The sequence below is a fragment of the Dama dama genome, chromosome 33 (assembly GCF_033118175.1).
Source record: "Dama dama isolate Ldn47 chromosome 33, ASM3311817v1, whole genome shotgun sequence".
Classification (NCBI taxonomy): domain Eukaryota; kingdom Metazoa; phylum Chordata; class Mammalia; order Artiodactyla; family Cervidae; genus Dama; species Dama dama.
Genome location: NC_083713.1, coordinates 27,782,700 through 27,926,878, shown reverse-complemented (window position 1 = coordinate 27,926,878; position 144,179 = coordinate 27,782,700). Strand labels below are relative to the sequence as shown.

General features: G+C 37.4%; 1 protein-coding gene across 5 annotated transcripts; it reads left to right on the top strand.

Annotated features, from left to right (window-relative positions):
- Positions 1-78,157: 78,157 nt before the first annotated feature.
- On the top strand, positions 78,158-132,059 carry DYNC1I2 (dynein cytoplasmic 1 intermediate chain 2). Of its 5 annotated transcripts, none has more exons than XM_061135518.1 (17): positions 78,158-78,318; positions 79,766-79,882; positions 82,054-82,171; positions 92,510-92,600; positions 98,021-98,080; positions 100,443-100,558; positions 110,973-111,068; positions 111,294-111,456; positions 111,559-111,658; positions 112,148-112,273; positions 113,156-113,302; positions 113,655-113,768; positions 114,064-114,197; positions 115,099-115,243; positions 127,186-127,326; positions 129,179-129,304; positions 131,428-132,059. In XM_061135518.1, the coding sequence occupies exons 2-17, from the start codon at positions 79,775-79,777 to the stop codon at positions 131,536-131,538; spliced, it is 1,896 nt and encodes a 631-aa protein (XP_060991501.1). In that variant the 5' UTR covers positions 78,158-78,318; positions 79,766-79,774; the 3' UTR covers positions 131,539-132,059. The 5 variants fall into 5 exon arrangements, with proteins under 5 accessions (XP_060991501.1, XP_060991503.1, XP_060991499.1 ...); XM_061135516.1 differs by having other exon boundaries at positions 78,159-78,318; positions 131,425-132,059; XM_061135517.1 differs by lacking the exon at positions 78,158-78,318 and adding an exon at positions 78,409-78,564 and having other exon boundaries at positions 131,425-132,059.
- Positions 132,060-144,179: the final 12,120 nt, after the last annotated feature.

Below are 144,179 nucleotides of genomic sequence, written 5' to 3'. Positions count from 1 at the left end.
ACTATATATCTCTCTATATATACAAAACATAAAGAGACAAATGGGAAGGACAAACACCAAATTCAGGGGTTCACGGAAAGTGTGAAGTGGTGGGAAGGAAGAGCACGCAGTGGTGGCTCATAGAGGGTTCCCCTGTTTTGATTACATTGTGTTTCTTAAGCTGTAGCCCTGGTGGATCAGAGGGTAAAGAGTCTGCCTGCAATGTGGGAGGCCCAGGTTTGATCCCTGGGTTGGGAAGATCCCCTGGAGAAGGAAATGGCAACCAACTCCAGTCTTCTTGCCTGGAGAATTCCCACGGACAGAGGAGCCTAGTGGGCTATAGTCCATGGGGTCTCAAAGAGTTGGACACAACTGAACGACTTCACTTCACTTCTTAAGCTGAGTGGTGGGGTCAGCCATGATCAATTTCATATTTTTAATGTGTAGGACTTAACTATTTAATAATAATTAAAATTTAAAAGGAAAAAAGAATAGGAAGGAATTTCCATGATGGCACCTTGAAGGTGGAAGTTTCTTTCTTGAATAACACATAACCTTTCAAATGTCAGCTAGAACAACCTGATTCGGTGCGTATGTATCTCTGGATATTTAATAAGCAGATGAAAATCACTTTGTTAATATTCAGTGTTCTGATGTCATTTATAAATAATTCCAATGGTAATCTTTTTCATTGGAAAAACACCTCTACAGTGCCGACTCTGATTACTCCCTGTGGATATTTCTTAGCTAAAAATTAATATATCATACTTTCTAGAATGACAGACTATGAGCTGGAATAAGAGAAAAACAGTAATTTATAAGATGGAGTAATTACTGGAGGATCCAGGTACTATTTACTGACTTTTTCTTTGTTCCCAAGCCAACAAAATTATTGAGTCCACATTCCCAGAGACTTTTATTAGCCTTAATCTTAGGTTGTCTATCAAAAACAATACCGTTGTGGATTAATAAACACCACAAACCCATAATAAACCACACAGGACTTTCGGCTTCCAACGTAATAAGTGAGCTCAGCTGAAGCATTATAAAAGTGTCAGTGACTAGCTGGGTTGTGGAGCACTTGCTCCCTTGGGTGGCCAAGGCTGCCTCCCTGGCTGCACTATCTGAACTGACCACGAGGTGGCAGCAACTGCACGACTGTCAACCTGCAGGCTCCAAGGGCCGCCAAGGCCACCATTGACCACTCACCGACAGGGAGCTTGTGGTTCCAGCCAGATTTGGTTGTTTCTTTTAGTGCTGAGATTTAGAAAAACGTTGTAACCATTTTCCATTAAAAATTATTCAGATTTAACCACACGTAACATAAACAATTGTTTGATATCTAGTACAAATAGCCTCACATTCTTTTCGTCCCTTTCTTTCTTCTATATTCAATACACTTGGTGAAATGCTTTTTTATTTTAAAACCAGGCCTATTTCCCAGAGTGTATTAAGCATGTGAATGATTCCAGATAATAAGACATACATTTACACTGTGAAGGTACAGAGGAAGTCAACAGTTAAAATATTCAGAGAAATACTCTTTTAAACAATTTGCATTTTAGTAGCTCAGTGGATAGAGAATCTGCTAGCAATGCAGGAGACCCAGGTTCAATCCCTGGATTGGGAAGATTCCCTGGAAAAGGAAATGGCAACCTCCTCCAGTATTCTTGCCTGAAGAATCCCATGGACAGAGGAGCCTGGCAGGCTACAGTCCATAGCGTCACAAGAGTCAGACACGACGTAGCAGCTAAGCTACCAGAATTGTTTGACAGTAGGTAAATTACAGCTGGTTCCAGTGGACTCTTCTTGTAGGACACTATTGCTAAAATCCAAACTCAGCTGGGATATGTCACACCAACTCTCTGGTTTTCTTACTCAGAAGCTCTGAACCCCTTAGCACCTAAGCCCTCAAAGTGTTACCAATTTAAGTCTTATGGACCCTGCTCAGACCCTAGTCTGGCCATGGCCCTCTGCCTGAGTGGGGAAGTTTCTTTTCCTGTTAGGGTTGGTGCAGCTGAAAATAAAACCAAAGCTGAAACTGAAGCAGTGCAGGCTTTATTCAATGACCAGAGAATGGAGAAGTGGGAACTATGTTCACAAATGAACTCCTCGAACTCCTGGCAAGAAGGATTTGATTTTAAAGAGTGAAGACACAGGGAGGAGGAGTGAAGCTAATGCTGAGGAGGTACACACAGTAGTTTACCAGGGAAGGGGCAGGGCTTGCTGAGGAAGAGGAGTGCTACCCTCTTTTTATCCTTTTTTCGTCCTTTACTTTCAGTTTCGGTGCCGCGCTGGGAAATGTGTTGTTTAACACACTAATGTAGTGAAATCAGCATGTAATGAGACTCTGGATCAGTTGAGGGTCAGATTCATTGCCATCTTGATCCCAGCTGGTTGCATCTGGTTTTTGTTTTTCCCTTCCTATAGCTTCCTTTCTTATTTTCAGACTCTCTGACTTAGAGATTTATATTGGCTCCTGTTAAAGGTGGGGGTTGGTGAGCTTTGAGCAAGGATCTGGCGACAGCTCTGGCAACAAAATGATGATCATGACAGTGGTCCTCAGAAGTCTCTGAGCTGATGCTGCCTAATGTTCAATGTAAAGGAAGACTCTAGCACATCCCTCAGATACAAACTAAGTATGCTTGAGCTGTGTTTAAAGAAAAGGAACCATGAACTAGAGAAACACCTTCTTAAAGCTGAACGTAAATTTGGAACACTAGGAACCATGTGGTGATGGAAGCAAGAACAGTGGCTTCAGCTTCTGGGAATCCAGATTTGAGCCCTCTCCCTGATGAACTGTGAGATCTGAGCCATCCCCTCCATGTGATGGACTTAATACCTCTCCGACTGACCTTCTGGTTTACTGTGGGACTCACAGGGAACAAAACAGTCTAGATTTTCAATAAATATTTGTTGCATATTGCTAAATAAAATGGTAGTGGGAGGATTTTAAAAACCATACTTTAATAAACAACCTAAAATACATAACCATAGGGTTTCATAACTAAAACACATAATGCAGTAAATTGTTTTCAGAAATGAACTAACCATGAATATCCTTCCATCCAGCTGAGTGGTTCTCAACTCTGAGGAGCCTTTTAAAATTCCAAGTGCCAAGGGTTCTTGGGGCAGAATCCAGTTCTTTTTTGTTGTTGTTAGTTTGTTCTGAAGCTCCTCAGGTGACAACAATATGTAGCCAGGATGAAAACCCATGGCTCTAGTGCAAAAGTAAGTCAGTGTCAATATTGAATATTGGCTCTAGTTGATTCAAAGCAGAAATGAGTACCTACTTGAAAAAAAAATTATATCATTTATAGCCAGAAACACAGGGTTTGTCCTTTGGTTATTATACTTACTCTTTCTCTTTGTACAAAATGAACATTGCTTTGATACAGAAAATGTGAAAAGTGCAGTGGAAAAAAAAAATCACTTTAAATCTGTAACCATTGCTAACACATCAGAGTATGTTCTTTCAGTTTTTCTTGTTGTGCATATATGTATATTTAAAACACGAAAATGGAATCAGGCCATATTTTGTAGCCAGCTTTGGGTAGAGGTTGAGATTTTGATTGTCAAACAGCCTCCCAGGTAACTGGTCAGGGGACAACACTTGAGTAGCAAAGACCAATATTACATCCCCAACACCTGCGTCTTGTTTGGGGGCTTCCCAGTTGTCGGCTCAGATGGAAAGAATCTGCCTGGAATTCAGGAGACCTGAGTTCCATCCCTGGGTTGGGAAGATCCCCTGGAGAAGGAAATGGCTGCGCACTCCAGTATCCTTGCCTGGGAAATCCCATGGACAGAGGAACCTGGTGGGCTACAGTCAATGGGGTCAAAGAGAGTCAGACATGGGGTCAAAGTGAGTGACTAACACTTTCATTTTCACTTTCAATTACATAAAATGGGCTTCTCTGGTAGCTCAGTGGTAAAGAATCTGCCTGCCAATGCAGAAGACACCAGTTCAATCCCTGGGTCAGGAAAATCCCCTGGAGAATGGAATGTCTATGCACTGCAGTATTCTTACCTGGGGAATCCCCTGGACAGAGGAGCCTGTTGGGCTACAGTCCATGGGATCACACAAGAGTCAGACATGACTTTGCAACTAACCAACAGCAAATTACGTAAAACAATGACCTCCACAAATAAAAGGCAGGGTTAACGTGTGGTATCTACTTGCAATAATGTGTTTATTCAAGCCAGTTTGTGTGGACCGTGCTTTTGAAGAAAAAAAAAATGTCCTTTATTTTTAGTGCTCTCTTGAATTTACAGATGACTGTTAAGCAGCTTTTCTTTCAAGACTAGTTGTTATATTAAAGAGAAAATTCAAGCTTGTATAGCTGAGACTGATGAGATACTGTGGATCTCAAAAGCGACTGAAGTAGTGTACAATTTGTCCACTGATTTTATGACTCTTTCCACCTTCTTGGTGGCTTATCTTGGAAACGTGAAGTGTGAAGAACATGCTTAGTAGCTGATAAGGCTTTTCAAGATCCATAGCTTTTTTTTTTTTTTTTTTTTTTTTTTAGCCAGCAAAAAGTAAATAAAGGATTCATAGTTTTTGTTTTAACAAGGTGAGGTAACCCACCATCTATCTACTTGGAACATTGACAACACTTAGCATTTAAACAACTTTTATTACAAAAGAACAATGCATGTTCATTGTAGGAAATTTAGGCAACTTTAAAAGTAGACAAAAAAAATTACCTCCAAATCCCATCACCCAGAGGTAACCATTGATAATAATCAATTACAAACCTCCCCAAGTACCTCAGCAAGTTAGGAAAATCCTTGTTTCCCCTCTGGTTCATAAAACCCCTCCACATACATTGTTTCTGCTCCTTATCCTAGGAGGTAGGGACAGTAAACTTGAGACACTTAAGGGCTGTTTATTTTTCACACCCTTTTTCATTCATATTAAATGTTTTATTTGGGGAAAATTTTTATTAGATCATCTAAAATTTTATGATATTTATTTTCATAGTGGAAAATCTCCACTTGTTTTTACAAGTAGAAATTCAATTGTTGAATGATTTTAATTTTTTTCCAACATCAATTTAGTAACCCTTACTTGAGTCAGCTGCCCACACTACGACAAGCTAATGACAGTAACTCTTGGATGTCAGCTCACGTACTGTGTTCAATCACTAAAATATCATAGGGCACTGCAAAATAATTACCAGAACTACAATTCGATCAGTGTTCCAGAGTTTACAATAGGTCCATATATAGACATTTCACAGGTGTACTTTAATATGTTGTCACCATAGCAACTGTATGAAACACTAGTTTTATTTCTGTTTTATAAGTGACAAAACTCAGATTCAAAGTTGTTTAAGTGATTTGCTAAAAAATCTGTTTAGGGCTTGGCAAAACAGCGAAAATGGTACATTTTCTCATTTTCTACCACAGACCAATTTTTGTTCTTTATTTCCTTATTAAAATATTTCAGAATAAGAAAGTCTCGTGTAAAAATATAAGATACAAATATGCAGATGTCCATGCTTCCTGCTGTGCTGTAATAAATTCATTTATCTCTGAAAATAAAATTAATATATAAGATATGTATGGAAACTGCACTATCTTTTCAGTTTTTCTGTAAATCTAAAACTGTTCCAAAAAGTTGATTTAAATGTAAAAAAAACTCATAAAATTATATATATTATATCAAAATATCTTTCATATAAATAGTTCTTTCCTAATTTCCATTTCTGTCTTCACTGCTTTACAAATCCTATGACGTCCTGTAACCACAGACCTCTGGATCTCTTGATGCTGAAGGCTAGACTGCTGTGATTTTCCAGCCAAGAGACCACATTCTGCATAATCCAGAGGTTTTCAGTATAACGAAGCATCTTTTCCAGTATGGTCTAGACATTCCCCCTCTAGGTTTCTAATTCTTTTAGTCTCAGAATGCACTAAGAGTCAGACACAACTGAGTGACTTCACTTTCACTTTTCACTTTCATGCATTGGAGAAGGAAATGGCAACCCACTCCAGTGTTCTTGCCTGGAGAATCCCAGGGATGGGGGAGCCTGGTGGGCTGCCGTCTCTGGAGTTGCACAGATTCGGACACGACTGAAGCGACTTAACAGCAGCAGCAGCAGAAATGTGCTGGCATCCACAAATTAAATTTCACTCCTTTGGAAGATGGACATTACCAGGGATGACTGCCTTGGAACAGTGGGTGCATTTCAGATCCCAGTTGAACAAGCAGGAGCACTTCGCTATCAGCCCACAGCATTGCCTCAATCTTCTCTGGAATTTCACAGCAGTTCTTAGCAACTTTTCTGGTATTGATAGAACCAGGGCCCTAACAAGATGAGGTCACTTTGCCTGCCTGATGGTGTTATAGATGCCTCCCTTTTAGGAGTTTTTAAACAAAATCTACGTGCTTAGCAACTCATTTTTGTTCAAGAGGACTCCATCTCTGCCCACGGTTTGCCTTTCCATCTTCTGTCTTCCAAGGATAGATCTCCCGGACAGGTTCTTGGGGGCATTTTGAAAATTCAATTTGGAGGAAAGTCTGCGACCAAGAAGCCCTCAGGCTAGAGGTGGTGAAGAAATCTCTCAGAGAGAACCCCTGATTTTATCTGGGCAGGTGACCTTCCAGAATGTGTAGCTTCCTTTGCAGTTAGGTGTGGCCATGTGGTGTAGCCATATGACTAAGTTCTGGCCAATTGGATGTGAGCCAAAATATTGTGTGCAGCTTCTGGGTTAAGCCTTAAAGAGTGCGGGGTGTGTCTACCCTTTCCCTCTTTCTACTAGCAGGGACACAGGTGGGAGAATGAACCGTCCTGGTCACAGAGATGAGGGAAACATCCAAAAGATGACAGAGCAACAAGAGGGGGAAAGCTTTGCAAAGGAAAGTCACTGTACTCCACAGGAGAGAGAGAGAATCTTCTAACTTGTCAAAGCCATTGGATACCACTTCGCGCGTGCTTGAATGGATTTTCTCCCCCTGACTGTCAAAATCTGTCTCAGCTGTGGAGGACACCTTTCAGTGCTCCCTGCCCCACTGTAATGAACCAGGGCAGGTTGGGGTACTGCAAGGTATGATTTGTTCTACGCTTTCTTTCTCTTCTCTCTCTCTCTCTCCTGGGGTTCTTAGATAAGTTCTCTTTGGAAAGCATTACACAGTGTTCTTTCTCTCATTCTGTTCTCTGCTCTAAGCTTTCAATCAATCAATCTTCCTCCCTCTCTCTAAGGCTCTGTTATTAAGCTCACCACCTTTGTGTTGCTGACATCTATTAAGGCTGCAATTCTGTTGTTCTGCTTCTCATTCCTGGCTGACTTGTTGCACAGTAGAATGGGGCAATTTATCACCTTCAGAAAACCCTACCTCCACTTACATGGAAAAAGAACAGGCTGTCTCACGTAAAACCACTGTGAAGATTACTTTTCTAAGAAAATAAACTTCTCCCTGCCATATCTCACAACACAGCTACTCTTAGAAGAACTAACTGGATCTCAACTGGATTCAAAGACTGAAATCAGCCCCACCCCATCCCTGTGGAGAAGCTAGCAGGTGTCGGGGAGGTGGGCTGGAGGGTGGGGTGTGTGTGGGTTGTGAAGAGCTATTCACTCAAGCCAGAGAAAATTGTATCTTGAAACAGAACAATTAGTAGTCCAGGCAAACCATTGGCATCAGCAACATGCTGCAAGAGTTACAGTGGCCTCTGTACTGGAAGGCAGAACATGGCTTTGTGAAACCTAGGAGCAAGCTGTCTTTGGAGAACTTGGCTTGCAGTTGGTATTGCGGAGGTCTGTCAGCAGACAACAGGACTCCAGGCAGCAGGAATAAGCTTACGCACCCTAGAATGGCAACTCACCTGGAGGTGATTTTGTCTCACCAAGGGACATGTGGCAATGTCTGGAGAGATTTTAAATTATTATCATTGGGAGATGCTAATGGCATCTAATGAGTAGAGGTCAAGGATACTGCTAAACATTCTAGAAGGCACAGAGCAGCCCCTACACAGAGACACATCATAGAAAATTGCCCGCCATGTCAATAGTGCCAACATGGAGAAACCCTGCCCTAGAGATAAACCTTTATAGAGCTGGGCCCATATCTCAGGAATGTCAGGGGTTCTGAGCTGTCTGCCAAGATACAGGCTTGAAAAGGAAACTAAGACCTGGCCCTGATTACCCAAGCTGTGTTGTGGGTCAGAGGAGCAGGATGGCATCCCATCTAATCAGGCGGGGGCACAATGTCATAGTCAGACTAGAAGTGAAGTACATTAAGCCCAATCCACAGGGTATCCTGCTAGAACAGTTTGAACTCCTCCAGGAAGCCAGGAGAAATGTTCTAAAGCAGGATTTCCAACCTTGATCTATAAACCTTTCAGAGGTTGGGGAAGATAAGGGGATCTTGAGATTCCTCAAATTACATGCAAAGTTATCTGTCTTTGCATTTTCCTGGGGTAAGGATCCAAAACTTCTATCAGGTTCTAAAAGCAGGTTTCAGACCTAAACGTCAAAACCACTGCTGAAAGCCTAGTGTATCAGGATAAGCCTGCAGGAGGGGAATACAATGTCTTAAGTAACGGAAAAGTCAGGATAATGTGCATGCTTAGTCGCTTCAGCAGGGTCTGACTCTTTGGGATTGTAGCCCTTCAGCTTCCTCTGTCCATGGGATACTCCAGGCAAGAATACTGGAGTGGGTTGCCATTCCCTTCTCCAGGGGATCTTCCTGACCCAAGATCAAACCTGGGTCTCCCCATTGCAGGCAGATCCTTTATTGTCTGAGTCACCGGGGAAGCCCAGGATAACAGCTAGCAGAAATTAAACACTTACCGTTTACCAGGTACTGTTTTATTGCCTGACTTGGATTAACTCATTTAATCCTCATAACAATCTTATGAAGCAGATACTTTTTCAATCCCATTTTATAGATGAAGAAACCAAGACTAAACTTTCTCCAAGACAATGCTTCCCAACCTTCTTCCTATCACGGCACACACATACAAAAGTTATTACATAGAAAAATAATTAGAATAGGAGAGTTTAGTAAATTTGTCGTAAATAAGATCAGTCAATAAAGTAAAATTGCACATCTGTGTTTCAGCAACAAATAATTAGAAACAAATTAAAAGAAAGTACCAATCTTTTTTAGAAAAGTACAGTCTATGAGCTATTAAAAAATGAATACATGACTATAATTGTATCCAGTTACCCCATGTCAAACAAGGATACATTAACCCCATTTTACAGATGAATAAACTGAGGCACAGAGAGGTTAAGTAACCTGCCCAGAGTCACACAGCTAAGGGGCTTAGCCTTGGAAAAAAGATGCCAATTATAATAGCAACAAGTTATATGGTACCGTGGAATAAATCTAACAAAAGTGTTCAAGATTACAGACAGATCAAAAAGCTTTAGTAATATACTTCAAAGGCACATTGGAGTAAGGGGATGAGGATGCTTATGACCAGAGACAACCAGGCCAGAGGCTCCTACAGCCCATGTTCACTCCTCACCTAGCTTCCTTGGCCTCCTCAGGTGTGAGAGTTTAAAAACTGATGCCCATTCAGAACACGTGAGTTTGCTTACATGGCACACCAGACAGAACATTCTGCTATTATCATTAAAGTAATTTAATTAGTAGTAACAAATTTTCCAACAAAGGAAACATAAGGCCTCACTATTTCTAAAGGCAAGCACAGTTGAACATTCTAGACAATTCCAATCATACATGAAATCTTGCAGAATAGAAAAATAAAGAGAATATTACCCAACTCATTACCTGAGGCTAGCACAACCTTGGTTCTAAAACCAGAAAATATCTGGGAAAACGAGTTTTCAGGCCACTGTTAGATCGAAAGACAAAATATAATTGAAAATCTACCCTTTAGCAATAAATATATAAGACACAATTAAAAGAAAGATGCTAGTTACAGTGGAAATAAAAAACTTAAGGCACTTGGAGTAGATCTAACAAGAGATGGGCAAATCCTTTATAGAAAAAAATCATGAAACATCAGTAAGGACATTAATGAGGAAGTAAACAATATTTTGCTAAAATGACCTATAGAGTTAATGTTATTCTATACATAGAACATGACAAGCTGCTTCTAAGATACAGGAGAGCAAAGAGCCAAGAATGGCCAAAAAAATTCTGGAGAAGAATCAGGAGAATCAATGGTCCTACTACCAGATATGAAGATTTGTTATAAAGTAATTAATAATTATGAACACGTTATCAGTTCAGAGATAGCTCAGTGGAACAAAACCTTGTACAGAATAAGACCTATGAATTGGTTTATATAAGGAAAATTTATGTATGACATTGTGAACTAGGATGAGGAGATGGACCATTCAATGTTAATGATTAGCCATACAAGGGGAAAGTTAAGTGAACTATGTAACAACTGTACACAGAAATCACTTCTCCATAGAAACAGGGCTTAAAGACAGAACTTTAAAACTTCAGAAGAATATGTAGAGCATTACCTTTCTTGCCTTGAGCAACAAAAGAATTCTTAACATAAAACTGGAAGCATAAATTCAACTACATTAAAATAATAAAACTGCTATTCCTCAAAGAATATCAATATCAAGAGGTGAAAATAGAAGTTAAAAACTGGAGGAAGATACTCATTACACACATAGTGGACTCATGGTTATTAACCAGACATATGACCTCCTTTGAATCAATAAGGAAAAGATAAAACTCTAATATAAAAAATGGACAAATATAAACATCCTTGCACAGAAGAACACATCTGCATGGTAAATAAACTTCATTAGTTACTAGAGAAATACAAATTCTTGTTTTATACCCACCAGATTGACAAAAATTTTAGTCTGACAATGGCAAGTGATGGTGAGAATTTGTAATAATGGCAGCCATCCTGCAGCGATGGGTAGTAATCTGGAACTATCTATTAATAGTAAAACTGAACCTGTGCATTAATGCTACCACCCAGTGATATCCCTTCCTGTGCAGTAAGCAGACTTCCAAGACGGCTCCCAGTGATCTCCACCTCCTGGTTTCCATAGCCATGTGAAATCCCCTCCCTCAAAGGATGATGGGCACCTAGTGACTTGCTTCTAATAGAATACAGCAAGAGGGATGGGACACCATCCTAAGATTAGGTTTCAGAAATGGGACTTCTGCCTAGCCCTTATTCTCTGTCTCTTCTTGTTTTCCTGAGAGAAGCAAGTTTAAAAAAAATATTTATTGATTTATTTTAATTAATTTAACCTAGATGCCCATCAGCAGATGAATGGATAAGGAAGCTGTGGTACATATACACCATGGAATATTACTCAGCCATTAAAAAGAATTCATTTGAATCAGTTCTAATGAGATGGATGAAACTGGAGCCCATTATATGGAGTGAGGTAAGCCAGAAAGATAAAGACCATTACAGTATACTCACTCATATATATGGAATTTAGAAAGATGGTAACGATAACCCTATATGCAAAACAGAAAAAGAGACACAGATGTACAGAACAGACTTTGGGACTCTGTGGGAGAAGGCGAGGGTGGGATGTTTCGCGAGAACAGCATCGAAACATGTATATTATCTAGGATGAAACAGATCACCAGCCCAGGCTGGATGCATGAGACAAGTGCTCGGGCCTGGTGCACTGGGAAGACCCAGAGGAATCGGGTGGAGAGGGAGGTGGGAGGGGGGATCGGGATGGGGAATACATGTAAATCCATGGCTGATTCATGTCAATGTATGACAAAAACCACTACAATATTGTAAAGTAATTAGCCTCCAACTAATAAAAATTTAAAAAAAAATTTTTTAATATTTATTAATTTATTTTTGCCTAAAGAGAGTACATTTTGTATTTAGAGAAATAAAATATTAGTTGTCAGGAGTTGCTTGTGGAGAATGATCAATAAACGCCAGATACTGATATTAGGGACCCTTGCCTCTTGTATGCATTAATCTTCATACTTCCAGCTCCTTTAACCATAATTCAGCCTTTTTAGCTTCAATTTGAATGACAGTTATTGTTCTTTCATGATTCTTTTCAGGACCAACAAAGAAAGTTTGGGCAATCCATCTTGATATACAATGCTTGAAAAGTTTCTCTGCCCACATGCCAAGGAACCACGGCCTGCAGAGAACAGAGAAACCAAGCGGACTTCAGCCCAAGAGCCTGGGGGGGGAGGGGACTAATTTCCTCCAACAACCACGTGGAGTGAGGTTGGAGGCGGATTCTTCCCCAGAAGACGATCGCGGTTCCTGGCCCACCCACTGAGAGCAGCCTTGTTAGATTCCCAAGCCAGAGGACCCAACTCAGCCACATCTGGATTCCTGCCCCATAGAAACTTTGAGATAATAAATGAATGCTGTTTTAAGCTGTTTGGGGGATAGTTTTTAATGCTGCAATAGATAATTATTACGTCTGAGTATAAATCTTAGCATAGCACTTTCCAGCAAGTGAAGCAAGGCACACTGGTATGTGGAGTGTGGATTACAAGTGAGCCCAGAAACTGCTCCTTCTACCCACGGGGATGCAAAGAACAGGTAGGTCAAGGCACACCCAGGATAAGCAGAATTCAAGAGCATATTATCCCCAGCCAAGGGCAGTTTTATTTGTCTACCCATGTGTCATACAATGTTATTGGGTTTTGTGTGTACATGCCAAGATGTGCAAAAGGTAGGAAAGCACTGGATTAGAAAATAATTTCCATTTCTTCCAGGATGTGCTTAGTAATTTATATTTCCCATGACAGTGTTTTCAATGTTTCATCACCTGGGAACTTACTAAAACTGCAAATTTTCAGACTCCATCTCAGACCTAACTCAGGCACTCTAAGGAGAAGTCCTGGCAATCAGTTTTCTTAAAAACCTTCCAGGTGATTATGATACAAGCTGAAGTCTGAGAGACACTGTTGCAGGAGTTTGTGTGTTTCACCTGTTTTCACATTTATTGGCCAATTATGTCCTCTTTCCAATTGCTAATATTGTTAGTGTTTTCTCCTCTTGGGCAACTCTGAAGCTTTACCACTACTATTAGTCTTTTCAAAAGACTGTACTTAACTGCTCCTTTACTTTCTATTTATTAATTTTTTCTCTTGTTATTTCCATCCTTCTGCCTTCTTAAGATTTATTCTGATATTCTGTTCCTGTTAACCAAATATTGGGGGGCACTTTTTTTTCCATTTATTTTTATTAGTTGGAGGCTAATTACTTTACAATATTGTAGTGGTTTTTGCCATACATTGACATGAACCAGCCATGGATTTATATATGTTCCTCATCCTGAACCCCCTTCCTACCTCTATCTCCATCCCATCCCTCCACTGGGGGCACTTTTAACCAAATATTTGGCTCAGATTGATTGGGGGAGGTGGTGGATAACACTGATGGTATAAATTCTGGCCTCAAATACATGTGATGACAAACTTGTGGTCAGATATTCTCCAAGTATTTTTCCCCATTTTTACATTTTATTTAAATTCTAAGGACAAAGGTAAATTCCCTCCACTATCTCCCTTTCTAGGGCAGCCCACCCTCACCACCACATCCCTGGTCAACACTCTTGAATGTACCTAGAGCAACCTTTCTGGAATTCTGGCTTCGTATGGATGTTTTCCTGTCCATCATCTCGGCTTTTTACAGGCCTCATGATTCTGTCTGTCCTCCTCAGCATGTGGCCAGACACCTCCTGGCAAATACCATCATCACACAGGCTTACCTCTCTGAATTTTTACTTTCTTGCTATTTATTGCAAGGATATTCCTCCTATTCCCAACAGGCCAGCCAAGTGCTTTGAAGGATTTTTTGGGGGAAGATCCCAACTTTTTCCCTTTGGTCTTCCCTTTGGCTCAGCTGGTAAAGAATCCGCCTGGAATGCGGGAGACCTGCATTTGATCCCTCCCTGGGTTGGGATGATCCCCTGGAGAAGGGAAAGGCTACCCACTCCAGTATTCTGGCCTGGGGAATTCCAAGGAATGTATAGTTCATGGGGTTGCGAAGAGTAGGACGTGACTGAGCAACTGTCACTTTTCACTAAAGTTTATTTTATGCAGAGTTTTTAGTTTCATAGTGGAAGTCTTCTCTGGACATCTAGTCTTCCATATAACCAGAAATGGAAGTCATCATATTTGTGACATTCTCTTTGTCTTTTCCTAACTTTTAAAGTTGAATGCTTATCTCATTCTTCAGGTTTTCTTAATTTTTTGTATTTTTTAGCTATAAAATTTTCTCTGAATAGCACTTTACCTCACAATAACAATTGAGTTAAAAATTTTGAGTGTTTTCCTTCACTATGCAACATTACTATCGCATAGTGCAATGCAAAATGCTCTTTGTATATAATTTCACAAAACTTAATGAGATGTGTACTGTTAGTATTCCTAATTTTATCAATGAAGAAACTGAAATGAAAAATTGATCTCCCTAGGATCACAAAGATAGGTAGCCTGCAGGGAAGTAAGGATTCCAACCCAGGTCTGCCTGCATTCAAAACGAAGTTCTTGTAACTAATTTGATGTATTTTGTAGGGGAAAAGTGGGGAGGGGGTCAACATTTGAAAGGAGGGGGGAAAGGGAAAAATGACATCGTTTGGTTTAGAGTGTTAGAATAAAAAGTATCTCACAATTTGAATTAATGGAGAGAAGAAGAAGCAGGTTATTAAGGGAATAATAACAACCCAGCCCAAATTCAGAAAACCCAGTGCAAACTGAGAGAGTGTGACCAGCAGTAACAGGTGTGCCTGCATAGTGGGCGGCTTCCCAGGCACTCACAGCCATCCGTCTTTCCCTGCCTAATTCAAATCGCTATTAATTTGTGCTTTCCTGGCAATATCTCAATTTGCAGAAAGAAACAAATTTTAATCCAAATGGCCATGTTTGTAATGTATAGAGCCATCACTGGCAAACATATTTTTAGCCCCAAATAAAATAGCCTCTTCTGCTAATCCCAGACCTTGGCTCCAAGCCAACTGGCTTCTAGCTTTTATTATTTGCCACAGAATCCAGGATTCAGAGGGAATAAAAGAGCTGAACAAGAATATAACTCCTGATAATATTGTCTCTGCACCTTGTGCACTTATCCTTTTTGTCTCTCCCCAGGGGAAAAGCAGTTATTCTTACTTATGCTAAATCCAGTTGTTCCCCACCGAGGCCATGTAAAACTTGGCGCCGAGTACGTGGGGGAATAAAAAGTCAAGGCAGTGGGAGGTGCTCATGCTAAAGCAACAGGCGGCCCCAAAGCCCCAAACTGTTCCATCCATTTTCTCCTAAAAATAAAGGGTTCTATTCATCAAAAACTTTTATATATTCCTGTGATTTTTCTTACAAAAAAAAGCCAACATGATATGCAGGCAAAGAATAACAACTCCTGATTCACAAACCATGCTATCCTTTCATTTCCCAGAGTAAGCAAATAATCCAGACAGAGGAGAGTAGGAGAGGCTCAGCGTTTGCTGTACTCCTCGCCTGACAAAAAAAGTCTTCTGCAAAAAGGGATCTGACCTCAAATTAGACATCTAAATTGTTCAGTTGAAAGGAAACTGTCTCCTTTCTGTATATCCATTTAATGAAATTAATTACACAACCCATACTTGTGAGAGATGGTTGAACTTTGTTTTAATGTAATTTCTAAATATCATAGATTTCTTGTCATTTTTTCCCAGGCAAGAAGAATTGATTAATTAGAATTCACCAGGATTTAAAGATGATTTAGACTTTATTTTTCTACTCTCTCTCTCCCATTTCCTCTCAATCTTTAACAATGATCTTTCTGTTGTAAATCTAAATTATTTTCTGCTTTAGAATGTTTCCTCTAACACAAATTAGCTAAAAATTTTAAAGAGTTAAGACATCACAATTCGACCTCACTAAAAAGTCTTCTGGCTTCCATTTTCCAGGCCCTGTTTATGCCCTGAATTTGCATGCATTCATTTTACATACTCATAATCCTAGCATGGTTTGGGTTTTTTATTTCTCTTACTGAAGTAGAGTTGATTTACAATGTTGTGTTAATGTCAGCTATACAGCATAGTGATTCAGTGTATTTGCAGGTTATATTCCATCGTAGGTTATTATAAGATACTGGGTATAATTCCCCGTGCTATACCAACAAGTATGTCTTTGTTGCTTATCTATTTTATATATCATAGTTTGTGTCTATTAATCCCATACTCCTAATTTGCCTCTCCCCAATCCCTCTCCCCTTTGTTTACCAGAAGTTTGTTCTCTATATCTGTGAATCTGCTTCTGTTTTGCATAACCATTCTGACTGATGTGAGGTGATACTTCATTGTGGTTTTGATTTGCATTTCTCTTAAAATTAGTGGCTAAATATCTTTTCGTGTGCCTGTTAGCCATCTCTATGTTTTCTTTGGAAAAATATCTGTTCTAGTCTTATGCCCATGTTTTGATTGGATTGTTTGTTTTTGAAATTGAGTTATATGAGCTGTTTGTCTCTCGAGAAACCTATGTGCAGATCAGGAAGCAACAGTTAGAACTGGACATGGAACAACAGACTGGTTCCAAATAGGAAAAGGAGTACGTCAAGGCTGTATATTGTCACCCTGATTATTTAACTTAAATGCAGAGTACATCATGAGAAATGCTGGGCTGGAAGAAGCACAAGCTGGAATCAAGACGGCCAGGAGAAATATCAATAACCTCAGATATGCAGATGACACCACCTTTATGGCAGAAAGTGAAGAGGAACTAAAAAGCCTCTTGATGAAAGTGAAAAAGGAGAGTCAAAAAGTTGGCTTAAAGCTCAAAGTTCAGAAAACTAAGATTATGACATCTGGTCCCATCACTTCATGGCAAATAGATGGGGAAACAGTGGAAGCAGTGTCGGACTTTACTTTTTTGGGCTCCAAAATCACTGCAGATGGTGATTGCAGCCATGAAACTAAAAGATGCTTACTCCTTGGAAGGAAAGTTATGACCAACCTAGATAGCATATTAAAAAGCAGAGACATTAGTTTGCCAACAAAAGTCCGTCTAGTCAAGGCTATGGTTTTTCCAGTGGTCATGTATGGATGTGAGAGTTGGACTGTGAAGAAAGCTGAGCACTGAAAAATTGATGCTTTTGAACTGTGGTGTTGGAGAAGACTCTTGAGAGTCCCTTGGGCTGCAAGGAGATCCAGCCAGTCCATCCTAGGGGAGATCAGTCCTGGGTGTTCATTGGAAGGACTCATGCTGAAGCTGAAACTCGAATACTTTGGCCACCTGATGTGAAGAGTTGACTCATTGGAAAAGACTCTGATGCTGGGAGGGATTGGGGGCAGGAGGAGAAGGGGACGACAGATAAGATGGCTGGATGGCATCACTGACTTGATGGACATGAGTTTGGGTAAACTCCGGGAGTTGGTGATAGACAGGGAGGCCTGGTGTACTGCGATTTACGGGGTCGCAAAGAGTCGGACACGAACTGAGCGACTGAACTGAACTGAATTGAGCTGTTTGTATATTTTGGATATTAACCCTTGGTCAGTCACATGATTTGCAAGTATTCTCTCCCATTCCATAGGTTGTCTTTTTATTTTGTTGATGGTTTCCTTTGTTGTGCAAAAGCTTTAAGTTTAGTTAGGTCCAATTTGTTTTTTGCTCTTATTTCTTTTGCCTTAGGAGACTGATCCAAGAAAATAGTGCTATGATTTATGTCAAAGAGTATTCCAGCTATGCTCTCTTTTAGGAGCTTTATGGTTTCAGGTGTTAAGTTTAGGTCTTGAAACTATTTGAGTTTGTTTTTTTATATGGTGTGAGGAAGTGTTGTAATTTTATTGATTTACATGTAGCTGATTTACTTGTAACTGTATAGTTTGCCTGGCACTACTTGTTAAAGAGACTGTCTTTTTTCCATTGTATATTCTTGCCTCATTTGTCATAGATTCAGTTCAGTTCAGTCGCTTAGTCATGTCCGAGCTCTCTGCAAGTGCATTGGTTTATTTCTGGACTCTCTAGTCTGTTCCATTGATCTATGTGTCTGGTTTTGAGCCAATACCATGCTGCTTTGATTACTATAGCCTTGTAGAATAGTCTGAAGTCTATGAGGTTTATACCTCTCTCTTTGTTCTTTTTTCTCAGGATTACTTTGGCAATTTGAGGTCTTCGGTGGTTCCATATAAATTTTATGATTATTTGTTCTAATTGTTTGAAAAATGTCCTGGGTATTTTGATAGGGATTGCATTGAATCTTTAGATTGTTTTGGGTAGTGTGGCCATGTTAATGATATTAGTTGTTCCAAATTGATTGGGCTTTTGAAATATCTACCATTTTATCTGCCATTTCCACCCCTCCCCCCCCACCACCCCCAACGCTGTATCCTCTTCATTAATATCCTACTCAAGGACTGGAAAAGGAAAAATTTCAAACTAGTACTTTAATTATTTTATTAAAGATAATTGCCCATGCTTATAAAAAGAGTATGTTTAGATTAATGTGGGAGATAATTGTGAAAATGAAGTGAGTAGATTATCTATAGGTTTCTTGTATCTTATATGTAAAGTGAAAAGAATCAATTATGTAGAACCATCTAGTAATGAAGATATTTCAAAGATTGGTTGTATTTTGGGTTGGACTGTTTCCTGTGGACAGAAGGTCATACAAATCTTGCACTGTAACTTGGGAAATCTGTATCATAAATCATCCTGGAGCTCAAATATCAGCATTTTAAAGAGGATTCTGATGCTGTGCCACACAGGTTGTAAGAAACTTTACTAAGATACTCAAGTATTGTTATATAGCAGATAACACTTTGCAATATCCAGTAAGGCTTTCTCCCCAAGGTGTCTTGTAACTATTTCACTCCCTCTTCCTTTCAGACAGCAGGCAACTCTGCATGCTATCTTTAGCAAGAGAGTATATAAAGGCAAGAACAGAGAAATCATTGTTTACCTTTGAGTTCCAATTTAGATTCTTAAAACTAAGAAGAGAAATGAAACTAAATTTGGAAGTAAATTGTCCAATGCAGGAGCCAGACTGGCTGAGAGAGGAAAGTCTGGTTGTGTTGTCTGAAACGGCTCAATACGAAGAACATGAAGCAACAACACCCAGAGAGGAGAAGCTTACATGAACACACAAGAGCAGGTTACCTATCTTTCAAAAGTGAATTTTGAGCAGGTGACGGGAAGGAAGATTCTAGAAGAATTTGTCCAGGACTGGGGTTTCATTCAGCCTGGCTAAATCATGTGTGACAGAGTGCAGATTGTTAAATGAAAGCTAGCATTTGGGGGGCTCCTGGACAGAGGAGCCTGGCAGGCTACAGTCCATGGGGTTGCAAAGAGTTGGACATGACTGAGCACGCATGCATGGACAGAAGGGGCTGTGCATGGGCCTAGGGGTGCAGCTGAGGAGAGGGCAAACCTCACAGAGAAGTGTTGCATCCAACATTGTTCCTGAGCAGGCTGAGATACTGGAGGTGGGGGGGTGGGGCTTCAGGTAGATCTTGTCTTAGACTAGATTAGGGCATCCCCAGCCTGCCTCCTAGGGCTTCTCAAGTGGCACTAGTGGTAAAGAATCTGCCTGCCAATGCAGGAGATGCAAGAGATGCAGTTTCAATCCCTGGGTCAGGAAGATCCCCTAGAGAAGGGAATGGTAACCCACTCTAGAATTCTTGCCTGTAAAAATCTCAGGGATAGAGGAGCCTAAAGGGCTACAGTCCATGGGGTCGCAAAGAGCCAGACACGGCTGAGCACACATTATTGTATTGTATTTGAACCTGCCTCTTTAGCACAGTAGGCGACACATCAGTGTCATAGGTTAGGGCATCCTATCAGATCCAGTACACTCCTGCATGGTTCAGGAAACACAATCAAGAGTCTTTGACCCTCAAGAGGAAGTGGGAGTGACTACTTGGGCCCCTGAAGGAGAAAGAGGCACAGTGGAGGACCAGCCTCAGAATTACTGGGGTTAGGTCATCAGCCAGGGAGGCAAATAAAATAAAGGAGATCACCCAGAACCATGTGGGCCTCAGGGAGGGTGAACATTTCACAGGCCAGAGCTCCTTCTTGATCCCCATTCCTTTCCATGCGGGAATATATATCCCTCTGGGAGAAAGGAAGGAGGACAGAGGAGGAAGAATTCCATATCTGACGTGTATTTATCCAAGAGAAACTGAGTTGCAGCCGAAGATGACAGGTGAGTTAGAAAAACATTTTGCAAATCAGAGTCCTAAGACTCTCAAGTTCATACTGTCTATACAAGGATGACTGTGCAAAGAGACCTTGGAAAAATCCAAATAATTAGACCTTAGAAAAACCAGAACAGGCAGTTGGGTTGACCATAGGAGCTTCTCACTGGTGTTTGGCCATTAACGTGATTCAGCTTCTTGTTCTTCGTGTGTTTGCTCCCTTGTCCCTTCTCTCCTCTTCTAGCCAATTCTTTCTGTGTTTGCAGACCAGTTTGCCTAGAGAATGAACCACATTGGCCCAGCTCATCTGTTCCAAGTCTCACCATAGTCAGGCAACCCGAAGTCTTCCCTGTGTCAGTCTCATCACACGACACATACACTCAACCTCCCCACACTCCCCACACTCCCCAACCCCCATGCAGGCACATGTGTGTATATGTGAAGACCAGCTAAAGTTGAGCAAGGCAAACTTGATGGATGATATTCCCAGTATCTACAGTTAAAACATGGAAGAAAAATATCCATTATACAAGTCATTGGGACCTAGATTTTTTCTGTTCATGAACTTGAACTTAAATGAGGAAGTATGTGTGAGTGCTTCATACAATGTCCTGGAGCCCTCAGTGTTGACTGTCATTATCAACAAAATTAGCTCAGAACAAAATCCTGATTTTTAAGTCTCTTTGAAATTCTGTGTTTTTTTTTAATCTTCCTTGGGATTTCTCTAATCATTCTCTGCAATTATTCCACATATGTAAATCCTGCTTCTCTACCAAGACAAAAAATCCTTTAGGATTTTTTCCTATTTTTCTTTTGGACCCTCCACAGGCTCTAGGGGAGTGTTAAGTACATAAAAACTGCTTCAACGATAGAATATTTTCAGTTATTCATTTGCTTTGCTAGGTATTAATTAAATCAAACTGAAAGTTTATTGAATTGGATTTATTGAACTGAACTGAGATTTCCTGTTAATAAGACAGTAATCACTTGAATTTTACTAATGAACACCTCCAGAGCACTGAGATATACTGTGTGCAGTCTCTCAGACACGCCAGCCTCTTTCATGCCTGCCTGTCTTTGCTCATGCTATTAACCTGGAAAGCATGTTTTCATTCTCTCAAAGTGTTGTGCAAAGTCCACCTTCTTTATGAAGTATTTTTTCAATACCACCCTAAGATGTAATGGACCAATCCCTTCTGGCTTCTCTAAACTTTGTGACTATTTTAGTAATTTATTTTTTATGAATTATATGACCACCTCTTCATCAGAGTGTAAACTCCATGAATTCAAGAACTACATTTTATTCATCTTTGAACTTCCAATATCTTCCATGGTTCTTTGGCTGCCATGATCACTTCTTAGTGTACATTGAATGTCAAGTGGCTACTGGACACCTACCAAGTGGTCTTACAGCTAATGTAATGGGAAAGCATAGTTACATAACTTGTCAAAGGGCAAGAGAGCTCGTCAGAGGACAAGGTGTCACAATGTGAGGCCACCCTTTCTCTGCTGCAAGCATTCTGACGTGGAGAATAAAAAAAATACAACAGCAAAAAGCACCAAATGGTTTCAGACCTACTTTATGAATCTAAAAGAGAAGCCAGTCATTTTTTAAACTTTTCTTCTATCAGACTCCAAACCTACACAAAAAACCAGGATAGTTTAGCAGAATCTCTAACTTCAAGAATTGTCCATGTATGACAAATATTATACCAGTTATGCCCTGGTCTACTTTCTGTCTCTACTGGATTTTAGGGCTAAATCTAGACATTAAATCATTACTTCTGTGACCATTACCAGATATATCTCTAAAACATAATTATGTATTTGATATAACCATAATGTCACTAACACTAAAAGATAATACTACTTTCATAGTATCATCAAATATCCAGTCAGTGTTAAAATGAGATCCTCCATACTTTACATTTGGTTGATGTTTTTCTTGCCTCTTTTAAACTATAGGCTCTCCCTCCCCACCCCCCTTTCCCCTTTGTAATTTATTCATTGAAACACCTAGATCATCTGTCTCAATAGAGTTTCCAACATTCTGGATTTGGTGGTTGAATCCTCACATTGTGTGAATCATGTTCTTCCATTTCCTGTACTTCTTGTAAACTAGTAGTTACATTTTCAGCCCTTTCCAACAAAATTTTCTATGATGATAGAAATGTTCTGTATCTGCATCTGTATCTGCACTAAAGTGAGTGAAGGACTGAATTATTTTATTTTGCTTTAATTAATTTAAATTTACACAGACACAAATGTCTAGTGTCTACCATATTGGACAGCACATAGAGGTTAATTGAAATTTAAATTAGGTTAATTGAAATTGAAATATAGATACATTGTTAATTGCTACTGTATTGGACTTGGGTTTGCTTATCAAGAATACTTCATAATGGTGAGCTTCCACTAGGGGGCGAAAAATGTCTGGTTGTTTCCATAATGTCAGCAGCCCCTTGAGATGGTAACCTATATCCACAAATTCATTAGAGGGTGGTAAAATGATCATATTCTATCATTCCTTCTTCATTTACTAGCCTAAATCTATCACGTAAAGGTTTCTCTCATCAACAATTTGATTGTCCTGAGGTATAATTAATACAGGGAAGTCAGAATAAAAGCTTGATTCTTTTTTTTTTTTTTTCCAGATAAATAACTAGGTTCTGAGCATTCTCCAAAGATGAAACTTATTGGTTTTAGTGTGTTTCATTTCATTGCAGTTATTCATTTTGATGCTTGAATTGTCCCTCTTGTAGCCTATGGGAGTCTCTTCATATTGACTTTTGAATCCTTTTGTCATGACACCAGTAGTTTTTCATAGTGTCCTGATTTTCTACCAAGGTATTCCAAGCTTGTCATAATCATTTCCTGCCCCATATAATTAACTGTTTCCCCAAGAGAACTTAGTTGCTTTTGGTTGGAAGTTGTGTTTACAGACTGCAGTCTGGGTGCCAGAATGGATCAGTGAGACTGGGTTCATCATTATTCCTAGGCCTTTCCAGTAGATGGAACTAGGAAATATTTTTTTATAGAAAATGCGTCATGCATTTATACTTCTAATTCAAATGTAAGATTGCATATTTTTTACTTAACTTCTCATATTTTATGATTCTTTTAGGTTGAAAATCTTGGCTTCTAAAGAACACAATTACTTATTTGTTTTATCTTATTATATATATAATAGCTTAGAATAGCTGTATCAATAATATCATTAACAATATGACTGCTGGAAAAATTCAAGTTTGTTCATTTTTGCAGTTCTTTTGTATTAGGGTACATTTCAGTTAAATTATTATTTTTAAAATGCTTTTAAATAGTTCTCTGTGTCGTTAAGCCACCCACTCAATCCACAATTGGGTTTATTAATTTCATTTATTTTCATAGTTATTTTAATCATGTAAAACATACACATGATTCCAAAGTCAAATATCTAAGTAACTTTAGAAGTGTCTGGTAGTTCCCTATTACGATTCCCTCCTTTCATCCCTTCCAGCTCTCTGGGACATTTTTTAAAACTAGATTTTGGTTTATCTTCCACTTAAATTGATAAATCTGGAACTTAAAAAAAATTACCATGTACCTTGAGTCACAAGCATTCCCATTTTATTTCAGCAGGACTTGTCCCATTCTTCCTTTTTTGCATTTGATTTGCCCAAAGTGAGGATGATGGCAGTAACAACCCAGTGACAGTTTGCATAAGTATGGTTCTGGTCAGCAGTCGAAAATGCCAAGATGTTTCAAACTTCTTTTTATGTTTGTTACAGTCACAAGGTAGATATGAAATCACTTCATACTCTCTGCTGATATATCCTTTGTTCTTTGAGACTCGAGATGGTTGCAGTAGTGAAATAGGAGCATCAAAACTTATATACCTTCAGTGAGAAAGGACCATGCATTTGCTAAATCCTGGTAAAAGAAAGCATTGGGGGAAATAATTTAGTCCATTACTCTGGGCCTGCAATTAATGCATTTTAGGTAAGTATTATTATGATCAACACCAAAAATACACTTGTGATAGAGCTTTATGTGTGGGGGCCATGAAAATGCACCTTGTAGGTCTGTAACTACAGGGAGTATAATTGACTTGAGGGGTAGGGGACAGGCAGCAACCAATACGCTCTGAAATCCATTGCAGTGTTTTCAGAAGAATAACATCTTCACTGAGATGGAATTTACATACCATAAAATTCATGCTTTTAAAGTGTACAATTCTTTAAAATAATAAAAAAACAATTTAAAACCCAGCAGTTTTTTATTATGTGCATATAGATGTATAACCATCACCATTATCTGATTCCATAACATTATTTTGGCCTTTTTTGTTTGTTTTTTTCTTTTCTTTCTTTCTTTGTTTTACTTTACAATATTGTATTGGTTTTGATTCCATAACATTTTAATTACTCCAAAAGGAAGACTTATCCCTATCAGCAGTCACTCTTCATTCTTCGCTCCCTCCAGCTATGGCAAGCACTAACGTACTCTTTGTCTCTGTGGATCTGCCTGGTCTCAACAAGACCCCAGCCCCTGGAACCACTGTTCTACTTTCTGTCTCTGTGATTTTGACTACTCTCGGTGCCTCACATAACTATAATCATACATCATTTGTCTTTTCGTGACTGGCTTATTTCATTTATCATGATGTCCTCCAGGATCCTCATCTGTAGCATATGACAGAATCTCCTTCTTTTTAAGAGTGAATAATAATTATTCCACTTTATGTATGTATACACACACACATGCACACACACACACAGTTGTCCCTCTGTTACCATGGGGCATTGGTTTGAGGACAGCTTCCCATCTTCTATGGATGTTCAAGTCCCTTTAGTATATGATCAGAAGTTGATTGAATCCATGGACATGGAATCCATGGCTACAGAAGACTAATTGTATATTGACTGAAAAAACTCCACATATAGATAGACTCACACATTTCAAACCTATGTTGTTCAACAGTCAGCTATATATGTGTGTATATGTATGTATGTGTATTCATCACTGAGGATAAAAAAGCAAGGTCATGCAATCACATTTTGGCTCACAGTATGGCGTGGAGGAAGAGCTGTTCCCCTATATAAAGGAAAGGGCTCAGGGTAGATAAAAACCATACATGTCCACTACCATGGGTATCTGAAAAGTCTCAAAGTTAGGAAGGACAGATGGGCCTCATGCAAAAGAGGAACCAGGAATCCAAAAAGAATCGGGAACCAAAGAAACTATATTCTTCAGGGAACCCCATGGCCCCTTGTCTCTGCTTTGGGTGTCTCTGCTTCATCCTTGGCTTATTCTGCCGTGTGGCTTTTGCTGCCTCTCTGTGAGGACTACAGGTGGCCGTCCCACAGCTTCTGTGTCCAGTTGAAACACTTTCCTGGAGAAGGAAATGGCAGGCCACTCCAGTGCTCTTGCCTGGAAAATCCCATGGACGGAGGAGCCTGGTGGGCTACAGTCCACGGGGTCGCAAAGAGTCGGACACGACTGAGCGACTTCACTTTCCTTTTCCTTTCCTATTGTGTTGAAGAATACTGAAAGACAGTAATCTTTTACCTTTCCTTGTAAATTTTATATTACTAATTATAATTATGATGCTTTCCTTGTATCTTGGGCTTCCCTGGTGCTTTCCCTCATAAAGAATCTCCCAGCCAATGCAGAAGACGTGGGTTTGATCCCCGGGTCAGGAAGATTCCCTGGAGAAGGAAATGGCAACCCATTCCAGTATTCTTGCCTGGGAAATCCCATGGACAGAGGAGCCTGGCAGGCTACAGTCCATGGTGTCGCAAGAGTTAGACATGACTTAGCGACTAAACCACCAGTAAAGACACGGCCAAAGAAGCCCACTCTTTGGAAGGCTATAGTTCTCAGGGATGGGGGCCATGCATTGAGCAGATATCCACAAACTATCTACTACACTGTAGGAAACCAACAGTTTCTGCCCAAGTGTGGCACAGACAACTAGCTGTCCGTTAAAAGTCATGGTCCTACTTTCGTAGAGTAACGTTTGCACTGAGGATCAGCTGCTCAGCACTACATTTCCCAACACTTCTTGCATCTAAGTGGGACCATATGATGAATGCTCACCAATAGAATGTAGGCAGAATCAGTGTATACCTTCCAGGCCTGGCTACCCCGACACCTCCCCAGCCCCCATTTCATACATACTTCATGTCTGCTCTTCTACCAGCTGGAAGCAGAAGACTCCGAAAGTCTAGAGAGAGATGGGTGATCTTTTATGTGAGGGCCAGCCAGGCAGTAAATACCTTGTTTTGAGAGTCATACCGTCTCTGTTAAAAGTGCTCAACTCTGGAATATACACAAATATCGAATCATCATGTTGTACATCTGAAACAAATATAACGTCATGTGTCAATAATACCTCATTAAAAAATAATCGATTATTAAGTAAAATTAGAAACAAAACAAGGAAGAGGAAACTACTCATCTCATTGTAGTGCAAATGCAGCCATAGACAATACAACGAATGGGTGTGGCTGGATTTGGTTGTCAGGTCACATTTTAGCACTGCCTTTGTCCTGTGATTGTGGCTCCATATGTAAACTCTGGCCTCAGTTTCTTCACCTGGGAAATGAATAAGTTAAACTTGATCTCAAAATCTCTAATAATGCCATGATTCTACAACTTCAGTGCATCAACTATTATTTCCACTCAACTTCTAGCCAGGATGTAGTGTGTGTGTGTGTGTGTGTGTGTGTGTGTGTGTGTGTGCATTTTAAGAGATACATAAAATACAGATAAACTTCTTCACAGTATCTTGCAGAAGTCAGAGAAAATTAGCTCAAAAATATATAGCAATTAACTTTTTTTCCCCAAGTTTGAGGGAAAGCAAAGGAGAAAATTGTCAAGAGAAGAAGAAAAGCATTAGGTACTTCTACAGTTTATAGAACTTAACAGATTAAATACAACAAGCAAGTTAGTGAATGAGTTCCAAGTGTACATTCTCATTGAACCAGACCACAGGGTGTTGGAACTTGATCACAGCCATCACACAAGAGGAAAATTGAAAGTCTTTCTTTGGGAACTTCACAGCATCATTTATTAAATAAGCACCCTGGGAGCTAAAAGAATTGTTTAGCTCAACAGCAGCGAGACACATCAAGAAGAGACGAATGACGACATGAGTCTTCCCAACAATTGAGCAGTTTGCTCAGTGGCGGAAAGTTAATGTGTTAAAAAAGAAACATCAGCTATAATGATAGTAATAATAACAAGTGAGATTTATATTTGTGTTCAGGAAGCAACCTACTTTCAAAAAGCTCTAAGCACATTAACCCTCTCAACCCCACATTGGTGGAAACCTAGCAAGTACTATACTAGTTTTCTCATTAAACTGATGAAAAACCTGTAAAGGCACTCATTCACATTTATATCTGTCCAAGTTTCACTTTACCCAGTAAGACATCAGAAGACATATTTTGTTGAAGCTTGTATAGAAGTTATTCCACACCAAAAACAACAGTAGCAACTGATTCAATATGACTAGTAATATAATAACAATAAAACTCACTTTTCAAACGTAAATTTTTGTGTTATTTTAACCTTCACAACAATGCAGTGAGGCTGAATTCATAATGTGAATCCCATGTGATAACTGAGGAAGTTGAGGCACAGGGAGATTCAGCGGCATGCCCACCCTCATCACCTGACTAGCAGCAAACTGAATGCCGGAATCCAGGTCTCCTGACTCAGAAAATAATCCCATGTGTCGTTACTCATCATTAATAAGCAGAAGCGAAATAGGACCAGTGATGTGTTTTCAGGATTGGCACCATAAGTTGTATCTTCTAAAGCCCATATTTCCTTATAATAACATTTGAAGAAGAGTTACCTAGGGTAACAGTGGTGCTTACTATTCATGGAAAGCAAGGCTGGGGGTGTAACAAGAACCGGAATGACTGTGGAGGTAAGAGGGTGCCCCTACTCATGTTTTCCTCCAACTCTGCCCAAGAAGAGTCAAGCAATCTTTCAGTCCAACTCTGCAGTCACTAATCTCAACACAGGCAAGAAACACAGGGTAGTTTCTCACCCTGAATGCTCTTCTCCCAGCCTTCAGCTGTCATTTCCATCACTGCTTCCTTAGGGAAGCTTTCTCTGACCTCTGGTCCTTTGTAATGTGCTTTCCTTTCTCCTTCAGCACACTTAAGTTGGCTAGCAATTATATATTATTGTCATATATTATCATGTATATGTCATATATGTCAATTATATGATTATTGTCACTCTTCCTAGCTAAAGGGGTTGAAAGTTCCATGGGAGCAGAAGTCTTGTCTGTTTTTTGTTCCTCACCATATTTCTAGCACCTATCTGGCCATATAGCAGGTAGTCATCTACTATCTGTTTGAATAAATCTGTGAATGGGTGAGTGGGTGTGTGGATGGATGGATGGAGGGTGAGTGGATGATAAATCAAGGCAAATTGGAAGTGATCAAACAGGAGATGGCAAGAGTGAATGTCGACATTCTAGGAATCAGTGAACTAAAATGGACTGGAATGGGTGAATTTAACTCAGATGACCATTATATCTACTACTGTGGGCAGGAATCCCATAGAAGAAATGGAGTAGCCCTCATGGTCAACAAAAGAGTCCAAAATGCAGTACTTGGGTGCAATCTCAAAAACGACAGAATGATCTCTGTTCATTTCCAAGGCAAACCATTCAATATCACAGTAATCCAAGTCTGTGCCCCAACCAGTAATGCTGAAGAAGTTGAAGTTGAACGGTTCTATGAAGACCTACAAGACCTTCTAGAATTAACACTCCAATGTCCTTTGCATTATAGGGGACCAGAATGCAAAATTAGGAAGTCAAGAAACACCTGGAGTAACAGGCAAATTTGGCCTTGGAGTACAGAATGAAGCAAGGCAAAGACTAATAGGGTTCTGCCAAGAGAATGCACTGGTCACAGCAAACACCTTCTTCCAACAACACAAGAGAAGACTCTACATGTGGACACCACCAGATGGTCAACATTGAAATCAGATTAATTTTACTCTTTGTAGCCAAAGATGGAGAAGCTCTATACAGTCAGCAAAAACAAGACCGGGAGCTGACTGTGGCTCAGATCATGAACTCCTTATTGCCAAATTCAGACTTAAATTGAAGAAAGTAGGGAAAACCACTAGACCATTCAGGTATGACCTAAATCAAATCCCTTATGACTATACAGTGGAAGTGAGAAATAGATTTAAGGGACTAGATCTGACAGACAGAGTGCCTGATGAACTATGGATGGAGGTTCATGACATTGTATAGGAGACAGGGAACAAGACAATCCCCAAGAAAAAGAAATACAAAAAAGCAAAATGGTTGCCTGAGGAGGCCTTACAAAGAGCTGTGAAAAGAAGAGAAGCCAAAAGCAAATGAAAAAAGGAAAGATATACCCATTTGAATGCAGAGTTCCAAAGAATAGAAAGGAGAGATAAGAAAGCCTTCCTGAGCGATCAATGCAAAGAAATAGAAGAAAACAACAGAATGGGAAAGACTAGAGATCTCTTCAAGAAAATTAGAGATACCAAAGATGGGCTCAGTAAAGGACAGAAATTGTATGGACCTAACAGAAGCAGAGGATATTAAGAAGAGGTGGCAAGAATACACAGAAGGACTGTACAAAAAAGATCTTCATGACCCAGATAATCACGATGGTGTGCTTATTCACCTTGAGCCAGACATCCTGGAATGTGAGGTCAAGTGGGCCTTAGGAAGCATCACTACAAACAAAGCTAATAGAGGTGATGGGATTCCAGTTGAGCTATTTCAAATCCTGAAAGATGATGCTGTGAAAGTGTTGCACTCAATATGCCAGCAAATTTGAAAAACTCAGCAGTGGCCACAGGAATGGAAAAGGTCAGTTTTCATTCCAATTCCTAAGAAAGGCAATGTCGAAGAATGCTAAAACTACTGCACAATTGCATTCATCTCACACACTAGTAAAGTAATGCTCAAAATTCTCCAAGCCAGGCAGGCTTCAACAATACGTGAACCGTGAACTTCCAGATGTTCAAGCTGGTTTTAGAAAAGGCAGAGGAACCAGAGATCAAATTGCCAACATCTGCTGGATCATCGAAAAAGCAAGAGAGTTCCAGAAAAACATCTATTTCTGCTTTATTGACTATGACAAAGCCTTTGACTGTGTGGATCACAATAAACAGTGGAAAATTCTGAAAGAGATGGGAATACCAGACCACCTGACCTGCCTCTTCAGAAACGTGTATGCAGGTCAGGAAGCAGCAGTTAGAACTGGACATGGAACAACAGACTGGTTCCAAATAGGAAAAGGAAGGCTGTATATTGTCACCCTGCTTATTTAACTTGTATGCAGAGCACATCATGAGAAACGCTGGGCTGGAGAAAGCATAAGCTGGAGTCAAGATTGCTGGGAGAAATATCAATAACCTCAGATATGCAGATGACACCACCCTTACGGCAGAAAATGAAAAAGAACTAAAAAGCCTCTTGATGACAGTGAAAGAGGAGAGTGAAAAATTTGGCTTAAAGCTCAACATTCAGAAAACTAAGATCATGGCATCCGATCCCATCACTTCATGGGAAATAGATGAGGAAACAGTGAAGCAGTGTCAGACTTTAATTTTGGGGGCTTCAAAATGACTGCAGATGGTAACTGCGGCTGTTAAATTAAAAGAAACTTACTCCTTGGAAGAAAAGGCATGACCAACCTAGACAGCATATTAAAAAGCAGAGACATTACTTTGCCAACAAAGGTCCATCTAGTTAAAGCTATGGTTTTTCCAGTAGTCATGTATGGGTGTGAGAGTTGGACTATAAAGAAAGCTAAGTGTAGAAGAATTGATACTTTTGAACTGTGGTGTTGGAGAAGACTCTTGAGAGTCCCTTGGACTGCAAGGAGATCCAACCAGTCCATCCTAAAGGAGATCAGTCCTGAATGTTTTTTGGAAGGACTGATGCTGAAGTGGAAACCCCGATACTTTGGCCACCTGATGGGAAGAGCTGACTCATTGGAAAAGATCCTGATGCTGGGAAAGATTGAAGGCAGGAGGAGAAGGGGATGACAGAGGATGAGATGGCTGGATGGCATCACTGACTCAATGGACATGAGTTTGAGTAATCTCCGGGAGTTGGTGATGGACAGGGAGGCCTGGTGTACTGCAGTCCATGAGGTCGCAAAGAGTTGAACAGGACTGAGCGACTGATCTGAACTAACTGAGCCAGTAAATTCTCTTTATTCATTTTTATCCCGTTTAACCCCCTTCAACCCTGAGAGACCTCACTGACATTATAAGCACTTCCACATTTTCTTATTCAGGTTGTTTGGCCAATCATAGTGCCATTTTGGAGAAGGCAATGGCACCCCAGTCCAGTACTCTTTCCTGGAAAATCCCATGGTCGGAGGAGCCTGGTAGGCTGCAGTCCATGGGGTCTCGAAGAGTCTGACACAACCGAATGACTTCACTTTCACTTTTCACTTTCATGCATTGGAGAAGGAAATGGCAACCCACTCCAGTGTTCTTGCCTGGAGAATCCCAGGGACGGTGGAGCCTGGTGGGCTGCCGTCTATGGGGTCGCACAGAGTCGGACACGACTGAAGCAACTTAGCAGCGGCAGCATAGTGCCATTTAAATGACAGAAGCTCATTAAATATCTATTTAATAAATCATAGTTTTGGTCTTGGCTTCCCTGGTGGCTCATATGGTGAAGAATCTGCCTGCAATGCAGGAGACCTGAGTTCAATCCCTGGGTTGGAAAGATCCCCTGGAGAAGGGAATGGCTACCCACTCCAGTATCATGGCCTGGAGAATTCCATGGACAGAGGAGTCTGGCAGGCTACAGTCTATGGTGTGGCAAAGAGTTGGACACGACTGAGCAACTTCCACTTTCACTTTTTTCAGCCTTCGTTTAGCTGATCACTTTCATTTTACCGTTTAAATGTTTTCCTTACCCAGACAATGGTTGGCTTTTGATTTGTTTTAAGAAAATCTTAATTTCTTTGCCTAAGCACAAAAAACTAAATATATCATTTTAAAAATGTAAACACCTAAAGTAAGGAAACCAGGAGTTAAATTGTATATCTGTACCACTTCCAGGAGCTAGCTTATATATATATGTAGCCAGATTAAAGAATTCTGTGTTTCAAACCACTTCCATTTTTCTTCTCCAATTAGTCCCAATTTCTCAGAATAAGACACCAAGATATAGACCTCTTGGATAGCTATAGAAACTATCTATATCTATATAGAAACTATCTATACTATCTATACTAAAACAAGTACTTTAACATTAATAAATTCCTAGATAATTTATTTCTAAAACTAAGACCCCTTTTCTTATAATTTATTAAATTTCTCTCTCAGGACAAAACCTTCAACTTTACAGAGGAGTGATTGCAGCATATTTGTTTATTCATACCTAGGTGCAAATGTTTAGCCACATGTCTGCTTAGCCAATTGAATGGCTACATTGGTGTTTCTCTTTCCTCTTCCTTTCCATTAATTCTTCAAGGCACTCATATTTCTGAGTGCAGATTCTATAGTTTTTGTTCAAGCAGGAGACCTTCCATAGCAGAGCTTCTTAGACATTTGAGAGCCTTGATCTAAGACATTTTATATTCCCTCTCATGTGACTGTTGATTTCTGGATTGGATATGGACCAACAGATACACCCAAGCATAGCCTTCTAAGCCACATGGTTTTCAAACATGACTTTCTCATCCCACCAACCCAAATTCGTTGAATTTGGGGGGAATTCAACAAATTCATTCCTTTACATTGAATTCCAGATCATTCATCATAGGTAGTTCTAAATCTTCTTCACATAAACTTTTAGGCATTGAGGCAAGTTTCCTAGTAAAAGTAACACTGGAAAAAGTATTTTAAAAATATTATAATCCTTTAGATGGTTTTATCTTGATTTGTTTCCAAACTTGGAAGCTAATATTATTAAAAATAAATTTTAACATCATGATAACAAATATTCTTTTCATTCTAGCCAACATCATAACCATTTGAATATAATTGATGACTGTTATTTTTGAGGAACTTCAGTGGTTTTCCCAAAAATGTTCTTTAGCCCTCTTCCTCATGTCTTATAGGACATTTACCAGCCTTTTCTTTGACAGTCAAAAAGGCAAGCATTGAAATTGATTTCAGCTGTGAGTTCCTATAACATTACATTAAACATTTTGGGGTTCATTTGTTTGTTTTGGGTTTTGGTTTGTCTGGTTTTGGATTACCACTAAGCCTCCCTGGGTCTTAGGCTGCTAGCAGTTGTGGTAGAATTTGGTCACATCTCTTAGTGTTGCGGTCTGTATGAAGTCATTTGTGCCAAGAATTTCTGTAGTTCTCACAGTTCCAATGCCATCCAGCAAAAATTTTGCAGGCTTCCCCCTATGGTTGGAAACACATATCTGTTGCTTGATATCTGCATTTTTTCACACTTTTATTGGAGTATGGCTTTTGCTAAGCTGTCATAGTTTCTTCATGAACTTTTGAGGCTGCTCTTCATCTCCAGCCCCTTTTCCTCAGATCTCAGGTTAAATCTTTTTCCAGACTGAACGATTTTGATCTTAATTCATCCACATATCATATGGAGAGGGACATGAGGAATGAAATAAAATCTGAAACCAAGAGCCAGAAGGGTGATTTCCTAGACAGGCAGTAACATCTTTCAGAACTTAGCCCTTAAAAAGCAATGTCAGAGATATATCATTCTTTTTTCCCAAGATTAATCCTGCTCCAATGACCTGGGACTTAACTCTCTCTTCCAAAATTTTGTGGCATGAAGAATAGGGATGATGTCCACAGAAAATCTCAATTTAAATGTTGTTTCTAACACTCACTGGCTCTCTCAGCAAGAAGAAAAACGTTATGTATGTTCTTTTAAAAGCTATGTTTTTGAAATTGCATCTTTTGATACCTGCTCTCGGTTGCTATTACTGACTAGGATGACCTATTTGCCAGTTCCAGCAAATGGCAGTTTTCCTGCGCTGAGACCATTTTATAAGTTTATAGGGTAGAAAAGAAAAAGAGAAAAAAAGCAATTAAATTGAGGTGGGCTTGTAAAACAATGAATCAAAAATCTGCAGGGAGCAGAGAATGTAATAATTTCTTTGCCATGGCAGCTTCTCTTTGTTATAAATGTCCTTATTTTTAAATGAGTTTCCTGGGTGCTAAACCAATTAAATTAAGGCTATGCTTAAATAGTCTCTCTTAAGACCTATTTTAAAACAAAAAGTGAAGCTTGACTTGAAATTAACCTTTCTGAAATAAATAGTTCTGACTTTATGCTGGGGAATACAAGAGTAAGTGACTGTCAAATGTGCATTTTCTCACAAAATGTACAGCTACAATCCTTCAAAATGTGAACAGAGATGATAAAGGCAACTTGGTTTCAAAACTATAGAAATTGAAGGTTTATGGTGGCTTTAGGTTTATTTTTAAGGGGGATGTAATAATTTCATCATATGCACCTTAGATATGTTTTATCCTTGGTATCAAATCTTTGTTGATTTTCTGTTGCTAAATTTAAAATTCATGAAACCAAGGTGACCATTCTGAGTCATTTATGGCACTTCAAAGCTGTCTATCCTTGTATGTACAATTTGAGAATTTTAGATTTGCTGCTACTGTTTTAAAATGCCATTACTAATATATTTTGTGTGCTGTGCTTAGTCACTTAGTCGTGTCCAACTCTTTGTGACCCCATGGGCTGTAGCCCGCCAGGCTCCTCTGTCCTTGGAATTCTCCAGGCAAGAATACTGGAGTGGGTTGTCATGCCCCCCTTCAGGGGATCTTCCCAACAGGAATTGAACCCAGGTCTCCAGCATTGCAGGAGGATTCTTTACCATCTGAGCCACCAGGGTAGCCCAAATATATTTTACATGAATGAAAATAATATGTCCTTTGAAAGTTTTTAAATGCCATTGCAAAGCAGAGATACATGAGGGCACTATAACCAACCCCACCCCCTGGCAATCTGAGAGGTGTTTCAATAACAACCTTTAGGAGGGTAGTGGGAAGAGATGGACAGAAGAGAGTGTGTGCAAAGGTGGAGACTTAATCAATGACATTGATAAATTCTGACTTCTAAGTGCAGCCAAGACATGCATTAGCTTCTTTAAAAATGCTAATTTAATGTTATTTAAAAACATTTATTGATCTAATGATGTAGCCACCTTCTTTGCAAAAGAGAAGACATAGTGACGATTTATAATACAAAGCAGATAACAGAGTGATTGTGAATGGTCAGCAACTCAGGATAAATCACTGACTGGATGCATAGGTCAAGTTAGAAAATGTTGACCTGGAACCAAAATTGAGTGTACCAGAATGGTACCGGGGAGCCCAAGAAGAAACCTCTGCTCTCATACATACAAGATGGCAGTTCAGTGAGATCTCTGAGTTGATGCTGGAAAAACCGCTGAGGGCAGAAATGGAAAATAGCACTGGCCTGAGTGGTTTCTTGGGTCTGTTTGTCAGTTTGTTGAATGGTGTTTGCCTGGAGTGGCCTTTTATGCCAGGATCTATAGGGCCTCCCTGTTATACTCACGTAGATTCTAGACCGTAGTGTTTGAGCTCTGGGATTACAGATCATGCTGTTGCCCTTGTTGCTGGTGAATTTAAAGTTCTTACTTCATTGCAAAAGAACACGGAGATGAAGCAATAGGTGAGAAGTGGATTTATTTCGAGAGAAGCACACTCCAGAGAGTAAGAAGATGTAGGAAGCAGGGATACCCCAGGGATTCAACAGCAAACACTAGTGGACATTGTCTTTAGAGCCCTGGCGGCAAAGCAATTCTTCTATAATGGCAGGGTCTCATTGTATGTGGCTGTCCCCCTGAAAATATTGACAATTTAGTATCTTTTTCTCCCTCCTTCGCCTCAAGTACCTCCAATACAATATTGAACTGGCAGTAATAATAATAGTGGGCATCCTTGTCTTATTCTTGACTTTAAAGAGAATGACTTTCACATTGCACTTTTAATGTTCACTATGTAATTGGAAAAGTGAATATGTAATGTTCACTCTATGTAATATGTTCACCTTTCATGAGAGTAAAAGTTTCTTCCTGCTCCTGATTTGCTAAGCATTGTTTAAAATCATAAATTCTTCTCACTGTATATCAAATCCTTTTTCTACATTGATTGAAATGTTTATGTGCTTTTTCTTCTTTGTTTTGTTGATATTGTAATGATAGTAAAACTATGTTAAACTACCTCTTATTTTCTGAAATAAACCTAACCTCATCATGGTTTATTATTTCTTCATACATTGCTGGATTTAGGCTGGCAATATTTTACCTGTCTGTATATCTATGCTCATGAGGAAAATGCCCTATAAATTTTCTTTCCGTACTTGCGTGGTTTTGGTATAAAGGCTATACTAGCTTTATAAAATGAGTTTGTGTTCTCTATTTTTCTATTCTCTAGAAGAGTTTCAGACTGGAAATCTCTTCCTTGAATGCTTGTCCCATTTGTCTCTGAGCTTCTTGATTCCTCATCTCATCTCCTCAGTCTTCCTTCTCTCTTTACTTGCTCCCTCCTGCTATAGTCACTTTTTTCTTCCTTAAAGGGTTTCTTTGACTTAAAAGAAGCAAAGAAATTGGGCTAAAACCCAAGTATTAGGATATTTTAACTGATGTTAAATATTACCAAATATAACATTTCTTTGTGTTCAGTGTGACCAATTAGTACTGCCTAGATGTGAAAAACAAATCTTGCAGTCATTTAAAATAATACTGATTGTTAAATGAGAATTTCAATCCCCTGTTACTAACTACCTATTTTGAAATATTTTTGAAACCAATTCAGTCACATTCATAACATGGTAATTCTAGACCTCTCTGCCTTGTGACACTCAACAATGAAGGGAAACAATTCAGCTATGTAAAGAACACATCAAAATTTCATGGGGGCAAGAGCCTTTTCAAAAATAAGCTGTGATGATTTTCCAGGTTTTTCTATAAACCTTCAGTTCTATGCTTTGTATTTCATAGATGTATACCCTCTCCTTGCTTTTCAAATAGCACAAATGCAATTTTTTTGATGGAATATTATTTCTGAATTGTAAAGATCACTTTAATTCTCTGTAAGAAAAATCTGGGTCCCCCCCTTTATTTTAGTTAAAACATAAATATTTTTAAACTTTCCATGTTAATTTGATTTCTTTTCTTTTAGTGACTTGGTAGCTAAATACCTAATGCTCTTACAAAATGCAAATCTTTTATTCAAAATACAATTAAATTACAGCACACACAGTTTATAAGCAATTATAGTTACATAATGTATATAATTTATAATTTTTGTAGAAAGTCTATAAATGTACAGGTACCACATTAGAATAAGAAATATTATAATTCTTTTTTGGAAATAAGACATATTATAGCAAAAATGTCCTTTCTAGGTAAGAATGTAAAGTAGGTGTCCCTGAAAGAATACCAGTGTAGCCCGCCTCTGTGGGAATTCTACAGGGATCCTACCAGGTAATTAGGTCATTTTATACTAAGAACATACACCAGCCTCAGAATCTGGAGTCATTCTATATCATGTACAGTGATTGTTAAGATTACTAATGTCTGTTCTGTGTATCATTTCTCATGAGCAATCCCTCCTCAAAAAACCTTAAATGAATTGAAACATTAAAAAACAGGTTTCTAAGTTTTCATGGGTTTAACCAGAAACCCCACCTTTCTCAATCCTTGCCACTGAGATGAGTTACCCAGAGATCCGCATTCAGGACTTAGTTTCCTAGGGATGTTGCAAGAAAAATTACCACAAACTGAGTCATTTAAAACAACAAAAACTTAGTTTCTGCCAGTTTGGGTGGCAAGATGTCTGAAATCAAGGTGTCGGTGGGACCTCGCTCCCTCTGAAGGCTCTAGGGTAGAACTTCTCGTTTATTCCAGCTTCTGGTGGCTCCAGGCACTTCTTGGTTTGTGGTTGCATAACTCCAATCTACACCTCTGTCTTCTCATGGACAATTCCCCCGTGTCTATGAGTCTTCTCCTCTTCCTCTTTTATAAAGACACTTGTCTTTGGACTTAGGGACCACCTAGGTAATCCAGGGTAGTCTCATCTTGAGATCTTTAACTTAATTACAATTGCAGTGATGCTTTTTCCAAATGAAGTCACAGTCACAGGCTAGGATTTGTTTGTATCATTGGGGGGCTACTATTTAATCTGTTGCAGATGTATTCTCCCTATTGGTAGGACTCTCAGAAGACAGTTCCCACTGTCAGCTCTGTTTGGGGATTGTCTCTTTGAGGAACTTCCTTGTCCAAGGCATCCTTCTATGGACGGCCCACATCCAAAGCTGATCAGAGTGGGTATAAAGCTTAGGCCTTCTTGGCCCAATTTGGAATGACTCTGGAAGACCACGCCAGTTCCAGAGCTCTACTGTGGTTGGTGGAGGCCTTCATTCAGACTGCATCAGAGCTCATTTCTCTGCCTGGTCGTTCTCGTCCTCTTCCCTGCCTTCTTCTCTGTCTCTTGATTCTGCTTAACAGGAAACCCAGCCTGAAACACTTTTTTTAAAAACATTGAACTATAGGGACTTCCCTGGTGGTCCTATGGCTAAGACTCTGTGCTCCCAATGCCAGGGCCCTGGACTCAATCCCTGGTCAGGAAACTAGATCCTACTTGCCCCAACTAAGGGTTAGTATGCCACAACTAAGACTCGGTACAGCCAAATAAATAAATATAAAAAAATTGAACTATCGCTGTGTTAGTTTCTGGTGTACAAGCAAAGTAATTCAGTTGTACACACATATCTTTTCTTTTTCAGATTCTTTTCCATTATCAGTTCAGTTCAGTTCAATTCATTCGCTCAGTCATGTCTGACTCTTTGTGACCCCATGAATCGCAGCACTTCAGGCCTCCCTGTCCATCACCAACTCCCGGAGTTTACTCAAACTCATGTCCATCGAGTCGGTGATGCCATCCAGCCATCTCATCCTCGGTCGTCCCCTTCTCCTCCTGCCCCCAATCCCTCCCACCATCAGGGTCTTCTCCAGTGACTCAACTCTTTGCTTGAGGTGGCCAAAGTATTGGAGTTTCAGCTTCAGCATCAGTCCTTCCAATGAACACGCAGGACTGATCTCTTCTAGGATGGACTGGCTGGATCTCCTTGCAGTCCAAGGGACTCTCAAGAGTCTTTTCCAACACCACAGTTCAAAAGCATCAATTCTTCGGTGCTCAGCTTTCTTCACAGTCCAACTCTCACATCCATACATGACCACTGGAAAAACTATAGCCTTGACTAGACAGATCTTTGTTGACAAAGTAATGTCGCTGCTTTTTAATATGCTGTCTAGGCTGGTCATAACTTTCCTTCCAAGGAGCAAGCGTCTTTTAATTTCATGGCTGCAGTCACCATCTGCAGTGATTTTAGAGCCCAGAAAAATAAAGTCAGCCACTGTTTCCACTGTTTTCACATCTACTTCCCATGAAGTGGTGGGGCCAGATGCCATGATCTTAGTTTTCTGAATGTTGAGCTTTAAGCCAACTTTTTGACTCTCCTCTTTCACTTTCATCAAGAGGCTTTTTAGTCCCTCTTCACTTTCTGCCATAAAGGTGGTGTCATCTGCATATCTGAGGTTATTGATATTTCTCCCAGCAATCTTGACTCCAGCTTATGCTTCCTCCAGCCCAGCATTTCTCATGATGTACTCTGCATATAAGTTAAATAAGTAGGGTGACAATATACAGCCTTGACGTACTCCGTTTCCTATTTGGAACCAGTCTGTTGTTCCATGTCCAGTTCTAACTGTTGCTTCCTGACCTGCATATAGGTTTCTCAAGAGGTGGGTCAGGTGGTCTGGCATTCCCATCTCTTTCAGAATTTTCCACAGTTTACTGTGATCCACACAGTCGATGGCTTTGGCATAGTTAATGAGGCAGAAACAGATGTTTTTCTGGAACTCTCTTGCTTTTTCTATGATCCAGCCCATTATAGGTTATTATAAAATATTGAATATCATTGCATGTGCTATAAGTAGGTTCCTATTGTTTATCTATTTTGTATACAGTAGGTTGCATCTATTAATCCCAAGCTCCTAATTTATCCCTTTGCCACCCCTTTCCCCTTTGGTAACCATAAGTTGGTTTTCTATGTCCATGAGTCTATTTATGTTTTATAAATAAGCTCATTTGTACTATATTTTAGATTCCACGTATAAGTGATATATATGATATTTATCTTTCTCTGTCTTACTTCACTCAGTATGATAATCTCCAGGTCTATCTATTTCCTTCAAATGATGTTATTTTGTTCTTTTTATGGCTGAGTAATATTCCATTGTATGTATGTATCGCATCTTTATCATTCTGAAACATTTGATAACATTTATTCATTCATTCAATCACTCGATTTATTTAATTACATCAATAAATATTTATCAATCACCTACTATGTGCTAAGTTCTTTCTTTCATAAGAATGGTACACTGGGGGGAGGAGCCAAGATGGCGGAGGAGTAGGACGGGGAGACCACTTTCTCTCCTACAAATTCATCAAAAGAATAACTGAACGCAGAGCAAACTTCGCAAAACAACTTCTGATCGCTAGCTGAGGTCATCAGGCGCCCAGAAAAGCAGCCCATTGTCTTCGAAAGGAGGTAGGACAAAATATAAAAGATAAAAAGTGAGACAAAAGAGCTAAGGATGGAGATCCGTCCCGGGAGCTCTTAGGCGGCATTGCTTGGGGTAGGGTCCGGGCCTGAGTGCCCTGAAGACAATCGGAGGGAGCTTCTGTGAGTTGCCAACTTGAACTGTGGGAGACCAAAAGAGAGAGTAAATTAACCGGCCCGAACACACTGCCGGCCGTTCGCAGAACAAAGAGACCGAGAAAATCCAGGGAAGAGCTCCCAGGCTGCGGACCGGCCCAGCTCCGCCGGAGGCAGGAGGCAGGGGGGAGGGGAAGGTCGCGGCGAGACACAGGGCGCAGGCACCTGACCGGCGCGGGCGGGGACTGGGGCTGGGGACGCGGAGGGCAGAAGGCGAGCGCACCCGACTGGCGCCAGCGGAAACTGAGACTGGGTCCGCGGAAGGGAGTGGGCGCGCCACACCTGGGGAGAGTGCGCCCACCAAGCCCCTGGCTGCCTGGACCGCTCTGACGGGGAAGGCACCGAGAGCAGGCGCAGCTTTTCCTTCCGCGCTTTTGTGGAACACCCGAGGGCTGGAACCTCGCGCTGCGCGGGGCGCGCTCCACATAGAACAGCCGGGAGCCTGAGCAGCGCAGACGGAGAGAGCAGCGTCAGCCCCTCCTGGCAGCGACAGCCCGTCCCCGCGGCGCAAGCCCCTCACCACAGCGCCAGCCTCTCCAGGCAGCGCAAGCCCCTCCCCGCAGAGCGACGGAACTAGCTACCTGAATAAGAGTCCACCTCCGCCCGCCTGTGTCAGGGCGGAAATAAGGCTCTGAAGAGACCGGCAAACAGAAGCCAAATAAACAAAGGGAACCGCTTCAGAAGGGACTGGTGCAACAGATTAAAATCCCCGTAGAAAACACGGACTACACAGGAAGGGGCCTGTAGATATCGAGAAGCGTAAGCTGGAACGAGGAGCTATCTGAAACTGAGCCGAACCCACACTGACCGCAACAGCTCCAGAGAAACTCCTAGATATAATTTTACTTTTTTCTCTTTTCTTTTTCTTTTTTTATTTTTTCTTTTTTATTTTTTCTCTTTTATTTTCCTTTAAAATCCCCTATTACTCCCCCATTACTCCTTAACTTTCATTTCCATAGATTTTTATGATTTTTTTAATTAGGGGAAAAAAATTTTTTTTTTTTCTTTTTCTTTTTTTTTCTTTTTTCTTCTTTTTTTTTCTTTCCTTTTTCTCTTCTATTTTCTATTTTTCTTTTTCTCTTATTTCTTTTAAAGTCCTCTAGTACTCCTCTACTACTCCTTAATTTTCATTTTCAATACACTATAACCTTACAAAAAAAAAAAAAAGAAGAGAAGCCCTATTTTTAAACCGAAGATTATTCTCTCCCAATCTTGACTCTCTGTTTTCTACCTCAGAACACCTCTATTTCCTCCTTTCCCCTTCTCTTCCCAATCCAATTCTGTGAATCTTTGTAGGTGACTGGGCTACGGAGAACACTCTGGGAACAGACAGCTGCGTAGATCTGTCTCTCTCCTCTTGAGTCCCCCTGTTTCTCCTCCTGCTCATCTCTATCTCCCTCCTCCCTCTCCTCTTCTTCATGTAACTCTGTGAACCTCTCTGGGTGTCCCTAACGGGGGAGACTCTTTTAGCCATTAACCTAGAAGTTTTCTTATCAGGGCTGTATAGTTGGAGAAGTCCTGAGACTACAGGAAGAATAAAACTGAAATCCAGAGGCAGGAGACTTAAGCCCAAACCCTGAGAACACCAGAAAACTCCTGACTACATGGAACTTTAAGTAATAAGTGACTGTCCAAAAGCCTTCATACCTACACTGAAACCAACCACCACCCAAGAGCCAATAAGTTTCAGAGCAAGACATAACACGCAAATTCTCCAGCAACGCAGGAACATAGCCCTGAACATCAACATACAGGCTGCCCAAGGTCACACCTAACACATAGACCCATCTCAAAACTCATTACTGGGCACTCCATTGCTCTCCAAAGAGAAGAAATCAAGTTCCACGCACCAGAACACTGACGCAAGCTTCCCTAACCAGGAAACCTTGACAAGCCAATCGTCTAACCCCACCCACTGGGTTAATCCTCCACAATAAAAAGGAACCACAGACCTCCAGAATACAGAAAGCCCACTCCAGATACAGCAATCTAAACAAGATGAAAAGGCAAAGAAATACCCAACAGGTAAAGGAACATGAAAAATGCCCACCAAGTCAATCAAAAGAGGAGGAGATAGGGAATCTACCTGAAAAAGAATTTAGAATAATGATAATAAAAATGATCCAAAATCTTGAAAATAAAATGGAGTTACAGATAAATAGCCTGGAAACAAAGATTGAAAAGATACAAGAAATGTTTAATAAAGACCTAGAAGAAATTAAAAAGAGTCAATTAAAAATGAATAATGCAATGAATGAGATCAAAAACACTTTGGAGGGAACCAAGAGTAGAATAACAGAGGCAGAAGATAGGATAAGTGAGGTAGAAGATAAAATGGTGGAAATAAATGAAGCAGAGAGGAAAAAAGGATCAAAAGAAATGAGGACAACCTCAGGGACTTCTGGGACACTGTGAAACGCCCCAACATTCGAATCATAGAGTTCCAGAAGAAGAAGACAAAAAGAAAGGCCATGAGAAAATACTCGAGGAGATAATAGCTGAAAACTTCCCTAAAATGGGGAAGGAAATAGCCACCCAAGTCCAAGAAACCCAGAGAGTCCCAAACAGGATAAACCCAAGGTGAAACACCCCAAGACACATATTAATCAAATTAACAAAGATCAAACACAAAGAACAAATATTAAAAGCAGCAAGGGAAAAACAACAAATAACACACAAAGGGATTCCCATAAGGATAACAGCTGATCTATCAATAGAAACCCTCCAGGCCAGAAGGGAATGGCAGGACGTACTGAAAGTAATGAAAGAGAATAACCTACAACCTAGATTACTGTATCCAGCAAGGATCTCATTCAGATATGAAGGAGAATTCAAAAGCTTTACAGATAAGCAAAAGCTGAGAGAATTCAGCACCACCAAACCAGCTCTTCAACAAATGCTAAAGGATCTTCTCTAGACAGGAAATGCAGAAAGGTTGTATAAACGTGAACCCAAAACAACAAAGTAAATGGCAATGGGACCACACCTATCAATAATTACCCTAAATGTAAATGGGTTGAATGCCCCAACCAAAAGACAAAGATTGGCTGAATGGATACAAAAACAAGACCCCTATATATGCTGTCTACAAGAGACCCACCTCAAAGCAAGAGACACATACAGACTAAAAGTGAAGGGCTGGAAAAAAATATTTCATGCAAACAGAGACCAAAAGAAAGCAGGAGTCGCAATACTCATATCAGATAAAATAGACTTTCAAATAAAGGATGTGAAAACAGACAAAGAAGGACACTACATAATGATCAAAGGATCAATCCAAGAAGAAGATATAACAATTATAAATATATATGCACCCAACATAGGAGCACCGCAATATGTGCGGCAAACACTAACGAGTATGAAAGAGGAAATTAATAGTAACACAATAATAGTGGGAGACTTTAATACCCCACTCACAACAATGGATAGATCAACTAAACAGAAAATTAACAAGGAAACACAAACCTTAAATGACACAATGGACCAGCTAGACCTAATTGATATCTATAGGACATTTCACCCCAAAACAATCAACTTCACCTTTTTCTCAAGTGCACACGGAACCTTCTCCAGAATAGATCACATCCTGGGCCATAAATCTGGTCTTGGAAAATTCAAAAAAATTGAAATCATTCCAGTCATCTTTTCTGACCACAGTGCAGTAAGATTAGATCTCAATTACAGGAAAAAAAATGTTAAAACTTCAAACATATGGAGGCTAAATAACACACTTCTGAATAACCAACAAATCATAGAAGAAATCAAAAAGAAATCAAAATATGTATAGAAATGAATGAAAACACAACAACCCAAAACCTATGGGACACTGTAAAAGCAGTGCTAAGGGGAAGGTTCATAGCATTACAGGCTTACATCAAGAAACAAGAAAAAAGCCAAATAAATCCACGAACCTATGGACACCTTATCTTTGACAAAGGAGGCAAGGATATACAATGGAAAAAAGACAACCTCTTTAACAAGTGGTGCTGGGAAAACTGGTCAACCACTTGTAAAAGAATGAAACTAGAACACTTTCTAATACCATACACAAAAATAAACTCAAAATGGATTAAAGATCTAAATGTAAGACCAGAAACTATAAAACTCCTAGAGGAGAACATAGGCAAAACACTCTCCGACATAAATCACAGCAAGATCCTCTATGACCCACCTCCCAGAATATTGGAAATAAAAGCAAAACTAAACAAATGGGACCTAATGAAACTTAAAAGCTTTTGCACTACAAAGGAAACTATAAGTAAGGTGAAAAGACAGCCCTCAGATTGGGAGAAAATAATAGCAAATGAAGAAACAGACAAAGGATTAATCTCAAAAATATACAAGCAACTCCTGCAGCTCAATTCCAGAAAAATAAATGACCCAATCAAAAAATGGGCCAAAGAACTAAACAGACATTTCTCCAAAGAAGACATACACATGGCTAACAAACACATGAAAAGATGCTCAACATCACTCATTATTAGAGAAATGCAAATCAAAACCACAATGAGGTACCATCACACGCCAGTCAGGATGGCTGCTATCCAAAAGTCTACAAGCAATAAATGCTGGAGAGGGTATGGAGAAAAGGGAACCCTCTTACACTGTTGGTGGGAATGCAAACTAGTACAGCCGCTATGGAAAACAGTGTGGAGATTTCTTAAAAAACTGGAAATAGAACTGCCATATGACCCAGCAATCCCACTTCTGGGCATACACACTGAGGAAACCAGATCTGAAAGAGACACGTGCACCCCAATGTTCATCGCAGCACTGTTTATAATAGCCAGGAGATGGAAGCAACCTAGATGCCCATCAGCAGACGAATGGATAAGGAAGCTGTGGTACATATACACCATGGAATATTACTCAGCCATTAAAAAGAATTCATTTGAACCAGTCCTAATGAGATGGATGAAGCTGGAGCCCCTTATACAGAGTGAAGTAAGCCAGAAAGATAAAGAACATTACAGCATACTAACACATATATATGGAATTTAGAAAGATGGTAACGATAACCCTATATGCAAAACAGAAAAGGAGACACAGAAATACAGAACAGACTTTTGAACTCTGTGAGAGAATGCGAGGGTGGGATATTTCAAAAGAACAGCATGTATACTATCTATGGTGAAACAGATCACCAGCCCAGGTGGGATGCATGAGACAAGTGCTCCGGCCTGGTGCACTGGGAAGACCCAGAGGAATCGGGTGGAGAGGGAGGTGGGAGGGGGGATCGGGATGGGGAATACGTGTAAATCCATGGCTGATTCATATCAATGTATGACAAAACCCACTGGAAAAAAAAAAAAAAAGAATGGTACACTGAACATACTTAAATCTTTGCTAAATCATGATATATCCGTGACCATCCTGGGGCCTCATTTGTTGGTTGTAGATACTAAAGACTTAGGAGAAGACCTCACAGTTTATCTTGGAAGTTCTCTTCTGTTTTGTATAAACCCCGACCTGACATAAGATTCTTTTGCTGTGATTTTTTTTCCCTCTAACAAAGGAGCCCACAAAACCCATTAACTGAGTGTCTTGCTGTATCAGGGTTTGCCTTGATTCTAGCCTTAGTGTTATTTTAGGCCCATCTTTTAACTTTATTAAGTCTCAATATGGAGATGAGGAAATAGAGGCAGATTCATAGCATTAGGAGCATCACAGGATTACAGAAGTTTAAAACTCTGTCAGAATCAAGAAGTTTTGTGGGCACCCCAACCTTCTTTCACTACAGATAGGAAAACAGAGTTTAACCCAGAATTGCCTGAACCATGCAGTGTCTGTGACAATTATCTGATTGTTTTGTGTAGGAGGAATTTCCTTGCCTTCCTGTTGGTAAACTCCTTTGGGGAAGAATCTGAATCTCATACTTTTCCATCCTGCTCAGTGTCTAGAAAAATAAGAGATGGGTTTTGAATAAAAAATTGACTGATCAAGTCCTCTTCATCCAGCAAAACTGCTTCAATCACATGGGTAGTTATTTATAATTAATTTTTATATGCCAAGACCTCTAGAGGAAATCCAGCAATCTCATCAATCCTAGGCTTAACAGTGTTCACTGTCAAGGAGTTTCTCTTAAAAATATAACTTGGTCTTGCAGAATAACCCAAAATGTCATAAATATGCACATAATTTGTACTAGCACAGTTCCTTCATAAGAAGTCCACAGACAATAAAGCAAGGTTTTATTAGCAAGGTTTTATTTTATTTATAATAAAGCAAGGTTACCAATAAAATCAGCAGTATTTGAAAATTTAAATGTCTAAATATTTACTTAATTATATTTAATCATTATTATTTTTACTTCACCTCATTCTAAAAAGGTCACTTACACGTAAACCCATATTTCAATATATTGGAAAATAAGAATAGGAAAAAACTGAGGTAGAAAATATGATAAAATTCAAGGTAATGTTACTATCCAAAGTCCATGACATTGCTAGTGGTAAACCTAACAGGTGGTTCTGAAGCATTACAATTAATTGATAACAGTTGGAGTACAGTGGTCCAAGTTCCCAAGTCATCAGAATCTGTTTCTCCTTAGATGATTAATCTAAGCCAGTCACAGTAACCCCATTCCTCTTGTCAGTAATTAAGAATGTATATGATCTATTTCTGGAAAAACAGATGCGGGAGAAAGTCTTCTGAGGATTGGGGGCTTTCCGGGAAAGGTCTTCTCCTTGTTCTTAAAAGAGAGACAAGAAATGCACAGTTCCTTTCTTCCACTGGATGTTGTTTAGCCAGGATATGATTCCTGGAAATGATAAGCCATCTTGGTCTCAGCCTGAGAATGAAGCTAAAACATAGAGGGGATGGGGTGGTGTAGGAGTGGGGGCAGAATCAGGGGAGTCTCTGTGAAGAGGAGCCTGGGCCCCGACACGCTGCCCTGATGCCACATTCCCTCTGGACTTCTGGTTATGTTAGTTATAACACTTTCCTTTAGGCATACTGAGCTGGGATTTTCCTGTTCCTTGCAGCCAAAATCATCCTAAATGGTTGGAAGTAGCAGTTAAGGGTTAGACTTTGAAATCAGGCAAACTTGATACTTGTAAACTTGAAAAAGAATTTTTAAAAAAATTTCAGGCTCTATTTTGCCAGTAGCCATTTAAAATTTTATTTATTTATTTATTTATTTTTGGCTGTGCTGGGTCTTCGTTGCTTTGCTCAGGCTTTCTCTAGTTGCAGGTGAGGGGGATGGCTGCTGTTTGTTGCGGTGCATGGACTTCTCATTGCAGTGGCTTCTCTTGATGTGGAGCACAGGCTCTGGATGGGTGGGCCTCAGCAGTTGCAGCACAAAGGCTCAGTAGTTGCAGCTCGTGAGCTCTAGAGCATGGTCTCATGGTTGTGGTACATGGGCTTAGTTGCTCTGTAGCATGTGAAATCTTCCTGGACCAGGGATTGAACCCATGTCTCCTGCTTTGGCAGGCGGATTCTTATCCATTGTGCCACCAGGAAAGTTCAAGAATTAAAATCTTTAAACATCAGTTCTTTCACCTGTGTTTTGGGGTATGTAATACTTACTCTGCAGAGTTACTGTACAGGTTTAGTGAAGGAAAAAAAGCATTTGAAATGTTTAGCACAGAACCCGATGTAATGTAAATGCTAAATAAGGAGTATACTATAGTAATACTAAGGAGAAACACACATAATCCATAGCTAAGTGACCAACTCTTCGAAAATCAAATTTTCTCAGGCTATAATTCAAGCTTTCAGCCTGTCTCGAATGAGGGTGGAAGACAATTGATCACTTCTTGCTTATGAAACAATCCATTACATTCTGGAAGTTCATTATTAAGGGTCTTGTTTTTTAATCTCAATTAAATATCTGAAACCACAACTCTGAACTATTTGTCTTATGTCCAATTAAATGGTGCTCTTACTAAAGGAACACAGTCATGTGACAAGGGTAGGGCTCAGATATCACCATCTACATGTCCAACACACAGACACCAGGATGGTATGTACTGTGTCGGCTCTCTGGGCTTCAGTCTCCGTCTCTCTGCAGATGGGCTCTTTTCAAATCTGGTGGGTGGTATCGATGCCAGCACCTTTTTGCATAAAGCTTCCTTCCCTCTTCCAACCTTGCAGAAACCAAATCATTTAGAGCCAGCCCCTGATAGACAATGACAAATCATTCTGTTTTTTTTTTTTTTTCCGAGGCCCTGTATATGGTCAGACACTATACCATCTCCAGCCAGTCCAGTGATCTCCCAGCATTAAATCCTATTCATTCACCTGGAAGGGGATCTCAGGCTAATACTATACCATCCACCTGACTATCAGAACACCCAACATTGCAACAATAGCAAGGGTTGGGAATGGTGGATTTGGGAAGAGGTGGGAGCTGAGAGGGAAATGCAGCTGCCTGACCTGAACAAGTCTTTCTTGTCTGTAGACCTGCTTTTTCCAGGAAGCAGTGAAAAATAGCTAATTATGTTTCTTGGGGACAAGGATTGTGTCTTCACTGGTGTCATTCATTGCCTGAAAGTGTTAAGAATAGTTAGCTGTTGTTCTTATACATTTAAAAATAAGGCTTAAATGCCACTACCTTCTTTATTATTATTATTTTTATTACAGTAGAGTTGATTATGATTTTCTTCAGCTATATCCCAGAAGCGGGATTACTGGAATATAGTAGTTCTGTTTTTAGTTTTTTAGGGAACCTCCATACTGTTCTCCATAGTGGGTGTACCAGTTTACGTTCTCACCAACAGTATAGAAGTGTTCCCTTTTCTCCACACCCTCTCCAGCATTTATTGCTTGTAGATTATTTTGATGATGGCCATTTTGACCTGGGGCTTCCCTGATAGCTCAATTGGTAAAGAAAAGAATCCACCTTCAATGCAGGAGACCCCAGTTCAATTCCTGGGTCAGGAAGATCCACTGGAAAAGGGATAGGCTACGCACTCCAGTATTCTTGGGCTTCCCTTGTGGCTCAGCTTGTAAAGAATCTGCCTGCAATGCACGAGACCTGGTTTGATCCCTGGCTTGGGAAGATCCCCTGGAGATCCCTGGAAGGCTACCCACTCCAGTATTCCGGCCTAGAGAATACAGTCCATGGGGTCTCAAAGAGTCAGAAACAACCGAACGACTTTCACTTTCACTTTCATTTTGACCTGTGTGAGGTGATACCTCATTGTAGTTTTGATTTGCATTTCTCTAATAATTAGCGCTATTGAGCATCATTTCATGTGCTTTTTGACCACCTATGTGTCTTCTCTGGAGAAATGTCTATTTAAATGTTCCATCTAATTTTCAATTGGGTTGTTTACTTTTTTGTTATTGAGCTGCATGAGCTGTTTGTATATTTAAGAGATTAATCCCTCATATACTTTTTAAAATAAAGGACATAACAAAGTAGTTTACTTTTTTGAAACTTCCTTTAAAAAAAATCCTGTTTGTTAAATACTGTTAATTTGAAAGTGGGGGTAGAAATATCAGCTCCTTCCAAGCCCCACCAGCACTGCCATGAAGTTAAAAGGCTGAACAGATGCCTGGGGACTGAGCCCTAAACCCCTGTGGCCATGGTCCCTGTAGAGCACATGGCCACCAGTAAAGCCACTCACTTTTGGATGAGGAGTTATCAGAAGTGCCAACCACGATGAACCGAAGAGCAGAGGCTCTTCTCCAACGTCCTGGAATTTCTTTTCCAATCTCAAGAGAAGAGAGGGGATTAGAAAATTGCTGAGATTGGATTCCCTCAATTTTAAGAGAATAATGGCGAAGCCAGATTGAATCCTAGCTAGAATAATATATAACACTTATGGCACTGTGGAGCAATCCATTCCTGTTATATTTTTAATTTTTAAAATTATGCAAATAAGAAAATAGACAAAGAAAATGAAAATCAAAAGCACATACCTGGCCACTCCGAGATCACCACTCAATGTTTTGGGGACAAATTTTCCCGAAAACAAACACACACACCTACACATGTATTCATATATATGGAATCATACTTGTATGTGTGTTCAGTTGCTCAGTTGTGACCAACTCTTTGTAACCCCATGGGCTATAGCCCGCCAGGCCCCTCTGTCCATAGAATTTTCAAGGCAAGAAGTGGGTTTCCATTTCCTACTCCAGGGAATCTCCCTGACCCAGGAATTGACCCTATGTCTCTTGCATTGGTAGGCAGATTCTTTAGCACTGTGCCATCTGGAAAGACCTTCATACTTGTGTCCTGTTGTATAAACTGAACTTTTTTTTTTTAAACAGCATAACATTAAAAATATGTTTCTATATCAACAAATACATTTCCATAATTATATTTCTGCAACATAATTTTGATAGCTACATAGTATTCCATTGTATAGAATCCATATTCTGTATTGGAAATAATGTGCACTACCAAATCATTAGCATAAAATTGTTAGACTTTTCTAATGTTATTTTTGCTATAATGAACAGCACTGTGATAATTGTAACTAAACTCCTTCAAGCATCCTTATCACACTCTTGGTTTCATTAGTATAATTTCTGAAAAATGAAATTGCTGGCTCAAAGTGCTTGTACAGTGTTAAGATTTAAAATACATACTACAAAAACTTGAGGCACATTTAAATATTTTTATTTCTCTAGTTAGAGAAATTGTATTGGTCTATTATTAAATCATCATACCAAAATTGTCCCTTCCTTTTTCTCTACTTAAGGTTACATTATGATGACAATGAGTTTAGTACTCTGAAATTGTACTAGGTCTTATATTTACTCAAGCTTAAAATTCATTCATTTACCAGCTGTTTATTTTCTAGAATTTCTTCAATACTTAAAATTTCAATGACTGGGTTTGCAACCCAATTTTTTGGTCTACTAATATAGGCAAATCTCTCTGGTAGTTTTATTCATTTTTTGATTAAATTGATCACATTGCAAAGAACCATAATCTGTCACTATTTAAATTAAGTGAATTTAAATTAGAATATGCTAGGCCTTTTTGATGTGCAAATTTACATGTAAATTTGCAATTTACATGTGCAAAGCCATGTCCACATAGCAGTTAAATGCTCAATCTTTTGATATTAGCACAGCATGAAAAGCAAGTTTTTATATTTTGGTAGCACACATTCACTTTAAAAATATGCATATATGTGTGTACATGCATTCTAGAGGAATGTTTTATTGCTTGCAGATATGGAATAAATTATTTAACTACCAAGCCAAATATTTGTAAATGTGTTTTGCTGCTGCTTCTACTCTGTATAAAAAAACCACTGGTTAGACACTCCTTTTTCTGCTATCTCAGCCTTAGGAAACAAAAGTATAGTTTAGCATTATGCTTGATGATTAACTCTGTTCAAAGGCACAGAAAATGCAGATGGTTCAACAAGAGACAGAGTATTTTAACTTTAAATTTTAGGTTAAGTTCACAGCATGCACTACTTCACTCATGCAAAACTGAGAAATGTTATGAAAGGTATAAAAATATGACCCTTCTAGGGACAACTATTATGACATATATGAGTTTCTCTAAGTAAATATAATGCCTGTATACTAGATGCATTGAGACAATATGCTAATTCTATATATTTGGGAAGCATTGTGGACACGGGAATTGGCAAGTTATTTTTATAGGAAAGTCCGATTTTTAGACACACAACAAATTGGGCAGTGGTATGATGACTTTAATCATCTGCATGAAGCAATGAGATAATTATGGTTAATGACTCACTGCTGTACTTTCAACACCTTCAGGGATCAATTTCACCCAAAAGTGAACAGAGCCAGCACCACATGGTCTGCTATCAAGCACTGACCTCCCTGATTCAAATGCAAAATGCTATTGCAGATGAGATTCACTGGGACAAAATGTTCAATAGAAAGATTACATTTCCAGCGGGGCAGAAAGATATTTGCCAGCATCTCATTAAGGCTCAGATAGCGAATCTTGGGTTTCAATCAGCATTGAGGTAGAATGGCAATAATCCAGTAGCAAGAATGTAGTGAGGGCTTTGTTTCCCATGGCATTATGCATTTTTCCCATCTACAATAAAATCTTAAAAAATTTTCCAAGGGGATAGATATGGAAAGAAATAACCTTGTAGTCATTTTAATGTCAGCCACACAACGCATTTGGTGAAGCCTCTGCGGACAGATAACTTTGTCTCTCACTAGGGGAGGAGAAGGTGACATCATTTACATTTAGCTCAACACGTGAAAAGGCCTGAAATTCTCTGCGCTGTAAATGTAGCATCAATTCTTCCACCTTTGCAGCCCCACCTCCCATCATTAATATAGTCCAGCCATTTTATTGCCGGCATTTTATCCTTTTCCCCTAGAAGTAATTTACCGACTTAATGGAAATGTGAGAGATTTGCTTTAACAGATTTTATGAATTTAAGCAAAAGGTCCTGCTGAACATTTCCCTCTGGAGAGAGGTTATTCTTTGGCCAGGAGGCATTTGTAATAGTTCAGTAATCAAAAAAGATTTGCCTCGGACTTGCTAATTTTCTCAGTCTCTTAAGTAACAAAAGGATCTAAACTCTGCCTCTCAATTTAAAGTGAGCCCATAAAAGCTTCCAGCTTAGCAAAAAATCTAAGAATCCACAATCTGAGCTTTTAACCCCATTTCAATTTGTGCAAGTGTAATATCATTAGGGACTGATTTCTCCTTCAGGGTAGCTGTGGCTTTTCATGGAATTTAGTCCTTTATCTGAGAGGTGGTGGGGTGGGAGAACACCTTAGAACAAACTACCCAAGAAATAAAGCTTCTTACCCCTGAGGGATCAAAAGCTGGGGACATTGCAAATTTCATGGGAAAGTCTCTCCTCTGAAGTTTTTGGTCAAATGAAGCCAGTAAGAATGCTGGACTAGGTTTTGAATAGGGGTTAGAAAATTCAATTGTATTCTTAGTTTGCGTGGCGACATCTGAAAAAGATAAGACTGGACAGAATTAAAACACTGTGTTCACAAATGTATCCCCAGCATCTAGAACAGTGGCAGACACTGGGATGCTCAGTAAAAATTGAATGAACTATAACAGAACAGAGCCATTGTCGTGGGATATTGTCAGTATGAGAGAGAGACATTGCCCTCTTGGCTGATTATATCTACTGCCTGCCATTCTTTGACTAGCTTCTTTGGGCTGGTAGCTCCAGTTTCTCCTGCTTCCAAACACCTCTTCCTGGGGTTGATTAATCAAACTGCCCGACTTAATGGGAAAACGTATAATGAAGATTGGGGCTTCCCACTTGGCTCAGTGGTAAAGAATTCACCTGTGATGCAGGAGACACAAGAGATGCGGGTTCAAGCCCTGGGACGGGGACGATCCCCTGGGGAAGGAGAATGGCAACCCACGCCAGTGTTCTTGCCTGAAAATTCCATGTACAGAGGAGCCTGGTGGACTACAGGACTCCCACAGGGTCAGACAAGACTGAGCACACACACACACACACACACACACATAATGAAGGTTAGGGCCTCTTAACTCAAAAAACAAGTAGAAGAAAACGAAACTGTAAGTCCATAATCTTGCTCAACTACCTTGGTACTTAAAAAAAAAAAACCGCAATTGAGAACCTGGGATAACCACATTTGCTGGAACTACTGAGACAGTTCTAATTTTTAAAATCTTGTCTCACTGCACCACAAATCATTGCCTAACTGTGTGCTCATAATTATTAAACTAGAAGGCAGAGAAAGAACAGGAAGAAGGGAAGAGGTTTTGCCAAAGCTTAATTGAATTAAATTGTCTCCTCTGGATATGTCATTTTAGGAGTTATTTAAAATCCTACAAAGCAGGCATGGACAGCCCCCCAGAAATAAAATAAAAGAGTTAATAATGCAAGCCTAGGTAGCTCAGCATCTTCTGATATCCAAGGTAATATCAGTAATGATGAATCTAGTTATGTTTGGTTTATAAATGTATATGAAGAACCAACTGGAAAGAAAACATGGCACACTTAGGTAACAGCCAATCATTCAGTCTGACAGAAATATAAGCCAGATTATTTCCTTATCAGTACTCTTTTTCATCCCTGTTAGATACTCTTCCTGAAATGCCCTGCCATTCCTGGTACAGTTCTTCCTGATCACTTTGTACTGGCACCATCTGATCACCTTTACCTGGCCTGCATGTTGATTTGTTAAATGCTAAATCATACTGTAGTCCTTCCAGTTTTAGAATCAGGGAATAAAATAAAGATCACTCTGGTTAGAATAAACGTTTCTGTGGACTACTTGCCATATGCAAAAGAGACAAAGAGAAAGAGATGAAGAAGAAAGAGAGGGCAACTTGTAAAAGAATTTTGCCTTTATAAATAACCCTTCTGTTAAAAAAATTTTTTTCAAAATGTTAAGACATATTTTGTCTTAATTTTAATTTTTAATTATTTAATGCACATATGTAGTTTAAACAGTCAAACAATAATACCAGGACTCTGACCCAAACTTCCCCTCCAATTATAACTGCTCTTTTAGCTGCTTATCCTTGTTTCTTTCTTTTTTTATTTATTTATTATTATTTTTTTATCCTTGTTTCTAAATAATATTCTTAGGCTACTATTTCTTGATTTTTTTTTCAGTTTCAGATTTTATTTGACTTTCTACTACAGAAGATGAGAATTTCATTCTTATCCACATATTCTCCTCACCATCTTCTCTTTATTCTCCTATGTACTTATATTTTCATTTTAATCAATATTCAGTGTCAATTTAATCAGTATGTCACTTAATTCAATATTCATTTTATTAATGATTATTATTCACAGCAAAGCTACATAGTATTCTGGAAATACATTTTCTTTATGGTTCAATAATTGCTTCATATTTTTATTTGCTTAATTTTCTGATTCATCTCCAAACTCTCTGAAAGAAGTGTAAGTATCCTTCTAGTACATCAGACACACCAAGTAATCTAGCTGTTCCATTTTAATCATCTTACAGACATCTCACTGGAGTCGCACCTTCTCCAGCTCCCACAAGGCTCGGTTGTATCCAGTACTGTTAGAAGCTGAGAACACCCTTCTCCCCTGCCCTGTATTGCCTCCCCTGTTTCCCGTGCCCTATGTCTTCTTTCTTGGCTTACTCCTTTGTTTTTGTAGAAAAGTGTCATTAAATTCCTTTTCTTTTTTTCTGAAATAATGTAAATTTGTATCAGCAATGAAGACAACTTGTTGAGGGTTCTTTAGCTACATATTTTTCAGACTTGAATTTTAATACAACTTGCAATATACCTGGAAGTCAAAGACCACCAACACTCCTTAGACCACCCTTTGAGAAGCTTTATTAGTTCAAGAAACAATCAAAATGCAAATATAGTTAGACCTATTCTTGTTATGAGAAATGCAGAGAAAAACATGACACTTAAGGAGTTTACAGTCTGACTGAGAAGTGTGATAGGCAGAATAAGGACCCACCAAATCAGGTCCTAACTCTTCAAAACATGTGAATATGTTATGTTACATGGCAAAAGGGAACGAAGGTTGCAGATGAAATTAAGGTTGCTAATCAGCTGATCTTAAAAGAAGATAATGATGATGTGATTTGAGTGTGCCCAATGAAATCACATGGCTCCTTAAAGGTGGATGTGGGAGGCAGAAAGTTAGGTGAATGCACTCACCTAACGTGTAGGCCACCGGAAACCTACCGTTAAAGATAGAATAGTAGTGCTAGTCCCCTAAATTAGTTTGTTTGTTGAGTCAGGGATTTCATTTACTCTTGTTAACTAGTTTGGTTTCGGAGGTCTGGAAATCAATTACACTTGTGTATAAAACTTATACCATAGAGCAGAATTGAGCATTGATTCCTCCTACTAAGTATGATTAGCCCTTTACATGAAGGCAAGATGCTTTCAAAGTTGATTTGGTTAAATCCTAAAACAATTGCTCCTCAAGACCAATACCAAAAGAACGTTCCATTGCTCACTTATGCATTCCTTTCATGTGCCACAGATATATCTTGCTGTATTTTTGCTTTTCTTCACAATAAACATTTCCAATTGTCTTGCCTAAGGGTTTTCACGGGTAGATACTCTTTTCTCTGAGAATCTGAACTGTTGTTAGTGATTAGAATTCCAAAGCAAACATGCCAAGAAATGACTACAAGTGCCTGATTATCCCATAAGAATATTCTTCAGTTGTTCATTATTTTTCACATTTGTACTTAGCAGCAATAAAAGCTTCCCTTCCCTCTGTGGGAAGTTGTGACAATGTTTTCACTTGAGGCTCCAATCACCAGGGCTAAGTAGGAATTTTCAGTGTTGAGAGTGCTACTTCAATGCCAAGAAGATGGGAATTTTTAAAGAGAGGAGTGCAGGTTCTCAAAAACATTATCAAACTCCTTATATAAATCAAGATCTACCTTGACTCGTCTCTCACTGGTTGCAAGTGCTTGTGGTTTACAGAAAGTAGTTAGAGGAAGAAAGACAAATGAATCCTGTATCCTAGCTGCTTTGTCTCATTTGCCATTTGAAGGGAAACATTGTGCATTTGCATATATAACCTCTTTTTTTCCTCAACACAGCGCCCGACATGAGGAGAGAAACTATGCCAAAATCAAGGAAACAGAAGAAAGAAATCAGAGGAAAGTGGAGATCAGAAAATGTATGTTAAAAGACCAGGAGGCAAGGAGGAAAGAAGGATTCTAAAAGACTCTCAATTCATTAGATTAAATTATTTAATCAAGTCAGTAAGCAAGGGGCTTGGGAGGTTCTAGGATTTTTGTTTTGTAATGAATGTTTCGAAGTTTTTAATGTCTTCAGAGCTGAGTTACATATTTGGTCAATGACAAATCTATAGAGCATCTATGATTTCAAGTTCTTAAAATGAAAAAAGACTCAAGCCCAGGGAATATTATATAAGGGAATATTTTGGCTAGGACAATCAGAATTTGAATAATATATTCCTCCGGGGTTCGCCGGTGGCTCAGCGGTAAAGAATCTGCCTGCAATGCTGGAGCCACAGGAGACATAGGTTCGATCCCTGGGTTGGGAAGATGCCCTGGAGGAGGAAATGGCAACCCATTCTTGCCTGGAGAATCCCACAGACAGAGGAGCCTGTTGGACGACAGTCCATGGGGTTGCAAAGAGCCGGACACTACTGAAGTGACTTAGTACCGATGCTTCTCAAGAAGAACAAAATCTACCTTGTGGTTTTGAACACAGTGTTTTACTTTTACTCCACAATATTCACGTAGGGATATTATAAGGTTAAAAAAAAAACAACTTTTTTTTGGTTAGTAATTTTGCCAGAGTGAACTGAGTAAATGGCAATAACCTTTTAGGGAATTTCTGAGAAAAAGGAAATTTTCGTGATCAAATTCTTAACTAAGAAAGCAATATATGTTACTTGTTTCTAAATTAGCACTTTACAATAAGGTAAACACAAAAGCAAGGAATTTATTAATATATTGTTTTCGTAGCTGCAGAAGACTTCAATTCAATGAAATACTGAGGAACAAAAGGACTGCCATTAAAAGTGCCTACTATGTGATGGGTACTGCATAGTAATTTACAGTGCCATAATCCTCACCAAGGGACTGGTATTCTCATTTTTCAAATGAGAAAATTGTGCTTCTGAGAGGCGAAGCAACTTGTCTGAGATCATATAGTTTATTATTGACAGAACCTACCCCAAAATTCGGATCTGTCTTTATCCAAAGCATGAAATATCCCACCTCTCCACTGTGACCCCAGGGAGTTAGCTAGTGTCTATTGATGGATGTGACACTGAAAAACATATAACCAAATTAATGCTATGAATGCCTTTAGAGACACACATCTTGGTACTTCAAGGAGAGAGAGAGATCTCACAGAGTTAGAAATGGCAAGTTCAGGCTTAGTCTTCTTAGTAGAGTATGGTCTGGAATTCCTTGGCACAGCAGAGTGGCAACCACCCAACCAGAATCCTTTAGTCCTGCCTCAGAGTCCTCAGACATCAGTAGAGACATGTTGCATCAGGAGTTAGATGAGTCTCCCTGAGAAAAGGTAGGCTCAGCACATTTCCAACTTCTGCTCCAGAGGCCTGCTTGCTCTGATTCTTGCCAGGCTTGCTGGCTGCACCCATCTTATCCACGAGCCACCTTTTCTCGCCAATGCTGCCTCCCAGGGTTTTTCTTCGCTCCTCTAAGCTCTTTCTCTAACTCTCCTATGACGACTATTGCACTTGCCTCTGCCTACAATGTACTCCAACCTATCAGGACTTTTAGACGGAATCATCAGAAACTGACTCTGGCTGATTGAGGCCTAAGAGAAATGGAATGTATTGGGTGGCTCCCAGAATTTTCAGGAAGACTGCAATACGATGTTGAAGATTAGGGAGAAATAAAGCAGAGCTGGACATACAGAACTTCAGGCAAAATCACACCCAGAACCAGCCTGAAGAGGGCTCTGTTGCCTTTGCCTCTGAGTGCCAAGCTCCCTTAGACAAGGGAATCCTGTCCCGGAATCCCTGCTCTAGAAACAATGTTGCTATTGCACTCATCGCCATCAAAAGAAATTCTCAACTTTGCTTCTTGGTATCACTAGCTTTACTGCTGTGGACAAATGACTCTGACCAAGCTTGGGTCACATTCCAAAACCCTAACTGCCAGAAAGGCTAGAAAAGAGAGTAGGTGGACTTTGGAAAAGTCTGCCCCTTACTGAGACTTGCTTCAAGAGAAGGCATTCAGGAAAGGAATTCAGATGCTAAGTAGCCCAAAAGTCCCACCCTTCCCTTCTTCCCCTGCTTGCCTTTTTAAGACTGACTTCTTTATGATTCAGATCTTTGTTGAGCTAACTCCTCAGTGGGCTTCCCTGGACCACCTTACCTTAAAAGATCTTCAGTCTGTCGTTAGCTGCACCAGGTAACTCTTTCCCAGTACTTATCACAGTTGATCATTTGTTTGGACTGTACAGTTCATGAGTGCCTTGACTGTATGGCTCACATGATTTCCCAGTGCCCATCACTAAACCTTATACAGATGTTCACAGTAAATAGCAGTTGAATGAACGAATAAATGCACAAATATTTAAGAAGGCAGAAGAGACTCTATATGCTTAATTTTCTCTAGATTCAATGCAGCTTTACACTGAAGGAGTTGCTACACATTGCATGGGGAATTAACTGAATTACTTGATGGGCCTTCCCTGGTGGCTCTGTGGTAAAGAATCCACCCGCCAATGCAGGAGACACAAGTTCGAGCAGAAGGAAATGGCCACGCACTCCAGTATTCTTGCCTCGAAAATCCCATGGGCAAAGGAGCCTGGCAGGCTACAGTCCACGGGCTTGCAAAAGAGTTGGACATGACTTAGCAACTAAACAATATAGGCACAGTCATAGTCTTATTAATCAGCACAATACTATGTTCAATTTTGCATTTCTGTTATTTTTTAATTCAGTGGTAATACTTATCTAATTGGCACGTGATCATGCTATGGATTTTCACTCAGTACCTTCTGCTCATTTTTCTTAACTGGAAACATAGAGATTTAACAATACATTTGAAAAGGTATATCTTTCTCCCTATAACAAATAAAGTATAATCTTGTGTGCTATTAAACGCCAGGGGTTTTTCTTATAGAGAACTTTGTAGCTGAGATCCAGACATGGCATTAATGACTAATGACTTTCTGGCTGTGTCAGGATCTGAGATTATTAAACTTTTCAGGAATGTCTTCCTCACCATTACACTGTTAAGTCCCTTAATGGTCCATTAATTGGGGCTTTTATTGACTGCAGCAGCTCAGTAAATATAATTTTAATTCATCATCAACTTTACGGGAACAAGTATAATCACTCAGTAGCCACTTCCAGCAAGCCGGCTCCCGGCCCTGTGCCTCTGAACTTTGAACATGACTCTGGTCTAATACTTCTCCACCTCAAGAATCTGAGACCCTGACATCTAGAGCCTTACAGATATTTACATTTTCCAGAATGTTCAACAGAGGCCTGGACACACACTATTATTCCATTGAATGTTGGCTGCATGAGGTTAGTGGCTATTTTAAAATCTTTTTTAAATGTGTCTATGTTCTATCCCCACACTTAACACAGTGTTTGTAGACACTGTCTACAGTAACTGCAACTGGCTCCCTGTCTCAACACCCTGGAAAGTCTAGAGCTTATACTGAAAGGGCTTATTCCTTCAAAATCTATGCAATATTTTGTGTATAGGTGAATTTACTCAAGGAGAAGTTGTGTTTTTCACCAGCCTCTCTGAGTTAGAAAAATTCAAAAATTACTGTTCCAGAGACTTCTAAATCTCAAATTGTTTGTTGGAAGTATAGTGGAGAAAGATTCTATCTACATGCACATTTCCTCTATTTCTATATTCCTAAAAGGGGGGAGTAATAGTGGTAGCAATAACAATAATAATAATTTAAAATGTTCATTAGACACTATGTGATAGTCACTTTTTAAAATAAGTTTCATGTATTTTTCTTTTTTGTTATTTCATCCTGAAGCCCTATAAAAGAAATGTCAGTCAAAGAATGATTTTAAGAAATGAGCACGCACACACACGCAGAGATGCATTTTGGCATGGACCTTACTATTCTTTGAGTTAGCTTCAAGTGTGATGATCCATTTACTCTGTATATATATGTATTTCCTTTGATTTTTCTTTAAGTAGAATCCAAAACAGTGTCAAAATCAATGATTTGACACATCTTAATAATCTAGTCTGGTTGAGAAATTGGATGTAATAGATAATTTACTTTTTCAATTAACTGATGGTTAACTGCTGATTAATGCCTTAAACCGCCTGAATCAAAAAATCTCTATGAATAAGGTATAGAAGAGACATTGACTTCTGGATCTTTTCTAAGTGTGGGGCCCTATTTCATTGTTAATAAAGTTGTCCAGACCACCCTCTTGAATGACTCCTTACTACCTCTACCCCAACTCAGATACTCTCAGAGGTTCCAGAACTGAGGGTAGACTAGAAAAATTAAATCAAGGTATTTTCCCAATGTGGTGCAAATCCCCACGTTTTCCTAATTTCTGTGTTCCCTCCCCCACTACACTGTTAATCACCTTATAAATGTGCATAATGAAACCCCACTGATTTGAGTTCAGAAACTCTTCTCCTGAATACCTTCACCTGTGTTCTATTTCATCCCAATTGAGTCACTGGGTTCCTCTTAAAACTAGTTCACTAAGGTGACTTTGACCAAGTTAGATATGAAGAGCATAGTCAAAGATGATTTCACAACTTTGAGCAGCCTACTGTAACAGGTAGTGGCTTCCTTCTCATGGAATCTGTAGATTACATAATCTCACCCACTCTTGACTCTTATCTTTCTTCTTCTTACTTTTTATAATCACTTCGTTCCACCTGTTTTCTTGAATGCTGGTGCTCTCTTCTATTTTTATGTACATTGAATTCAAGGCATTTATCCATATCCATCTTCCATATCCATATCCATCTTCATTTATCTATACATATATGACTTGCACATCTACATTTCCAGCCCAACTCCTCTCTTGAGTTCCAGATCCACTTATTCAACTGCCTGCTCTATATCTCCATCTTCTTCTCAAGAAGAAGATGGGGATGTACAGTGGCTTGTCAAGGCAAACGTTTCACAAACTGTCACAATTTTACCTCTTCTATATTTCCTAATAGCATCCCGTTAGCTAAGATACTGCTTTCTATCAGCAGAGAGATTCCTTTCTCCTCACCTTACGTTTCCTTGTCGTGAGATATCTTCTAGAGTACCACTCCTGCCCTCTTCCCATCCCTTCCCTTATTCCTCCCTAAAAGAGGAAGAGAGAATTATCTAACTGGTGGGTTTGGGAGAAAAAACATTGGGTATAATCAGTTTCCTTCTTCCTCTATTCCTTCTTGTTTCCTTTGGCATCCATGTACTTAAAGAAAGCACACTCTCAGTTCTCTGATGTGAGCTTTATAGAAGCTGTACCCCTTTCCCCAAGGAGACCAGGTGATGTTCAGGGCTGTCAGTGACTGACTAGGCAAGGCTAACCCTAACCCTAGTTCAAAGGTGAATATTACCAGGTTACAGTGTCCTGCAGCTTTACCAATATAGGGTGATGTTGTGATCTCCATCTGCCTGAGTTCATTTCTCTCTGACTCTCTCTCCCTCTCTCTCTTAAATGATTCTGCATTTAGGTGGAGAAAAAAGGAAGTTATGGATCTATCTCTATAAAATACAATGCCTTTAAAGACATGCCTCCATCTCCTTTCCTCCTCTATATCCAATAAGTTCAAAATAAAGGTTGAGATGTTGCCCAACAAGATTCTATTATTAGAATTAATTAAAAATATGGTACCAGTTAACTCATTTCCACATGCAGTTTCTTATATAAGTGACAAAATACACATTTTTCTCATTCCTGGAAAATATTGCCCTTGACTAGTGAAAACACACACACACACACACACACACACACACACACTCCTTGTAGGCACTGTTCTAATCTCTGTTGAGTGTTTTATGACATGTACCTACCCTGAGATGAAGTCAGGAGTTACAAATAGCTGAAATCCAAAATTTAGTATGCAAAGATGTCTACCAGAAACATGTGTTTATTCTATTATTTGAAATAAAACAGCTTTAACAGGTCATCCAATACTCTCCGTATGGTACTTTACCCCTCCACCCTGCTTTATCCTTCTCCACCCCTCTTTCTGCTTCAGGAGGATCACCTCCTGTGCTCTCTGGCTTCTCAGTGGATTTGGCTAACAGACAGCCCCAGGAAGATTACAGTGAGAGTGGCAACAGGACACATATTCCCCAGTGGCTTCCCTGTAAGATATACTTAGCTGCCTGGGTTCCTGGCTAGAAGGTCACTGCTCCTCTCAAGTCAATTCACACCCTAGAATCTTCTCTCCTCTCGGAATTCCATTATTGTCCTTCCTCTCATCTTTCAAGCTTCAGTACTGGTGACAGATCTACAGCTTTGAGTTCCACACTGGTTCCTGAGTATCATTCATCATTCTTCCCTCAGTTCAGTTCAGTCGCTCAGTCATGTCCGACTCTTTGCAACCCCATGGACTGAAGCACACCAGGTTTCTCTGTCCCTCACCAACACCTGGAGCTTGCTCAAACTTGTGTCCATCAGATCAGTGATGCCATCCAACCATTTCATCCTCTGTCGTTCCCTTCTCCTCCTGCCTTCAATCTTTCCCAGCATCAGGATCCTTTCTAATGAGTCAGTTCTTCACATCAGATGGCCAAAGTATTGGAGTTTCAGCTTCAGCATCAGTCCTTCCAATGAATATTCAGGACTGATTTCAATGAATTTTCAGGACTAGTTAGGTTCTTCCCTAACTCCTCATATCTGGGGAAATTATGGTCCCTTTGGTAAATGCACTCTCCTTGAGTTATTCTAATTTGAATGTGTCATCTCTTAGTCTACTGACTATGCTTTTTGCTCAATAAAAGTAAATTAGTACATAAATTTCTACATTTGATTGCTTTTATATTCAAATTGTGTTTATAGACTATCACTTTGCTCCTAAACTCATTAAATGAACCAGATTATAATACTGCTCAGAGTTCTCATGTGTGCTATGCCCTGGAATCTTACTGTTTCTATCTTATAAATATTTCTCAACTCTATTCTCAGCGCTCCCATTGTCCTCTTTAATCTCATCATTTCTCACTTAAATTACTAACTGATCTCCCTGCCTCTGTTCTTGGTTTGCCCACCTGTCCATCTTCAAACAGCTACTAAAAATATGTCTTAAAATTAGAACATGTAACCCCTCTGCTCACAAATGCATCAGTGATTCTGTTGCCATCAAGATAAAACTCCCTAGCATTTGTAATGTGGGCCCTGACTCAGCTTTCTCCATTTTGCACAGTGCGCAGCTTCAAGATTGGGACTGTGGAAACTGAAGGCAGTAGTTTTCACTTTTGTTTTTAAGCGGTAGAACCTTTTTATCCCCCAATAAAATTTTCTAATAAAACTCAAAGCCCAATATGGAAAATAGATAAGACCAATGTTTTATCAGCATTGGAGAAGGAAATAGCAACTCACTCCAGTACTCTTGTCTCCAAAATTTTTGCCTGCTTGGACAGAGGAGCCTGGTGGGCTACAGTCCATGGGATTGCAGAGTTGGACACAACTGAGTGACTAATACTTTATCAGCACAGATTTGTTTTATGTAGTCAGCTTTATAACACTTAACATTTACTAATAAAGTTAATCAAAGAGCACACTTTGGATAAAAACATACACTTGAAACTAAGGTGAATGGATGATAGTTGCTATCTTAGTGATGTAAACATTGAAGAAATTTGAATCAGAGACTTACAGTTTTCCTAAATATTATTACATATTGAATTCTGGGTTCTGTGGGACACAATTTGACAAAAACTGTTTCACCATCAAGTTCTTTCTGCGGGGCTGGACTTTCTCAGCCTTAACTGTCTAAATACTGCTAACGATGTGATGTTCTTTGATATCACACTCCTTTTGTCCTTTGCATAGAGGATGTCATGCTTTCTGAGAAAGTTTGGTTCTCCCTGAGTGGTTTTATATCCCCACCCAGTCAATGAAAACTTTTCCCTCTAGGATCATCCAACTCTCCTTTACCAACTCCTCTTCTGGGCCCTGTTGTCTCACCACACAGAGTCATTCACTCTTAACATTTTGGTGAGTTTCCCTCTAGTTTTTGCCCTGCGTAATTGTTTATAAGTGATTGATACCTTACTCTATTTATACTTATATTCTTATTTCTTCACTTGCCTTTATAACAAAGGATTTTGTGAGTCTTGAACTATTCGAATTGTAAATTTGTAAGGCCCAAATACCACTAAATAAATAATAAATATGATAAATACCACTAAAATATCATTGTAATTCATTCAAAATTCAAAGACTATTTCTTGAGCCTTCACCATGGGCTAGGCACAGTTCTCAAGCACTGATGCCAAGCAAGATGGAGGCCTGATCCCCTGCAATTTACTGTCTTTACTTCGGTAACTTGATAGTCTGGAATACACTTGAGAACAGTGAAATCAATGGCACAAATATTGTTCCTTTGATATTGTGCAATTGTTCAGAGAAAAGCTTCTTAGGCAGTAAGTTAAAACAATGAGGGAGCTGTTAGTGAGAGAGTTATAAAAAGCACCCAGTGACAGCTGATGGGATGACCACTGGCCCCAAAGTCCTAGAAGCCAAAAGCTGATCTAACTCCACCTGCTCCCTTATTCCCATTTCAGCTTCTCTGAGGTTAACTGGCTTCAAGACCAGGGAAACAAAAGGACCACGGGATCTACTGCTCTGTGGCTCTGCCTGCTGGTGCTGCTGCTGCTGCTAAGTCGCTTCAGTCGTGTCTGACCCTGTGCAACCCCATAGATGGCAGCCCGCCAGGCTCTGCCATCCCTGGGATTCTCCAGGCAAGAACAGTGGAGTGAGTTGCCATTTCCTTCGCCAATGCATGAAAGTGAAAAGTGAAAGTGAAGTCGCTCAGTCACGTCCGACTCTTAGTGACCCCATGGACTGCAGCCCACCAGGCTCCTCCGTCCATGGGATTTTCCAAGCAAGAGTACTGGAGAGGGGTGCCACTGCCTCCTCCCGTGGCTCTGCCTGAGGTCACCCATAATGCTGATTCAGTTCTCACCTTGTGTCTTCTAGCAACTGACTCTTTTTTCAGGCCACGTGTGACCCAGTCCCTGCCTACCATCCCAACCCTGGGAACTCCTATTTTGCATCTCCACCCCTGGCTTCTCTCACCAATCTATTAGTTCTCTGAGCCCAGGGCTGTTGAGGTTGAACCTTAGCCCTGTTGGTCACTGTGCCTGGATCCTTATTTCCTGCTGCCACATTTCCTGGGCAGTGTGAGGATCATCTGCCTGGATCTGATGCTAGCTAGAGTCACGCTTGCTGCAGCCTGCCCCACTCAGGACCACAGATGTCTTTCTGCTGCCTCCAGAAAATATTTAGGGAATGGAATCCACAGTGATAGATGTGTGAGGTGAAAGGATGGTTCTGTAGGATTGTGGCTGGAATGACTGAAGGAATTGTGGTTTCCATTCAGTGAGATGGTGAACGAGGAGGAGCAGTCTTGCTGGGAAAGATGACTGGTCAGTTTCAGACGTGCTCAATTTGACGTATCTGTAGATCTCCGGGATATATCCAGTGGGGAGTTGGATGCATGGTTTGGGATCTTGGGGGATAGTGAGAGATATATACATATAAAGCTCAGTGCCTGTCAGTGACCAAGATTTCTATATTCATGTATAGCTAGAAAGATCACTGAGGAACCCAAAGTTCTTTTCCCATTATACAAATCTGTACATGTTGTTGATTAACAGTTCTGTATAATTAGAAGCTCATTTCTGTGTTAACCACCCTGAAATTTGCCTAAAGTCAGTTGAATAAATATTTATTCAAAGAGGGATATTACAGATCAATGCTTCTAACCTGAAAATTAATCAGTCTGGGTCTGGTTTGGGCTTTACATAGGGTTGATGGTTGTTTAGGGTTGAGGGTTGTTGCTGTTCAGTCACTAAGTCATGTCCGACCCTTTGCAACCCCATGGACTGCAGCACGCCAGGCTTCCCTGTCCTTCACCATCTCCCTGACTTTGCTCAAATTCAGGTCCACTGAGTCAACGGACAATTAGTGATTGTTGTTATCCACCCCTACATTAGAAAGACAACATATTGAATATGTAGTGATACAAGATTTGGTTCTACCACAAGAAACTGGATCAATAGAAGTTCTGGGGGAGAAAGGTTTCTCCTTACCACGTTTGGGATGGGGGTATACACTCCTTTAATGGGGCACTCATAATTCCCGTTACAGTTAATGGAAGTTACAGGTGTGTATCAAGAGGCACACAAGTCTTGCTGTCTCTCAGAAAATGATTCCTTTTGTGTTGATCTCCTAGCTGTGTTTTCATTCTACCTTTTAAAACCATTACACCTAACAGAGTTTTGAGTGCATTATAGGTAACTTTAAGAAGCTGTCATTATCTCCTCTCTCTTAACCACATAATAGGGGGTAGAAAAGTGAGAGCACAGTATATACACCATGCTGAGGAGAAGAAGTTTGCCTTGGATTTTTGAACCCTCAGCCTATTTTCTGTAATGCTCTACGGTGAATCAGTCTTAAGAGCTCCATCATTCACTAGGATATGTACTTCCTGCCAAAGGTTACCAGATTACAAAAGTGTCCTCAGCTCAGAAGGGACTCATAATTCACCATCACCTTATTTTGACACTAAGAGAGAAAATATGTGCATCAAGACAAGTAGAGGAAATAATGGGGGGAAAAAAAAAACCTATATTAAGTTAACAATGCAGCAAACACGCCAAAGGGAAATACACACTAGAACAATAATAAGGATAATAGAAAAGTAATGCTGTTAAATTATGAGGAGAGATTTGCTGGTCAGCTCAAAAACACTTCCCTGACGGAGAGTTAGTTTCTTAAAGAGCTTCCCTTAGGCATGAGAGGAAATGGGAAAGTTAAGATAGATCTCAAATTTGGAAGAAAATAGTTAGTTGTGCAATGTTTCTAAAAGACAAGGTCGGATACATTTCCTGAAGGTGAAGTGGAAATATTTAGAAATATTAAAAACTCAAGTGACTTGGAAGGAATAGTTAACATGAAAAAGTTGAACAGTCTCAAAAAAAAAAAAGATGAGCAGTCTCAAAGCACAAAGGCAGGATGGTGGAAACATCAGGAACACAACCAAAGTGAAATTTTATGGGATCTATGAATAACACGAGGAAAAAAGGAGAGAGATGCAATATTTATGAGAAGGTCCCAGGAAATACATTCTTAGCCTGCTAAAAAGCTCACAGGAATGTACATATTAAATTTCATTATATTTCATTTTAGCAGGGTTATAATCAAGCAAGTGACATTTATAGAAAAATACTAAAAGTATAATTATCAGAAAGTTTTGTATATCACTAATGTGGCTCTTTCTTTTTTACAACATCATTTCATAAACTTTGTATGATGAAGGTGCATACCACAAGGTTATAAACACAATAGTCGACTACCTGGGGAAGACTGGAGTCCCCTGAATATTTAGTGATGCCTGGATCACCGGGTGACACATTTTTAACCCTTTCAAATTCCTTCCTCTTCTGATTTGGGTGTTACATCTTTCTGATGGTTTGTAAGTTTAAGTGCAACAGTTTAATATGCCACTCTATTTTTCGCGTCTCTATTGAATATAATCTATCATCAGTAAAGAGGACCCTACTTAAGGTAGAATTTCTTTTCAGATTATATAAATTCATAAAATTCATACAATTTTGCAATGCATAATTATACAATGAATTTTTCACATGTAAGTTTGTGTAATCCTCCCACACCACAATATGGAACATTACCAGCACCCCACAAACCTCACCATTTCCTCTTCAAGGCAATATCCCCCATACTCATAGCTGCTTTGTGACTTATATCATAAGACTAGTTTTTCTTGCTTTAAACTTTCATATAAATGAAATCCTGAAAGTATGTTCAATATGTTACTTTTCTAAAATTTTCTATATGTTGGCATATTGAGTTCAAGTGTAACTCTAGATATGAATGTGTTCAACAAATGCAATTTTTATCTATTTTACATTCTCTTACAAACTATTCTAGGAAGTTTTAAAATGCAAGCTTCTCAGCTCTCCCCCTAAAATAAAAAACTCCTTCAGTACTAATGCTTGTGTGATTCCTCCTCAGTCCTGCCAATTTAAGAATCAGGAATGGCATGGTGGTTTGAACTAAATAATATCTGGAGTACTGATCTTTTCTCAGCCATTACAATCTTTTTAATCAACACTGTAATTTTTTTTAAGTGTTAAAAATGAAATGAAATAAAAACTTGTGTGGTTTTTTTTTTTTTTGGGGGGGGGGGTTGCTGTCACATGTTACTTTTTTAAAAAAATTCAAATGGGCCACAGAACAAAGTCTTCATTTTACCCTAGATACCTAACCCTCTTCTCTAGACATTCATTATTACTCACTTCTTGGGTATCCTTGCAAAAATAGCACACACATGGATGTTTCTTTTTTATAAAAATGGATTCGTTCTACACAAATTATTCTGTACTTTGTTGTTGTTCAGTCCCTAAGTAATGTCTGACTCTTTGAGGACCCATGGACTGCAGCAAGCCAGGCTTCCCTGTCCTCACCATTTCCCAGAGTTTGCTCAAACTCCTGCCCATTGAATTAGTGATACTATCCAACCATCTCATCCTCTGTTATCCCCTTCTCCTCCCGCCCTCAATCTTTCCCAGCATCAGGGTCTCTTCCAATGAGTCAGCTTTTCGTATCAGGTGGCCAAAATATTGGAGCTTCAGCTTCAGGATCAGTCTTTCCAAAGTATATTCAGGGTTGATTTCCTTTAGGATTGACTGGTTTGATCTCCTTGCAGTCCAAGGGACTCTCAAGAGTCTTCTCCAACACCACAATTCAAAAGCATCGATTCTTCAGCACTCAGCCTTCTTTATGATCCAACTCTCATATCCATACATGACCACTGGAAAAACCATAGCTTTGACTCTACACACCTTTGTTGGCAAAATGATCTCTCTGTTTTGTTTTGTTTTTTTTCATTTATTTTTATTAGTTGGAGGCTAATTACTTCACAACATTGCAGTGGGTTTTGTCATACATTGACATGAATTAGCCAGGGAGCTACATGTATTCCCCATCCCGATCCCCCCTCCCACCTCCCTCTCTACCCAATCCCTCTGGGTCTTCCCAGTGCACCAGGCCCGAGCGCTTGTCTCATGCATCCCACCTGGGCTGGTGATCTGTTTCACTATAGATAATATACATGCTGTTCTCTCGAAACATCCCACCCTCGCCTTCTCCCACAGAGTCCAAAAGTCTGTTCTGTACATCTGTGTTCTGTTTTGCATATAGGGTCATCGTTACCATCTTTCTAAATTCCATATATATGCGTTAGTATATTGTCTTGGTATTTTTCTTTCTGGCTTACTTCACTCTGTATAATAGGCTCCAGTTTCATCCATCTCATTAGAACTGATTCAAATGAATTCTTTTTAATGGCTGAGTAATATTCCATGGTGTATATGTACCACAGCTTTCTTATCCATTCGTCTGCTGATGGGCATCTAGATTGCTTCCATGTCCTGGCTATTATAAACAATGCTGCGATGAACATTGGGGTGCATGTGTCTCTTTCAGATCTGGTTTCCTCAGTGTGTCTGCCCAGAAGTGGTATTGCTGGGTCATATGGCAGTTCTATTTCCAGTTTTTAAGAAATCTCCACACTGTTCTCCATAGTGGCTGTACTAGTTTGCATTCCCACCAACAGTGTAAGAGGGTTCCCTTTTCTCCACACCCTCTCCAGCATTTATTGCTTGTAGACTTTTGGATAGCAGCCATCCTGACTGGCGTGTGATGGTACCTCATTGTGGTTTTGATGTGCATTTCTCTGATAATGAGTGATGTGGAGCATCTTTTCATGTGTTTGTTAACCATCTGTATGTCTTCTTTGGAGAAATGTCTGTTTAGTTCTTTGACCCATTTTTTGATTGGGTCATTTATTTTTCTGGAATTGAGCTGCAGGAATTGCTTGTATATTTTTGAGATTAATCCTTTCTCTGTTTCTTCATTTGCTATTATTTTCTCCCAATCTGAGGGCTGTCTTTTCACCTTACTTATAATTTCCTTTGTTGTGCAAAAGCTTTTAAGTTTCATTAGGTCCCATTTGTTTATTTTTGCTTCTATTTCCAATATTCTGGGAGGTGGATCATAGAGGATCCTGCTGTGATTCATGTCGGAGAGTGTTTTGCCTATGTTCTCCTCTAGGAGTTTTATAGTTTCTGGTCTTACATTTAGATCTTTAATCCATTTTGAGTTTATTTTTGTGTATGGTGTTAGAAAGTGTTCTAGTTTCATTCTTTTACAAGTGGTTGACCAGTTTTCCCAGCAGCACTTATTAAAGAGGTTGTCTTTTTTCCGTTGTATATCCTTGCCTCCTTTGTCGAAGATAAGGTGTCCATAGGTTCGTGGATTTATCTCTGGGCTTTCTATTCTGTTCCATTGATCTATATTTCTGTCTTTGTGCCAGTACCATAATGTCTTGATGACTGTGGCTTTGTAGTAAAGTCTGAAGTCAGGCAGGTTGATTCCTCCAGTTTCATTCTTCTTTCTCAAGATTACTTTGGCTATTCGAGGTTTTTTGTATTTCCATACAAATTGTGAAATTATTTGTTCTAGTTCTGTGAAAAACTCTCTATTTTTTAATATGCTGTCTAGTTTGTCATAGCTTTTCTTCCAAGGAGCAAGCATCTTTTAATTTTGTGGCTATAGTCAGAGTCTCCAGTGATTTTTGGAGACCAAGAATATAAAATCTGCCATTGTTTCCACTTTTTCCCCATCTATTTGCAGTGAAGTGATGAGACCAGATACCATGATCTTAACTTTTTTGAATTTTGAGTTTCAAGCCAGCTTTTTCACTCTCCTCTTTCACCATCATCAAGAGGCTCTTTAGTTCTTTTTTGCTTTCTGCCATTAGAGTGGTATCATCTGCATATCTGAAGTTGTTGATATTTCTCCTGGCAATCTGAATTCCAGCTTGTGGTTCATCCAGCTCCGCATTTTGCATGATGTACTTTGCATATAAGTTAAACAAGAAGGATGACGATATATAGCCTTGACATATTCCTTTCCCAATTTTGAACCAGTTCGTTGTTCTATGTCCAGTTCTAACTGTTGCTTTCTGATGTGTAGATAGGTTTCTCTGGAGACAGCTAAGGTGGTCAGGTATTCCTATCTCCTTAAGAATTTTCCACAGTTTGTTGTGATCCACATAGTCAAAGTCTTTAGTATAGTCAATGAAGGAGAAGTAGATGTTTTTCTGGAATTTCCTTGCTTTTTGTATGACCCAACAGATGCTGGCAATTTGGTCTCTGATGCCTCTACGTTTTCTAAATCCAGCTTGTACTCAACTCAAGAACGTGAAATTCTCAGTTCATATACTGTTGAAACCTAGCTTGAAAGATTTTGAGCATTATCTTGATACCATGTGAAATGCGTGCAATTGTGCAGTAGTTTGAACATTCTTTGGTATTGCCTTTCTTTGGGATTGGAATGAAAACTGACCTTTTCCAGGCTGTGGCTATTGCTGAGTTTTCCAAATTTGCTGACATATTGAATGCAGCATTTTACCGGCATCACCTTTTAGGATTTTAAATAGCTCAGCTGGAATTCTATCACCTCCACTAGTTTTGTTCATAGTAATGTTTCCTAAGGCCCACTTGACTTCACACTCCAGGATTTCTGGCTCTAGGTGAGTGAACACACCATCATGGTTATCCAGGTTATTAAGACATTTCTTGTATAGTTCTTTTGTGTATTCTTACCACCTCTTATTAATATCTTCTGCTTTTATTAGTCCTTGTTGTTTCTGTCCTTTACTGTGCCCCTTTATTGTTCCCTTGGTATCTCTAATTTTCTTGAATAGATCTCTAGTCTTTCCCATTCTATTGTTTCCCTCTATTTCTTTGCGTTGATCACTGAGGAAGGCTTTCTTATCTCTCCTTGTTATTCTTTGAAGCTCGGCATTCAAATGGGTGTATCTTTCCTTTTCCTTTGCCTTTAACTTCTCTTCTTTTCTCAGCCATTTGTAAGGCCTCCTCTCACAACCATCTTGCCTTTCTGCATCTCTTTTTCTTTGGGATGTTTTGGTCACCACCTCCTGAACAATGTTACAGACCCCTGTCCACAGTTCTTTAGGCACTCTGTCTACCAGATCTAATCCCTTGAATCTATTAATCACCTCCACTGTATAAGCATAAGAGATTTTATTTAGGTTGTACCTGAATGGCCTAGTGCTTTTCCCCACTTTCTTCAGTGTAAGTCTGAATTTCGCAATAAGGAGCTCATGATCTGAGCCACAGTCAGCTCCAGGTCTTGTTTTTGCTGATGTATAGAGCTGTTCCATCTTTGGCTGCAAAGAATATAATCAATCTGATTTTGGTATTGACCAACTGGTGATGTCCTCGTGTAGAGACATCTCTTGTGTTGTTGGAAGAGGTTGTTGCTGTGACCAGTGCATTCTCTTGGCAAAACTTTGTTAGCCTTTGCCTTGCTTCGTTTTGTATTCTAAGGCCAAACTTGACTGTTATTCCAGGGATCTCTTGACATCCTACTTTTGTATTCTAATCCCCTATGATGAAAAGGACGTTTCTTTTTTGGTGTTAGTTCTAGAAGTTCTTGTATGTCTTCATGGAACCATTCAACTTGAGCTTTTTTGGCATTAGTGTTTGGGGCATAGACTTGGATTACTCTGATGCTGAATGGTTTGCCCTGGAAACAAACCAAGGTAATTTTGTCATTTTTGAGATTGCACCCATGCACTGCATTTCAGACACTTTTGTTGACTATGAGGGCTACTCCATTTCTTCTAAGGGATTCTTGCCCACAGTAGTAGATATAACTGTCATCCGAATTAAATCCACCCATTCCTGTCCATTTTAGTTCACTGATTCCTAAAATGTCGATGTTCACTCTTGCCATCTTTTGCTTGGCCACGTCCAATTTAACTTGATTCATGGACCTAACATTTCAGGTTCCTATGCAATATTGTTCTTACAGTATTGGACTTTACTATCACCAACAGACACATCCACAACTGGGTGTGATTTCTGTTTTGGTCCAACTTCTTCATTCTTTTTAGAGATATTTCTCTACTCTTCCCTGGTAACATATTGGATACCTACCGACCTAAGGGACTCATCTTCTGGTATCATATCTTTTTGCCTTTTCATACAGTTCATAGGGTTCTCAAGGCAAGAATACTGAAGTGGTTTGCCTTTTCCTTCACCGGTAGACCACGTTTTGTCAGAACTCTCCACCATGACCCGCACATCTTGGGTGGCCCTGTACAGCATGGCTCATAGGTTCATTGAGTTATACAAGTCTGTGATCCATGTGATCATTTTGGTTAGCTTTCTGTGATGGTGGTTTTCATTCTGGAGAGTCTGTACCTTACTTTTTTTTGTTTTTAAATTAACTTATTTATTTTAATTGGAGGCTAATTACTTTACAATGTTGTGGTGGCTTTTGCCATACATTGACATGAATCAGCCATGGGTGGTACCTTACTTTTTTCAATTGTAAATTATAATGAAGGTTATTTGCCATCAGCATATAGAAAACTACCACACTAATCTCAAAAGTTTTATGGTACTGCATTCTAAGGCTATATATACCTTTACTTACTTAATCAGATTTTAGAATTTGAAAAACAGATATGCATCCCTGTTTGGCCAGTGATTCTTTAATCACATTGAGATAGAAATTTCAGGACACTAGGAGATAGAAACTAATTAAAGGGTTTCACACAGCCTCTATTCCCTATTAAGTGGATGGAAATTCCAAACTATATCTAGGTATTTCCCACACCTCTTTCAGCTCAGTGCCTGAAAGCTAGAGTCATCAGTTCCTCCAGTCCAGAGCTGACATAGTTGCCTGGGTGAATAGGGCCAAATAACAGCTGAGGGGTTTCCCGTGGTCTTAAGAGAGATCAGACTCCATGAAATAATCTTGGTTACTCTTCCAATGAAAGGAGGAGATATTCTGACCTTTTAAAAAAAAATAAGTAATTTCAAGGCTGTAAGTTTTTCCCCTTAGGGAACAAGGCAAGTGTGCTCTTTCTTATCACTTTATTCAACACTGTACCAGAAATTCTAGCCAATGAAATTAGGCAAGAAAAATAAATAAAATATGTGTAAATTGGGAAGAAGTAAAACTATCTCTATTCACAGGGGACATAACCTCATAGTGAACAGAAAATCCTAAAGAATCTACAAAAAAAGTTGTTAGAGCAAATAAATGAATCCAGCAAAGTTTTAGGATGCAAGATGAACACACAAAGCTCAGCTGTATTTTATACTCTAGCAATGAACAACCCAAAAACAAAATTAAAAATTCAATATATTTACAACAGCATAAAAAAGAATTCAATTTTTAAATAAAATTTAACCAAGGAGGCCAAAACCTGTATATTAAAAACCAAAACCAATGAAACCAAAAAAAAAAAGAAAAAAGAAAAATTTATTGAAAGAAATTAAAGAAGCACTAAGTCAATGGAAACATATTCCATGGTCACAGAAGACTTGGAAAGGTCACAGATTGGAAGATACTAAGACAGCAGTACTCTCTGGAGAGTTCTTATTCTAAATGAGTGTTGAATTTTGTCAGTTTTTTTCTGCATCTACTGTGATGATCATATGGTTTTCATTCTTCAGTTTGTTGATGTGGTGTATTACACTGATTGATTCATGGATATTGAAAAATTCTTTCACCCCTGGGATAAATCCTGCTTGATTGTGGTATATGATCCTTTTAATATATTGCTAGATTCTGCTTGCTAGTATTTTGTTGAGAATGTTTACATCCATGTTTGTCAGTGATATCGGCCTGTAAATTTCTTTCTTTCTTTTTTCTTTTTGGTGATATCTTTGTATGGTTTTAGTATCAGGGTGATAGTGGCTTCATAGAGTGAGTTTGGGAATGTTCCTTCCTCTGGATTTTTTGGGAAGAGTTTCAGAAGGTTAGGTGTTAACTCTCCACTAAATGTTTGAGAGAATTAACCTATGAAGCTATCTCATCTTAGATTTTGGTTTGTTGGAAGTTTTTAAATTAGTTTCAATTTCAGTATTTGTGATTGGTCTATTCATATTTTCTATTTCTTCCTGATTCATTCTTGAAAGGATGGACCTTTCTAATAATTTGTCCATTTCTTCTAGGTTGTCCATTTTATTGGCATACAGTTGCTTGTAACAGTCTCTTGCAATCCTTTGAATTTCTATGGTATCCAGTGTAACTCCTCCTTTTTTGTTTCTAGTTGTATTGTTTTGAGCCCCCTCCCTCTTTTTCTTAATGATTAAAGGTTTTAAAAAGAAAGAATGGCAGTAGTACTCCCTAAAGTAATGTACAGATTCAATACAATCCATCCCCAAAATCCGTTCAGCCTTTTTTTTTTTTTTTTGCAGGAATAAAGATAACCATCCTAAAATTCATATGGAACTTAAAGGGACTCCAAATAGCTAAAAGAATCTCAAAAAAGAACAGAGTTGGAGGTCTCACACTTCCTGATTGCAAAACATACTACTACCAAGCCACAGTAACAGAATGCTTCCATGACTCCAGAAGTTTCCTTTTGCCTCCTTGACAGTTAGTTACTCTCTCTAGCCCAATGCAGGCAACCCCTGGCTTGCTTTTTGTCATTGCTTAGGATTCTGCCTTGTCTAGGGTTTCATAAATATGAGATCAGTACATAGCCATTTATGTCTGCCTTCTTTCACTTTGCATGATGTTTTCAAGATTCATTCATGCCATTGCATATATGAGTAGCTAATTCTTCTTGGTTGCTGAATAGTATCCCACAGTATGAATACATTACAATTTTATCCATTTATCAGTTAATGGAAATTTTTGTTATTTCCAGGATTGATTTTTTTTTTTCTTTTTTACAGTTACATTCAGCTGTATCAAATTCTGGATTTCTTTTCATTTATCCTGTTTGCAACTAACCAAAATTCTTGAATCTGTGAATTGGTGATTTTCACTAGTGATGGAAAACTGTATTTTCATCTGAAATTGCCTCTACTCTACTCTCTCTCCCCTTCTCATCTAAAATTTCATGAGATGTTTGTTAGACCTACTCCTCCTACCCTCCATGTTTCTAAATCTTTCTTACCTATTATTTTTTTGTCTCTCCATATTGCATCCTGGATAGTTCCTTCAGGTACTACCTTCTAGTACACAAATTTTCTCTTCTTGACCTGTTCCTAATATTTCTAGGTCCCCGGCTGGATACGAGTACATCATATTCTTATTGATTCATTGATTGCAACAGTAATCATTTTATTTGCAGGCTTAAATAGATATTCCATGTGTACATGAAGAAATTTAAGAGGAAATATAGCAATCAGAGGTTTTATTGTTAATTTTCATAACTGCAATAATCCAGTTTTACAACCATGAACGCTGGTGAAAACTGAGTAAAGACTTACAAATCTTTTTATAATTAAAGACAGTTTCTCACATTTTTTGACAGTGAGGTTACACTACATTTTCAAAATTTAGATTTTGTATTATAGATTTTGCTTAAACCTCTACAAGGCGTTTTTTTCTAATACTGGTATAAATATTTTAGAAATGTTCACCAAATGTGCAGTGTAATACGTAGGGTCACCACTTTTTAAAACTAGGCCAATGTGGAATCACATTTCTTAAGATATAACACATACAACATTGTGAGGATTGACCAACCGAGGAGACTACATTAAAGAGAACAGCGGGAAGCTTGTCTCTGAAATCTTGAAGGAAGGCCTCAAAGAGGGAACGCGAAAGACTAGGAAACACTACACGTCCCAGCATGCTTTGCGACTACCGTTGTCCACAACCCCCAGAGTGCCTTGCTCGCCGAATGCCGATTTCCCTCACAGCTGGGGCTTGTAGTTCTCTTTGGAGCCAATCCGGCGAGGGCGGCGTTTGCTTAGCCAGCCGCAGGCTATTAGGCTTAGTCTTCCAGTTTCGGCAAAGGGGAAACACTTCGGGTCCTTGGGTAGAGTCTTTGTCTCATCTCTTGGCTACTGCTTTACTCAGGTAAGTCGTAGGGAGGCTACTTCTCCCCGCCGCTGGGGTCTCGCCTTGCTGTCTGGGAGCGACTCGGCTGGGGCGAAGCCGTTTGTCTCTAAGCTCTCGCCGTAGCAGCCGCCGCCCATCCCTCTTTGTGTGCTGGGGGAAGCCGCGGAGCTAGTGGCGGCGGCTGTTGCTCTTGCGGGCGAAGGAGAGGGACGTTACCGGGAAGTTGCTGGCAGGCGGACTCTGCCCCATCCCCCCACCGAACAGGTGGGTGGACTGCCCTTCCGTCCCCTTCTGTCTGCTGTGTCTCGCGTCGCGGCCCTAAGGGCGGCTTGGCCTGCTGACAGTGCCGCTCAGCCCGGCCCGGCCTTGGGAAGGAGAGGCGGGGTGGGTCAGGAAGGCTGGGGCCTCGACGAACCCACTCCCTTCTCTCTGGACCCTTCGGAGGGGCCCCGAGAAGCCTTGAGGCTCGTTCGAGGCCACCTCCCCAAGAGGCCCTAGGTGAACCGCGCCCTCTTGGTCTATACCCAGGGGAGAAGTGACTCCTTTTCGCCTTGCTCACCCGGTGTGTGTTAGAAAGTACCCAGATGCGGAGATTGTAGCACAAAATTCCTGAGACTTTCTCTTTCTTGGAGTTTTAAGAAAGTGAATGTGTCAGGCCTGGAGGCTCCGGCCTCTCGCAGCTTGAGTGGTCCTGTCAGCTGTGTGCAATTATTCGATCAGACTTTGTTGTTGGGCTTTGACTCAAAGTGTGTTAGAGTCGCTCAGTCATGTCCTACTCTTTGCGACCCCAACATACTTAAAGTGTGTGTGTTGTGTGTTGTGTATTGTATAGCCCGCCAGGCTTCTCTGTCCATGGGATTCTCCAGGCAAAAATACTGGAGTGGGTTGCCATTTCCTTTTCCAAAGGGATAGCATCCTGGTCTCTTGCATTGCAGGCATATTCGTTACCGCCTGAGCCACCAGGGAAGCTCTACCTTTAAGTACAGTTGATAGTTATATTTGTGTTTTGCTTCTCCATAGTACTACTAATTGCATGGTAGTTTTAGAATTTATAGGAGTTTTCTGTCTGACTGCCTGTTTTATCAGATTTCTAGGAGTGAATGCAAAACTGGTAGCTGATTTACTGTGTCTTAAAGCTTGGCTTTTAATGGCAATCCATGTCCTCTGTTTTAAGAGCCAGAGAGACATTGTGTTAAATTTGAGCGTGTGAACATTAAAGAGTTTACTGAGTGCTAATTACTATGCTCAACTGTGAATATTTCCTATATACATCTGTTTATAATGATTTTCAGGTCTTAGTAGTATATATGCTTCTTTTATTTTGAAAGTAGAGTGTACATGTTCTCATTTGATGACCTTGAACTACATAGCCTTTCAAGACAGTTCTCTTCTTGAAAGACAGTTTTAAAAGAGTACTCCTTTTACCAATTTAATGATGATTGTAAATGATTGTATGCTTCTTAAGGTTGCAAACATGTCTGACAAAAGTGAATTAAAGGCAGAGTTGGAACGTAAGAAGCAGCGGTTGGCTCAAATCAGAGAGGAAAAGAAGAGGAAAGAAGAAGAAAGAAAGAAAAAGGAAGTATGTTTGATTTTTTAAAAGATAATATAAAATAATTGGATTTTAAGTACTTATATACCTTTATTGCTTTCAGAATAGTTAAAATTCCAGCAGTTGTGACTGCACATATAGCACTCTAGGTGAAAAGCTCAATATACATACTTAGTCTTCTAGGAATATGTTTACTATATAAAGTAAGGGGCATCTGCCTTGTAATTACTGATAAAATGTGATATAATCAGAGCTTAGTTTGGACTTTGAGCTTATCTGAATATCTTACCAGTCAGAACTGCTAGTTGTCAGAATAAATAATAGCAAAGAGAAATATAGACTAGATTATTAATTGTTAAGGGATTATTTAATTGATTGTCTCTCCTTTATCATGAGTTGGTCATTGAAATATTTTTACCAGGTAGTGGGTTTGATACTATCATGAAGGTGGGCTAGATACTTAGATCTGATTTTTGGCATCACCATTTTATTATGTATGGCAAATATACATTGACCCTGAGCTAGAGATATTTTACTTGCTCTTGTCTTGAAATGTACATTTGTCCCGATGAAAACCGTGTAGACAGATTTGTATATTTTTATCTTCAATGTTTTAAATGGCCAGTGTTAAGATAGTTTGTTCCTAATGTGACATTAGTATGAAGTTTTTCTATGTGATAGCCTGAACCAGGGGCCCCCAACCTCCAGGATCTAATGCCTGGTGATCTGAGGTGGAGCTGATGTAATAATAATAGAAATAAAGTACACAATGAATGTAATGCGCTTGAATCATCCCGAAACCATTCTCCACTCCCTGTCCATGGAAAAATTGTCTTCCACGAAACTTGTCCCTGGTGCCAAAAAGGTTGGGGACCACTGGCCTAAATAATAGCCAAGACTTCTTCGGATCTCTTAGGGAAAAAGAAAAACCAAAGGTCCAACTTATGTGCAGCATTGCTATGGTGCTGTAAAGGCCTACAATGGAAGAATTTTCTAGTTTATTCTGAACCTTTTTGTGATCCATTACTGTAAGGGTGTTGGACCTTTAGGTTAGCTATTTGATTAAAAACTGGTAGAAGCATGAGTAAGACTGGCAGAATCATTCCAAACTAGTACCTATAGTCTTAAACCCTTCAGAACTGAGAGCAAATTTGGTATCTGTTTTCTAAACATGGCCATAAGTGGCTGTACAGAATATCTATTAGATGATTTATATCTAATTTAAAGTTTATCAAACATTACAAGAGACATTAAATCAGTGCTATTAAACACTGATTAAGTCTAATCATTATATATTGATACAGTGTTTACTTGATAATATAGTTTCTTTGGCTATTTTAATGAAATTTTCTGATGACTCTTTTAAGTTAAAATGGTATGATAGAATATTATGACTAAAAAAAGTTCACTGCCAATAATTGTATGAGTAATGGTTGTCTTAGCTGAAATAGAGTTTTGAGGTGTATACATAAGACTTTTCCCTTTAAGGCTTAAATTTCCCTTGAGATGTTGAGAGTATTGATTTGAGAGTATTGAGGTTTATAACTAGAAGATTTCGCTAAAACTATAAATGGCTAAAATAAAAGTTGGTAAAAATTTCAGTAACGAAAAGTTTTGTGCTATGCAAGAGTAAATTTTAATTTAACCAAACCATGAAAATAAGACCAATAGTTGATAAAAATAAAACCTTTCTCCAGATGAAGTTTTGACAAACATCCTCTACATAAATTTGCATAAGTACAATGAAGACTACATATAGAAGTTTGAGGCACTTGTACTTTTTCAACAAATCAAATTGTTCGTTTACTTAAAATTTGTTATGTCTTAAATGATAGTCTTTATTTTTTTCATAGCATTTTGATATTTATGTATTTGTGAGATTTCCACAATTCTTGACTATGGATAGCAATTTCATATTATAAATTAAATAGAAATTGTACTTTTTGAACGTATCTGTTCAGAATGTTTTTGTGAGAACTTCTTGATTACATATAAAAATGAATCAATTTAATACATATCATTTGGAGATTTTTACTAAAACTATGAGAATGATTTTCATTTGGTGACTATAATGTGTATTCAAAACTAAGCCCACCTCCAGATGTATACAGTGTTAGCACATTATTTAAAACATATGTATTTTTGCAAATAGAAGTGTTTCATACCATATGTAAATTTAAGTTTTAACTTAAAAAATTTAGACTGATCAGAAGAAGGAAGCGGTTGCTCCTGTGCAAGAAGAATCAGATCTTGAAAAAAAAAGAAGAGAAGCTGAAGCATTGCTTCAAAGCATGGGTCTAACTGCAGAATCCCCCATTGGTAAGGATAAGATTATATCTGTTAATAAAAGAGAGGCATAGATCTTACTCAGCTCAGATATACATGAGATGAGTGAGTTGATTTAATGTATTTTGTATATCTTTCTTATTTGTGCCTCATAAAAAGCATTAACCTTATAATTTGTTTGGAATTGACTTTTTCAGATGTGTTAATACATTGTTTATTTTGTTTGTTCAGAAGAGCTGCAAGACTATATTAATTATTAACATAAGCCAGTTGACTTGTTAAATCAGTAACTTATTTCGACAGACATTTATTGAACTAGCTTTCTGTGCCATACTGTATTAAGCTCCATGATGATTGTGATTCCTGATCTTCTTAACTCTATAATCCTTTCTATAAGTTAAAGAGAGGTATAGTGAATCAAAATTCTAAAAGTGTACTGATGTTCAAAGATATAGGAGTGGAAGGAGAAGCTTATAACCTTCTGCTGTCAGTGCTAATAAGGGAAATAATATTGGTAGCTGATTTTGGCAGCAGTTTGACTTAATCTTGTTCTTTTTCTGAACTCTTCATTTTTATAACAGTACTAGACCAAAAAGCTGAAATAGTAAAAGTACTGAGGACAATCTTGTTACATATAGATATTAAATGCTTACTTAAAATAATTCTGAACTGGGTGCTGTTACATAGTATTTTAGTTTGACGTGGCTTTTGTCATTTAGCATCCTAAAATTCAGGGTTAGTTTGGACTAATTCCATCTAGTCCAGAGGACAAATAACAGAGGCAGTACCTGCTGTATGCCTATTGTTGTGAACGGCAACATAACAGTCTTTAAGTATTATAACTGTCTTGTTAGAGTTACTATTTCTAGAAGTTTTAAGGTGAAAAAAGCTGGTTACTTTCATGGTCTGGCTTCATTGTTATTTCTTTCAGCTTGTGCTGTGCTTAGTCACTCAGTTGTGTCCAACTCTTTGCGACCTCATAGATTGTAACCCATCAGGCTTCTCTGTCCATGGGGATTCTCCAGGCAAGAATACTGGAGTGGGTTGCCATGCCTTCCTCCAGGGAAATCTTCCCAACCCAGGGCTTTCACATTGCAGGTGGATTCTTTATCATCTGAGCCACCAGGGAAGCCCGTGAATACTGGAGTGGGTAGCCTATCCCTTCTCCAAGGGATCTTCCTGACCTAGGAATCAAACTGGGGTCTCCTGTATTGCAGGTGGTTTCTTTACCAGCTGAGCTACCAGGGAAGCTCTTTCAGCTTATTTGTCTTTTTCTTATTGATAAAATTTGAAGGTTGAAATACTTTAATTTTTATGTCTTTTATTTGGTAAACTTATGTTGCACATTGCAATTTTAAAAGGAAATTAATCAGAACACTTCTATCTTGTTAAAAAAAAAATACCCTAGAACCTAAACCAGGTTGCTTATTTGCTGTATAGGCTTTAAGTGATCATTTTTTTTATGAGCCTTGGCTTTGGTTTTCTCCCATAGGATTTTTTTTTTTCCTTTTCTATTCTCTTTAGGACTTCAGTTTCACTAAATTCACTTGCTCATATTTCTCAATTTATGGCCCACCTCCATCATCTATTCTTGAATGTTCTTTAGTTGTGTGTGTTTCTCCTTCATTACCCCTCTCCAATTTCATTCTCCTCCACAGTCTTGCATTAAGTACTGATTCTTGGGTTTTTAACATGCATCCTTTTGATCAGTCTGGCATGTGTTGACATTTTTCCAGTTTTTGTGTATGTATCTGTGTGTGGATATGTTTTATGTGCATAAGTGGTATTGTGCTCTGTGTTTCACTTTGTCTTTTTCCTTTTATTCAAAGCAGGTTTGTATTTGAGATTTACCCATGTTGTTACATATAATCTAGTTACTTATTTCTGACTGATACATAATATTCTATCATATACTGTATTTTACTTATCTGTTCCCTAGTCATTTCTTCTGTCTCTTTGCTTTGCTTTCACAAGCAACACTGCAAAGAATATATTCTTTTCCCTTGAAAGGACTGTGGAAGAGTTTCTCTGGAATGTATGCTGAAGAATTGGCTTGGTATGTTATTGTAGACTTACATTTTTTAGGTCCTACCTACCACTCTGAAGAATAAGTTTATCCTTCTGCTACCAGTGTGTGAGAAAGTAACTGTTTCACTGTATCCACATCACTTGATATTATCCAACTTTCTAATTTTTGTCTACCTGATGGGTGTAAAATAGTATGTCAGAATGTTTTAATATACATTTATCTGTTTACAGTGAGAGTGACCATTTTTTCATTTATCTACTTTTCACATTTTCCCTTCTACGAATTGCATATTCATGTTTTTTGTCCATTTACTATTAGGGTTCTTTATCTTGCTGTAGGAGTTCCTTGTATACTTAAGAGAGGACTTATTTGTTTTAGTCTTTTTAAAAATACCTTCTCCTAGTTTATTATCTACAGTATTTAAAAAAAAAATTTTATTGAAGTATTGTTGACTTGAAATGTGTTAGTATCAGATGTACAGCAAAGTGAATCAGTTATGTCTATACATATCTCACTCTTTTTTAGATTCTTTTCACATATAGTTCAAGTGTTGAGAAGAGTTCCCTGTGCTATACAGTACTATTATGTATCAATCAGTCATTTCAGTTCAGTCGCTCAGTCTTGTCCAACTCTCTGCGACCCCATGAATCGCAGCACGCCAGGCCTCCCTGTCCATCACAAACTCCCGGAGTTTACTCAAACTCATGCCCATCGAGTCGGTGATGCCATCCAGCCATCTCATCCTCTGTCGTCCCCTTCTCCTGCTGCCCCCAATCCCTCCCAGCATCACAGTCTTTTCCAACGAGTCACCTCTTCACATGAGGTGGCCAAAGTATTGAATGGAGTTTCAGTATCAGCATCAGTCCTTCCAATGAACTCCCAGGACTGATCTCTTTAGGATGGACTGTATATGTCAGTCCAAATCTCCCAATCTATCCCTTCTTCTTCCTCCTGGTAACCATAAGTTTGTTTCCTACATCTGTGACTCTGTTTCTGTTTTGTAAATAAGTTCATTTGTACCTTTTTTTTTTTTTTTAGATTTCATATTTAAGTGATATCATATGATATGTTTTCTCTGTCTGACTTCATTCAGTATGACAACTTTAGGTCCATACATTTTGCTGCCAATGTCATTGTTTTGGCTTTTTGGTGACTGAATAATATTCCATTGCATATATGTACCACATTTTCTTTATCCATTCCTCTGTCAAAGGACATTTAGATTGCTTCCATCATAGTATCTTTTATTGAAACAGAATCCTTCATTAAAAAGGATTATTCATTTGGTTGCATTGGGTCTTAGTTGCAGCACCTGGGATCTTTGCATCATGAGGGATCTTTCCTTGCAGCATGTGGCCTCTCTAGTTTGGTGCTTGGGCTCGGTAGTTGTGGCATGCAGTCTCTCTAGTTGTGCCACATGGGCTCCAAAGCGCGTAGGCTCAGTAGTTGCAGCATGGGGCTAGTTGTTCTGGAGCATGTGGTCTTAGATCCCTGATCAAGGATCGAACATTTTGATATGTTTAAATCTTTTATTTTAATAGTGGTCAGATCTACCATTTATAGACAACAACTCCCTCCCTTTTTTGGTCTTTTAAAAGATATCCTTTCCTACTTAGAGAATACAAATATATTCTACATTTTCTTTATTATTTTAGCCTTCACCTTTAGAAGGCAGGGATCCAACCTAATTTTTCTCCATTTAGTTATGTTATTTAGGGTTTTTCTATGTATGCCTATAAATGAAATTTGCCTGTAATTTTCTTATGCTCTTCATGTTCAGTGGCCACCATGGTTCTGGTTTTAAAAGAAGTTGGATAGCTTTCTCTTTTGCTGTTTTGTGGAACAGTTGTAAAAGATAGATATTATCTGTTCCTTAAACACTTGGTAGAACTCAACTGTAAAATTATCTCAGATTATGCTTTTTGTCCCCAGAGGATAGTAGAGAACAAGAGTTATTCACCATTTCAGTTTTTCTAATGGTTATAGTCTATTCAAGTTTTTTGTTGTTGTATCAGCTTGATTTTTTTTTTTTAAATAATAAAGGTTTATTATCACTCACAGTTTCTGCCAGTCAGGAATTTGGTAGTGGTTTAGCTTGGTGGTTCTGGCTCAGGGTCTCTCATGAGGTTGAAGTCAAGATCAGTCAGAGCTGAAGGTTTGACTGGGGCCTGAGGATATGCTTTACCAGCCATGTGATTTGCTCAGTCACGTGGCCAGCAGGTTGGCTTTGGTTGTTGGTGGGAGGCTTGAGTTCTTATCTGTGTGGGCCATTCCATAAAACTGTCTGCTTGAGTATCCTTGGCAGCCTGTCACCAGGCTGCAATGTGTCAGCGGTCCCAAGAGAAAGAGAGCTGGAAAGAAGCTATCCTTTTATGACTTAACCTTGGAAGTCAGAGAACATGGCTTCTGCCATATTCTGTCTGTTGGAAGAGAGTCGCTAAGTCCAGCCCACATTCACAACGAATTTTGACATTCTTTAAAATCACCAAAATATGTATGACAAACTCATGGATCTTCTCATATTTTGAGATGATTATATGCTTTTTATTGCCTTTGATATGTTCATATAGTTTATATTGTTAGGTTTTCAAATGTATAAGCATGCTTACATTTTGGAATAAATCCATCTTAGTTATGAGAAAATATTTTTCTTACATAGCACTAATATTTTATTTAGGAATTCATCTATAACTCAGAATCAGGCCTATAGTTTTTTTCCTTTTACTATATTTTGTCTGGTTTTATTATAATGATTATAGTAATCTCATTAAGTGAGTTGTGTAGTTTTCCACCTTCTGTCCTCTCACAAATATCTAAAGATCTTTCTAGTATTTATTTGAAATTAGGCCTGGAGAATAAAGGATACAGGTGAAAGCATTGGCTGTCAAACTTTCTGGATAGTAACAATAAAAGTAGTTTCTGTATCATAACCTGGATGGATACTTGTTTTTCTTTTCACTACAGATGTATTTATTAAATATTTTTAAATCGTAGAAGTATGAAAACACCACTAGAATATTCAAAAGGATTTATTAAAAACATCAGTCTAGTTTTAGCTAAAATGTACTTTTTCCCTTTTAAAAAAAAATTCTGCTGAAAAGAATTAGTTTTTTTAAAGAGATACAGCTAAGACGACTGCTCTTAGCTTCTCTTTGCTGATAGATTATTTATTTGATCATTTGATTGTTTTTTTGTCAGAGGTCCTTAAGAACAGTGATAGCATGTTACATTTTTTATCCCTGGTGTCCATTGCAGACTGGATGCTTAAATGATTATTCAATTATTATTAGGTCATATGTCTTTCCACCTAGTAAGACCAATAAAAGCCATCTGCTTTAAAAACAGTAACAACAAAATCTTGTTTAAATTTAAGCAAAATGCATAGTGGAAATTGAAATTTGAATATTTCACAAAAGAAATATGGCTTGATTATTTTTTTAATGAAATTTAAGTGGCCAGTCTTAAAGTTAATTTTAGGCACAACTTTCAAGACATATTTTATCAAATGTGGAGTTAATAAACACTGATTTCCCCACCCCCCAAAAAAGTGAATCTTTTTGAATGTGTGACTACTGTTTTAACCATCTTACAGAGATGAAAACAGATTTTGTCAGTTGTTCTGTAGCCTGAATCTGTATCAGTAGGGCATAGTATATTGCTTCTATATACTGTGATAATCAGTTTTTTATTAGGAATAAACAAAGTTTGGTAGTCAAAGTAAGTATAGCTTCATTTATCTCCTTCTCTTGTAACTTTCAATATTTTAAATCTGATTTTTCCAGTTTTATCGAGAAATAATTGACAGATACATCACTGTATAAGTTTAAGGTGTATATCATGATGATTTGATTTATGTGCATATGTAATATGCATATGTGTGTGTGTGTGTATATATATGTGTGTATATATATACACACACACACACAGAGTGAAAGGATTACTACAGTAGGTTTGGTTAACATCTATCATCTCATAGATAAAAGAAAAAGAAAAAAATTTCTCCTAATGATGAGAAGTCTTAGGATTTGCTTTCTTCCTATGTATCATACAGCAGTGTTAACTCTAGTCATCATGTACAACATTCCCTAGCACTTATTTATCTAATAACTAGTAATTCTGATTTTTAGATAGAATTTCTATGTTATCAAGTCATTTTTTTCAGGTTTAGCTTAATTTTAACAATTCTTATAGTATTTTAATGCAATAAAATTTTATTAATTTCTTTTACAAAATTTACCTTTGGTCTGAAACATTAAAGAGAATAAAGGAAACATTTCGGGGAGATTAGAGGAGGGATTTAATGCTATCAGAAGAAGGGGTCATAGGAAAGGAAGAAATTGATATTTCAGAAAATTAAAGTTTAAAGCATCATCTTTCAAGACAAAAAAGATAAAGTATGAAAACTTAAAGTTATTTAAATGTTAATATTCCAGTCTAGAAACACTTATAGCCACAAGAGGGCATTACTGTGTAACTCAGCCTTTTGAGTGCCAAGAATCATAGATGAGCTATAAGAGGCCTCACATGGTTTGGTTATCTCAGAAGCTCATTCCTCCCATTTGTGCTCTTCCAACACTCCCTACATTTACTTTCTTTAGCTGTCCACCTTTTCTGGGTTCTTCTTCCTGGCAAGAGCCCCTTCTTGCTAGAGACTTTCTTCTACTTCGAAAATAATTGGGCTGTGCACCATCCTTGTTCATGTCTGTGACTTTTGTGTAGTTCTCAGTGGTTGACTCAAAGTTGACTCTGGTTTCTAAATCTAGGTGCATACCCAAGTCCTTTGTGGTTTTAAAATTTCTAGTTGTTTTCTTCATAGACCAGTTGGCAACAGCGTTAATTTTATATCCTGGGAAGGCCAAGCTCTAAGCTAGTAGAAGAGGCCTTCTTGGTTCTTGGTTAGCTTTTTGTCATCAAGAATCAGTGTCACGGCCTTCCAGTATTATTTGCATGATCGGTGCAGTTAATGGGGGTAGATTTGTCTTTCAGTTTACTTCACATTTCTTCCTTGGTTTTTGAAGAAAGGACTAGATATCTCTGCTCTAAACTTCTAAGAAATTTAAATTCATTCACCTGATTCACTCATATAATATTCACTCATAAATCTTTTATTTTGTACCATTTTTAAAGCCTTACTTTAGACTATATACAGAACTGTATGGTGAAGGTAATCTGATTGAATCACTGTTCTAATCATGCAAATCATATTTCAGGTACTTGGCAAAGGCTAATTAATAAAGCTTATGTTATTTCTAAAGCTGATTGTACTCTTAAACCATTTTTGAAAATGAATTCTAGAATTTAAGTCTTTGCTAAAATTTGAATGGCTATGAGCTATTTAGTTTTTGGTTTGTTTTTTTTTTTTTAAGCTTTCCTGAGTGCACGCGTTTATTCATTTTTGGGTGGTGTTTATCGGAGGCTGGGAGTATAGTGACATTGCCTTATTGTGCAGTTACTATATTCTTTGACTTTTCTAGACTAATTGGGTTAAAATAAGGTTGTCACCAAATAATGCTTCCTTTCCCTTTTTTCCTGTTTACATTCTTCCTTTTTCAATGATAGTCATATTCTTTTTCTAGATTTGTCCCTTCTGTGGTATAGATTGATGTTGCAAGATGAGTTTGGTGGGCCAAATAAAACTTTGAGTCCTTAATGAGTGTCTTTATCAGCTGGTTTGAAAACTGTCTTTTGGTTGAAAGAATAGTTCTGAGAAAGAGATTTTTGTCTAGTTACAAACTTGAAGTTGTGATTTATTTTGCTTCTGGCTGAAGATCTGTGTTAATTTGATTGCATCACCCCTGTGATTTATTTTTTATTTCTGAAACTTTTGAGAATTGCCTAGTTTAATGTATTTACTTATGTATGTATAATTGCTGTTTAACCTGTTTTCATAAAATATTTGAGGCAGCATTTTTTTAAACACAGTCTTAACTAGTTCAGATACTATGATGAACTTATTGGTTAGAGTTAAAGTCACCAGAAAGGGGAAAAAACATTAACTGGAAAATAATTTTATAATTTATCACAATTAGATTGACAGGAATATCACTGTTTTCCTCAAATCTTTCATTTATGTATACTTAGAAAAATTATTTTCCTAAGCCTAAAGTTAAGTATAATAATTTAAAAAGCTAAAAATTTCTTCTTTGGAAATCTTTAATATGAAAACATTGTAGTACCTCACTATAACTCAATACACATATTTGTGCTTATGCTTACAGCACAGTAGACAAACCACTGTTAGATATTACCTTTATTACTATATCAGTTGGGACTTGGGGGAAGCCTCACAGTGAGAGTTGGACAAAAAGATGAGGAAAAACTTAACCTTAGAGAAGTTCAGTTCAGTCGCTCAGTCGTGTCCGACTCTTTGCGACCCCATGGACTGCAGCATGCCAGGCTTACTTGTCCATCACAAACCCCCTGAGTTTGCTCAAACTCATGTCCATTGAGTTGATGCCATCCAACCATCTCATCCTGTGTTGACCCTTCTCTTCCCACCTTCAATCTTTCCCAGCATCAGGTTCTTTTCCAGTGAGTCAGTTCTTCATATCAGGTGGCCAAAGTATTGGAGCTTCTGCTTTAGCATCAGTCCTTCCAATGAATATTCAGGATTGATTTCCTTTAGGATTGACTGGTTGGATCTCCTTGCAGTCCAAGGGACTCTCAAGAGTCTTCTCCAACACCACAGTTCAAAAGCATCAATTCTTCGGTGCTCAGCTTTCTTTATTGTCCAACTCTCACATCCATACATGACTACTGGAAAAACCGTAGGTTTGACTAGATGGACCTTTGCTGGCAAAGTAAGAGAAGTTAGGGGACATTGAAGTTCTTTTATTTCAGATACAAGTCATGTTTAGCTACTTTGAGTTATATACACAGCCCCTAGCACAGTACTATCCACATGTGAATTATATAAAGGCAATCTGGTTTTAGCATTGTTTCCAAGAGATTTTAATTGCAAAATTAGAAACCTTTTATTATATTTTTATGGTCTTTTGAAATTTGAGCAAGAATTAACCACAGTATCTCAGGAAATCAACATTCTAGCTGTGTTTCTTTTCCTTCTAATCTTCCTATTGGTTTCCAGTAGAATTTGGCATTGAAAACTAAGGTTGATCTGTTTTGTACCTATGTTTAAGATATAAATCATCATACTATACTTGGTGCATTTTGTTAGATTAGCAAACCCATTGTTTTTACTGAAGCATGTGTAAACATTTAAACATAATTTTAAGGATTCAGTGAAAGTGACTATTCCAAAAACATAGACTTTTAATTAAGTACATATTTTTTTAGATTGGTTCCTATGTAACTAGGAACTTAACCTTCTTTTCACTAAACTATTAAAAGAAGGGCTTGGAGTTCAACATAAAATATATTAGTCACTTGATATTGTATATTGAAAAATTATTTTAAAAAGATACTTGGGGTTGGGGGCATTTATGGTAAAATTGAACCAGAAGATGGCAGTGATGATCCTCTTATACTCCCTGAAATGGTAATCAAAAAGTTTACAAGTATAATAGCATAAAATACTCATGTTCAACTTTTGGTATCTGATGTTAAAAGTAACAAGTTAGGGGAGAGCATTTGCTGTTTGTTTTATATACTATGAAAAATGTGTATTTTTCTATAAGAAGGGATTAAGAATATTTTGGGTGTCTGTATCTTTGTCTGTACACTTCAGTTTTTTCTGAATACTGGGGTAAGGAAGTTACCATTAAGCCTTGCCTTGTTTAAGTTGCATGCATCACTTTATGTTATGCATCATGTCTAGAAGGCATGTTGTTTTATGGCCTGTTTGCATTTTTCACCCAAATTGCTGGAAACTAATCAACTTTTAAAGGAGTCATTCCTTTACCAGTAGTCATTTCTCTAAATTGGCTCTTTTTATTTATTTTTTTTTGGAGGGGAAAATTATATCATTTAAGACATTAATTTTTTTTGAAAGAAAAGATTGACAGAAGATAAATGATCTGGTGATCTTAAAAGCAAAAAGTTAGAAAGGGGAGAAGGAATGCTTTCCTTTGAAAATTAGTACCCACATTTGGTGTTGGCCGAAATGAAAATGCATCCTTTCATAATCTTGCCTTTTTTTTTTTTAATATAAAGCCCAAATGCATTTTGCCAGAGAAATTGCATGAATCGTCAGCATGCATTGTTAACTTTGTTTTTCTCCTCTTCTTTTACTGTTCATTTTCATTCATGTACTTTTGTTTTTTGGTTTGCCATTATTTTTTCTTTTTTGTTAATTACTTCATATTAAATTACTTTTGAAACGTCATAAGCTGAGCAACCTCTCCGTGTAGTAACAGCGGATACCTGTCTATTTCACTATTTAGTCCCTCCTCCTATGTCTCCATCCTCCAAATCTGTGAGCACACCAAGCGAAGCTGGGAGCCAGGACTCTGGAGATGGCGCGGTGGGATCTAGGTACAGTAATCTTCTTTCAGTATTTTAATGATAGAATGCATTTACTACCCAGTTACTGTCAGTGGTATAGAGCAACTCTAAATAGTTATGTTGAGTTAGTTGTAACATTTTGAAATCTAAATGACACAGAAATTGTTTATTGTAAATTGGGGGGAAATTTTTTAAAAACGTTATTTTACTGTCACACTTGATTAATTTAGCTACTGACTAGTTAACTGATTTATGCTGATTTTCTTATATTAAAAATAGAAGTGTTAATTCATTAAATTATTTTTTCTATTTAAGCAGCAGTGTATTGGTTATTATGTGAGTGTTTTGGGTATAAATAGTGTAAAATCTCTCTTATGCTTAGTTTCCATCTGGTAATTGAAATAAACAATTCAGTTAAACAGCCTAATTCTATTAAGTTATTCTAATTAGGTAGAAAATAATAACACATAAAATATCAAGAATAAGGAATAATTGCTAAGGAAACATTGAGTGTTTACTGGCTTCAATAAAAATTTTAAAAAGTAGTTACTGGCTTGAGGGCATTATGCTAAATGAAAGAAATCAAAGGGAAAGACAAATACAGTATGATCTCACTTATAAGTGAAATTTAAAAACCGAAACTAGCTCATTGATACAGAGAAAAGATTGGTTCATTTTTATTTTCATTTTTAAAATTTTTGATGTTTGCCAGAGGTCGGGGAGGTAAGGGGTGGGCAAAATGGGTGAAGGGGGTCAAAAAGTACAAACTTCCAGTTATAAGTCATGGAGATATAAATGTCCAGCATGGAGACTATAGTTAACAGTTTAACTACATATATATATGTGTGTGTGTGTGTGTGTGTGTGTGTGTGTGTATATATATACATATATATGAACACCTTATGGTGGTTTAGTTGCTAAATCATGTCTGACTCTTGTGACCCCATGGGCTGTAGGCTGCCAGGCTCCTCTGTCCATAGGATTTTCCAGGCAAGAATACTGGAGTGGGTAGCCATTTCCTTCTCCAGTAGTTAACGATAATATGTTGTGTATTTGAAAATTGCTGAGAGATTGGGTCTTAAAGAGAAAGAGAAAATCATAAGAAAAAATTTTATAACTATGTAAGATGGATGTTAACTAGACGACTTATGGTGATCATTTCACCATATATACAAATATTAAATCATTATGTTATATACTTGAAACTGATATTATATACCAGTTATACCTCAATTAAAAAAAAAAGTTCACTGCCAAGTTTTCCTGAACTTGCATCTTCCTTGTAAAACAGTATCTCACATTTGTTTTATCATCCTGTATACATGTTGGGACTTGATTTTCAAACATTCAGTAAGATTTCAACTTCTTTCCAAATACCATACTGAGAAAAGTATTACTTCTCTGTCACACTCCGAATAATACCAAATCTTTATTTAACAACATCTTACATTTTGATTTCTTTTGGCAACTGAAATGAGACTAAACATAGCCAATTAAAAAGCTTTATTCAGAATCCTTATTTTGGGCTAGGAAGTTACATGTCTTCCTCAGGAAAACCTAAACACACCTTTTAATGAGAAGTAAGCTAAGAAGTTTTATCTTTGTGCCCAGGCACCTCGATTGAAGTTGCAAACAAGTAATGAGTATCTAAAAGACAAGACAAAAAAAGAAGAAAAGGGGCTAACTAATCCATAAACTCAGTCCTTTAATCACTTTCTGAATAATCAAGTTGTCATTAACAATTAGAAGACACAAAAGGCTTACCAGTCTGAGTGTGAGATATGCTTTCCAAACCTGTTCTGTTTATAGAACTGAAACTGCAGATTTAAGCAATAATCTTTGTGGACGTTAAGTGACATGATAAAAGAATATATTATAGATTAAAGGCTGAATTTATTTAATCTAAGTTCATTTTTAAAGGCTAAATTTGTGTCATGCTTTTGTACTTCTGTATTTTTATACAAATATGTTAGTATTCCTTTCCTAGTAAACAAGTGGCATTTTCAGAAGGGCTTTATTTTTCCCTTATAATACATTACCAAAGTAAAAATATTTCCCAAGGTAAAAAACACAAAAAAATATTTATTAAATTTCTTTACTTGATATTATATATTATTTTAATGCCTATACTGTATTGTGTTAATTCACTGTTCTTGATTTTGAACAGGAATAGAAAGATTACTCTAATGCAGCATCAGCTAGTTTGCTTTCAAAAATACTATGTAGCATGTATGCAAATTAAAATATGACCACCTGAGTTTCATTGGAAAACCTAAAGACTATTAGAGAGATCCAATTGGAATATTGTAAATTGGTATAGGAAGTAAATAACTGTTAAGAAATATGTTTATTTTGTTAGAATATATATTAATTGCCAATTTAATGTTAAGTGCTATAGGCTATCACAGAAAATAACGTTCTTGGTCCTTGCCTTCATGGAACTTACATTCTAATGCTCATTAATTTATATAACTTAAATATAGTATTCACTGTATTGAAAAATCCTAAGAATAATGTGCTAAATTGTGTTTAAAGTGTAGATTTGTAGATGTAAAACAAGAAAATGAGTATTTAAGTATCTTTAGGGATATGTATTTTTATTTTTTATATTATGAAAATATGATAACATTTACAGGAGACTTGGAAAATACAGAACAAAGTTACATATAGTTCCACTATATTGCAATTTTTTAAAATACATAAGTGTTTTTAGTTGGAGTTTCAATATCAAACTCTCAAAAATTAGTAGAATGAACAGACAGAAAAGTAGAAGGATATAGTAGACCTGAAAAGCACTATGAACCAATTCAACATAATTAAAATCTATACAATTTTCACACAACAGCAGGATACAAATTCTATTCAAGTTCCTATAGACTATAGACCTGGAGACACTGAAACATATCCAGGAACATAAAACAAGATGCAAAAATTTCATGGTCTAAAGGTATTGAAATCATACCTGTGCTCTCAAGTCTGTTATCACTGTGAAATTATGTTAGAAATCATGATCAAAAGATATTTTAAAACAATCCACATATTTTCAAATGCAATGTGACAATTACCAAGAGAGATCTTTGACTTAGCTATTGAAAGCCTCAGTAAAGTTAAAAGACTGAAAAATCACACAGGGTGGTTGCAGAGAAGAAAGCATTTGAGAAATTAATATCAAAATGAGAAATTAACATCAAAGATACTTTTAAAAAAGGGTATTTATTTTTTTATTAGAGAATGAGTACAAGATTAATGGGAGAGAAATTCTCTGAGTGAGATGACTTGATATCTTTTTAGTCTTAATATATATGTCATCTCTTTTGAGAATCCAAACTAATTTTTAATTGTTAATTTTCAAGAGGACTAAATATGTTCACTTTTTAACATATATGTACACACAGCAAGAAGACTATGAATTCCTTTAAATCATCTCCAGATTCCATAATAAATAATTAACATTGTTGATTAATTGATGATATTGGCAGTGAAGTAATCGCATTTTAAAATATGTGACTTTTTAAAAGAATGCTAGAGTCTGAGAAAGAAAAAGAATGGATATAAATTGAGCTGGCATGATGATAATGAAAAAATAAACAGCAAAATGCATGAAGATGTGTGAGATGTATAAACCTATACACTCAACTCCTTTAGCTGGCCAAGACGATGGATTACTACACTTGGGGAATAGGAAAAAAACATATTAGACATTTCCAAGTATGATATCAAAACATCTCAATCCCAGTTTCTCAATGCCAAAAGTTTCTGTTCGGCCTGGTGGTAATTTATGAATAAATACATAGGAGGCCATGAAAAATATTTCTGTAACTTTGCTGACTGGCAAGTTGCATATTATTAAGATTCTAGTTCACTTTCTCAGACTGCAAGTTGCATATCATTAAGATTCTAGTTCACTTTCTCAATCACTTCTGTTAACTCTAAGATTTAGATAACAGTTATTCAATGAGTAATCCATGCTCCTTATCCTTTTTTTACATTCTTTATCAGTTTATCTCTTGGACTTTTGATTATATGTGTCAGGATTATATTAAAATTTTAATTTATATGTCTGGAGATGCCTTTAATATAATCCCATACTTTGTGTAATATATTTTCAGTACTGGCTCTGTTCTGAGGTAGAGTTTTACTCTATTTTAGACCAAAATGACATCCTTAACAAGGAGCTCTATGTCATTGGTAATAGCTCGAACTCTTAGAGAATGTAAAGGGTATGTACAGAACATTCCTTGGAGAGCATCTCATAGAACCTCTTCTGGTTTAACAAAGCCTGAGTTTGTTGCTATTCATTGCTTAGTATAAAGTAAATCTTCACTGTGGCCCCTTCTTTCTTTGTGTACACACGTTACCATTTAAATCCCAACATCTTTCTTTATATGTTTAAAATGAAGCATTTCTCTAGTTCATTTGATTGCTTTTACTGTTAAGTTGCATAGGCAAGTAAAGATTTCATTTCTTATATTTAAATATTATAGTAGTTTTAGTTGTACATTATAATTTGTTGCATAAATGAGAAACAAATATATTTGACAAAGATGGTAGCACTGAATGTATTGTGCTTAACTTTTTAATAGGGATTCTGAGCATCATATGGTACTATACATAATTATCTTACATATTGCTAATCTATAGGAGTACCAGTGTGATAAAGGACCTTTTATTCTAGTAATGACTAAATTTTCCTTAAATCTTTTGGAAAAGATCCCGTGGAAGTTGTTTCCCCAATAGGCAAGGCTAAACACAACCGAATACTTATTTAGGATTGATATTCTCCAAAAGTTTAGTTCAGATAAATTCTTTGAACATAAAATATTTTTCCTGGCAAAAAAAAGTCTGCTTTTTCCTAGAGACAGAAATCTTTAGTTGCTTCCTAAAGCAGATGACATGTAAGCCCAAGGCAGTGCTTAACCCATAAATTACATAAGGGTCACATTTTGGAAACTTAAGCTATTTTGTATCCCAGTGGAATAGTCTTTGGTTTTCTTACCAAAAGGCTTATGTGTTGACTCATTTCCTTTACCAATATGACAATTTCCTGCACACATTTAATGCTTTGGGCAAGATTATGATATGTTAACTAAGATGTTTTTACTAATGCTTTTTTCATTAGGAAACTTCAAATTTCAACTATATGTATAGCCTAGCTTGTTATCATCCAAAAACATGTTATTTGGGATGTTGGCTGTTTTGTCTGTTCTTATCCATTATTTTGCAAGAATAGTTTCTTATAATCTGAAAATACTGTCTTTTTAACTATTCTAGGTTGTATGTTTGCATTGCATGCACTAGAGCATCTGAGTGATATCTCGTGTTTTTTTGTACTAACCAGAACATGTGGTTTTTAATTGTGAACAGTACTTTAACTATTCATAGAATGTATTTGCTTGACTAACTTATGGCCTTTTTTGCTAATGCTTCATGGTTGTCCTACAACCATTTAGGACGCTGCATTGGGATACAGATCCATCAGTTCTTCAGCTTCACTCAGATTCCGATTTGGGGTATTGAATAGATTTATTACCTTCCCTCTTTTATAATTAATTTGATTCTCTGTGAAATTGTCCTAATTTTATTTTTCTTAAATTTCTAACATACAGATAATAGGAAGAGTGATATTTCACTGTGACACCTCATTTGTCCTCTGTCATTAGTGAAAAAAATATTTTATATATCTGATTTTATAGGTACCCTAAGTCTTATGAATTTAAATGTCTAAATTACTTTTATTATTGCTATATTTTTGATGTTTTTCTACAGTGTATTACAAACTTTCTAAACTTTTAAAAATACATACTCTACATGCAATTGAATCTTTTCTAGGTTACTCAACATGAAAATTTATTTTCCTATATTAAAATTTCCTTATGATATTTAAGGTTTTGAGAGGAACAGAGCTGTCGGTTTCTACACTGTGGCTCCAGATTGCTGTTGATTTATTCATTTATTCATTTACTTATTTATTCTAGTCTCCAATACAAACTATAAATGTTTACTTCTGCCACTGTGTCTGACTCAGATAGCTCTTTTCCCTTGATAGTTTGCAGCTTCTAAAACATATGTCCCTAATATCTTTAGAAATTAGGTCTAAAGTAAGAATAAATAAGCCTTATGTGCATGCTAAATTGCTTCAGTCATGTCCAGTTCTTTGTGACTTTTTGTACTGTGGCCTGCAAGGATCCCTGTCTATGGGATTCTCTAGGCAGTGCTGGAATGGGGTGCCATGCCCTCCTCCAAGGGGATCTTCCCGACCCCAGGGATCGAACCCACATCTTCTTTACCACTAGTGCTACCTGGGAAGCCCTTAAATAAACCTTGAATAAGGCCATGTAAGAAAAGTATATGGGCTTCTTGTACATTAGCTGGAAGTCCTCTCTGTTGGCTGCCCTGAGGCTCCCCCACCCCCAACTGCTTGCTTGTTCTCAGTAAAAGTGGCTTTGGATAAGTAAAGTATTATCTTCTCAAATCTACCCCTAAATCTTATTTTGTTTGTTGTAGTATTGTGATTTTTATCTGTTAAACCCTATATGTACTCAAGTTAGTAACTTGTTCTTAATGTTGTTGACCCAAGCACTTTTTTTCAGATATGAAAAATATCTGAAATTATATTTCAGATATGAGTAATTTATTTTTTCATATGGTTTATATCTGGAAAATTAGAATATAAAATTTATTTCAGATTTTGTTCTTAGAATGCTAAGTTACTTCAGATCTTCCTAAATTTTTCCATTTAATTCTTTGATTATGCTTTTTTTTTCTCTAAGATATTTCCAAGGTAGAAAACACATGAAAAATTTCTTGTGGCCCACATTTGGGACCTTAGAGAAAATTAATTCTTTAAATGTAGTAATTTTATTAAACTTTTTTGTACAGGATTTTGAAAAGGATGTTTATATAAGAAAAAAGTTATATTACCAAATATATATACAAATATATTTTTCAAATATCCAGCTTTATGTTCTTGTAAGACAGATTCATTATTGAGAATTTTGGGAGTTTGGAAGCATGCTATATTTGGTTTAGAATTTAGACATCTACTATAATAAGAAAAACTTCCCCCAGATACAGAATAAAATATATTTTTCTTTTGGTACATTTTCATTGTCCACAACTCTCTTCTGTTTGTCAAAAAATAGTGTATTTCACTTATTTAAAACAGGAGTGACTTTAGTAATTGCATGATATTCAGAAGATATGTAGCTTTAGTTTAGATCTAAAATAATCTGCACAATAGTTTGTCTATGTGTGAATCAAGGACAATATTGATCACACAGATTAGAGACTTTAAGTTTAAATATTTTATTTTATAATCTAGATTAACTGTATACTTCTCAATTTCTGCAAAATATAAGTAGAAAAAGTTGTTTTCAACAGAAAGTTATTTCTCACTCTTAAAGCCGATGTCTTCTAATGGTGAAGGGAGACTAAATGTGGTATGAGTGAGATCCATATATTTAACTCTTAACAAAAAATTCCAGAATCATATCCCTGCTAAAAACAGTTCTCATAACCAACCATATTCAGCAGTCTACTTTGAAATTCCCATCTTTTTACTCTGTTATTACCCACACATTTGTTCTAAGAAACTAAATTATTTGCCTTTTTAAAGTGAAAAATAAACACCTTGAATGATTCAGAAATCTCTTTTGTTCTTGCTACCTTCTAATTCTTTTGTTAAAATAAAGCCAATTAATTGTTCATTTAAATTTTCTTGAATAAAACGGGTTTAAATTACACTGTTGGAAAAAAAAATTACACTGTTGGGTATACTATATTTAATTCTTACTTTTACCAAAAAACATGGTTTGATGTAGTTAAAGTGTATCATTTGTAGTGTTTGAAAGTATTTGTGTTCACTTTATTCAGACGAGGACCTATTAAACTTGGAATGGCTAAAATTACACAAGTTGACTTTCCTCCTCGTGAAATTGTAACATACACAAAGGAAACTCAGACTCCAGTTATGGCTCAACCCAAAGAAGGTGAGTATCTGTCCTTAAATATGATTGTCATTAATCCCCATGTTAAATAAAGGGATTCTTTTTTTGTTGTTGTTGTTTGGCATATTTTCTTAGGGGAACATTATAAAAATAATACTTGGAGTTTCTATATTTATGTATTTGCTCTTTAGAGTTTTAAAACTTTTTCTTGTAGAATTTAATAGAAGTATAAGCTATATGTATGTTTTTAATTTTGTTGGCATAAATACAAATATTTCCATTCTCATTTTGTTGTTGCTATGTGCTGCTTTAGAAGCAAAAAATAAATTTAAGAATGTTCTATTTCTGTGTCATGAACATAATTCTCCCAAAATGAGAGTATATCCAATAGTAAATGAAATAATGTAAATTATTTTCTTTGGTGCATACTATATTCTGATATACTGCCAATTATCTGTATTAATGAACAAATCTAGACCTAATTCATAAACTTCCTATTTTATGATATAAGGGCTCTACTATGTTGATTATATAGCAGCCTGTAATCTCTGTGAAACAGAAGGAGTATACATAGACATTATTTTGAATGTGGAGCCGTTTGTGTCTTAAATCAGAAGGAGCTGACCATTTTTACAGTGGGGACTAATTTTAAAAATCTCATTGAATAGCTAATGATTTAAGCATAAACTTAATGTGATAGTTCTTGTTTTTCCAAGGGAAGCTAATAAATTTATGTTAGATATAAAAGAAGTTTACTTAAGATCCCTAATGCAGATTCACAATTTCTTATCTGAAACCTATGGAGGTGTATATATATAGAGATTCAGAATTTTTTACATTTCAAAGAAGTAATTAAGTACTATATGTACCATATGTAAATACTCCAACAGCATCTTAGGCATAAATATTCAACAGCAAAAGATACAAATATTCAAACTGAGTGAGATAAATAATGATTATAGATACCTTTACTTCTGGTCATGTTAGGGTTTACCACCAAAAGAGTTACGGATTTTAGAGTTGATGATATTTTGGAATTGTGGGCCTATTATAATCCTTTTAGCAGTCTGTACATAAAGAACATTTTTCTTCTCCTCAGCCAGAAAAATTTATTATTGTTTAATTGTAGAATATCAAGCATAAGCACTTTATCAAATGTTTAAGTTAATTTATCTCTAAAATTTCAATTAAATTACCACATTTCTCCATTAAGGAGAAGCAAAAGTAATATTCATTGCAGAAAACCCCAAGATACAAGTAAGCAAGAGTGGGGGGCGGGGGGAATCCTTGAAATTCCTAGCTTATTACCAATGAAAATCTTTAAATTTTCATACTTATATATACTTCAAAAGAAAATGAGCTATTATAACTCTTTATAGATTTTTTAAACTTAATAGTAGATCATCACATGCACTTTTAACAACTCTCCTTTCCTTGCCCCCTAAGGATGGACATGACATAAATATCATGAACTTTTCCTTTGATTTTCTTCATGTTCCCAAAAGGACTTGACATTATTGTGTGTACAATTAAACTCAAAAATTTTGAGGAAATTGGAATAAGTTTTTGTCCAATAGTGTTTTTTATAACTTAACCATGTGAATATTCATTTCTATGGATACATTTTTTTTCATTCCTGCTGCTCCATCGATTGGTAAAATAGCTTTTCACATGTGCAGAATCCCTCATCTTACCAGAAAAAAAGTCCTTGATGATAGATTTGTTTGAGACATAAACCACTTTAAAAAAAGAAAAGAGGAAAGATAAAAGTGCTGAACTACCAGTATGGAGAAAAACTAATACTGTAGGATTCTATAATTTCCAGAAAGTATTATTTTACTAACTAATATGTTCAAGTGTTGAAATGTCTGTCTTTCGGGAGCTGCATTATTAGATATGTTAAATGAGAAATGCTAGATATGTTAAATAGAAAGTAAGCAAAATAGCCAAAATGAGGGTACAGTATCTCATTTAAAAAATAAATCAGGCTTTTTTCCTTATAATAATAATATGAAGATTTAGTTTTATTTATGAAATGCATTTTAGATTGTTTTAGAATGTAAAGCAATTCTGAAGCAATTTTAGGTAATGCCTGTTGTAATACACCTATAATTATATATATTGTTTAAATGAAGGCTTCCATTTTTTAAAATAATTTTTTCTAATTACTGTAGTATATCATAGAGAATTTAGAGAAGACAGAAAGGATAGGAAATATGCCTGTGATACCACTGTGTAGTAGCCATTGTTAATATTTTGTTTCCAGTCTGTTTTCTACAGTATGTTTTTTCAAAAATTATATATGTATACGTATACAAGCACACATGGTTTTATATCCTACCTGAAATTTTCATTTTTAGTTGCTTATTCTTGACATGCATATAAATTTTAAAGTGAACATGTAATAATGTCTTTGAGCTAATTTGAATGTATAGCTACATAGTATATGACTGGCAGTTTTGTAAAAAATGCTTTTTTTCCATATTTGAAATTATTTTGAAATTAATGGGAAAATTTAAAAGATTGTGATTTGTAAAGTAAGCTGGCTACCCATAAGTTCAAGATAAACTGTATTTATTCACTTGGAAATTAGTTGCATGAGTGCTAAGTCACTTTGGTTGTGTCCAACTCTTTGCGACTCCATGGACTGTAGCCCACCAGGCTCTTCTGTCCATGGAATTCTCCAGGCAAGCATACTGGAGTGGGTTGCCATGCCTTCCTCCAGGGGATCTTCCTGATCCAAGGGTTGAACCTGTGTTTCTTATGCCTCCTGCATTGCAGACAGGTTCTTCTATTTAGGGCAAGGCTTTTAGCATCATCGTACTTCAGCTTTTTTGCCAAATTTTTCAGAACACAATAGGGACTGTTTCTTCTTCATTGCTATAATGCCTGGTCTGGAGAGTGCATGATGTGTAGTGAGTACAAACTCAGTAAATATTTGGTGAAGGAATTAATTGCTTTTGCCTACTTAGGAGAATGATTTACTTACTTGAGATTTTTTTTTTCCCCATGCCTTTTCTTGGGAAGTAACTGCTGGGAAAATATTATTTTCTAGTGTTAATACTATAGTAACAATATTGATGAAATTGGATGAGAAAGTATAGTCTCAGATCTTGATTTTAATATGACTATATCATGTTGTAATCATTATTTGCTCTTAGATCCATAAATGAAACATACATCCTCCCTTACAGCCTTCTGTAATTCCATGATGACCTAGATACAAACATGTGCTGTTACTCTCTGTTCTGTGTATCCCTGTGAATGCTGTGAGCAAAATTGGACCTGTTAGCATCTCTCAAATATATTATCTTAGCTACTTGTTTGTTACAGTTCTTCAAACCTCATATTTAAATTGGTGACTGAAAATTGTAACAGCAGAATGCTTACTACATATCAGATATAGTATAAGGCACTTTATGTTATCTCTGATCCTCTTACCAAAACCTTGAGAGTTAAATACCAATTCTGTTTTCATATGAAGAAGCTGAAGCTGAAAGAGAGCTTATTAAGGGTAAGATTATAAACCTAATTTGGCTGATTCCAATATATGCTTTCTCTCCTACGCTGTCACTGAAGCAGCACTTTCATTCTTTTATGGTAGTTACCTGTGGTAAGAAATTCAATTTATATTAATTATAGTCTAGTACAAATGTAGATACATATATGTACAGGTATCCTTTGAATTTCAAAAGTTCACTTATGCCACTTGGGGAGTGTGACAAACCCAAGCTCCTTCCCTGGAAACTACAGTCAGCATCTCAGCAAAGCTGCCATAGCTTTATAGCTTTAAACTGTCTCTGAGCATCTGCTGTATTTATTCTGTGCACCTGTTAAGATGTGTCCTAAAGTAATTGCTTCTTCATTTTACATCATTTCAGCTTAAAGTTTTCAAGGATTGCTCTACTTTTGGATAGTGGCGGGAGGTGGGGGTGGGCCTTGTAACTGATAGAAAAGTTTTTTGAAATAATGCCTTCTCTGCTTTTACTGTATTTCATTTTTTTCATTGCTGGCCATAACTAAATTGTTGGCTTTGACCTGTAGTTTGAAGAACATTTCATTAAAAGATAGCATGGCTTACTTATTGATTGGTAAATTTGCACTTATTTGTTGGTAAATTTGCATCAGATAATATTTTATAGTGATTGACTCAGAGTAATGAATAAACAGCTTTGGTCTTTTATGTTGTTAAATAGAATTTTTCTTATCTTCACTAATAGAGGGTAAAAGTGGCAAGATACATAAACTGAGCCCAGTTTCTAATGGGTACACCTATGTACCACTCTCTTTAAAATTTTCCGCTGTGAACTAGACTTAGATATTAGTTTTATAAAGATCCACGTTTATTCATTTGCAAGCTAGCAAGAATTCAGTGATTCTACTAGTATATTGAGTGTATGCTATCTACTTGATTTTTTTTTTTTTAGTGTAAGGTTGAGGTATTTAGGCCTCCTTGTAGCTCAGATGAAAAAGAATCTGCCTGCCATTCAGGAGACCCAGGTTTGATCCCTGGGTTGGGAAGATCCTCTGGAAAAGAGAATGACAACCCACTCTGGTATTCTTGCCTGGAGAATCCCATGGACAGAAGAGCCAGGCAGGCTCCTGTCAGTGGAGTCGCAAAGGGTCGGACGTCATTAAGCGACTAACACTACACTACTGCTGAGGTCTCTAAGTGAAGGAGAATGAGAAACATACTGTAGTACCATGAGGCTGTCCTTAGCCTTTAGAACTATTTATAAAAATGAGATTTCCTGTCTGTATCATTACAATTATTTTCATGTCCAGGGCCCTTACATTGTTTCATTTCCCAATTTATGGAAGTTTTAGAAAGAGGGGTAAAAAACCCCAACACTTAAAGTTTTATAATGAGAACACTTCGTGCTTAACTCTACCTCTGCTTTTCCATTGGTTTAATACAGAACTTCTCAGACTTAGCCTCCTTGGCTCGCATTTAAGAATATGTAATAATTTCCAAAACTCACCATGAGACAAAATTGCGAAATTCACAGTTTGAGTGTAAAAGACAGTAAATTGAACTTGGGGAGGCACTGTAATTAGTACAAAAGTAATGCTAGTTATATCAAATTGAAGATAAAAATTGGTCTTAGACTTAACTCCCTTTTTCATTTTTTAAAAAATGGCTGAATCTATTCTTTTGAAAAGCACATGTTCTTGCTTTCAAGTTTACTCTGTAAGTTGATAGTACCATTTCTGAACTGAGGTGCTTTGCTGTCTTAAAGCACCTACTGTGAATGAAATTGACTAGGAACATGTGACCTTAGTCAATTTCGCTCCCGGCAGGTAAAAAAAACTTCTCATGGCAGGAGTGTAATACCCACAGACACATGCCTGGAAAAGTTACTTTCTTCCCTTATCTTTTAGAAGTTTTTAACTTTCTTGAAAATGGCATTGTCTTTTCTTATTCACCAAGATCATCAGCATGGATTTTTTGTTGTTGTTGCAATTTTTAGACACAGATTTTTAAAGAGGAAATTCCAGAGTTTAATCAGTTTGTTTACACCTGAGGAAACTGAGACCCAAGAATGTTCATTGATGACCCTATGGTCACAATATAAAAGAATATCAGGCCACAGTCAGAACCTGGTTCTTGATTTCCATTGGAGCACTATGTTTCTCATATCATTCTACTTTCTTATCTGTGTGGAGTTTCATAATGGTTTTTGGTATTGATTTAGTAATCATATTTTTCCTCAGGTACATGTTGATTAGAATATATAATGTGTAGAAAAATGTTATATGTAAATAGCTCTTAATTTTTTATTACATGATCTTACCATCTGGAATCCACACTTCCCAAGTAGACTAAAGTGTTAGGCCTTCTGGCTAATATTATTCTTGTCTAAAATGGATTTAAAAAAAATTTTTTTGGAGTAAATAACATGTGTAATAAGTTAGTTTTAACCCTCAAAGAATCTGTGAGAATATAAAAATAATTGAAAATTGAAGCATTTGTTCTTAACCATTATAAAAGACTTTAATCAGCATATTTAAAATTGTGGCCTCAGAAAAGTGTAATATTTATGAGATCACAAATAACAGAATCTGTGTTAATGATGCCAGTACTGCCTAAATAAAAATTTGAATTTTACATAAAATGAGACAATGTAGAGAAACAAATTCTGTGTTAAAATAAATGGTATAATTAAAGTATTACTCTTTATTTATCTCCCAAATTAGCATTAGATCTGTATTCAAAATATTTCCTGATTAAAATTTTCCCTTGTTAAATATCTAAATTGTTAAGAAACAAGTGACCTTGCATTTGATTCTAGGTGTTTAAAAAAATAAAAGGAATGAATTCCACTGATACATTCCTAAAGTTTTGTCCTAATATTTTCTTAATGTTGATTTTTAAAGAATAAAGTATAAGAATATGAAATTATGGACAAATGGATCAAAATGAAGTGATTAAAAAGGATATTGAACCAGAAAAGAAAGGATTATTTTGAAAATATTAAAGGAAAATCATTCATATCTAACATGTAATTTTAAACTTATGATTGAAGTATTTCCTTCTAATAGTCTCATTTTGTTTATGAAGTTACTTATAAGTAGAATTTTTATAAATTAAATTATGTCTTTATGTGCAACACATTTTTCCTGATATTTGGAATTCATTGGCAATTTCCTTTGTAGTGAGTAATTACACTACTTTGTAAATTAGGAATTCTTCATTAAGACATTAAACTATATTAAAATAGAGTACATCAGTATGATGAAACTAGTTAATAAATTTATAGACAACTGTTTCCTAAATAGCATTAATGCACAAATGATATAGAATTATTTTTGACCTCGTGCTAAGAATTAATTGTGATAAGTGATAGATTAAAGAGTATCAGTTTTTAGTGAGTATTTTCTAGGATCTTGCATATTCCTTGTTATGTGTTACAGTATTTTAAAATAATTGAAAGGGTGCTTTGTGGCTTATTCTTAGATAGCTCTTTAACGCAATGTGACATACAGATGAGAAAACTTGTTCTGAAGACTCCTTCCTTCAGCTTAACAAAAGCCACCCATTTCACAGATGATTTAACTTTGATTAACCTACTCCATTGTAACAGATTATTCCAACAACTGGAATTTCATTCTTTCATGTTATTTCTAGGTGCAGCTTAATTTACAGACCGCTTTTCTTTCCATCTCACCAAAATACATCACAATTTTGATGTTAACTCAGTAAAAATTCAATGGTTCATTAAACCTAATCTTAACATTCATTGACAAGAGGTTTGTCATTTTAAAAGTAACTGCTACTTTTATGCATTCTTTATTGCTCAGTTTATAATCTTAGATTCCCTGTCAGAGAAAGCATGGAGTTAACTACTTAGCATATTGCAATGAATATTCATCAATAAATTGATGTGACATGGCAGTCCCATTTTTCAGTCTTCCTGCTCTGTTGTAGTGTTTTTCAGTTTTAAATATATTATGGCTTATCATATAATAGGGACTAGCTTAGAGAATCTTTAGAATTGTAATATTATATTTTTGGTCATGTTAATACTTTTTTAGTAGCTAGTTGTATTCATTTTTGATAAGACTTTGTTTCAGAGGAACAGCCTCTAATGATAGTGATGTTAGGCATTTTTTGGCCAAATATTTGGTATATGTAGATAATCAGCTTAATAATAAAAATATTTTTAAAGCAGATCATTTTGTAATGTTCTTGGAATTTTTCTTAGTGTTAGCCATTTTATGAAGCTTGATTCTTAAGTATCTGAGTTTTTGAATCAGTTTTTAATTCATATAGAAAGAGGTAATACATTCATTCTAAAATAAAATCCTGAAAACAAGTATTTAAATAGATTGTAGTCATGATTCAGCTACAACTAAACTATATGGGCAAATAAACACGACAGATGCCATGAAGTGGGCAGAGTTAGATCACTGTCTACCATACTTCATCTACATTTTAAATTTTAAAAGGAAAAGAGTGTCTGTAAGCATGATCTTTTCTGTTAAATGTGTAGATTATGAGGTCACTTAGCACTAAAGTACTGACCATATGCATTATGACAGGAATTTGACACCTGTCATTGGAAATGGTACTTAGAAGCCGTATAATGCAACAAAGTTGAGAGAGGAAGATATGATGTGGGTAGGAGGCTGTAATTTATAATTCACAACGCTTCAGGATGACCTGTCCAGGGTGACTCAGATCCCTGTCTTTGATTTTAGGATTTACATACAGTGAACTTACTAGTCAACAAAATTGATAACTGATAGTATTAGATGAAAATGGAAAAGTATGTATTTTCAGACTTTATTTTTAATTGAAGTAAATATCTTGTTACTCTAAAAGTCAGCTTAAGTGTAATTAAATTATTTTCATTACATTATACTGGCAGGTGACTTGATGATAGAATTTCATCGTGATGTTTGAGTAGTACAGTATAGAATTGTTACCACATACACTGTTCTCAGATTAATAATCCATTGTATATGAGAATTCATCTAAAAGGGAGTACTGTCTTTCTGTTTCTCTGTGTGATTATTTTGCCCCCAAAAAAGCTTTCATTTTTTTAAGTAGCACAAAAGCTGTAATTGGCATGCTTTGTAAGGAAGTGTCAATGTGCAAGAGAGTGGCGATCACTAAGAATTCTTTTGCGTGTTCTTTCCCCTTTGCACCACCGCCTCCTCAGCGGGGTCACTGAGATCACTAGCTTTTCTTGAAATGGCCATTTTCACTGGCAGGTGCATTATACCCTGTATTTTCAGATTGTTTTTCCATTCTGAATGTTTGGCAGGTTGATTGCTCTGGCTGCATTGACGGAGAAAGGGCTGACAAATGCGGTTGGGCTGGCTGAAAAGACAGTGATTACTGTTTTCCTTTGTGGCTGATTGAGGCCCTTGAAAGGAAAAATTTTAACCTTCACCATTTGGTTCAAAAGTATGAGCATATATTGAAATCATTCGTGCCATTTATCCTAGTTCTGTAAACTTGTCAGAACGTAAAAATCGCTCAATTTCAAGTAATGTAGGATTGGCATACGTCATTATCATTTTGATTAAGTTGGAGGTTGTATCATTGTGTGCATTATACAGTGTCATTTAAAGCTTTCTTTCCTAAAGGTACAGTTATATTTTTATTGCTTATACTATAGAGTTAGAAAGATTTTCATAGCTTTCCAAACCTAACACTATGTGTGTGGTTTGGCAGCTGGTGTGGCCTACAAGCTGCATTTTGTTTGCAGGGTAAAGGCTTATCTGTAGGCCTCCTGGAGTGTGGGTAATTGCACAGGCTCGCCATTGGGGAGAGACAGGATTGGAAGCAGTCAAGCGGAAGAATGTTATGCCATCCCATTGCCACCTTGTAGCAGAAAGACACAATCCCAGCAGTGCCATCTGGTTGTTGCTATCTAGTCAGCTGGCCTGGCTGCTGGGACCATGACTTGGCAGCTGGTTCCCATACTTGACCATTCTTTTGTGTATGTCGTATGTTAGTGTGTTTTAGATAATTTTGAACATGGGTCAGGGAAATGACTATAACAAGTAAAGTCCCCTTATTGAATAGGCTCTCATTACTTGAGATGCACTCTGCTACAGATGCCTGCTGCCATTCCCTCATAGACAAATGACGCATCTGTTTAGGCAATAAAAATAAGCATTTTCTTCATAAAAATCCATCTCCGTATGTAGTGAAAGAGAAGGTAGGCAGAGTTGTATGTTCTATAACATTTTAAAATAAGTAATTTAAAGTTATTTCCTGGTTTGGTTGTATAAGAGAACAGTTAGTCATTTTTAAAAGTCTTATAAACATTGTCTATTGTCTCAATGTGTATTTTTATTCAAGTTAAGAAAACATTATTTTAAGTGCTTATTGCCACATCATATAACAGTAGATAATGAGACTTGCATTTAAAATGACAGAATAGAAAATGTGGTCTCGTAGCTATTATCTTTAAAATCTGCCTCTCAAATAGCAACCTGAGAGTTAATGTAAGCCGTCTTTATGCCATATGAAGATCCATTAGACACTGATGGTTTCAGATCACAAGTAAGCAGCCAGCTCTGTAGGCTATTTTAGACATTTGATTTTCTTCATTTTACAGCATTAATGTGTCAGCATGCTACATAAAACTATGTAGGAGTTGCATGTTGTTCTGTCTGGAATGATAAATGCTTGCAAGCTTTTAGAGATTTCCATGAGGAACTCATCCTAGTTGCTTATATATCTTATTTCAGTTTATGTAGCTACAGAATTTGATATGGCTGTTGCTGACTTACCATGTTAGGTATGTATAAAGAAGTTCCACTTAATTCTTTTTTAAAAATTGTATTGATAAAATTTACATTGTTTCTACTCATTTTATGAGTGATTCACTTTTGCTTTTACCTGAAAAGTTGTGATACTTTCTGAAATAATTACCTCAAGAGCTATCAATTATTGTCATAAAAATAATTTTTGTGTTACTGTTTTGTTTTTATTCAGATGAAGAAGAAGAAGATGATGTGGTGACTCCTAAACCACCTATTGAACCTGAGGAAGAGAAAACTTTAAAGAAAGATGAAGAAAGTGATAGTAAAGGTATCTTAAAAGAATTTAACTTAAAAAAAAAGAATTTAAAACATTTTATTGATTCCTGTTAAGATTGTTTTTTATTATTTATGCACTAAAGTAGATTAAAATGCTCTAAATCAAAGAGGTAATGTGCTTGAAAAACGAGTGACATTCATTGATCCCAATTATGATAGTGAGGTGACATGATTTGAGTGGCATAAATCAGACTTTAGAAAAACATTTGTTTTACAGCTCCTCCTCATGAGCTGACTGAAGAAGAAAAGCAGCAAATCTTGCACTCTGAGGAATTTTTAAGTTTCTTTGACCATTCCACAAGAATTGTAGAAAGAGCTCTTTCAGAGCAGATTAACATCTTCTTTGACTATAGTGGAAGAGATTTGGAAGACAAAGAAGGGCAAGTATAGTTGCTAAAATTATGGTGTTAACAGTGTTTACTTTAAGAGTGAGAAGTTATAACACAGTTGTTGGTTTTTTGTTTTTGTTTTTTTTTCTGTAGAGAGATTCAAGCAGGTGCTAAACTGTCATTAAATCGACAATTTTTTGACGAACGTTGGTCAAAGCATCGGGTTGTTAGTTGTTTGGATTGGTCATCTCAGGTAAATTACAACAACAAAATTGGTTTCTATTTACCCATTTTTGAATTACAGTAAGCAGATAGTTGTATTTTAATTATGGAAACTTTGTATAATTAATGTATATTATAACAATGGATGATGACTCTAATGTTATGGTTGCTCTAATGTTATGGCTGCCTTATGTACTTAGGAAGAAAGGATTGGGAACACTATTTATTTATTTATGCCACAGCTTAGTTTTACTTATTTTAATTGCTTACCCATTTTAATTCTATCCTTTGGATAGAATTGCAACACATTTTAATAAAATGTTTTAGCATTAAGACCTTTAAAATAACCTTACTAATTCAAAGTTTTACTAATGTTGCAGAGAGCATAACTCTAGAGATGTATTTCTTGATGAAGGGTTAGGAATTTGTATTTTCAGAATAATAAAAACAGTTGAGTGACTAGGAATGTAAAAGAGTTACTATGCATAGCATTTTTTCCCCATTTGATTCTTATGAGCAGTATCCAGAATTACTGGTGGCTTCCTATAACAACAATGAAGATGCTCCTCATGAGCCTGACGGTGTGGCCCTTGTATGGAATATGAAATACAAAAAAACTACTCCAGAGTATGTGTTTCACTGCCAGGTAAGATAGTCTTTTAGCAGTCTTCCCCCAGTTTAAGAATTCACTAATGAATTTAGACAGTGCCTTTTTTCTTTTCTTGTCAACATAATGATTTCATTGGATTGGCATTTACTAAACCACCCCATATTTGCAAACAGATGTTAACGAAAAACTGAAGACTTCTCCGTTCGACATGATCTCTGTTTTCTAGCTTTTCTGATGTCTCTTATGTTTAATCACACCTAAAGTCCTTTGCTGTTGTGATTTCTTGTTATTGTGATTGATTGTATAAAAGGAATCTTTTATAAAATGTCTTTCCTGCAGTGAGTTTCTCAGGAACTTACTTGCTGAATATACAATTAGATGGTTGGCCCACTGAATTACTTATACATGGCCTGAGGAGTTGGAACTAGATAGTTTTAAGTAGAAACATATGTTTGAAGTAGGAAACAGATGCAGATTTTTAAAGTGGATTTAGTGGGAGGTTAGAATTTGCAAGCCTTTGTGGTTGCATAAGTTATCTTTTAATAATATAATAATTCTGCAAAACACTTAACTGAATCAAAACTAGCATTATACCCTGTTGTCAGATTTCTGTCAAAGGATAAAGTAGAGCCAGTTATCTTTGGATTTAATGCTGTAATCAAATAGTTTTTGCTTTGTTGGGTAAATTGCTTAAATATTTCTGTAAACAGTCATTACATTCGACTTAAGCAAAACTATTCTAGAGCTGTATCTTTATGTTCTTAAACAGTATGACATTTTTAAGTGTATTTACTGATGGTTTTATTCTCTGGTAGCTTACAATAAAGGGGGAAATGTTTTTGGTTATAGATTTATTCTTATAACTTGTCATATTTCTTTCATTTGACCCTTAAATATAAAAATCTTACTTATTTGCAGTCAGCCGTTATGTCTGCTACGTTTGCAAAATTTCATCCAAATCTGGTTGTGGGTGGTACATACTCGGGCCAGATTGTGCTGTGGGATAACCGTAGCAATAAAAGAACTCCCGTGCAGAGGACTCCGCTGTCAGCTGCAGCACACACGGTGAGTAAAGAGGCTGCTTCCATTAGGTCTCCTTCATCATTAAATACTTAGTCGCATCTGTCAAAATAGTCTCAAAATGTGTTTCCTTTGATGTGTGAATTATCATTTAGCAACTAAGAATGAAGCCTTTTTTTTTTGTATTTTTGGAAATCTATTTTATTAGAAACTTATCTCTCTTTTAAGATAATCTTTTGTTAATCCACAGAATAGGATCAAACTTCACATTAAAAATACCCTTATGATGTGAGACTGTTTGGATATGAAACAATACCTGTGATGATACATTAAAAATTATTTCATCTTTTTGGTGAAAATAATTACAGAGAACTTTCTTTAATATTTCTTTCTTTAGCATCCTGTATATTGTGTAAATGTTGTTGGAACGCAGAATGCTCACAATCTGATTAGTATCTCTACTGATGGAAAAATTTGTTCGTGGAGTCTGGACATGCTTTCCCATCCACAGGTAGGTTAAACTAGGAAAATTCTGAAGTTTTGAGGCAATATTGGTATTTTTTTTAAGTCTATAAACCCCAGCTTATATTTTTCATAGATGTTTTATAATAGTATTATAGTAACAGTTTATAAATCTAAGCATATATTAAATATAATCTGTGATATATATACTTCATTTTGAAACCTGCTTCTTTTAATCAATTAAATTTATGTAAGTAGTATAGTAAAAGAACTAAGACTAGAAAATGTTCTTAAAAATTTTTAAATTGTAAGTTTACAAAATAATCTCAATTTTTTCTATGTAGGATAGCATGGAATTAGTTCATAAACAGTCAAAGGCAGTCGCTGTGACATCTATGTCCTTCCCTGTTGGAGATGTCAACAACTTCGTTGTTGGAAGTGAGGAAGGTTCTGTGTACACAGCATGTCGCCATGGCAGGTAAATCTAAACTGAAATTTGCAATTATTTAAAATTCTCCCTTGAATAATCTTATTAAACAATTTGCCTCTTAATTCAAGTAGAAATCTCTCCTAGAGCCACTTATTTGTGACAAGTTATTTAAGTTCAGGTATATGAAATTAAATACTTTTTAAAAATAAAAGGTCATTTTAGATCATAATGTGTTCTAGTAATAGATTTTGAGGGGTGTGGTGTGTTGTGATTTTCATATATGTGGACGTGCTCACAAAAGTTAGTGGTAGGAAGTAACATTCCGCAGTTACAAATGCAAAAATTCACATACTACATACTGACCTTTAAAGTTGTAAATAAGATTTTCAACTGTTTTTCCATTTCGATTTATTTGGACATTGAGCATTCTTGGCTCAAAGTTCACTTCTTCTGATAATTGTACAGTAATGTCACGTACACATTTTAAATTGACTAGTATTTCTCCTGCTGTTCAATCTGTTTTGAAATTGTCTAGCTGTACTTTATCAATTGCTTCCTGTAAAAAAAAAATTGAGTGTCCAGATTTCATCACAAATACAGATCACCTTCACTTGAAAGCGTTTGTTTTAAAAGTAACCAAGGTTCTCTCTCTTACATGTAGCATCCCTTTGTCTCTATTCCACCACCTCAGAACCTTAGATATTGGACTTTTGAGTTCTGTCATCAATAGCATGATGTTTATGGTTCCAAAATGTACTTAATACTGCTTTAGTGGTGTTATCAAATATGGATAGAGTAACACTCAACATAATTATTTTGATGTGTTATGAGCACGAGTTAAGTTTGTTGAAATTGTGTCAAAGTATAATAATAGATAAATCTGTGATAACATGTATTTGTAAGTGGTCTACTTACAAGAGATTTCACTATTTTCACTCTTATGAAATAGCAAAGCTGGAATCAGTGAGATGTTCGAGGGACATCAAGGACCAATTACTGGCATTCATTGTCATTCAGCTGTTGGAGCAGTGGACTTCTCACATCTTTTTGTCACTTCATCATTTGACTGGACAGTAAAACTTTGGACAACTAAGGTATCTAAAAACAGATGTCTGATCAGGTGCTCAGGTTTCTGACACAAGGTGGTGCTCTAATACCGCATGGAAAAGATGAAAAGCCTCCTAATAGCTTGGAAAGATTTACTGATAAATCAAACCTAGTAAGTTACACAGAATATGAGTGAAAACTAGATATTGAAGTCTTTAAAAAATATTCTCACAGGTATGGTAACTCCACTCATAACCAAGACCAGTTGTCCCACCACTTCTGGCATTTCAAGCATAGAGCTTCTTACTCTGAACTGAGCTAGGGGAAAAGCCTCTGAAGATCTCACATGACTCTCATATAGCTCCCCTATAGCCTGGCACAAAAGTCTTTGCTCTTTGAAGAGCTTTTAGAAGATGTTCAGAACTGCAGTGACTCAGAGCTGATGGAAGCTGAAGAAAAGATAGATAAAAACTGTTGTACGATAAGACTGTGCCATAAACTTGAGCCATTAGGAAAGTACTGTGTAAATGCTTATAAATTATTATAGTATAAGTAAATTTATTTATATTATTTCATATTAAAATCATTTTATATTAAATAAGTAAATTTATTATAAATACTTATACATAAGTAAATACTTATGGATGCATGTATATTTTTGTTGACCACAGTACATAATACAAGTTGTTTGTGTTTAAATAAGCCTTGAAAAACCTTTTATGAAGTGCTTCCTGATCCTCCAACAATTCCAGAAATATGTGACTTTGCCCTGAATTATTGAAAGTCTCTCAAGGCAAATCCAAAGTGCCTTTACTTTGCTGTCTAACTTTTCTGCAGTGTTACATTGTTGCTGACAAAGTTGCATTCTTAGAACAGCAGATTCTATTTAAATTAAGTTAAATTTTAAGCTGTGTTTTGTCATGTTTTCATCTGCCTTATCCTAACTTTGATTCTTCAGTTTCTTTGAGAAAACCTGGTGCTCTGAAGAGATTTTCTTTACTATTACAGTGGAATCATTTATTTATCAAATGTTGACCTTCGAAATCAGGCATGAACTCACTATTCACTCTTGTCCTTTCCTGATGCTTTCTTTCAGTGTAGTAGGAAGTGAGTTAGAAAACTGTCTCTTAAAATTGAACGTTTTCATGTTTGGGATTGACTTTCCTGGTAAAGAATCTGCCTGCAACGTAGGAGACCCTGGTTTGATTCCTGAGTTGGAAAGTTCCCTTGGAGAAGGGATAGGCTACCCACCTCCAGTTTTCTTGGACTTCCCTGGTGGCTCAGATGGTAAAGAATCTGCCTACAATGCGGGAGACCTGTGTTCTATCCCTGGTTTGGGAAGATCCCCTTGAGGAAGGCATGGCAACCCACCCCAGTATTCTTGCCTGAAGAATCCCTCTGGACAGAGGAGCCTGACAGGCTACAGTCCATGGGGTCATAAGGAGTCGGACATGACTGAGTGACTAAGCATGTTTGGGATTAATTAGCAGGCATTAAAAATAGCATTTAAGTCTAATGAAGGAAAATTATTAAAAACTGTTTAACACAGTGTCTATCTAGCATTATAGAGACTTCACAGTGTTCATTCAGTTCCTCCTTTTCTCCTCCATGGAGATCAGGCAGAGTGTTAATGTATTTAGTTTATCATCTGTTTTCTTTCCCGGATTGCTCTTGAATTTTTGTTTTTGAATGCGATATATACAGTGGAGAAAGGTAGAGGTAGAAGATTCTCACGTCTATAAGCAAAGAAATACATAATTCAGCTAGCAAAAACAAAGCAAGATGCAGAATTCGAGAGATGAAGCCGATTGTTTCTCTTTATGCTGTAGGTGGCCACCTAAGTGGCTAGATTTCTGGATATCTGGATACCTTACATCTTAGATTGTTGGCCAGTACCCTTTTTCAGTATTTGAAAAGAGTCTTTTTATCTATTTGTAGATTTGTTATTTTTAATATCTCAGGGCTTCAATTTGCCATCCTTTTATCTTTAAATTTGAGGCTTCCATTCTTAAATATACCACCAAATACGACTAGAAAATGAAGCCTAAATAAGAACGCTACTTACATCTGTGACAGTGGACTGACTAGTGCTTATTTTGTGGTACTACACAGCTGGTTGATTGGTGGTTCATATTTTTTGTTTTTGTATTTTCCTGTATTTCAATGTAAAACTGCCTACTGAATAAGAATGACAGCCAGCCATATCTCTTTCTTTGCTAATTGAGCTAGGCATTGTTTCCTTCTTAAGCTTCATATAGAAGACTCATTTATTCATTCAGCTGTAGTACATGGCTCTCCCTTCCCCCCACCACCCTGTTCTTTGGTCACTCTAATGTTAGTAACCAAAGAATAGGACAACACAGAACAGGGTGATTTTATAGAAGATGACGTACCCTCAAAACTATATCAGAAGAACTACTTTTTTATTCTGACTTTTCATCAAACAACTAGTTCTAGTCTATGAAGGAAGAAAGAGCAACAATCTGCTAAGTGTTTTTTTATTTGGCCATATTATGACTCCCAAAGTCATTATTGCTTTGATCCTGGGTTTATACTTCATGGGTAATTGTGCTACTGGTCTTCATTTCTTCCCTAAAAAACTTGGTAGAGCCTCTCTGCTCTCCAATACAATGATAATGAATAATAGGCAAAATTTTAAGATAATCTCTTCGTAAAAACATTCTTCCAGCTTAAAAAGCTTTAAGCTTTTTAAACCAGTATCTTCAAATTCATAACTTTAACAGACTTTAAATGTTTTTCTCTTTGCCTCTACTTGCTAAATGTTTTCTGACTCTAGGAATTGAGTCCCCATAAACTGGAAGAATGAATCATTAGATATTGGTGTATCTTTGTATCCTTTAAGATCTGTCTGTGCCCCGATAGTGAAACAAGATTCTTTTTTCTCCCTTTCTGTAAGTCCTCTGTCTACCACTTGAAGTCTCAATTTGGTACTGCCTCAAATTTAGTTTCAAGTAGTCTATCTTCTGTCATCTTCTAGTTTTTGCAGAGTCAGGGATTTTAATGCAGTAACAGGGTTCTGGATCATCAAATTGTTTTTTTTTACTTTTTTGAACTCAGTTATTTTTAATGAAGAAGATAGATAGATTCCACATTTTTATGAAGTTTAATTTAAACCAACCAAGATATTGCTTCTAATATAGTTAACTTTTTAAAATACCAAATTTTGAAAATTCATAACAGAAGTACTTTAGCAGTCCTGAAGAATGGTAGGAGGAATAGAATAGTTATCTTGACGATAACTTGAGGATTCCATGAACACTTGATTAGGGGTAGACCTGATAAGTGAGATTAATATTCCAACCATATTTAACTGTACTTACTACAGATTACTCTTAAAATATAAGAATTATTTATTTGGAGGACAAAATGTATTAATATATGCACAGTATATTCTAATCTCAGAACTGATGCCTCTCAGTAGCATATTTACCGTAAAGTGACAAAGTTAAAATCATTAATGTATTTCTCAGACTAGGTAGTTCTTGAGCTTTTGTAGTCCATATATACCTTAAAATTTTTTCACAGTTTCTGATGTCTTAAATTCCCTCCTTACTTGAAAAGCTTTAACCTATTTAACTCTTCTGTTTAACCCTGCATTAAAACAGGGTTAAAGAGACTATATAGAATTATAATTAATTATCAATTAATTATAATCATTATATATTATATTAAATATTTGATATTTAAATTTTATTTAATATTAAGTTTATAATTTAATATTAAATATTATAATTAGTTATACATATATAGAATTATAATTAACTAATGCTTCTAATAGCAACTATGCACCTACTAGACAAATTAAAATGAAGAAATGCTCTGAAGTTGGGATGTTTCTTGGAAAATGCTGACTGACCATCAGGACCCAGGCCTCCAGGGCAACATTTACTGTAATAACTTGTTGTTGGCCAGTGTCCAGCCTGTCCTTTGCATATTCAGAAATTCAGTTTTATCAGTCTACTGGAGTTGATTAGCTAGGGAGTGCTAATTAGAACTCACAGGTGTCTAAGACACTGATACATTGGAGAAGGTCAATTTGTTAATTTACAATGAGAAACAACTGCCAGAAGGCCCAGATACTCATACTTGCCTGACCAGTTCATTGTTTCCCTGTATTGGACAACCCGCATGGGAAACCAAATTATAATCAGAAGGTTGCTTGGTGAGCAAGGAATTGGAGCAAAAGACGTTTTCTAATTTGAATGTTTAATGGCATCAAGCAAGGATAGCCTGATTCATTCATTCATCTTCACATAGAGATAACCCTGCCATAGGTGGTAATTTTCAGAGTCTGTTGACAGAGACACTGTCTCCAGAACAGTGCTTGAATTTAGGCATTTCTTCAGTTTTCTTATAAGATTGTTTCTTTATATTTCCATTTCTTTTAATGGATACATACATTCCTTCTCAAAAAGTTACTATCTTCTTTCAGGTTGTATAGAAAGGTGTTTCTGCCCTCGGAATTGTTTCTTTTTAATGAGAATCTGTTTATTTCTATCTTGATTCAAGTGAGGACGTACTTATTTCCCAGTTCTCTGGAGAGTACCTCACTGTTATGTTCATGGATTTACTATAGGGTCTCTTTGGTTATTAATCTAGAGCTCCCCAGGTTCCCCCAGAAAAATATAGAATTACTGTATTCATTTCCTGGGGCTGCCATATTAGATTGTCACAAACTGAGTAACTTAAAACAACAGAAATTTATTCTCTTACAGGAGGCTAGAAGTCTGAAATCAAGGTGTTGGCAAGGTTGGTTACTTTTGGAGGCTCTGAGGAAGAATCCATCCCTCTTTCCCTCTCTCTTTTCTAGTTTTCAGGGTTGCCAACAATCTTGTGCTTTTTGGCTTCCAGGTACATCACTTCAGTTTCTGCCTGTCGTCACATGGCACTCTCCCTACATGTCTGTCAAGATTTTTCTCTTCTTTTAAGACAATAGTCATGCTAGATTCAGGGCCTACTCTAAGCAGTATAACCCCAGTTTAATTAAGTCTGCAAAAGACCCTTTTTCCAATAATGTCACATTTACAAGTTCCAAACAGACTTGAATTTGGCAGTGAGTTGGGGGGCTGGGGTGGGCAGGACACTATTTAACCCAATACATAATGTAAAGAACTAAAAAATATATATATGTGGTTTGTCTCTTGACCATTCAGTGTTTATTTTCACCATGTACTATAGTGAGCTGCCTTTGATTATTCAAATGCTATCTGTTGTTCAAGAAACAATACATTCTTTTGATTCGTTCTTTTTGGCAGATGTATTTGCAGACCTTTTGTTTGTAAGAATTTTAGAGCAGCAGTGACCTTTAGACATCATCTAGTTCAGTAGCTCTCAGTTTTGGTCATATTAGAATCACCTTGGCAATTTTTAAAACTTTTAGTGCTCACCTGGCACCTGAGACTGATTAAATCATAATATCTATGGAGACTTGGCAACACCATAATTTTGAAAATCCCGGGGGATTACAATGTATAGTCAAAGTTCAGAACCACTGATAACAGAACTTTTGTTCTGCAAATGAGGAAGTAGGGGCCTGCAATGATGAGATGACTTCTCCAAAGCCTTAAAGCTAGTTATTGGTAGCCCTGAAATAAGAGTCTAGGTCCTGTATCCCTCTTCAGCTCTTTCCTGCTGCCTCTCTTCCATTTAGGCAGAAGTTCTCATCAAATTAAGAAAAGATATTACTATTAAAAAGTATTTCAGATGATCCATTTGGGATTTCAGTTTGCAGTGTCATATATAGGATTAATATATTAATGAACAATTTTGGTATTGTGTGTGTTCTTTCTTTCTCTTTGAGGGGGAAAATTGTTAATCCTTGGATGACCATGTTTTCTAAATTAAACTTGAAAAAATTACCAAAGGTTTCTGATTACATTTTATAAATTTGGAAACATGTTGCCATTTATTGTATTTTTATTTGTAATATAATCTTTTACCCAGTTTTAATGCATCCTGCTCTTTTCCTCTGGCTGCATCATAGTCCACTGAATTAGATGAAGAATTTTATTAATAATTTCCTGAGACATTCCACAATCTTTTCACTTTATATATAATTTTTATGTGCTTTAATCAAATTAGTATATTAAATTGTTCATATTTTATAAAAATGGAATCATATAATACGTACTTATTTGTGTTTGGCTTTTTTGTTCATTATGTTTGTGAGAGTCATTCCATTTTGTTGAATGTAGTTGTAGATTGTTAGATTGTTCATTGTCTCAGGCATATAGTATTCCCTTATGTAAATATACTATAATTTACCCATTCTGCTGCTGATGGTATGTGGGTTGATTGTAGTTTGGGGTTGGGTTATGGATAATGCTGCTATGAGCATAGTTGTAGGTGTCTCTTGGTGAACATAAGCGCTTGTTTCTGTTTGGCATATACTTAGGAGGGAAATACTTGGCCATGAGATATGCATGCTTTCAGTTGATACTGCTGAGCAATTTTCCAAAATAGTTTTACCAGTATTTCAAATTTAAAAAAATATTTTACCAATATATATTCTTAGAGTTGAACATGTATGTGCACATGACTGTGAACAACTGTTCTTTGATGAGAGACCATAAAATTGCCTAAAAACAGGATTGTCTTGAAGTATATAATCACCTCAGGATTTATAGACCTTGTTGTTCAGTCACTAAGTTGTGTCCAGCTCTTTGCAACCCCATGGACTACAGCATGCCAGGCTTCTCTGTCCTTTACTGTCTCCCAGAGTTTGCTCAAACTCATGTCCATTAAGTTGGTGATGCCATCCAATCTTATCCTCTGTCATCCCCTTCTCCTGCCTTCATTCTTTCCCAGCATCAAGGTTTTTTCCAATGAGTTCACATCAGGTGGCCAAAGTATTGGAGCTTCAGCTTCATCAGTCCTTCCAGTGAATATTCAGGGTTGATTTCTTTTAGGATGGACTGGTTTGATCTCCTTGCTGTCCAAGGGACTCTCAAGAGTCTTCTCCAGCATCACAATTCGAAAGCATCAAATTCTTTGGTGCTCAGCCTTCTGTATGTTCTAACTCTCATCCATACATGACTATTGGAAAAACCATAGCTTTGACTATATGGACCTTTGTCGGCAAAGTAATGTCTCTGCTTTGGAAAACACTGTCTAGGTTTATCGTAGCTTTTCTTCCAAGGAGCAAGCGTCTTTTAATTTCGTTGCTGCAGTCACCACAGTGATTTTGGAGCCCAGGAAAATCATTCACTGTTTTCCATGTTTTCCCCATCTATTTGCCATGAAGTGATGGAACCAGATGCCATGATCTTAGTTTTTGAATGTTGAGTTTTAAGCCAGCCCTTTCGCTTTTCTTTTTCACCCTTATTAAGAGGCTCTTTAATTCCTCTTCACTTTGTACCATCATCTGCATGTCTGATTCCAGCTTGTGATTCATCTAGCCTGGCATTTCACATGATGTATTCTGCATATAAGTTAAATAAGCTTGACATACTCCTTTCCCAATTTTGAACCAGTCCATTGTTCCATGTCCAGTTCTAACTGGTGCTTCTTGACCTGCATACAGGTTTCTCAGGAGGCAGTAAAGTGGTCTGGTATTTCCATCTCTTTAAGAATTTTCAGTTTGTTGTCATCCACATAGTCAACGGTTATAGTGTAGAAAATGAAGCAAAAGTAGATGTTTTTTCTAGAATTCCCTTGCTTTTTCTGTGATCCATTGGATTTTGACAATTTGATCTCTAGTTCTTCTGCCTTTCCTACATCCAGCTTATACATCTGGAAGTTCTCAGTGCAAGTACTATTGAAGCCTCGCTTGAAAGATTTTGAGCATTACCTTGCTAGCATGTGAAATGAGCACAATTGTATGGTAGTTTGAGCATTCTTTGGCATTGCCTTGCTTTGGGATTGGAATGAAAACTGACCTTTTCTAGTCTTATGGCCACTGCTGAGTTTTCCAAATCTGCTGGCATATTGAGTGCAGCATTTTAACAGCACCATCTTTTAGGATTTTAAATAGCTCAGCTGGAATTCCATCACTTCCACTAGCTTTGTTCATAGTAATGCTTCTTAAGACCCACTTGATTACACACTCCAGGATGTCTGGCTCCAGGTGAATGACCAAACTATTGTGGTTATCCGGGTCATTAAGACATTATTGTGTAGTTTTTCTGTGTATTCTTGCCACTCTTCTTAATCTCTTCTGCTTCTGTTAGGTCCTTACCATTTCTGTCCTTTATTGTGCCCATCTTTTCTTGTAATGTTCCCTTGGTATCTCTTTTCTTGAAGAGATCTTTCCCATTCTGTTGTTCTGCTCTATTTCTTTGCATTATTCACTTAAGAAAGCTTTCTTATTTTTCCTTGCTATTTCTAAGCAGGCTGTTTGTTAATTATTGATGTGCATCAGAATCTTTAGTGGAGTAACACCAGAGAGACTCATGACGCACACTGAAAGTGGGACCTTGCATCTGGATTTCTTAAAAGCTCTGCAAATGATTGTGATACTCATCCCAGTTGAAATCCACTACCTTAAAGGGAGACTTCACTTGGCATTGTTGCCAAGGGGAGTTATAGGAAAATAATGATCTTAAGAGGGAAAAAAACTCTTACTTTCTGTTTTTAGCTTACTTTTAAGTTCGGTGAAACTTTTTATTTTCTTAATTACAAACAGATTTTTTTTTGGCTTTTAAGATAATCGTGTAGTTGACATTTACTTTGATACCTGGGAAGTTTTAGATTTATAATTTTAAACTTTTTGTTATAGAAAATTCCAAATAGATGCAAAAGCAGAAAGAGGAGTATAATTAAACCGTTGTGCTCATTACCTAGCTCCTAGAATTATCAACACATGACCAACCTTGTTTGATCTATTCCTACATACATTCCCTCCCTACCACTGGATTATTTTAAACAAAGACTTATAATATGCAGTATTTTATCTACAAAACAAAAAAACTGTAATACTACCATATCATTGTTGTACCCTCCCCCCAAATGAATAGTGATTCCTTAATTTCATCAAATAGGCGATTGGTGTTCAGTTAAAAACAAATTTTTTTTTGTTACCATTTGTTCATTTGAAGCCGAATCCATATGAGGTTCATTTATTTGTGATTGACACATCCTTTGAGCCCTTCTCTTAAAAATCGGGTTTCCTTCTCTGTCTTGTTTTCTTGCTGCTACTGCTGTTGAAGAAACCAGTTTGGTTGTCCTGTAAGTTTCTCACAGTCTGGATTTTGCATTTTGTGGTATCGTTCATACTATTGTGTATAGTTGCAGATTTTTTATAATTCTTTAAGGAGAAGCTTGGTGTCCCCCAGTCCTTATGTTGATGTCTCTTCATTCTCTTCATTGATGTCATCTGGAGCTTCTTCTGCAATAGATTCCTCAGGAGGTGCTCATGGGTGCATTAGTCCTGTATTCACAAGAGTCTGTTTATGAAGGTCAGTTTGTGCTGTCTGCTAAGTCGCTTCAGTCATGTCCACCTCTTGTGATCCGATGTACTGTAGCCCGCCAGGCTCCTCTGTCCATGGGATTCTTCAGGCAAAAATATTGTAGTGGGTTGCCCATGGCCTCCTCCAGGGGATCTTCCTGACCCAAGGATCAAACCCATGTCTCCTGTTTCTCCTGCATTGCAGGTGATTCTTTACCACTGAGCCACTGGGGAAACCAGTTTGGCTGTATATAAAGTCTACAGTCTACATTTTTTGATTACCTTAAATATATTACTCTTGTTTTCTGGCAAAAGCATTGTCAAAAAGCCTGATGACAATCCTGGTTTTTTTTATTACCTCATAACTTGGTTTAAAAATCTGGATGATCAATTTTTTTTCTTTTTTTTTAAGGGTTGATTGTGTAGATATACCAAGATACTCTAATTTGAATTTCAGGCTGTCTCTTATTTTACGAGAGTTCTCTAAAATTATTATTTTTGTATTCTATAGTATTGCTTTGATTTTCATTTTTAGGGCCTGCCGTTATAGGTATATCTTTTGTTAATCTCATTTGTCTATCACTTTTTTAAAAATTCAATTTATCTCTTCTTTTTTTTTTTTTTAAATAATGGTGTTATTGAGATATAATTCAGATACCATAAGATTCATCATTTTACAGTGTACAATTCGGTGGTTTGGGGGTTTTATTTAAGCCGTCCTGGTGGTATGAAATGATATTCCATTGTGGTTTTGATTTGCATTCCCATGATGGATAATGATGTTGGACATCTTTTCAAGTGCTTATTTGTATTTGTAGATCTTCTCTGGAGAAATGCATATTAAAACTTTGCCCAGGTTTTAATTGGGTTGTTTGCCTCTTTATTAAAGTTTTGTTAAGAGTTGTAGATACAAGTTATTTACAGATATATTATTTCCAAATGTTTTTGCCTGTTGTATAGGCTCTCTTTTCACTTTCTTGAGGGTATTATTTGAAGCACAAGGGTTTTAAATTTTGATTTACCCCAATATATATACTCTTTTTTTTGTCATTTGTGCTTTTATTTCATCTAAGCAATCATTGACAAGTCCAAAGTCACAATGACTTATTCCTGTGCTTTCTAAGTTTTACTGTTATTTTACCTTTTGTATTTAGAAGTTGTATTATTTTACCTCTTATATTCAGATCTAAGATATTTTTGAGTTAATTTCTTTTGATGTGGGGAAGGAGGGTCCAACTTCATTCTTCTGCATGTGTATATCCAGTTGTCCCAGCATCACTTGTTGAAAAGACTGTTCTTTTCACATTTAATTGTCATGACATCCTTACACTCGTTAAAGATCTTTCACAATAGCTTTGTGTGAGATTTGACTGAGATCCTTTTTTTTGTTCCTTATTATCTAGTTAGTAGTGAAATGAGTGTTTTTCTGTTTAAGGAAGAGGAAACGGGCATGGATAGCTTTTCTAGTTTCATGTTGTTGTTTAGTCGCTCAGTTGTGTCCTACTCTTTGCCATCCCATGGACTACAACCTGCCAGGCTCTTCTGTCCATGGGATTTTCCAGGCAAGAATACTGGAGTGAGTTGCCATTTCCTTCTCCAGGGGATCTTCCTGAACCAGGGATAGAACCAGTGTCTCCTGTTTTGGCAGGTGGATTCTTTACCACTGAGCTGCCTGGGAAGCCCTTTCTAGTTTTGTGGTCTAGGTTAAAGCTCTCCTGGGTTTTTTGCAAAGTAGATATATCTCTCTCTTTCTCTCTTGTGCTTTCTGAAATGTATCTTTTCTGTTCCTCTCCACCACCTTTATCTGAACCTTCTCTTTCCCTTGTCCCTATTGCGCTGTATTCCACAACTTGGATTCCATTCCCTTCAGTTTCTTTTTGGCGAGACTTTGTCTTGGAAAGGGAGCTTTGATTTGTTAATTTTGCTAGTTTTTCAGGGCTCAGACTGCATCATTAGACCTTACTTATCTCACAGTGGAGTCTGCCTTCAGTGTGTAAATGGAATTGTGTTAACTCCCTCCCAGTCTCTACTGCTGTTCTCAGACTGACCTCCATGCTGCCCAGTGATCACCCGCTGTGTACTGTGAGGCTTTTCTGTTCTATTCTCCAGCTGTGAGAAGCTCTCGTGCCTTCCTGTACTTCTCACACAGATGTACCATGCAGATCTCATAGTTGGCCAAGGTTTACACCTGTTTATACATTTGAAGTTTTGTCTCCTGATTTTGTTGTAGATGTTGTTTAGGAATCTTTGGTTTTGCTATCCTCAGTGCTTTGTCTGGGTTTATGGGGAGATGTAGAGGAGATTTAAAAAGTATAGTGCCATTGCTTTCATCTTTCCAGAATCTTCTCATTGAAGTGTTTTTAAAGCACATCCTATTCCTTTTTTAAAACAGTATGGTGTCTGCAAGTTAAATAGAAAATGCAATCCAGTTGTTGATTCATAGTTCATAACTCCAGGTAATTCTGTAGTGAAACGGATTACAGGAACTTTTTCTAGGCTGAGTTAAGTATCATAAAATGTTATCATATTTATTGAATGTGTGTCATATTTTGACTGTGCTAAAAATCAACTTTTCCCTTTCAGAATAACAAGCCTTTGTACTCATTTGAAGATAATTCGGACTATGTTTATGATGTTATGTGGTCACCCACTCACCCAGCCCTGTTTGCCTGTGTGGATGGCATGGGTAGGCTGGATTTGTGGAATCTCAATAATGACACAGAGGTGAGCAGGAAAATAACAAAAATTGCACTGAAAAATAGAAAATTGGAGATTTATTGAATAATTTGTGAAATTCCTTTTATCCCAAGGAATGTGAAAGGACTCTGTGATTGTAGCTTCATCACAAAGAAAGCAAATAAGCTTTGTGCCCTAAATAATAAACAGCCTGCTGTGCAGAACTGAAGGGAGAAACATTGTTGCCAGGAGCACTGGGGCATTCCTTTTACCTCTGAAAAGCTTTGTCACGTCTCTTCATGTCCTGGCAAAGTCTCCTTCATAAGGCAGCTGGGATATTTTTCATTCATAGGCTAGAAAGCAGATAGTTTCAGGCTGTTGACATGCGTTAACCTTAATTCTGAATTTCTGAATTATCTCTTAGCCTTGGTAGAATTGTATATTATCCATAAATACTAGTCTTAGGCTGACTTGAGTGACACAAAAATGTATTTTCCTGACTTGCTCTGTGAAAGATTAAAAACAGTGTTACTGTTACTATAAAATTAATATAGAAATAATCAAATTTCCTAATTATTATACTAAAATGACTTATTTGGAATGAAATGTAACTGCAGCTGTTATTTATTTTTAACCATGTTTGTTTTTACCAATGTAGGCAGAGGCTTAGAGCATTATTAGAGTCCTGTATTGCAGTGTGGTAGTTAGGAAGTAACATTAGCAGTTCTGTCAGTAAAAGTTGTTGAGGAGAAAGTATCTTGGTGCCTTCCCCCCACAGCCACTGTTTCTCATGTCTTTTCATATTTCTACCGGCTAAATGTATGTTATGATCCTTGAAGTAAATTAGTTGATTATACAGGACAAGGAATTTATGTATTGGAAATACAAGTATTTTAACATCATGCTAACTTCTGCTCTAGTAGTTTGAAGAGCAACATTCAGATACTGCTAGGGAAAGATATTGAGTCCTGGGTACATGACTGGACTTAATTATACATTTCTAGTTACCTAGAGTGGTACCAATTTTCTTAATTTGGATTTTCGTGTTAGGCATTTGTGGTTACAATTAAATTTGGATCTGTTCTATAATTTAACTCACAATAAAGCTAAGGTATAATTTTTCTCTTACAACTATTTTGGCATTCTAGAAGGTTAAATTAATCATTTGGGGATGACTTGTGTCAAATAGAAGGATTATTTTTAATCCGGTTTCAGAAATTTAAAAATATTGTGATTCTGTTCTGAGTCAAACATTGAAGATTTGCTCTGTGAGTGGCAAGTAATTTCTTTTTCCTCAGCATAGCAGAGGATACAGCCATAACCCAAGGGATGGTGCCATTGTGTTGGTGCCGTCATCTTGCCTTGATCTAGATGGTTCATGGGAACAAGGGCTTTGGAATGACCCATACTGCATCCCTAGTATGAACTGTGTAGAATCTGTGGATCAAAGCACAGGTTTTAGCTAACAGAGACACAGGCTACAAAAGTAACTCCTGTCCTCTAAAATTGAACCATAATCTGTTTATGCGGGCTTTTGAGATGTTTCTTTAAATGAGGTTTTGGCCATCTGTTTTCAAATGGCTTGACTTGTTAAAAAAGTCAAAACAACAAAGAATCCTTTATTAAAAAGAGAAGATTTCTCAAAATGATATGTCCAGTCATGTGAAGATTTCTTATGAAAGGACTTAAGTTATTTTCCCAAACCATTTTCAGGGATTGACTGTAATGTCATTCAGAATGTATCACTGAACAGGAAGAAAGTTGGGAAAATTCTTTATCTATTTTCATCTTTGTTTTCAAAAACCTAGCTAGATTGGAAGAAAAAGGAATTACTATTTTACATGTTTATAGAAATCCTGATGAAACTTTTAACACTGAACTATATTTTAAATGACTTTAGGTGCCAACTGCAAGCATTTCTGTGGAAGGTAATCCTGCTCTTAATCGTGTAAGATGGACCCATTCTGGAAGAGAGATTGCCGTGGGTGATTCTGAAGGACAGATTGTTATATATGATGTGGGAGAGGTATGGGGCTCGCTGCCTGTAATTTTGACACATCTATTTAGCTTTCATGGAACTATAGTGACTGTATCTTTGTGGTTAAATCTAGTCTTTGAGGTTCATGAATTGAATAACACATGTGTTTGTAAAGATAAAACTTACTTTTCATTACAGAAGCAACTCTTGAGATTAGTTTCCTTTCTAAACTGACTGTCCTGTGTCCCTATGCAACAAATTTTGAGGGTAGTATCATATGTCGAAAGTACTTTCCAGCATGCATTGCTGGAGATTAGAAATTCTTCAAGCAGAAGAGATTTAGTTATAGTTGGACTTGGAGGCTTTACAGAATTGACATTGAGATAAGATTTTATTTTCTGTATACATAGATTTGTTTGGACCAGGTAGCTCAAATAAAAAGTAGTATCTTTTAAGAGCTATCTATTGACTATGTGAAATGTCATTCTTGACCCCTTGAGCCTTGTTGCAAAGCCATTATGAATGAACCCAACAGGATGAGTTGCAGCCCTCTCATCTTTACTGTTTGGGTTGACTGTGCACAATGCTCAGGAGTGGTTTCCTCATGTTTTAGCACTGGCCAGTGCCTTAGTCCGGAGAAGGCAATAGCAACCCACTCCAGTACTCTTGCCTGGCAAATCCCGTGAACGGAGGAGCCTGGTAGGCTGCAGTCCATGGGGTTGCGAAGAGTCGGACACGACTGAGCAACTTCGCTTTCACTTTTTACTTTCATGCATTGGAGAAGGAAATGGCAACCCACTCCAGTGTTCTTGCCTGGAGAACCCCAGGGACGGCGGAGTCTGGTGGGCTGCTGTCTGTGGGATCGCACAGAGTCGGACACGACTGAAGCGACCTAGCAGCAGCAGCAGCAATGCCTTAGTCCGGAGAAGGCAATGGCACCCCACTCCAGTACCCTTGCCTGGCAAATCCCATGGACGGAGGAGCCTGGTAGGCTGCAGTCCATGGGGTCGCTAAGAGTCGGACACGACTGAGCAACTTCACTTTCACTTTTCACCTTCATGCATTGGAGAAGAAAATGGCAACCCACTCTAATGTTCTTGCCTGGAGAATCCCAGGGACAGGGGGAGCCTGGTGGGCTGCCGTCTATGGGGTCGCACGACTGAAGTGACTTAGCAGCAGCAGCTGCAGTGCCTTATTCACTCTTTTCTTTTGCTGTGCCTTATGATTCTCCATCCTCTCTGGAAATCCCACAGCCTCTAGCAACTGCATCTGGAGAGAGGTAAATTGGATCATTTAGAGCAGCCAGTTGAATTGTCTGCATAGATGGAATTACTCTGTAGCTGCACCATCCAACATGGTAGCTATCAGCCAGATTTGGCTACTGAACACTTAAAATGTGGCTCGAACAATTGAATAACTGAATTTTCAATTTTATTTCATTTTAAGTAATTTAAATAGTCACATTTGTCTGGGAGCTACAATACTGGGTATACTGTCCGAGTCTAAAGTCATACAGTAGATTTAGAAGCTGGCACATTCATTTGCCACACTGAATGCTCTGTGCCCTCATATGGCATACTAGATTCCTCCAATATTATAATGACAGCTGTCAAAAATTTTTGGTTATTGAACTACTTCAGTGAGGGAAATATATCACAAGCGTCCTTTACCCTTTTACCATTGATGTGTCACTGAATTGGTAAGTAGCAGCATACCTTTTGACGAAAGGTTTAAGATACATCAAGAAAGGTTATCTTATACTCCAAACAAAAATATTTAAACAAGAAACCAGCCTCTTATGAACCATGTTTCAAAAATTACTTCATACTAGTGTGCAAGAAGTAAAAATTCTTCCAAGAATTCCTGCTCACCAGAAAATCCATGAGATAGTGCATAGGAGTTATATTTACAGAGCATCATTGTCATTCTCTCTTGCACAGATGCTGATAATAGCAAAATCATTTCTGAGGCTGTCACAACGCACTTATCAAACACTATCTTTTGTTTTGAAATGTTATAAATTACTAGTATAGTAGCTGTAATTATGGAAGGGACATTCAAGTCAATTATTACTTTTTAATGGAAAAATTATTTGAAAACACTGAAAAATAGTGGGTAAGATGATCTTTTATTTCACCGTACATAAAGCATTGTATTTCTTTTAACAGCAGATTGCTGTCCCCCGAAATGATGAATGGGCACGGTTTGGCCGAACACTTGCAGAAATTAACGCAAACCGAGCAGATGCAGAGGAGGAAGCAGCTACCCGAATACCTGCTTAGCTCCTGAAGAGAGAATGTGTAGCCTTAGTGGATTTGGGGAAGACTCGAAGTAGATCCTAGAACTATTTGCATGCTTCTGTCTGAATGATAATTAAAAGGAAATTTTGTGGATTAAACTATGGATTTAATGTAGCAAGCAAGTCTTACAAAGTCCTTTTTTATATAACATCCATCTTGTTTTGAATTTGTGTCATTTTTAATACAGCTGATTGACTTTACAGAATGCATCCTTTTCTGAATTCTTATACACAGGTGTATATTTGGTATTCTTTTGAAGTCTTCAGCTTATAACACTATATACAATTATTTCTAAAGCACAGATTATGGTCTACATATTTTTAAATAACCACAGTTCACTGTTACACTGATAATGTGTTCATTAACCATAATATGTAGGAACATTGTTTATTCTTAGCTATAGCGTGAAAACATCTATCCAGTTCCATTCTGATGTTCTTTTTCTTTACAATTCTTGTGATAACTGTCTATAAATAAAAACAAATATGCTTTAACTTTTCAAATTTTCATTGTGATTTACTCCTTGCAATTAAAATGTTATTAAAGTCTCTCTCTTTTATAAGGTATCTTGTCTTCATCTTGCTTTAAGCTCCTGTTGTAAGCAGCTACCTCAAGTCCTGTAAAGCTTTGTGCCTTAAATGACCATACAGTATACTGTAGATCTCCCAGTTCATTATGAGCTGATGTCTAGGTAATCTAAGTGAAAAAATTTATTCTGGGTTAATTTTTGTTTTACTCCCTTTTTCTTCCCATTTAAGATATACATAGTGTAAAGAATAAACAGAAAGCTGCCTATTGTTTTCACTAATTGAGATTATATGTGAGCCCTCTGAGGCTGAAACCTCCTTTGAGAGAAACTGATTTTGTGGTTGTAGTAGCCATGAAGGAAAGTGCTCAAATTAAGTTTTTGTCATTGAATCAACTCCACATCTTGAGATCTGTTACAACTTTGTCTATAAGCCTGGAAGTTAAGTGGCAAATATCTAAGAATTTGTGTTGAAATCAACCTGTTTCAGGACTAGAGAAAAGGATTATGCTCAGATGTTGAATTTATTCACTTTAAGTTGTGTAGTTCCTTGATCTTGTTCCTTGACCTTTTGTCCTTCTAAAGTTTAACTGTCATTTATTCAGCAACATGAACTAAGAAGGAAGAATAGATAGCAGATTTTGAACATTTTTGTTTGGATTGATTTTCTTAATCTAACTAAGATCTGTTAGGAAATAAATTTTCAAGTAATTTATTCTTAACTATGAGTATTGTATACTGTGAGGAATAATTGACCTGGAATATTAACTAGCTCTGGCACTCATGAGAAGTGTGTTTTTTGCCAACCAAGTCTTTATATCTGACTTTCTATCTAGGAATTAAGATTAGATGATTTCTAAATTTCCTTCCAGCTCTGAAATTATTGATTGTAATTACTTCAGGCAATTCTCTGTTTTTATATATTCAGTTTTCATAAGTTTACACCCCATAATTGCCTATTATATACCAGAGTATTTTTTATATCAGCAGCAAATAAGTTAGCTCATGGTAGTAATGTCTGTGAGCCAAAAATTCTATCTTAGCAGGGTCACACTGTCTTAGTATAGAACTCATGTAATCACTAAAATAGTTATTGTATTCTTGCCCTCCATTTGTATAAATGAGTACAAAAAGAGAAGACACAATTATGATTAAGGTTGGAAATCACGAGATATGGCAAATCCAGATGCTCATTGGACTCAAGTTGATGCATCCAATTGTGGAAGAATAAAATTGGTAAGTGTTAGTAAAAAATACTTCTCACCAAAGAGTTCTTGCCTTTTGGAAATAACTTTCTTTCCCCTACCTCAAAATACAAATGTAGGCCTTTATCTTTGCCCATTTAACTTTAGCATACACTTTTAATAACACACAAATTTAATGGGAGGAATTGCCTTTTAAAGTTAACTGTGTAAAAGCAAAATAGAAAGTACTGAGGGTGTAAATATTGATATGAAATCTTCTGACAGATTAAGCTGCTTAGAAAAGTGTCTCAACTCTTCTGTTTTAGAAATGGAAACCTTACAAGTTTAAAAAAATATCCACTTACGGAAATTGTACCTTATTTGTTACCAGTTATACTTTTTTCCTGAGTGGGAAACAAGCCATAGCTTTCTGGCTAATTTCTTATCTTGTGTTTGTTGTTTGGTTATTTTCTTTTCTAATGAGAAGTTAAGTTGGTGACCTTTGTATAGAGGAAGAATACTCAGTTTTGCAGACAATAATTAACTCGTAAAGTTCAGAGATAATTGTTTTTTTAAAATAATAACCAAAAAAAAAATCTTCCAGTTTATAGATCTAGTTCCCTACAAAGTTTAGAAAATCTCTAGATATAAAACATTGTTTCAATAATGCTGAGATATTACATATTGAAGGAATGGATGACTTAAAATTTAGGAGTAAGAAGTAAAGCAAAGTAGTGTTAGGAATGATCCTAGTCTTTCAATATTGTAAGAATGTTGATTCATTCTGTTTTGTCCTAGTAGTAATAGATTGTAACCTCTACCAATTGAACCACATGGAAAAGAAGGTTCTTGAATGAGAGAATAAAAATCTGGTGTGAAGAATATAATTTTTCATCTTTCCATTCTGTCGGGCATTTGCTTTCATTTTTTTTTTTTTACAGTTTTATAAATCCTTACTTTTGGCTGCTCTAGGTCTTCATCATGCGCTTTCTCTAGTTAGGGTGAGCAGGGGCTGCTGCATTGCAGTGTGTGGGCTTCGCACTGCAGCAGCTTCTCGTTGCCCAGCGTGGGCTCTCACGTGTGGGCTCAGTAGCTGCGGTGCCCAGGCCTAGCTGCCGCACAGCATGTGGGGTCTTCCCGGAGCAGGGATCAAACCTGTGTCCCCTGCACTGGCAGGCAGATTCTTAACCACAGACCACCAGGCAAGTCCTCAGGCCATGCTTTTTAAACGTCTTCCCCACAGTCCTGGTATTTCAGCATTGGCACTGTGACATGTTATAATCAGAAAAAACTGTGCAATTAAGTACGTTGTAGAGAACAGAGCTTCAGGTACAACGCCAGCTGCTCGGTCGCTGTGAGAACCAAGTTACTTCAAACGAAACACCGTACCCAGTGTGACAGTATCATGCCTGAATCTTGGGCTTATAGCTAAAAAGCTATAGCTGTGCCCTGTTTGATGATTTAGTTATGGGATTCCCATTGAGGTCCAGCCCCTCTGCCAAGCTAGAGGCAAGAAAGGAGTTCTTGCTTTCCTGCTATTATCTTGCTGATTGCTAGGCAACTAGGGACCTTACAGGTTTGGGGAAAATACCTGGGAATCTTATTTTTTATTCATTTAAAAAAACGTGCTGAAGAAATTATTTAGTGCTTCCCAGCTGGCACCAGTGGTAAAGAACCTGCCTACAAATGCAGGAGACGTGAGAGATGCAGGTTCGATCCCTGAGTCAGAAAGATCCCCTGGAGGAGGGCATGACAATCCACTCTGGTATTCTTGCCTGGAGAATCCCATGGACAGAGGAGCCTGGCGGGCTACAGTACATGGGGTTGCAAAGAGTTCAGACACGACTGAAGTAACTTAGGAGCAGCAGGAAATTATTTACTTAGAGATCTGGTTTATAGACTGGGGGTCTCTAGTGCTACCAAAGAAGAGGAAATTTGCCCCAAAGGCAAGAAGGGAGCAGCATGTTTATGATTTCTTTTGAAGAAGAGGAGTACAATTAACATTCTTTTAACTAATCAATTTTAATGCCCTAAGAAGGTAATAATTTGCTTGCACTTAATATATGGTATTACAATTTTTAAATCCTTTTCACATAAAAGAAACATTTTAGGAAAAGATCCTATATCCTAGCCAGAATGCCAACTGGAAGGCTTTGAATAGTCATCATATTGTAATTATTTTTTCAATAGGCCAGTGCTCTCAGATCTTTTGTTGGAATTCAGATGTACAGATTCTCTTTCTGCCTGCCATGTTCACAATCCCCAAACTTCTTAAAAGTTAAAATGCATTTCTGGTATTTAAGGTTTCAGAATGTAGCTTCCGGCCACTGATAGTTTGAACATAGCCAATCAGCAATCTTTTACAAACTTTTCTAAAATTACAGTATTTTGTGTTGTTAGTTTCATAGCAGGAATCTCAGTTTCAGCTTCTTAATATTCCATTACCAGTTCCCAGTCAGAGGATGGAACAGCTTGCACTCAGGTAAGCTTTCAGAAAGGTCTGTTTCACTTTGTGAGGTCATTTATTCAGGTCCGTGGTAATGTATTATCCTGCCTCTCTTGTAATGTACTTGATTTGATCAGAAAGCCGTAGGGCAGTGATTGTGTAGGGTGTAGAACACACCTACGTGGTGCTGAACATGCCGAGACATGACTGTGTGACTCCGGAAATCAGTGTACCACCAGTAAGGCTTTGATGGCAAGTCATTTTATCTTTGTGAATTTTTGTACTAGATTTTTAAAAAAACCTTTTATGAACAAATAGAAATGCTTTGGAACAGAATCTTTTATACTTAAGGGTGGCTTGATATAAGGAAAAAAAGAATACTGGTCTCAAAGTCCCAAGTTCTATTTTTGATACTTCCCATTACCAGTAATATCACCTGGGTAAAGGATCAGTATTGTCATCTGTTAAGTGATGAAAATTTTTGCCTTCTGTGAAGGTTACGTGAGATACTATGTATGTGAAGACGTGTAAATTATGAAGTACCATACAAATAATGGATTGTTTTTTAAAGAATATAAGAATGGAGAGAGATTATTTTATGTAGCCATCTGGGTAATATTACAAAAGCTAATCTATGGATTGGGTGGCTTGGTATTGAAGAAAAATTTTTTTAATTCTAAGAAATCACATCACAATTTGAACCGTCAGATGTTTAAGAATATCAGTGAACTGAGGGAGAAATACTTATTGTCCTTAATGATACTTTTCCTAGGAGTACTTTCTCTTACTGCATTCTACGGTAAAATTACAAATTATGCTAGTAGGAAAAAAAGACCCACTCAATTTCTAGTCAATATGTAGCTCTTGCTCTTATGTTAGTTTCATATGTGGATTGCAATATCTGGAGCCTTAGAAGAGATAGAACGCCTTTTTCAAATCAATGAGAAAACAAATGTGATCCAGCTAACTCCTGGAGTCAGTCACGCCCACAAAAATCTGGGGAACAGTAGTTACTCAACTGTTACAACTTATGAAGTACCCATCCCTCCGTAGGGTCAGTCCCCTTGGAAATAACATGGGCTTATTGTAGGAAGATGGTCACTAGAAAGAGGAGCTTCAGTCTTGAAGGACCTGTGTGTGGTTGCCAGGCTTAAAGGAAGCCCTAAAATTAGTCTTGCAGGAATTGCTTTTGTCTAACTCATTAGCAGATCTGTGCTGTCACATTATATCCAAGTTATGATTTCCAGAAATAAGTCAAAACCTGACTTGATAACAAATATAAAATAACTATGCCCTTCCTGATGGGCCCCACCTCCAATAATGTTTGATACAATCAATGAATTTGTCAGTACACTGAAGGTCATTAGATGGATTTGGAGGATGCTTCATCTTCCAAAGGCAGAAGAAATAGCCTTAGCTCTTCTGAAACTCAGGAGCTTAAGTAGAATTTGTGTTGACCGAGTAAAAGGACTTGTATATTTTGTGCTGAAAAATCAGATAAAGGAGTATAGTGTGATTCTTCTCCCCTGAGAGAGAATCCCCTGCTCCTTATTTTAGGCAAGTCTTTCATTTCTCTAGACCACCATCCTCTGTTGCAAAATGGATGCTGCTGTAATATCAGTGTTATATGAGAATAACTAGAATAATACATCCACATAGATCAGAAGCCCTAAAAGGCTAATTATCAAAGATATTGTGCTTTAGATTGAATTATATCAATTGAGAGGAAACTAACTAAATCCTAATGTTTGGTTGATAAACCCCCTTCAAAAATGAGGGTCCTGAGATTTGTATTTCTAGTTCAAAGTGTCTTAGACTTAGTGTCAACTTGTGTTGAAACTCAGTTAACTGTAATTTTGAGCAAATGTCTTCATCTCTCTAAGTTTATTTCCTCATCTCCCACTTCTCAGGGCTGTGTAAAAATGAAGCACTGTACAAGTAAGAGGCATGTTATAATGGGAGGTGATGATAACGTCCAACAGTTTTACTTCCTGCTCTTCAATAGCTCCCACAAGTTTGTAGGTTCTATCTCTTGGCTATTAGAGGTTAAAAACAAGCTTTTAGAAATTCAGAGATCTCTACCAACACCTCTGCTTTACCACAAAGGGCTTTCTGGCTTGACCAGTTAGGATTACAGTCTAATCCTATTTTAGCTCCCTTCCCCTCACTTTCTCTACTGAGAAAGACCACAAAACCTGTATGAAATAAGTTTCAAAGAAATAGAATTGGGAAGATCAGTAGTACAAAGATCTTGTACTAACACTTTATACTTAGTGGAAGTATATGTCTGTTTCCAAAGTTTGTTTCCTCTGCTTTGTAAACTCTGGCCTTAATATATTCTGACCATGTATTAATAACTGGTAGCATTTATTGAGCATTTGCTACATGATTCTCACACACACATATTCTCATTTATCTAAGCTCCCCTATACTGTGGGAACTACTGTTATTACTAACTTAAAAAACAAACTAATTTGAACAATTTGTGGTGTAAATACTTCCACCATGGCCAATAGCAAACTACCAGTGATGTCACTGAACGTGGAGTTGGGAAAATAAACATGTGATGGGCTCTTCCCTGAGCTGGTGCAAGCCACATCCAGCATGTTGTCATTGTGCTTGGGGACATTAACTGACTCACAATCTAGGAACTAAACCCAAGCATTCTTATTACAGAGTTGTGGACTTAACCACTATACCACACTGCCTTTATGATCTTAGTCTACCAACAAATCAGTTTTTTATTCAGATAAGCTTGCGTACAGTGGCACAGGCATAAAAGGACCATGAAGTAACTTCGTAACAGAGGAACTGGGATTAGTCTTCTGGCTTCGGGGAAGCTATAAAGGTATGTTAGAACTTTCTATTGTCCTGGTTAACTCAACCTTCAGGAAGAAACAGGTTAGATATGGGGATGTAAATGTCCGCTGGCTGAAGATGGCGGTAGCTCTTCAGCAGTCTACAACTGATCAGGACTCCCTTGTAACAACTCTGATAAGAAGGACTCTGCCTAAAATCTATTTAGCAATCACTGCCTTTCTCTTTCTTAGATCCTCCCCCTAATATCTGCAGGGCCTGAGGAAACAAGGTAAAAATATTTTGATGTTATAAAATCAAGCTAACGAGCTATTATGTTCACTCAACATGCACATGTAGCTTGGATTTTAGAATTTTCTGATTTCTCAGAATTCCAGAGGTGATGGCCAGGGGAGAGCCAGCCCACAGCCCATTCCTCTCCTCTTCCACCATTCAATCTCTTAATAGCCACTAAGGAACATTTGTCGGTTCTTTAGCCTACATGCCTAAGTTTTGTCCCCCTGCAAAGAGCCACCTCTTGACCACCCTTATTATAAGGCTACATTTTTGGGAAAATGGGCCTGGAAGCTGAGCTGTTTAGAGTCCCAGGTACCTTAAACATGACCTAGATTGAAATGAAATGGGCTCCAGGTGGTCATATCCTATTGGCCCTGCAGATGGGGATACAGCTACATTAGGCCCTAGGCATAGAATTCTTGATTTAAGAGGCCCTCTCAAATGAGGCAGCTAAGGGTAGTGCTGGGCCTTTTCCTGAAGTCAATAGAGTACAGTTTTTAACATTTTTACTGAGGTATATAGTAAACTACATAACACTGCGTAAGTTTAAGGGGTACAGTGGCTGCCCTAGTGGCTCAGACGGTAAAGAATCCACATGCAGTGCAGGAGGCCAGGGTTCAGTGTGTTGATTTGATATGTTTATATATTGCTTTATATAAGGGATAGAGTGATAGAGGTTTAGCATTAGCTACATGTTGTCTAAGTTGTTTGGTGTCTATATTTTGGCTGTTAATTGCTTGATATACGCTTTGCAAACACCGCCTCCCGTTTCATATGTGGCTTTTTTTTTTTTGCTGTGCAGAAGCTTTTTAATTTGTAGCCCTACTTGCTGATTTTTCTTTGGTTGCTTGTGCCCTTGGTGTCATATCTAAAACATCACTACACCGATCAGTATCAAGGAGCTTCTTTATGTCTTCTTCTAGGAGCTTTATGGGATCGAGTCTTATGTTTAAGTCTTTAATCCATTTCAAGTTAATTTTTGTGAGTGATGTAAGATAGGGGTGTCATTTTCCTGCATGTGGTTATCCAGTTTTCCCAGCACCATTTATTGAAGAGACTGTCCTTTCCCCATTGAGTGTTGTTGGCTCCCTTATCAAACATGAGTTCATTTTTTATGCAGCAGGTTATTTCTGAGCTCTCTGCTCTGTTCTATTGACCTGTGTGTGTTACGCTAGTAACATGCTATTTTAATTACTATAGCTTTGTAGTATAGTTTGAAATGAAGACGTGTAATCCCTGTGACTTTTTTCTTTCTCAGGATTGCTTTCGATATTTGGGATCTTTTTTAAATCTCATATTAATGTTAGGATTATTTTTTCTATTCCTGTGAAAAATGCCATGGAAATTTTGATACGGATCACATTGACTCTATAGATGGCTTTAGGTAATATGGACATTTTAGCAATATTAATTCTTCCAGTTTGTGAACACAGGATATCTTTCCATTTGTTTGTGACTTCTTCAGTTTTTTTCATCAAAGTCTCATAGTTTTCATTGTACAGATGTTTCACTTCCTTGACTAAATTTATTCCTAAATGTTTTATTGTTTTGATGCCATTGTAAATGGGGTAGTTTTTTTTTTCTTTTCAGATATTTTGTTATTGGTATTATATAAATGTGGGGCTTCCCAGGTGGCTCAGTGGTAAAGAATCTGCCTGCCAGTGCAGGAGATGCAGGTTTGATTCCTGGGTTGAGAGAATCCCCTGGAGAAGGAAATGGCAGCCCACTCCAGTATTCTTGGCTGAAAATTCTATGGACAGAGGAGCCTGGCAGGCTACAATCCATGGGGTCACAGAGTCAGACGTGACTGAGCATGCATGTATGCAAATATAAATGCAACTGATTCTGTATATTGATTTTATATTCATACCTTTTACCAGTGTGTTGTATCCCATTTTCATGTCACTGACTAGCATCTTTTCATTCCAGCTTCGAAGAACTCCTTTCAGTGTTTCTTGCAAAGCAAGTCTAGTGGATTCCCTCAGCTTTTGTTTTTCTGGGAAAGTATTTCTCCTTCATATCTCACGGATAAGTTTGTCAGATAAAGTATTCCTGGCTGGCAGTTTTTTCTTTCAATGAACACTTTGAATATGTTATTCCACTCTCTTCTGACCTGTAGGGTTTCTGCTGAGAAATTTGCTTATAGCCTAATGGTGGTTCCTTTGTAAGTTATATAATCTTTTTTTTCTGACTGCTTTCAAAATTCTCTGATTTTTTTGACAGTTTCATTATAATGTGTCTTAAAGAAGGTCTTTTTGCATTGAGTTCACAGGTTGACCTGTTATCTTCAAGAATTTGGATATACAAATCTCTCCTCAGGTTTCTGTTCAGCTGTTATTTCTCTGAATAAATTTTCTGCCCCCTTCTCCCTCTCTATTCTTTCTGGAACACTGATTATTCATACATTTGTTCTTTAGATGGAATCTCATAGATAACATTCACTTTCTTTACTCTTTTTCACTCATTTTTCTTTTTTCTGCTCTTATTTCAAAATTCCTGTCTTCCAGGTCATGTATCCTGTCTTCCATTTGCTTCACTGTGCTATAGATGCTCTCTATCACATTTTTCATTTCCTTCATTGAGTTTCTTCAGCTCCAGAATTATTTTTTATAATATCTATTCCTTGGGTAAACATCTCATCTTGTTCATGTACATTTTTCCCTGATAAAATTGAATTATCTTAAAAGTTTTTTTTTGTAATTCATTGAATTTCTTCAAAATAGTTGTTCTGAATTATCAGCTAGATCACAGAATGCCATACCTATGAGCTCAGTTATTGGAAAATTATTCTTTTGGTGATGACGTGATTACTTGATTTTCCTTGTTCTTTGTAGTCTGGCATTGCGGCTTTCACATCCAAAATACCTGACGTCTTAATTAAATCTTTACTGGTTGGCTTCAGATGGGGTATACTGTTCTTTGTGGCTGTTATATATGGAGATTTCTTTGCCTTTGTATGTAGGAATACCTACTGCACTCTTTTTGCTCCCTCTTGTGGCAGAATTCTTAAGCTTTTAAGTCTTCTCTGGTTCCTACCACTCTGCTGACTGGCCGCAGGAAATCTCTTGCTTTCCAGAAGATGGCGCTACAGCTCCAGTTTGTGGTTGCTCTCTTGCCCACCAAACCTGGTGTATTTTTCTGAGCGTGTTCATTGGGCTTATTCTCGCAGCTGCACACCAAAAGTGCATAAGGACCTGACCATAGAGTAGGGGAGACAGGAGTCTAGCACCAAGGGCATTAGGGATGCCTGTGAGTCCAGTAGGGTGATCCTTGGGTGAGGCATTCCCTGGGGATTGTGAGTAGGCTTCCTGCTAAAGTCTTGAACACTGTCAGCAGAAACTGCATTCCTGTAATGCCTTTTGATATTCTTATCGGCCTCTTTCCTGATAACCCCCTAGTCATAGAGGTCCTGCCTCAGTGCTTTGGGTACTGCTGGAGAGAAACTGGTTTCTGCAACTGTGTCCTACATTACTGGGGTAGCTGGGCGCACACTCACAACTCCCCTTTTTTCCAACAGAGGTTGCCACCACTGGATAGTTCAGCCCCTTGCAGTGTTGCTTGGAGGTGGGGGAACAGCAAAGGGAAAGTTCCTCTTAACAGTCATCCAAACTTGGTGGGGGAGGTTGTTTGATTTTCCTTTTCTGATGGTGGGCTGGAATCTCTCCTTTGGAAGTCAGAATTTCTACAGGTTTTCTGCTAACATTGTATCTGCGAAGGTCAGCACTCTGCAGGGTTTTTTCTGACTGGGAAAAAAGGGTTTGTGAGAGTTTTGCTCGTCCCACAGCCTGTTACTGCATTAACAGGTTGGGGAGACTCCTCCTGGGTCCCCTGACATATGGTTCTTGTTTTCACAGTAGTGCTATTGTTTGTGGAAGGATGTCTAATTCATTGTTTAAAAGGGAGGGACAAAAAGGAATGTCTTACCCCACCGTGATGCTGACCAACTGAGTAGTTTTTAAGATCTATTGTCTCTTTCAGTGCAAATAAAATAGGTTATTACTGAATACTATTTTGTGACCCCTAAGAGTATTCACTACTAGGATGTGCTTTTGAGTATCTGTAGGTTCATCACAAGGTTGTGCATACTAGGAAGCAGAGAAAAGAGCTGGTATTTCAATAATTCCTTGTACATAATACTTTCTGTGAATGGCTAATAGTACAGCACATTTTGTAACTATAGGACCAGGTCAGGAGCCACTGCAGTACTAGTTCTTTTCAAGAAAATTAACTGGAGCAAAAGGAGCACTACAAAAATTAGTTGTTAATAAATTAACATGGTAGTAGTGAGCCTGGATGAAGGTGGCAGGTGGAACAGAAGCATCTACCCTCTCAACCCTAAATTCCGTAAGGTGCTAGAGTAGAAGAAAAATAAGAAATATGCTATAGCACTGAAAATGAGAGGGCTAGCAATGGAACTGAAATTGTGAGGAATGCTAAAAAGAGAACAGATGGGATTAAGGCTATAGGCAAATAAAATGAGAGAAAATCACAACACTAAACAGATAGAGGAATGGGCTGGAGCCCAGAATCAATAGATACAAAAAGTGGGAGAGTGCCCATGGATACTGGGCAGGGTGGTTTATTAGGGAGCTGACTGAGAATAGCTAGACCAGTCCCATCCCCCAGCCATGGGCCAAGTTGGGTATTGATGGGGTGTCTACACCCAGCCTATACCCTAACAGTGGGGGAAGCCACTGGAACTGGAGAAGCAGGGCACTGTCTCATACTTGCTTACCCTCAAGAAGAAAAAAAGTCTATATCCGGAATCCAACTACTGATATATCCTTGCCTGGAAGCACAACCCACCTATCCCATGGCTCTGATAAACAGAACAACATCCACAAAAAGAGGCTCTCAATCAGCAACTAAATGAGCAACTAAGTAAATTACAACTATGAATCACCAAAATACTTCAAGAAAGCCCTAAAGAAAAACTTGAAAAAAAAATCCACAGAAGGAAGAAGATAAGTGATTCCATATCCCAAGGGCAAAGAAGAAGATATCATAGGCATTAAATAAAGACTAAATAGTAGAGGGGTAGAGCTTAAGAACAAAGCTGTGAGCAGGATGACCATAAGCCAAGACTCTCATTACTCAACCTAGAAGTATAGATGGAGAAAATATCAAGGAAAGCTAAAAGATATAGGTTCAAATATTCCAATATATAACTAGACAGGAGATAAAAGTATGTAGAGAGAGTAGAGCAGATTTAGGCATGGGGTGGTCTGAAAAGTCTTAGGATAAAAGGGTTCATCCCTACACTGCACAGAACCAGATGAATTTTTAAAAGTCAAAATTTCAAAATAACCATGATTAACAAGTCCTAAAAGCTGCTAGCAGCCAAAAAACATGTTATGTACAAGTTAAACTACTG

Coding starts and splice junctions, on each gene's coding strand:
- DYNC1I2 (XM_061135516.1), top strand. CDS start 79,775: ATGTCTGACAAAAGTGAATTAAAGGCAGAGTTGGAACGTAAGAAGCAG. Junction 100,559..110,972: donor TATGGCTCAACCCAAAGAAG/GTGAGTATCTGT, acceptor GTTTTTATTCAG/ATGAAGAAGAAGAAGATGAT. Junction 129,305..131,424: donor TTATATATGATGTGGGAGAG/GTATGGGGCTCG, acceptor TTCTTTTAACAG/CAGATTGCTGTCCCCCGAAA.